This window comes from Bombina bombina, chromosome 6 (assembly GCF_027579735.1).
Source record: "Bombina bombina isolate aBomBom1 chromosome 6, aBomBom1.pri, whole genome shotgun sequence".
In the NCBI taxonomy this organism is placed as follows: domain Eukaryota; kingdom Metazoa; phylum Chordata; class Amphibia; order Anura; family Bombinatoridae; genus Bombina; species Bombina bombina.
Genome location: NC_069504.1, coordinates 513,572,093 through 513,716,271, shown reverse-complemented (window position 1 = coordinate 513,716,271; position 144,179 = coordinate 513,572,093).

Below are 144,179 nucleotides of genomic sequence, written 5' to 3'. Positions count from 1 at the left end.
TAGATTTGGAGTTTTGTCGGTAACGACCCGAAAAACTAACGCCGGCTTTTTCATGGCCGCACCATAAAAATAACTCTGGTATCGAGAGTCCACATAAAGGCTGCGTTAGGCTCCAAAAAAGGAGCGTAGAGCACTTTTAAAGCAGCTTCAACTCTCGATACCAGAGTTGCTTACGGACGCGGCCAGCCTCAAAAACGTGCTCGTGCACGATTCCCCCATAGGAAACAATGGGGCTGTTTGAGCTGAAAAAAAAACAAACACCTGCAAAAAAGCCGCGTTCAGCTCCTAACGCAGCCCCATTGTTTGCTATGCGGTAACCCTTCCTACGTCTGCACTTAACACTCTAACATGTACCCCGAGTCTAAACACCCCTAACCTTACACTTATTAACCCCTAATCTGCCGCCCCCGCTATCGCTGACCCCTGCATATTATTATTAACCCCTAATCTGCCACTCCGTAAACCGCCGCTACTTACATTATCCCTATGTACCCCTAATCTGCTGCCCTAACATTGCCGACCCCTATATTATATTTATTAACCCCTAATCTGCCCCCCACAACGTCGCCTCCACCTGCCTACACTTATTAACCCCTAATCTGCCGACCGGACCTGAGCGCTACTATAATAAAGTTATTAACCCCTAATCCGCCTCACTAACCCTATAATAAATAGTATTAACCCCTAATCTGCCCTCACCTAACTTCAATTATTAACCCCTAATCTGCTGACCGAATCTCGCCGCTATTCTAATAAATGTATTAACCCCTAAAGCTAAGTCTAACCCTAACCCTAACACCCCCCTAAATTAAATATAATTTTAATCTAACGAAATTAATTAACTCTTATTAAATAAATTATTCCTATTTAAAGCTAAATACTTACCTGTAAAATAAATCCTAATATAGCTACAATAAAAATTATAATTATATTAGAGCTATTTTAGGATTTATATTTATTTTACAGGTAACTTTGTATTTATTTTAACCAGGTACAATAGCTATTAAATAGTTAAGAACTATTTAATAGCTAAAATAGTTAAAATAATTACAAATTTACCTGTAAAAGAAATCCTAACCTAAGTTACAAATAAACCTAACACTAGACTATCAATAAATTAATTAAATAAACTACCTACAATTACCTACAATTAACCTAACACTACACTATCAATAAATTAATTAAATACAATTGCTACAAATAAATACAATTAAATAAACTACCTAAAGTACAAAAAATAAAAAAGAACTAAGTTACAAAAAATAAAAAAATATTTACAAACATAAGAAAAATATTACAACAATTTTAAACTAATTACACCTACTCTAAGCCCCCTAATAAAATAACAAAGCCCCCAAAATAAAAAAATGCCCTACCCTATTCTAAATTACTAAAGTTCAAAGCTCTTTTACCTTACCAGCCCTGAACAGGGCCCTTTGCAGGGCATGCCCCAAGAAATTCAGCTCTTTTGCCTGTAAAAAAAAACATACAATACCCCCCCCAACATTACAACCCACCACCCACATACCCCTAATCTAACCCAAACCCCCCTTAAATAAACCTAACACTAAGCCCCTGAAGATCATCCTACCTTGTCTTCACCATACCAGGTTCACCAATCGGTCCAGAAGAGCTCCTCCGATGTCCTGATCCAAGCACAAGCGGGGGGCTGAAGAGGTCCATGATCCGGCTGAAGTCTTCATCCAAGCGGGCCAGAAGAGGTCTTCCATCCGATTGAAGTCTTCATCCAAGCGGCATCCATCCGGAGAGAAGCGGCAGCATCCTGAAGACCTCCACCGCGGAACATCCATCCTGGCCGACGACTGAATGACGAATGACGGTTCCTTTAAATGACGTCATCCAAGATGGCGTCCCTCGAATTCCGATTGGCTGATAGGATTCTAACAGCCAATCGGAATTAAGGTAGGAATATTCTGATTGGCTGATGGAATCAGCCAATCAGAATCAAGTTCAATCCGATTGGCTGATCCAATCAGCCAATCAGATTGAGCTTGCATTCTATTGGCTGATCGGAACATCAGCCAATCAGAATATTCCTACCTTAATTCCGATTGGCTGTTAGAATCCTATCAGCCAATCGGAATTCGAGGGACGCCATCTTGGATGACGTCATTTAAAGGAACCGTCATTCGTCGTTCAGTCGTCGGCCAGGATGGATGTTCCGTGGTGGAGGTCTTCAGGATGCTGCCGCTTCGCTCCGGATGGATGCCGCTTGGATGAAGACTTCAATCGGATGGAAGACCTCTTCAGGCCCGCTTGGATGAAGACTTCAGCCGGATCATGGACCTCTTCAGCCCCCCGCTTGGGCTTGGATCAGGACATCGGAGGAGCTCTTCTGGACCGATCGGTGAACCTGGTATGGTGAAGACAAGGTAGGATGATCTTCAGGGGCTTAGTGTTAGGTTTATTTAAGGGGGGTTTGGGTTAGATTAGGGGTATGTGGGTGGTGGGTTGTAATGTTGGGGGGGTATTGTATGTTTTTTTTACAGGCAAAAGAGCTGAATTTCTTGGGGCATGCCCCGCAAAGGGCCCTGTTCAGGGCTGGTAAGGTAAAAGAGCTTTGAACTATAGTAATTTAGAATAGGATAGGGCATTTTTTTATTTTGGGGGGCTTTGTTATTTTATTAGGGGGCTTAGAGTAGGTGTAATTAGTTTAAAATTGTTGTAATATTTTTCTTATGTTTGTAAATATTTTTTTTATTTTTTGTAACTTAGTTCTTTTTTATTTTTTGTACTTTAGGTAGTTTATTTAATTGTATTTATTTGTAGCAATTGTATTTAATTAATTTATTGATAGTGTAGTGTTAGGTTAATTGTAGGTAATTGTAGGTAGTTTATTTAATTAATTTATTGATAGTCTAGTGTTAGGTTTATTTGTAACTTAGGTTAGGATTTCTTTTACAGGTAAATTTGTAATTATTTTAACTATTTTAGCTATTAAATAGTTCTTAACTATTTAATAGCTATTGTACCTGGTTAAAATAAATACAAAGTTACCTGTAAAATAAATATAAATCCTAAAATAGCTCTAATATAATTATAATTTATATTGTAGCTATATTAGGATTTATTTTACAGGTAAGTATTTAGCTTTAAATAGGAATAATTTATTTAATAAGAGTTCATTAATTTCGTTAGATTAAAATTATATTTAACTTAGGGGGGTGTTAGTGTTAGGGTTAGACTTAGCTTTAGGGGTTTATACATTTATTAGAATAGCGGCGAGATTCGGTCGGCAGATTAGGGGTTAATAATTGAAGTTAGGTGTCGGCGATGTTAGGGAGGGAAGATTAGGGGTTAATACTATTTATTATAGGGTTAGTGAGGCGGATTAGGGGTTAATAACTTTATTATAGTAGCGCTCAGGTCCGGTCGGCAGATTAGGGGTCAATAAGTGTAGGCAGGTGGAGGCGACGTTGTGGGGGGCAGATTAGGGGTTAATAAATATAATATAGAGGTCGGCGGTGTTAGGGGCAGCAGATTAGGGGTACATAAGGATAACGTAGGTGGCGGCGCTTTGCGGTTGGCAGATTAGGGGTTAATAAGTGTAGGCAGGTGGAGGCGACGTTGAGGGGGGCAGATTAGGGGTTAATAAATATAATACAGGGGTCGGCGGTGTTAGGGGCAGCAGATTAGGGGTACATAAGGATAACGTAGGTGGCGGTCGGCAGATTAGGGGTTAAAACATTTTTTTCGAGTGTCGGCGATGTGGGGGGACCTCGGTTTAGGGGTACATAGGTAGTTTATGGGTGTTAGTGTACTTTAGGGCACAGTAGTTAAGAGCTTTAGAAACCGGCGTTAACCCAGAAAGCTCTTAACTACTGACTTTTTTCCTGCGGCTGGAGTTTTGTCATTAGATGTCTAACGCTCACTTCAGAAACGACTCTAAATACCGGAGTTAGAGAAATCCCATTGAAAAGATAGGATACGCAATTAACGTAAGGGGATCTGCGGTATGGAAAAGTCGCGGCTGAAAAGTGAGCGTTAGACCCTATTTTGAGTGACTCCAAATACCGACGGTAGCCTAAAACCAGCGTTAGGAGCCTCTAACGCTGGTTTTCACGGCTAACGCCAAACTCTAAATCTAGGCCTATGTTAGCTACAATATAACTAATAGTTACATTGTAGCTAGCTTAGGGTTTATTTTTATTTTACAGGCAAGTTTGTATTTATTTTAACTAGGTAGAATAGTTACTAAATAGTTATTAACTATTTACTAACTACCTAGCTAAAATAAATACAGATTTACCTGTAAAATAAAACCTAACCTAAGTTACAATAACACCTAACACTACACTACAATTAAATAAATTCCCTAAATAAAATACATTTAACTAAATTCAAAACAATTAGCTAAATTACAAAAAAAAAAAAAACACTCAATTACACAAAATAAAAAAAGACATGATCAAATATTTAAACTAATTACACCTAATCTAATAGTCCTATCAAAATAAAAAAGCCCATCCAAAATAAAAAAAGCCCTAGCCTAAACTAAACTACCAATAACCCTTAAAAGGGCCTTTTGCTGGACATTGCCCCAAAGAAATCAGCTCTTTTACCTGTAAAAAAAATACAAACAACCCCTAACAGTAAAACCCACCACCCACACAGATTAGTGGTTAATAAATGTAGATAGGTGGCGGCGATGTTAGTGACAGCAGATTAGGGGGTTAAAATATTTAACTAATGTTTGCGAGGTGGGAGTGCGGCGGTTTAGGGGTTAATATGTTTATTATAGTGGCGGCGATGTCGGGAGCGGCAGATTAGGGGTCAATAATTTTAATTTAGTGTTTGCAATGTGGGAGGGCCTCGGTTTAGGGGTTAATATCTAGTTTATGAGTGTAAGTGTACTTTTTAGCACTTTAGTTATGAGTTTTATGCTACAGCATTGTAACAACTGACTTTAGAATGCGTTACAAATCTTGATGGGGTAGGCTGTACCGCTCACTTTTTGGCTTCCCAGGACAAGCTTGTAATTCCGGCGCTATGGAAGTCCCATAGAAAAAAGACTATACGCAATTTGCGTAAGTTGATTTGCGGTAAGGCCAAAAAAGTGTGCGGGACAGCTGTACCTACAAGACTCGTAATACCAGCGGTCAGGGCCGCCACTAGAAATTTTGGGGCACCTGACTTAACCATTGATCAGGGCCCCCCTTGGCATGTGCAATTTTTGACCAATTGACTAAAACGTATATGCACTTTATTATTAAGTGTAGTCAAACTTGGAAATGTTGTAAAGTAGGTAGTAACACAAACACACAGACACGCTCATACACTGAAACACACATACTCACACATAAGGATTCACATATAGACACTCTAGCAGACATGCAAAGAAGCACACAAACACACTCAGACACAGACACTCAGCACTTGTTTACATTGACCTGACAAGTAATGAGATAGACTACAGTTTTGTCAAAAAAGGAGATTTACAAAACAAAATATGGAGTTCTGATTATCTTTTTGTCAAAGAAGATGCCAACTAAATGATGCCAACAGCATGCAGTGGCTGAAAGGAAGGGCCCTGAACTGCCTAAACAATAATTTAAAGGTTAAATGTTGTATTGGTGACTTCCAGAAAGGTCTCATTAGTCTCAAAGTCTGTAGAGAGATGTGAATAATCAGTAGTAAGGTCAAAATGTCCAAAAAAGGAACAATGGACACACACACACACACAAACTCAAACATAAACTTGCACATACACCCAAGGAAACACCGACAGAGACAGCCTCAGAAAACACACAAAGACACACACACACACCCACAGAAAACACACAAAAACATACACACACACAGAGAGACAACCACATAAAACACAGAAAGACATACATACACACCCTCAGTGAGACATCCACAGAAAACACACAAAGACACACACACACACTCTCAAAGAGACACTCACATAAAATGCACAGACATACATACACCCTCACAGAGACACCCACAGAAAACACAGACCCTCACAGAGACATCTACAGAAAACACAGGCAAACATACATACACCCACCCACCATCGCAGAGACATCCACAGAAAACAGACATACACACCCACCCTCACAGAGACATCCAGAGAAAATACACAAATACATACATACACACACCCTCAAAGAGACAACCATAGAAAAGGCACAAAGACATACGCACACACCCTCACAGACATCCACAGAAAATGCACAAATACATACACACCCACCCTCACAGCGAGACCCACAGAAAAAAAAATACATACACACTCACAGAGACACAAGCAAAAGCACAAAGACATAAACACAGACACCCACAGAAACACTCACAGGAAGTAACATGTCTGCACATTGCATCCCCTAAATCAACAGTGTGTGACATGCATGATAAAAAAAATTCAGAAATGAAGAGATCACTTTTTAAAGAATCATATTTGTAAATGTGCAAACAAAAATAATTCTGTGAATTCAAAATTGTACATTAATGATCTGGGTAGATGGCTAGATGAAGAAAAGTACTTTTAAAAGGTTGATATATGTTTGTTTTTTCCCCCCATTTTCCCCAACCAAGAGCACCACTTCAAATATAGTGTACAAATGTTCCCATCTGTCAGCTGTACTTATGGATTTTGAAAATGCTGTACTCTATATGGTCTTGGTGGAACCATAAGCTGTGGTACTCAGGGCCGCCATCAGGGGGGGGCAGGGGTGACTCCTGTCAGGGGCCCAATGGGCCAGGGGGGCCCCATGAGACAAGATTTTTTTTTTTTAAATTTTGGCAGCCACCAGTGGGTACTACAGCAGAGTTCTAATTGCAGAAATTGGAAATGCTATTACAAGGAGTAAAGTATTAACATTTGAGAGGATTTCTGAGTGTGCACTAAACCACTATGCACAGTGTGAGACAGATGTGGCACTTTGTACAGAGGCACTTTCATTTGCAGAGGAGGTAGGACTTACTGTAGGACTTACTTAGCAAATGTTTTTTATTTCTTTGTGCAATTTCAGATTGTAACTTCAGTGTGGTAGTAGTTGTATGGTGGGGCCAGGGGTCCATAAAACACATTTTTTAGCAACAGTGCATTTATGATTATTTAACAATGCTGTAGAAATTCTTACATTTTTTTTTACATTCCAGTTTACTGCCCCTTTATGCAAGGACTTGCCAGATGCAAGGAGGCATTTTATTTAAGATTTTTACATCTGCATAACATGTTATACTCTCAGACTAAGATTGCTCAGTGTTTGAAATGAGACAGGTTAACTTAAAACCGTTCAGTTTACACTACAGCTGACTTAATTTTGAATAACATACCAACAAGCCTAAATCCTGCATTTAACCAGATCTAATGGTATGAGTACCACAGCTTATGGTTCCACCAAGACCATATAGAGTACAGCATTTTCAAAATCCATAAGTACAGCTGACAGATGGGATCATTTGTATACTATATTTGAAGTGGTGCTCTTGGTTGGGGAAAATGGGGAAAAGCAAACAAACATATGTCAACCTTTTAAAAGTACTTTTCTTCATCTAGCCATCTACCTAGATCATTAATGTACAATTTTGAATTCACAAAATTATTTTTGTTTGCACATTTACAAATATGGTTCTTTAAAAAGTGATCTCTTAATTTCTGCATTTTTTTTTTTAAACTTTTTTTATTATTTTTTTATTTTTTATTTTATTCGGCATCAGGTACATAAAAATATAATCCAACTTACGAAGTCACGGTAAATCAGTTACATAGTTGTACAATTACAGGAAACATACACAGTAAGTTAAGTGTTCCAGAAGGTGTGTCCCATACATGGGGCAGACAGTAGTCATAATACCTGTTAAGCCATTTTTTAAATTATTATACAAAACCTTTGAAAAATAAAGTACCCTAGGCCAAACATGAATCCTAGGGTAGGACTCTTTGCTATTTTCTTCGAGATAACAGACTCAAACAAAACATCAAAACAAACTTTATCATGTGTCACAATAAACATCAAATCCAGCCTTAAGAACATTGAGTGAGCTCAAAATGAGAAAAAAAAAACTAGACCAGTTTTATTAGCGTCTAACAAGTTAAAAGAAAAAAACAAAAGACTCCCCATTCTCCCTCCGCCTCACCTCTCTTCCTACCAGACATTCCATTCGCCCCTAAGGTTCGCTTCAAGCATATAGATATTATTTTTGAATGGGTATAGTATCTGTTTTTGGGTTGGAGGGTCTAAAGACTCTAGAAAGAGCCTACTCTTCATACTCTAGAAAGAGCCTCCTCTTCATAATAAAGTTAGCTACTCTTACCTTAACATCATATAGAGTGTCATATTATTCAAATAACAGCGTTTTCAGTAGCAGTTGTTTCACAAAGCTAACGGACGGAGCTTCACTATGAAGCCACTTTCGGAAAATACATTTCCTTGCCAACAGTATAACATTTATAAGGAATTTCCTATCCTGTTTTGGAGCTGGTAACTGATTTAAAAATAACACCTGCAGAGGTGTAAGTGCAATAGGGGTATTTGCGACTTTGGAAAGCCAGAATGAGACTTGATTCCAAAATTTGCGAACCTTGGGGCAGTACCAGATATAGTGCAGAAAGTCAGGGTTTGGATAGGAGCATTTACCACACACATTTGAAAAGTGTGTTCTCCACTTACTCAACCTCCTAGGTGTAATGTAGTCTTGATATATAACCCGTATCTGTGATTCTCTAAGGTCATCTGCTAAAGTCGCAGTCCAGGTGAGAGTAAGGCTGTCAAGTATGGTTTTCCCTGAGGGTAGGTTAGGTAGTTTCCTATGCCAAGTATTGAGAAGGTGTGTCAGCATGATAGAGGCCCTGACATTTATTAATTCCTGGTAAATTGGTGAAATTGCAAAATTATGTATCTGAAAATGTGCAATGGTGCGAGTTAAAGAAGATGATGCCCAGAATGTCTTACAGTTCTGTAAAATGTGGTTTATGTAGTGTCATGCTTGAAATAGGCAAATCTATTAGTATAAGGGATTAAAAATTTCCTACATAAAGCATCATAAGGTAGAACAGATTTAGTAGTGTGGTCTAATAATGTATCAATATTGTCTATACCCTGATCTCTCCAAGTATGAAAGATGGTATAACATGCCAGGTTGGAATCTCGGGTTTCCTATGATGGGGAGGTACTTCGTATGGGTAGGATCCCATGCCAACGCTTTAGTCATAGCCTTCCACCCCAGAAGCACATCCCGAAACATAGGATAGTGCTGTACAGTCATTGGTAATTCAGATAGAGCAGCGTGTGGCAGAAAGGCGGGAGACACCTGAGGCAACAAAGCCTCTAACAATTGAGCACTAGAGAAGTGCTGCATATTTCCAATCCAGTGCCAGTTTTGCTAAAGAGGCCCAATTATAGTATAAGAAATTTGGTAAGCCCAGTCCCCCTTTTAAATAGGGGAGATAAAATTTATGTACCCCTATACGCGGTTTACTGCCTTTCCAAAAGAAAATTTCGAACTATAGTATTTAAATAGGCCAGATATTTCCACCTAAGTAGCAAGGGGAGCATCTGTAAAGGATACAGGAGTTTGGGGAGAGTCATCATCTTAATGGCGTGGACTCTACCCATTAAAGATAACGGCAAATTTTGGTTTAGCTCTTGTTTGATTTGCTGAATCAAGGGGGAAAAGTTATGAGAGTACCATTGCTGCGGGTTTGCTGAGATGTGAATACCCAGGTAAGTTAAGTGTGAGTCTACCAAATTAAAGGGATATAGGTCTGCGTGGGCATTAGATTTACAGTGTAGCCATAAGATTTTCGACTTTGAGATATTAATTTTATATCCCGAGAATTGTCCAAATAGTCCAATCGTGTCTAAAATAATTGGGACATGAGCTTGGGGATTCGATATAAAGTGCAGCATGTCATCCACATATAAGCCTATCTGGAGTCTATGGGAGTTGACGCAAATACCAGGGAAAAGATCTCTAAGATGAGCCGCCAACGGCTCCAGTGCTAAGTTAAAAAGGAGGGGGGAGAGAGGGCAGCCTTGGCGAGTCCCTCTATGCAGAGGGATCGGGGGAGAATAAAGGTTGTTAATCACTAAGTACGCCACAGGACTAGAGTAGATTTTTTAAGGAAGGCGGTGAAGCGGCCCGAAATACCAAAGGTTTCCATGGAACGGAAAAGATGAGTCCACTCTATCGAAGGCCTTCTCTGCATCCAAAGATAGCAGGAAGGCCTCCGGAAGAGACAAAAGAGTTACCTCTTGCCTAGCCAACCAATGATGTGACACTGCATGGAGAACTTTCCGAATGTTCATGACAGAAGAGCGTTGGGGAGTAAAACCTGTCTGATCTGGGTGCAGGATGTAGGGGAGTATATTTTTTAAACAATTAGCTAAAAGCTTGGTTAGTAACTTGTAATCAACATTTAAAAGGGAAATCAGTCTATATGACGCTGGGTTAGTGGGTTCTTTACCTATCTTATATATAACTGTAATATTTGCTGCCAAAAAACTAGCCAAAGGAGTATACTGGCCTGTAAAGTAATGGGTAAACAGATTGGTAAGCACCGGAACCGTTTGGTCCGAGAGCATCCTGTAAAATTCAGTCGGAAGCCCGTTGTGGCCGGGTGTTTTCCCGAGGGCAAGAGATTTAATAGTATGGGCCACTTCCTCCGGAGTTATTGGGGCATTCAGAATATCTAATTGATTCTCTGTGATTCTAGGAAGAGCAAGCCCCTCCCAAAATTTGTGTTGTGAATCTTCCTGAGGTGGTTGTGACTGATATAGGTTGGTATAATATTTTGTGAATTCTGAGACTATAGCACTCCTATCACTAGTTAGGTGACCTTGGCTTTCGATCACTGGCACTCCTTTGCTTGTCTGTTTAATCTTAATCAGTGAGGCCAAAAATCTACCAGACCTATTTCCATGTCTCAAAAAAAACCCTGGTTTCTGTTATCTCTGCAAATGGCATTTTGTAATAGAAAGGTGTCTCTCTCCTTCTTCGTCGCAAAGTAGGAAGATCTGCCCTGTGCGGTAGGAGCTTGGCAATAATGAGTATATGCATTGGTTAGTTGGGTGTTGTAATGTTCGTCCTTACCAGTCTGAAATCTTTTCTGTTTAGTTAAGTAAGCAATTATGTCACCTCTGAGAACAGCCTTAGCAATTTCCCAGAAAAGAATTGGGGTCTGTAAGTGCGCTCTGTTGTTAGATAAAAAGTCGTCCCACTGTCTCGTTAGGTACATTATGAAGTCAGGAGATTTTATGAGATGAGTTTGAAATCTGAATATTCTCTTGTTCGTAGGATGGGGGGTTGGTGTAAAGGACAGATAAATAGGGGCATGATTGGAGATAGTGATGTTGGCAATTTTAGTTTCCGTAATCAGGAACTCTAATGAGGTGGAGGTAAGGAAGAGATCTATTCGGGAAAGGGAATTGTGTGCACAAGAGACACAGGTATAGTCCCTGCCTGCAGGGTTATGTCGTCTCCATACATCTTGCACCCCTAATGAATTATATAAGGTATTAAATACTTTGGTTGGGTATACCGTCATCTCTCTTTTTTTCTGGGGCAATCGGGAGCTGGTCGGGTCCCAAAATCTGTCTAGAACTGGGTTTGGCGTTAAATTAAAGTCGCCCGCTATAATGAGTTTAGTGTCTAGATGTTGAGCCAACAAGGAAGTCAGTGATCTCCAGAACATGGGTGCTCTATGGTTAGGGCCATATATATTACATAAGGTGTACCAGTCGTCTTGCCACTTTATTTTAGCAATAAGAAACCTACCCTCTGGGTCTGTTATCATGTCTCCCAACTGATAATTTAGACCTTGTCGTATTAGAAGGGCTACTCCTCTACTAGAGCTGTTGTAGGGGGCACTAAGGACCTCTAACTTTGAGTTTATCATGCTCCAAGGTGGTCAGGTGGGTCTCTTGCAGGAGCATGATATGAGCCTGTGACTTTTTAAGATGGGTTAGTAGTTTTTCTCTTAATAGGGGAGTTAATCCCCACCCACATTCCACAAGATTATTTTCATGGTCATTTAAGCATTAACAGGATTAGACACTAATAACCTCCCAGCTCACCTATGTCTGACCCAGAGCAAAACCTAAGGAGAAAGGAAGTCTGACATGTGAGTGTTTTAATTTCCAAACTGTTGAGATATGGGTATACTAACACCTTATAGGTCACCCCTATTAAGACTGCTATAACAGGGAGGGGGGGAGACATATCTGATATTGTTCTACACTCGTGTTAAACATTAGGCATTAGATACATAACATCAACTTATACATCAAAAACAACAAAAACATAACATAAGTACAAATAACAATCAGGACATCAACATTCCTGAACACTGCAATACGATACCTAGCCATCTAGAGATCTTCTTGAGTCCGTCAAATAAGGTCTGAGGTATGAGATCAGTACCCGGACTAAACAGTCTGCAGGATCACTAGCTAAGTCAGCCAGGAGAATCTCTTCGAGTTGGGGAGGGGCAAGCAGGTGTGTCCCTTTCTTGGTCTAAAAAATCTTGAGCCTCTCTAGGTGAGTCGAAGAATTTGAAGCCTTGTGGGGTGCGTTTTTCTTCATATAGGGAACTGCATAACTGAGCAAAATCTTTCCTTTTCTTTGCAACCTCTGAGGAATAATCCTGGAAAATGTAGATTCTCTTTTCATTGTACAGTAGTAGTTCAACTTTCCTATATGCTTTGAGGAGTTGGATCTTAGACTGAAAGTTGAGATACTGAATCATCACCCCACGAGGGGGAGTGTCTTTCCCAGTCATAGGTGGTCTGTCACCTCCGATTCGGTGAGCCCTTTCTGCCTTCATCGGTATATATTCTGCAGGAATACCCAGCAGGTTAGGAAGAGAATGCTCGGCAAAGTACAGCAGCTCTGATGGCCAGACAGACTCCGGGAGTCCTACCAGAGAAACATTGTTCCTGCGCGAGCGATTCTCCAAGTCATCTATTTTTTGGTGTAGGTATTTATTTTGTTGAAGTAATTATTTAACCAGAATCGAGGAAGTGTGGTGACCATCCTCCAGATCAGATATTCTCTGCTCCGCTCCTGCCAACCTGGAGTTAAATTGATTTACTTCTGACGTTAAATTATCCATACCCTTTTGTAGGATATCTAGCTTGGACAATAACAGAGAGTTTAAATGTTGCTCTCCCAACTTGGAACCCTCAGTCTCCTGGGTAGAAGCAGATTTTGTAGGAGAGACATGTTGCTGTGAGTCTGGGGGTTGTCTATGTTTTTTCTCTTGCTGAGATTTATTTCTGTTCGACATTTTAGGAGCAGTCAGAAATTTGTCCATATAGATGGATGAGGCAATCAAAGAGAGGCCAATACGTTTGTAGGTAGCAGTGTATCTCTCCTCAGGGAATATGCCACCACTGGACACCGACGGTAAAAGGAAAGAGGTTATGACCCGATCCAGACCATAGAGCGGGAAAGGAGGAGGAGGCACTACCACTGAGCCTTATGAACTCCTATTTTCTCTTGTCACAGTCCTTAAAGTAAATTAGGCCCGCCAACCAGTGAATAGCAAATGCAGAGCTATAGTTCATGTACAGTATAGATTCCAGGCTGGGCACATAAAGTTACATCCCAGTTCACCACAGGGACAAAAAGCAGAGGCGTAAGATGTAAGCCCTGCCAGGGGTTAAGTTGTGTGATATGTCACCATAGGGCAATAAGTCAAGGCAGGTGAACACCCAAGTGAGGTTATAATGGTCAGAGTGTCAGTGCCCCAATACCAGAGTACCAAGGCAAAGTATAGTCCTCTGCTGTTATATGATCCTCAGAGTGTGTACTGTAGCAGCTTAGGGTCAAACATCAGAGCATGGAAGTCCTTTGTTACTTATTCAGTTAGGATAATTTGACCCCTCTAATATTGGTTGTCTATTTCAAGTATAAAAAAGTAAAAAGTAATAAAAAATAGGAGAGTTGGAATTCTCAGGGTAGATAGCAGAGTCTCTTGCAGCGGTACAAACAGCTATGCACAAATTACAAAGATTTATTGTACAGCAGTACAGTAAGTTCCATCTGAGTTAAAGCTGAAGGCCATATATTTAATGCTGAAACTAAATGCAGTTATGGGTAGATATGAGCAAGCCGCTTAAGATGTTAAAATACTACGCACTCTATGATCTGCAGCTGTTTACCTTCATAGTCTCTGTGAGTCAGGAATAATCCGCTGCTGCAAATGTGGTTATGCCTCCGATGCACAGGTTTCCAGCATACAGCCCGGGCCTCCTGAATACCAACCACAGCCGTGTCACATGTTAATCTGTAGAGGCCAGATCCGGAGCGGAGCCCCGACCCTCCGGAGCACTCTCAGAAGCCCGGTAACCTCTGATTGTGTGGTAAAGTGATTTGTCCTCCAGAGATGACACAGGGTTCAATAGTTAGTGTGTTGTGTCCTTATATAGCAGCACGTGAGGTCTGGTAAGGGCAGGGGTGGTCAGGAAACAAACCGGGGAGGATCACAAGCTCCACAAGGGTAGACAAAATGGCGATCGGCATCTGCAGTTTTTCCAGTGGTGAGGTTAAAAGTTGTTGCGCCTCTCAAACAACAGCATCCGTAGTGTTCGATGCCTCCAGGCTAAACAATAAGATAGCCAAGGAAGAGTTTGGGAGCCAGTGTGGAGCTCAAAATATAAGTTTTGTGTAGAATTATGAGCGGAGCTCTGTCCAGAAACCTCCACACTGTAGCTACGCCCACCTGACATGCCCTCTGCATTTTTTTTATCATGCATGTCACACACTGTTGATTTAAGGGATGCAAGGTGCATAAATGTTTCCTCCTGTGAGTGTTTCTGTGGGTGTCTGTGTTTATGTCTTTGTGCTTTGGTTTGTGTCTCTGATTGTGTATGTATTTTTCTTCTGTGTGTCTCTCTGTGAGGGTGGGTGTGTATGCATTTGTGCATTTTCTGTGGATGTCTGTGAGGGTGTGTGCATATGTCTTTGAGCTTTTTCTATGGGTGTCTCTGTGAAGGTGTGTCTATGTTTGTCTTTGTGTATTTTCTCTGGATGCCTCTGTGAGGGTGTGTGTGTGTATGTATGTATGTATGTCTGTGTTTTCTGTGGATGTCTCTGTGAGGGTGTGTGTTTTCTGTGGGTGTCTCTGTGAGGGTGTGTGTATATCTTTGTGTGTTTTCTGTGGATGTCTCACTGAGGGTGTGTGTATGTATGTCTTTCTGTGTTTTATGTGGTTGTCTCTCTGTGTGTGTATGTCTTTGTGTGTTTTCTGTGGATGTCTCTATGTGTGTGTGTGTATGTCTTTGTGTTTTCTGAGGCTGTCAATGTCAGTGTTTCCTTGGGTGTATGTACAAGTTTGAGTTGTGTGTGTGTGTCCATTGTCTGTTCCTTTTTAGGACATTTTGACCTTACTACTGATTATTCACATCTTTCTACAGACTTTGAGACTAACGAGACCTTTCCGGAAGTCACCAATCCACCATTTAACCTTTAAATGATAGTTTAGGCAGTTTAGGGCCCTTCCTTTCAGCCACTGCATGCTGTTGTCATCATTTAGTTGGTATCTTCCTTTACAAAAAGATAATCAGAACTCCATATTTTGTTTTGTAAATCTCCTTTTATTACAAAACTGTAGTTTACCTCATCAGGTCAATGTAAACAAGTGCTGAGTGTCTGTTTGGTGTCTGTGTCTGAGTGTGTTTCTTTGCGTGTCTGCTAGAGTGTCTATATGTGAATCCTTATGTGTGAGTGTGTTGTGTGAGTGTGTTTCAGTGTATGAGTGTGTCTGTTACTACCTTTACAAAATTTCCAAGTTTAAATAGACACTTAAGAATAAAGTGCATATACGTTTTAGTCACTTGGTCAAAAATTGCACATGTCAAAGGAGGGGAGGGCCCTGATCAATGGTTAAGTCAGGGGCCCCAATATTTCTAGTGGCGGCCCTGGTGATACTCATACCATTAGATCTGGTTAAATGCAGGATATTTTATATATATATATATATATATATATATATATATATATATATATATATATATATATATATATATATATATATAGCAGCAAATGATTCCAAGCACTCTCTGGACTTCTGACAACAAATACAAATTTTATTATAGTCCCTAAACGTTACTATAATAAAATTTGTATTTGTTGTCAGAAGTCCAGAATCATTTGCTGATACATACTACTGAGAGCACCCTGGCAGTTGTGGAGAGGTGGTGAGAGTGCAGATACTGAACTTTGCCTTTATATATATATATATATATATATATATATATATATATATAAACAAAAAAAAAAACGCATATCTGTCAAAAGGGCACTTACCATTTGTGTATTGAGGAGGAAACATTTCTGCATGGCTTTAAATATAGAATTTCTACAGCATTGTCAAATAATCATAAATGCACTGCTGCTAAAAAATGTGTTTTTATGGACCTCTGTCCCCACCATACAACTACTACCACACTGAAGTTGCAATCTGAAATTGCGCACAGAAATAAAAAAACATTTACTAAGTAAGTCCTACCTCCTCTGCAATGCTGTCTGACTCAGGCAAACACTGTACAAACAAAGTGTCAAGTCTGTCTAACACTGTGCATAGTGGTTTAGTGCACACTCAAATGCTAATACTTTACTCCTTGTAATAGCATTTCCCATGCTCAATTAGCACTCTGCTGTAGTTCCCACTGGTGGCTGCCAAAAGTTGTTCTTGCCTCATGGGGCCCCCCTGGCCCATTAGGCCCCTGACAGGAGTCACCCCTGTCACCCCCTGATGGTGGCCCTGCCAGCGGTAGTAAAAAAGCAGCGTTATGAGGCTTAACGCTGCTTTTTTACTCATATCGCAAGACTCGTAATCTAGCCGAATGTGAATATCGGTTTTGGGTGACAAACTGATCATTTGATGAGTAATGTTCACCGCCAGAGAAGTTGCAAAATGCTGCAAACTGCAAACTGAGGTAATTTCTTTGAGTGCATAAACTTACAATTTGCTATGAGTAAGAGGGGGTTGGTAAGTGCAAAGAGGCTGGATTCCTCAATTAGACTTTAACAGTGTTTGGATACATTGGGATATCATTTGGAAAAAAAATTGAGAGATGTTGATGTATTTTGAATTATATAAACAGAGATGAACTTTTAAGACTAGTCTGATATACAAAGTAATCACTAGTATTTTGTATCAAACCACTCCATTATTATTACATAATTATTATATTGTTATACAAAATGTTATTTTATTCACTATCAGGTAGATTACAAGTTGTGCGTTTGTATTTTAACGCTGAAAAAATGGTAATTTCCGCATTAAAACAGCAACGCAGCCATTACAAGTCTTGTCGGTATAGCTGTACCGCAAGTCTTTTAGCCTGTAATGCAACGTCAGTCCCGCATTGTTAAAAAGGCCTTTTTTTTCATGGGACTTTAATAGCGCTGCCATTATGAGTTTTGCAGTGAGGCTAAAAAGCTTGCGTTCCAGTCTATACCAACAAGATCCGTACCACCATCTGAGAGCAGTAGTTATGACTTTTACGCTACAAAACTGTTACATAAAACTCATAACTAAAGTGTTACAAAGTACACTAAACACCCATAAACTACCAATTAACCCCTAAACCGAGGCCATCCCACATTGCAAACACTAAATTAAGCTTATTAACCCCTTATCTGCCGCTCCCGACATCGCCGCCACTATTAAAAATTATTAACCCCTCATTTGCTGATACATACTACTGAGAGCACCCTGGCAGTTGTGGAGAGGTGGTGAGAGTGCAGATACTGAACTTTGCCTTTATATATATATATATATATATATATATATATAAACAAAAAAAAACGCATATCTGTCAAAAGGGCACTTACCATTTGTGTATTGAGGAGGAAACATTTCTGCATGGCTTTAAATATAGAATTTCTACAGCATTGTCAAATAATCATAAATGCACTGCTGCTAAAAAATGTGTTTTTATGGACCTCTGTCCCCACCATACAACTACTACCACACTGAAGTTGCAATCTGAAATTGCGCACAGAAATAAAAAAACATTTACTAAGTAAGTCCTACCTCCTCTGCAATGCTGTCTGACTCAGGCAAACACTGTACAAACAAAGTGTCAAGTCTGTCTAACACTGTGCATAGTGGTTTAGTGCACACTCAAATGCTAATACTTTACTCCTTGTAATAGCATTTCCCATGCTCAATTAGCACTCTGCTGTAGTTCCCACTGGTGGCTGCCAAAAGTTGTTCTTGCCTCATGGGGCCCCCCTGGCCCATTAGGCCCCTGACAGGAGTCACCCCTGTCACCCCCTGATGGTGGCCCTGCCAGCGGTAGTAAAAAAGCAGCGTTATGAGGCTTAACGCTGCTTTTTTACTCATTTAGCAAGACTCGTAATCTAGCCGAATGTGAATATCGGTTTTGGGTGACAAACTGATCATTTGATGAGTAATGTTCACCGCCAGAGAAGTTGCAAAATGCTGCAAACTGCAAACTGAGGTAATTTCTTTGAGTGCATAAACTTACAATTTGCTATGAGTAAGAGGGGGTTGGTAAGTCCAAAGAGGCTGGATTCCTCAATTAGACTTTAACAGTGTTTGGATACATTGGGATATCATTTGGAAAAAAAATTGAGAGATGTTGATGTATTTTGAATTATATAAACAGAGATGAACTTTTAAGACTAGTCTGATATACAAAGTAATCACTAGTATTTTGTATCAAACCACTCCATTATTATTACATAATTATTATATTGTTATACAAAATGTTATTTTATTCACTATCAGGTAGATTACAAGTTGTGCGTTTGTATTTTAACGCTGAAAAAATGGTAATTTCCGCATTAAAACAGCAACGCAGCCATTACAAGTCTTGTCGGTATAGCTGTACCGCAAGTCTTTTAGCCTGTAATGCAACGTCAGTCCCGCATTGTTAAAAAGGCCTTTTTTTTCATGGGACTTTAATAGCGCTGCCATTATGAGTTTTGCAGTGAGGCTAAAAAGCTTGCGTTCCAGTCTATACCAACAAGATCCGTACCACCATCTGAGAGCAGTAGTTATGACTTTTACGCTACAAAACTGTTACATAAAACTCATAACTAAAGTGTTACAAAGTACACTAAACACCCATAAACTACCAATTAACCCCTAAACCGAGGCCATCCCACATTGCAAACACTAAATTAAGCTTATTAACCCCTTATCTGCCGCTCCCGACATCGCCGCCACTATTAAAAATTATTAACCCCTATTCTGCCGCTCCCTGACATTGCCGCCACTATACTAAAGTTATCCCCTAAACTGCCGCCCTCCCACATCGCAAACACTATTTAAATATTATTAACCCCTAATCTGCTGTCCGCCCACATCGCCCCCACTATACTAAAGTTATTAACCCTTAATTCCGCTGCCACTATAATAAACCTATTAACCCCTAAACCAAACCCCCCCACAATGAAATATAATAAATAAACCTAACCCCTAAAACAAAAGCCCCCACATCTCAATAAACTAATTTAAACTAGTAACCCCTAAACCTAACGCCCCCCTAACTTTATATTAAAATTACAATTTCCCTATCTTAAATTAAATTAAAACTTACCTGTCAAATTAAAAAAACTAATTTTAAACTAACAATTACACTAATATAACTATTAAACTAAAATTAAACTAACTACCAAGTAAAAAAAAACTAAAATGCACATTAAAAAAATCCTAACACTATCAAATTATCAAAATTAAAGAATTACTCCTAATCTAATAGCCCTATAAAAATAAAAAAGCCCCCCCCCCAAAATAAAAAAATCCAAGCCTACAAAAAAGGGCCTTTTGTAGGGCATTGCCCTCTGTTAAACAGCTCTTTTACCTGTAAAAAATATATAAAGACCCCCCAACAGTAAAACCCACCACCCATCCAACCCACCAAAATAAAAAAACTAACTCTAACAAAAACCTAAGCTACCCATTGCCCAGAAAATGGTATTTGTATGGGCATTGTCCTTAAAAGGGCATTTAGCTCTTTAACGAATAGCCCAAACCCTAAACTAAAAAAAAAAAAACACCCAAAAAAACTTTAAAAAATCCTAACACTAACCTCCGAAGATCCACTTGCAGTTGCTGAAGTCCTGCTTGAAGGATATTCATCCCTGCAACTCCATCTTCATCCAGACAGCTCCATCTTCATCCAGACGGCTCCATCTTCATACAGACGGCATATTCTATCTTCATCCTGGCGTCGTCTTCTATCTTCATCCCAGCTGAGCGGGTCCATCCTGAAGACATCCAGCGCGGAGCATCCTCTTCATACGGTTGCCGCGGTATACTGAATCTTCAATGCAAGGTACACGATTCAAAATGGCACCCCTTGCATTCCTATTGGCTGATTTGATTTTGGAAATTCAAATCAGCCAATTGCATGAGAGCTACTGAAATCCTATTGGCTGTTCAAATCAACCAATAGGATGAGAGCTACTGAAATTCTATTGGCTGATTTTAAAAGGCCCTTTTAAGGGCTATTGGTAGTTTATTATCATTTATATAATCATTTTTATTATTTTTGATAATTTGTTTTTTATTTTGTGTAATGTGTTTATTTCATTTTGGGGTGGGTTTTTATTTTTAGATAAGGGGTTGGGCATTTCATAAAAGAGCTGAATGCCCTTTTAAGGGCAGGAAAAAGAGCTGAATGCCCTTTTAAGGGCAATGCCCATACAAATGCCCTATTCAGGGCAATGGGTAGGTTAGGTTTTACTTTATTTTTATTTTGTGGGTTTGAGGGATGGGGGTTGTATACTGTTAGGGGGTGTTTGTTTTGTTGTAAAAGAGCTGTTATCTTTAGGGCAGTTCCCTACAAAATGCCCTTTTAAGGGCCCACAATAGGTCCTTTTACGGGCCCTTGGTAGTTTATTATAGATTAGACTTTTTTAATTTGGGGTGGTTTTTTTTTTAAACAGGGTATTAGAATAGGAATCATTTTTATTGTTTTGGATAATTTCATTTGTTATTTTTTGTAATGGTAGTTTTTTCTATTTTTTGTAATTTTAGTGTTTTTTATTTTTTGTAATGTTAGTTTTTAGTGTAAGGCAGCTTAGGTTTTATTTCACAGGTAAGTTTGTATTTATTTTAACTAGGTAGTTAGTAAATAGTTAATAACTATTTACTAACTAGTCTACCTAGTTAAAATAAATACAAACTTACCTGTGAAATAAAAATAAAACCTAAGCTAGCTGCAATATAACTATTAATTATGTTGTACTTAGCTTAGCTTTTATTTTACAGGTAAGTATGTATTTAGTTTTAAATAGGTATTATTTAGTTAATAATTGTAATTTGTAACTTTAATTTAGCTCTATTTTAATTATTTTAAAGTTATGGGTTGTTAGGGTTACATTAGGGTTAGGTTTAGGGGTTAATAGTTTAATTTAGGTTGTTGTGATGTGGGGGGCTAACGGTTAGGGGTTAAAAGGTTTTTTTAGTGGTAGTGATGTGGGAGGCCAGAAGTTTAGGGGTTAATAACTTTATTTAGTAGCGGCGATGTCGAGGAGCGGCGGAATAGGGGTTAATATCTTTATTATAGTGTGGGCGATGTTGGGGTGCAGGAGAATGAGGGTTAATCACTTTAGTATAGTGGCAGCGATATCGGGAGAGGCAGATTAGGGGTTAATAGATTTATTTAGCTGGCGGCGATATCGTGAGCTGCAGATTAGGGGCTAATAACATTATGTAGGTGTCGGCGATGTCGGGGGCAGCAGATTAGGGGTGTTTAGACATGGGGTTTATGTCAGGGTGTTAGGTTTAAACATATATTTTCTTCCCCCATAGACATCAATGGGGATGCATTACGGAGTTTTTCATTCCACGATCGCAGGTGTTAGGTTTTTTTCTGACACTCCCCTTGATGTCTATGGGGAAAGCGTGCACAAGCACGTCAAAACAGTGCTTGTATTTTGTGCGGTATGGAGCTCAACGCAACCATATCGCATGCACAAGCCGGCTGTTTCAGAACTTGTAATGGCTGTGCTATAGGGGGTGAAATAAAGCAACTTTTGTTGCGTTCGTTAAATTCCCTATAGCGTGCATAACTTGTAATCTACCTGATTGTGTTGTATGTATCCACTGGTGGAATTTTATTAATGTATTGATTAAAATAAGTTAAAGGGACATTAAACCCACATTTCCTTTTTCATGATTCAGATAGAGAATACAATTTTAAACAATTTTCCAATTTACTTCTATTATCTAATTTGCTTCACTCTCTTGATATCCTTTGCTGAAAAGCATATCTAGATAGGCTCAGTAGCTGCTGATTGGTGGCTGCACATAGATGCCTCGTATGATTGTCTCACCCATGAGCATTGCTATTTATTCAACAAAGGATATCTAAACAATGAAGCAAATTAGATAATAGAAGTAAAATGGAATGTTGTTTAAAATTGTATTCTCTATCTGCATCATGAAATAATTTTGGGGGGTTTAATGTCCCTTTAAATTGTTTGTGTTTAGATGTTTAATTTATGGAAACTTTTGAAGTGTATTTTGCTGCTCTTTTTATAGTATTGCTTATTTAGGTTCCTGTCTGAATCAGAAACTAGCAAGAAACACAAGGAAACAAGTTAAGCAAAATAACATCTTTATTCGGTAAGATAACTGGGAAACATTGAGCTGGAAAAAAAGAGATCAGGAACTCACCTGCAGCAAGCAGTGACCAATCTTTTCTTTATCCTTTTTCCTACAAAATCCTTAAAATAAACTGATAACCAGAAAAATTTAACTAAAATTCATTAAACAACAATTCACAAACAAATACTTTAGCTACAATAATGTATGAACAAATTGTCAACATGTTTGTCAAAATGACTTTATAATGATTGAAACATGTAAACATTTTCATTTGCGTGGCAACATAAGATTAGAATTTCCAAACGGTTAAATGTATTTATTTATAAAAGTCAATTTACTGGTCTCCTACAGAGAGCAGTCATTTGAGTCATCACTTTAGCGCCTACTTTTAGAATCCCTTCTTCCCCCCTCCCCCAAGATCCTTCACTGCTCTTTGTCACAGCCCAGAAGGTATCTGCATTCTTATTGTTTCCAAGGGGAAAATATAGCTTTGGTTTCTGACCACTGACCATGTCTTTTTCTCACACTCAGTTTAATCAGTTTTTTTTAACATTATTCTACAGTATATTTCTTAAGGATGCCCTGGTGTGGATTAGAAACACTTGATATCTGTTTGCAATTTATCCTATCCATCCATTGTCATAGGCTTATGGCACTCTGGATTTATAGGCATCATTACTATTTGAAATCGTTATCTGTATAAAGGAACATCAAAGTGTATATTTTCTGTGTTCTTTAATAGCAGAGATATTTTTTTCCTGAACATAATAGCTATACATCCTTATGTTTTTTGCCAGAGGAGTTTTTTGAAAAGAGAATGGTTTTGAAAAGGGTGGTTCAGTGGTGTATGTTGACCATTTAGCATCCACTATTGTCATTTTGCAAACAAAGACACTCAACAGTATATTAAGTTATATATCAGCTAATACGCAGATTAGGTTAAGGTAATATGCCCCTTGTACATGTGTTTGATTAAAAATGCCTTTTGTCCCACCATGCAATGATTCATCTTCTTTAAGAATGGTGAAAAAAAGGAACTCAGGTCCCCTTTCCAAAATGCCAGAAATCTAACTGAAAAATATTGTGTTGGGATGTTTTTATTTTTTATTTTATTTATGTATTAATTTTATCTGCTTTAATGCTATTCCATTCAATGCATCCCATCAATTATACCGCGGGCATCCATTGTTCTAGCCAGGGAATCTGTCCATCCAAAATGTGGGGGAAGAAGGCAGCATCCATTGCTGGAATGTAATATTGCACAAAAGCACAACCAAATGCAAAAAAAGCAGCTTGTCTGCCATTCTGGATAGATCAGTCCAAGATTTTTTAAAAAAGGATAGGAATCAGAATGAGCAAGCTCACATTCACAACTTTATAAATGAAGCCCAATAAATAAATAAAATCTGACATGAGTAACATTCAGCAAGAAAATGTAATCCCCCTTTTTTTACTTTTTATATATGTATATTTATATTGGAATGTATACACAGAGTCTATTTTCTCACTTGTTCTCTCTCATTTCTCCATGTTTGATTTACATCTATCAGGTGTTTTGTCAATTTAACTCCTCGCCTCTTTATTTAATCTAATTCATTTCTTAGAATTACATGTGTAATACGTGTGCCATTATGTTACTCTTTTAAAGAATAGATACTAGTTTCTTAATGACATATTTCATATTATTGGTCAGAAAAACTAGGGCGTTGTTTTGTTTTTACCAATCACATTTACCCTTTGGCTTTTTAAATGGGACGTGGGGGTTTAGCACTTAGGCTGTGACTACGGAATTCACTTCCGAAACGCGTATGCCTGCGTGCTGCGCCTTGGTTCACCTGACCGTTTGTTTGCTGTGTTCCTGTTTTTAACGAATATGAATAAAGACTGAATACTTTTATATAAATGATGGATGTCGGAATCTCTTTTCATGTGTGACTTATTCCAGTGTCATCCGACACATCAGCTGTGTTACTGTTTTGGAGCGGACCCGAGCGGCAGTTTCTTTCCTGGTAAAGAATCCATATGATTGGTGGATTGCCGAGCACGTCATCACCCACACCTTCCAACAAGCCACTCAGCGTAAACCCTGTGAGCCGCGTAATTTGAAGCTGGCGTCTTCGTGTGCGGCACAGGAGTAGCCGAAGGATATTGGCAGCGCTAGTGGCGGAACTTATGTGTCGATCTCATGAAGTGGTGTGGTGAGTTTTTCTTTACCTATATGCTTTCTGCTCCAATATCAAAGGAGTGATACTGAGGATTGACTTTGTGCAACTTGGGTCTATATCGAATTGTGAGCCAAACATAGCTCACGGCCGTACTGTTTGGGTTTCTTTGCGTTTGTATTATGAGTAACATTCATACATATTTCCAAGTTTACAAGGGATTTTTTATTCTTAGTTGCAAAGTGTACAAAAAGTAATAAAAATGTATATATATATATATATACACATACATATATAGCAGAGTGCATGCTTTTCATGTAGATTTTGACACCGATTTCAGAGACTAGTATGGAAGCAAAAGATATACAGACAAAAGGAAACTAGAACATGACAGATAATTAATTCAATGCTGACAATAACTGCCTAATATGTCTAAATTCTGGATTTTCCATTTAGCCATTACTATTAATCCAGGATATGTGCAACTTCATATAATTTTGCTTAATGTCACAATTAACATTGTTAAACCTTCAAACACTTAATTGCAAACATAAATTAAGATTTAGATGACCATATTTAATCTATGTACATATTATTAGCGTTAAAGTATGCTTTGAACTTTATTTTTAACTTTTAATTAAACATAATAATGTCTGGTTTATTAGCACACCAAATAAACATGTCTTAGGCAAAAAGTTGTGTACATAACCCAAAAAAGTACCCATCAAAATTAGTTTGCAATGGGTAGGGTTAAATAAAAAAAAGGCTTTGAGAAACTAGCAGAAATCTGTTTTCTGATTGTTTGGAATACTTTGTTAAAATATCTCCATGGAGGATATAGGAGGTGGCACTGTTTACATGACCAAATGCATGTAAAAAGCATTAGATAATTAATATTTATAAATGGATTTGTATTTAAAAACATCCCCACAATTTAGAATGAAGACCTATGTGAGTTATTATTATTATTAGTATTAATAATAATATTATTATTATTAGCAGCATTTATTTATAAAGTGCCATCTTATTCTACAGAGCAGTGAGATTAGGTGCACAATGACAGGATAATGTTCACTAATGAATAAAATATGAGGAAAAGGGCCCTGTGTCTGTTTATACAAGGGAGGGGGGGGGGGGGTTGACATAAGCTTTATAACTTTGCGTTTGTTTTCTTGATTTAGTCACTAAGGGCACCTATTCTAAAAATATTGCTGGGTTAACATGGTTTTCCGCGTTAACACCCACAGGGGCTTCCACAGGGAATTCTATAAAAAAGGGTGTTGTCCATGCAAGTTGGGAGATGTCTCCTATAGAAAGTATTGAAGTTTGCTGAAAATGTAAACTTTGCAAAGAGAAGCTAGCTGGGGGAGCAGTTTAAGAATTAAAGGAACATTAAACACTTAATACATTTCATGCACCTTTTTCTAAACATGGGTGTTGCCATTATGGAACCCAAGTTAAACTGCAGGTATCTAAAGGAGAGTTGCTGGGCATATGCAAACAGGTCAGCACTGGAATGTAGGGAAAGATAGATTAAAGCAGCACTGACTAGAGGGAGGTGGTAAATAGCCTAAAAATATGCTTATTAAGTATATTTAGCTTTTAATGTCCCTTTAAATCCTACAGACAATACAAATCAGATTACTCTGCTTCTAGTGTATAATATTTTACAATCACTTCTATTTTCGTATGCATGTGTTTTCTATATGGGATATAAGTGCTTTGCACATTTTGACGCACCTGAAAGGGACAATAAACCTAACATTTTTCTTTCATTATTACGATAGAGAATACAATTGTAAACAACATTTCAATTGACTTCTATTATCTAATTTGCTTCTTTATTTAGATATCCTTTTTTGAAGAAATAGCAATGCACATGGGTGAGCCAATTACACAAGTTATCTATATGCAGCCACCAATCAGCAGCTACTGAGCCTATTTAGATATGATTTTCAACATAGGATATCAAAGGAATTAAGCAATTTGGATAATAAAAATAAATGGCAAAGTTCTTTCTAAATCACAAAAGAAAATATTTGGGTTTCATGTCCCTTTAACAGTGAGATTTGCAGGGGAGGGAAATGTTTACAAAACATGCCAAACCTGGAGGAACTCTCCTGTTTAATATGATTTTTAAATTACTTTTTTGGGGGGAGTCACTTGTAATGTATGCATCTGCCTTCGGATACTTAAAAGGAGGGAACACCTCTTTGCAAGACTCACTGTTCCCAAGATAAAAAAACTGTCTTTATAGAGTTATGATAGGGGTAAGATTTCTTATAGAATCTCTCAAGCCCTCACTAGGTTCCCAGTACTGTTAAACAGAGTTTTTTAAAAAAACAACCAAAAACATGGACATTAATACTGTTTTATTACATCTAAGTTAGATTTTTCAAGGCTTATAGTTTTGTATCTAGGACTTTATTTTTTTACATATATGGCATTTTGAGAAATAATGAGCACTAACCTACCTTATCAGAATATTGCAATTACCTATCCTGCTGAGTAAATCTGAGAAAATGAGATCCCATTAAACAAACAAGGTTGAAACTTTCCTTTTCTCTTGCAAATAATTTTTGTGGAAACACATAGATGGAAACCTAAAAATATTTTTAAATCTGTTTTTGCTTATTGTGTGCTTTTTGACATGTAGTACTGTAATTCAAGATAAATTACAACCAATATGTTTCTGTTTTAAATTAAGCTATGCAATAAGGTCGGCAATCTTGAGATGCAATAACACATCTGCTTTAAATAAAAATGTACAAATGTTTATTATATAAAATATATATTCAGTTGAAGCAGTGAACTTAATATGCACATAAGACATGCCAAGGCAAACAAGTACATTTCAGAAAATCATATATTATCCCACTGATAAGAAATTCCTGAGTGTGCTTCCTTGTCTTATTATCGGTCCATCAATCACACAATGATTAAACTAGAGAGGGGTATACTGGGTAATAATATATGCACATTAATTGCATGAAAATAAGGGAGAGCTAAGTCTTACCGTGACTTTGCAATCACTACATACGGCATTAATAAAATACAGAGGCAATATATTATCATTTAAATAATATTAAATTGAATGTTAATACAAATACAAACATTACACACATTTGGCACTGATCAGTTAGACGAAAATGTTCATGCACCTTCAGTAAAATGCAAAGTCATTTTCGCTCATCAATATTGAATGATTTACTTCAAACTTTTGGCAATAGGGTTACCTGCAGTCTTCTACAAAAAAACTAAACATCTAGTGGATGAATGGTGCAATGTGCTCAGATTCCAGATAAATCCTGTTGCTCCTATTACCCATATACCCACATTAGAATTAATGCCTGGAGAGAAATTATAATGCAGACTTTCCAGGGGCTGAACTCATCGAATTCTCTAAGAAAAAAACATGAACCTGGAAGTCCCATGGCCTGTTGATAAAAGATTCTTCTGCATGGATAGAAATTGTAGTGCAGACTTTACAGGGGCAAAACTTACAGAATGCTAAAAGAAAAAGGGGGGAACCCTCCAGCACTGCTATATATATTACAAGATTCTAGACAAGGAAATTTTGCTATACTTGTCTAAGGGGCACTCTATGATTACTGTATGTGAAGGAGACACAAGCTCAGTGCAATTTAGCACTGAATGAGATTAGAGTTTTGTTACACTTACACTTTGTGCTTTGTATTGTATATTACTTTACACCAGAGGCGTAACTAGAAACCACAGGGCCCAGGTGCAAGAATTTAAGAAGACCCCCCCACCCTCCCAAAAAAAAGTGAATTTGATACATATCTTTTTTTTTTTTTTTTTTTACATTTAACACAGAAAAAAAATGTGAATCAGATTACATGTCTGCAAAAGGAGGTACCCTGTGTCCACAGTCTGTGAGATGGTCTGACCCCCTATTACTGTATATAGTTACACTGTTTAACCCACCAGTACTGTATATAGTGAGTCAGTGACACAGTCTGTAATCTGTCGGTGAGATGGCTGGCCTGACCCTACCCGTCCTAGTACTTTATAAAGTGACCACAGTAGTCTGTGACATGGTCCAGCACCCCCGTACTGTATATAGTGGTACTGTATAGACTGACACTGTTTACCCCCCCCCCCCCGGCTGTAGTAACAAGGTCTGTAAATTGCTGGTTCCACAAACCTATACACACACACATACATGCATAAATACACACACAGTCACATACATACATACACACATACATACATACACACACACACACATAAACACCAATGGGTACAACAGAAACACTAACCCCTGTAGTCAGAGACACTAGTGAAGCATCATGTCACACTCACATAATATCAGTGCAGGTCAACATTTTTCTTTTTAAGCTGGGCCCCCACCCTCTGTACCCCCTGTAGTTTCGCCCATGCTTTACACCTCAGATTGGGTAATTTCAGTATTATTACAATAAGGCTTTACACTATGGGGTTCATTTAACAATATGCGAGTGGACATGATCCACTGTAGCGGATCATGTCCGCCGCACATTGATAAATGCCGACAGCATACGCTGTTGGCATTTATCATTGCAATGTCAATCAACCTTATTGTATCCGAACGGGCTGATTGCTGTTAGCGGCACAGATGATGCAAATTCTGTCTGATATGCAGATGCAGATGGACAATAGATGGAGAGAACAAAATAAACTTTTGGGTTTGTTGGTTGAGCACTTTACACACCAGCAGGACACTGCCTCTAGACTATCATCTGTCACCAGTACACCAGCAGAAACACCAGAATCTGCTAGAACAAGGCAATCCACTACAGGCACCTCAGCTCCATCATCCAAAAAGCCAAAGAAAAAATAAATATTATTATAGTTCACAATAAACATTGTCCTTTGTTATTTACCATGTAATTGTCATACACATCCATGTGAGGTGTGTTTTGTTACACTAATATTGTTAAAAGATGATAATATGAACTGTGTTGAAATACAGGTAAGATTATCATGTTTATGAAATATTCATGTACTATAACTGACATCACATAGTTGTGTATGAAGGGTACATATAGTAATATTCCTTATACGATGTAAATCAATGTTTCTCACAACCAATATAAATTGACACATGGGTATATTTATATCATAATTATGTATTTACAGAAGGTGTGAACATGGGGTAGAAACATCAATTTCCATTCTTCTCCAGATTGATATTCCAAAAATAATTGTGACCTAAACATGAATTAAACAATGAGATATTTTCAGTAATTAGGGTGGTTAAGGGAAGGGGGGTAGGATGTAGTAGTTTCACTTACATGCAATAGAAATCCGCAGTATGTAATTCTGCAAGACATGATATATACACATGCAATGGTTGATGAGGTACAGTCAAACATAATACATATGAATGTTACGGTTTACTGTACTTATGAACAAGTAACTTACAGGTACAGAAATTCACGGATTACAAAGTCCCTCACTTCATTCCCCCTCAGTGTCCCCCTGTCCACACCCTCAGGTATAGGAACCACCTGCTGATCTTGCTCTGGTTCAATGTCCCCCAATATACGTGTGTCCACAGCAATGTTATGTAGAATACAACATGCATTGACAATGGAATACACTTTGTTGGGGTTATACTGTAAAGCTCCACCCATCAATTTGAGACACCTGAATCTGGATTTGAGTAGGCCAAAGTTCCTTTCTATTACTTTTTTTGTCCTAATGTGGGCTTCCTGGTACCTGAGTTGTGGCTCTGTAAGGGGGTGTGCCAAGGGGGTCAACAGCCATGGTCCGCAGCCGTACCCTGCATCACCTGTCATGTAACATGTATTCTGATTGATACAGGTTCATCATGTGCTTAAAGGGACATAACAGTAATTTAATTTAAAAGATGAAAAAAATGTTACTTTAAATTAATAAGAACTTAAAGGGACAGTAGCTGCTGATTGGGGGCTGCACATAGGTGCCTCATGTAATTTTCTTCATTCTCTTGATATAATTTGCTAAAAAGCATATCTAGATAGGCTCAGTAGCTGCTGATTGGTGGCTGCACATAGATGCCTCAAAAAATTACTTTTGAAGTGGGCGGCAGTGCGCAGGGAATCTTCATTACATCTGATGAATTAAACTCCATCTCAGTTTAAAATCACTTTAAGTATAGGCTATAGAAAAGATGTGTAAATCATCTATGTGTATTGCTATTTCTTCAACAAAGGATATCTAAAGAATGAAGCAAATTAGATAATAGAAGTAAATTTGAATTTTGTTTAAAATTGTATTCTCTATCAACATACTTATTTTGGGTTTAGTGTCCCTTTAATAGAAAAACACAGACAGATGGAAGGTAGTGCATACTCACCAAGCAGCCAACCTCCCGAGAGTGTTCCAGATTAAAAAAGCTGGAATAAGGAGGTCTGGCACAGGATGTAGGAATCATGGGCACTCACTGGAAAGCCTGCATACACATGTGTGAATTTCAGAGTGGTATCACAGACCATCTTGCAATTCAAGGAGTAAAACCCTTTCCAGTTGATATAGAGGAATGGCTCCTTATGTGGGGCCACAATACGCACATGTGTGCAATCAATTGCCCCCATGACATTGGGAATACCCCCCAGTCGACAGAAGCCTTGTTTAAGACTGTTCCATTCCTGTGTCTGGTTATCTAGAGCAGTCAAAACTTCCCCTAGGAGCCTGGAGAAGGTGGACTATGCTAGGCCAGACACATAGCCCTCTGTTGACTGGAATGAGCTGGATACCAGGAAGTGCACAACACACAACAGCTTCTGCATACCAGTCAGAGCTCGGTTAATATTCTCTTGAGGGTCAATATCATCCTTCAAGACCTCATATAGGTCAATGAGGCTTGTAGAAGTCAAGCAATACTTTTCCCTGACCTCCTCATCTATCATTCCGAACAGGGTGACCCTAACCCTGTGGTTCCTTGGTGCCCTTGCTCTTCCCCTCTGCTGATGCTGATGTCTTATAGGCCCTATAGCAACAACAGCAGCAGGGGCAGCACCAAGAACAGGGACAGCAGGAGCCGGGACAGCTGCAGCACCATGACCAGGGACATCAACAGCAAGTAGATCAGCTGCAGCAAGTCTTTCAGCAGCAGGGAGAGCATTCCCAGCAGGTCTATCCTCCACAGCAGGTAGTGCAGCAGCAGGGGCTTGTATGCCTTCCAGCACCCCTTGTGCCCCACGATGCTGTCTGTTTAGATATTGCAGGTAAAGCAGGGGAAACATGGTGGCTATTGAGGGTGTGCATTGTCAGGTGTTTTAAGGCTGCAGGTGAGAGGTTATGCTGTTTGTGATTGGTTTGACACACTTGCAGAGGGAGGATACTATTTGGCTAATAAGGATGTGCATTGTCAGGTGTTTTAAGGCTGCAGGTGAGAGGTTGTGCTGTTTGTGATTGGTTTGACACACTTGCAGAGGGAGGATACTGTTTGTAATAATAAAGTGCTTAGAAAAGGTTAACTGTTTGAGATTTGCGGCTGATATGTATGTGATTGCGCATGCGTTATGTGTTTGTTAGGTCTTCCATGGAGTTACAGTGCTTTTTAACGCTGCACAATGGTTGCTGCATGCCTATGTGTGGCGAAATTAATATGGAGTAGTGTGTATCCATTCTGCACTGCGTAAGTCCTTGCGCTGAATATGTGATACCGATTTGCGGCGCAGTTCTATGTTAGCTTATGGGAGTACAAATTGCGGGCGACAGGTGAAATATACGCACCGCATTTATATGCAGCGCCGTATATGTGATACCAAAACTGCATAAAAACCGGCGTCACCAGCTTTTGCGGGCAACGCCACATATGTATCCTTGTCCTGAGTTTGCAGCAAAATATATTTTAAATTGAAATGTTTTCAATACAATTGAACTTGTATTTGCTTCTAGATTAGGACACATTACTTTTCTGACTGTTAAATAATTGTATAATAAATTAAATGTATTGTGAATTTTGAGCAAACTTCTAATGCACACAGCTGGTGAGATAACTTAGATAAATCTGCAAGTGTAAAATGCCTAGAGAATATCATGAGATTTGTGAGAAAGATGGGGAATCCCCCTGTGCAGCCCAGAGAACTCCCATGTCCCTCCCACTTTCTAAAACGGTTTTATGTTACATAGAATAAACACAAAATAGAATGTAATTTGTAAAAGATATACAGAAATATATCAAGCATGATTCTAATTTGTTAAAGTTATTCAGAAACTTTCAAAGCATATTCAGAACTTGTCAAATCCTAATCCTAAATGCAGTGCTTTATACAAAATCTAAATATATGAAAATACAAAAATGAAAGTGCAACGCTTAAATAGGATAAGACTAAAAGAACAAAATCTGAAGTATAAACTAATATAAAATACAAAGCACAAAGTGTAAGTGTTAAAATCTCTCTGCAGGGAATGCCTCTTAGAGAAGTAGTCAAAATTTGCTTTCGAGAATCTTCTGAGGAATCTCACAATATTGAAAGATCACTTTGGATCATCTCATCAGTGGATAGCTTTAGATCATTGGGTCCAATGTCACCACCTATTACCTGCATCCCCTGTCAATTATATGTTTATATCAAACCTCAGATCCTAATAACAGCCATGAATCCTTTTAATTTATATGCCCCACTCAGATCAGATCACACCAATGGTCCTCTATCCTCAGCCATATGGTAGCATATGACGTTAGGTCATACCTAATAAGGTAAGTGTCACATTTTTTATTAATTTGGTTTTTTTTTTTTACATTTATATTAATATACAGATTGTTGAAACACATTATGTGGCAATTTTATATGTAATGAACTTTACCCAGAATTAAAATAAAGTGTTTTTTGTTTTGAGCACACATATGTAGGTGAAGAATCACAGTCAAAACTCTCTCTTTATACTACTAAATCTATCAGTTTATTAGTAAGAAAAAGACTTGATGGTAGGAATTAAATTTGTGATCATGTTTAGACATAAAATGTAAACATCTGTCTTTTATTTATTGAAGCAAATGATTGATCTGTGAATTTAAAAATAGAAAGGTATATCATTTTGGCTTCTAAGCGTGTCTTCATTTGTTACATCCATCTCCCATAAACCCTGACAGTTCAACAAAAAGAACTTCTAGCAGACTTGGGACTAATGAAGAAAAACTTATAAAAGAACTTTAAAAATATGCTTAATCCCTAGGTTTTATGAATTCTGAATATCAAGCTTACCTCAGGAGGAAGGAAGTATTTCAGAATGTAGTCAAAAGTCATGAAAATTAAATAGGCTTCATTCTATAAACAAATTATGAAAATGTAGTTGTGTGAAATAATTATATTATGTGCATACTCAATGATGCAATGCATTGTTGCTATGGAAAATGTATCAGTTGCCAAATAGGTAGATCAAAACCTGATTTCTGATAGTTGTCTCAAGCCAAGAGGTAAATTAATAACCTCAGCATACAACCCACACACCTAAGCCAGGTACATGCATAGTAATTGTGCAATATAGATAAGGCTTGTAGTATGCACCAGTCCCTAACTTGTGTCAAGCAGATGTCTTATCAATGCCTTCCAGAATTTGGTCATTATCCTATAAACATTACCAAAAGTGGAGTTGACGCTAGAGTTGTAATTGAATGTATGTAACCTGAATTCATTTTCTTACTGATGTTTGCATGAATTTATTCATTCTAACTAACATTATTTTATTATTATTGTCAGGACGTAGCAATCACTAGTCCAGAAAAAGACCCAGAAGCTGGGTAGTGATAATGATATTCCCATGTACTCTGCACACTGGATAAGGCCCAGGAAATGACTTCACAGTAAAATCATTGTAGTTTATCTAACCAGATTATCAATGGGTTAGTGGCCAAACGGGATCAGGGATCAAGCAAAAGAGAAGTCCAAGTAAAGGAAAAGATTCTGCAATTCATGGTCATCAACAGGACAAAAACGGCAGGCAAACTAGAAGTCAAGAACAAATCAAGGGTTAGTAAATCAAAGAATCAGTCCCAGAACAAAATCACAGAGTCTACAAAACAGCATTCACAATTAGAAAAAGATGGCCAAGGACAAAACAATGATGCGGTGAGATGCAATGACAAACGCAACCTTTGCAAACAATTACACAGTAACGCAAATTACAATTTTTCCTTTACATTATAATAGACCAATGTATTTAAACATGAAAAGCTAATAGACTATAGAACATGGTGTTGAGATGAGTGGTGTTAGCCAAGGTTGTAATTTTAATGTAGTATTAAACAAAAAAACAATGTTTTAACTACAACTGGTTTGGCACAGATTTACTAGAAATCTTACACAGCTTATTTGCCCAGTAAAAGGATTGCATATTGAAGACTATTCAAGATTGTTTTTTTTCAAGATATTTCCACAGACCTTCATGAAACCAAAAGTTATGACGCCAAAATGAAAGTGAAACATGATTATAAATTAATTCAGTTTTGCTAATAATGAATGACCCATTGTGTTTGACAGGGTTTTTTTTTGTAATTCACTAATCCAATAATATCAATTCATGACATAAGAGCAGGGTTAATATAACTTTAAGTAATTTTCTATTTAACATGTTTTAATGTAAAAACATCTAACTCAAGTCATTAGCTGTTAATTAATTCCAAAGTGTGAGCAATGTTTTCAACATTTTATTAAAATAAAAACATGATCTATTTTTGAATTGTGGCCAACCACAATTCAAAATCAGATGTACAATTGTAGTTACAAGCGTACCTGGGGACCATTGGCAGCTTTTCCCAGGTGGAAACAATAACAGTAGCTTTTCAGCACTTTCCTGGCTTGCTATTCAAAAAGGAGACAGAGTTGTTTCCTCCAAACAAATTATTATTATTATTCTTTATTTATAAAGCACCAACAGATTCCGCAGCGCTGTCCATGGGTACAAAGATAAAAGTACAGTATAATACAATATAAAAGACATGGGACAAAATTTAACAAACAAATACAGAGGGAATTGAGGGCCCTGTTCCCATGGGAACTTACAATCTAGATGGGTAGGAGGCTGAGAAGCAAGAGGTGGGGACTGCAAAGGTTAGAATGATGTTAGTGTGGAGTTAGATGAGGGCAACTATTAGGCAAGTGGAATTAATTTGCTACTGATTTGGAAAAAGGCTTCCCTGAACAAAAAGGTCTTTAGGGAGCATTTAAAGGAGGAGAGTTTAGGGGAAAGTCTGACAGCTTGTTCCAGATGGTTGGTGCCTCACGAGAGAAGTCCTGTTGTCTAGCATGGGAGAAGGTGATGGTAGAAGATGCAAATCTGAGGCAAAACATGCTACAAATGTTCTGTAGCTTGTTGCGTGAGGTCTCTGTTTTAGGCAATTAGAAGAGATTATAAAGTAAGTGAAGCAGCGCTGAGGGCATTATTGTTGAAAAGAGGTATATGTGGAAGCAGTGACAAAGTGCGGTCTCACTATATATTTGTGTCTGCTACCTATCACAGTAGCTCTTTACTCATGCCTCAAAGGGAGGCAAGGAGACCCCCACAGAATAAAGATGGAGAAAGAGTTTTCCCCTTGTCACCTGCAAGAAACCATTTACTTCCACTTCCATCTACTCACTATTGGAGTGAAACTTTATTGTACAGCAATACAGGTCTATTTGGGCCCCTTATTTTTATTTCATTACTATTTAAATATGAGGCATATGTTCTAATTTTACATGTAATTTTTCTTGTATGTTGTTCATTTCATTTTGTCAACAATTTAACTACGGTGTTGCACATGTTTTTTTTAACACTAAATGCAGACACCTATTTTCAGTGCTTAGGAGTGTGACATAGGCTTGCATAAATGTTTTGCCCATGCCATCCATCATATTTTTGTGTGTGCCATGACACACAACTGTTTAATATTTTGCCTCTTAATTTAATGATCTTTTCTTTAGAGTAATGGCAAAATCATCTTTTCACAAGATTAGTATGTCTTCATCTGAGAATAGACCACGCTTTCCTATTTCTATTTCTAGCCTTATCCCAGAGTGGAACGTGATAAACCCTCCTAAGACTGATACCATGGTTAAATAATTAATAATATAACATAATTTAGTACGCTTAATGATACCATGGATATGAAAATGAAGAACCTTTAACTTTCAGGGTGTATACTCGGCAAAGGCTTTATCATCTTTTATCAAAGTCTGAGAGTGTTACTCCTCTAGAGAGAGGGTTTCTACCAGGCATTCAATCTCAAGCCCTGCTGGGTATAATGGCAGACATCCATATTATTATTATTTTTTGATAGCAAAGTTCATATTTATCTAATGAGACTTAATACTAAAGGTTTGGTGACAGCTAATAGTACCAGGAGAGTGCTTTGGTTGTTTTACTTGGTGGTACATATTGACTCTAATATTTAAGGTTTGGCTTTCATATGGTAAAATTTAAGGTTTGCCTTCATTTGTAGTTAATTTAATTTGTAGTTTAATGTAATTTTAGTATAATAGGGTAGATTAATAATTAGTTTAATATAGTTTAATGTAATTTTAGTATAATAGTTAGAGTAGGTTAATTAATAGTTTAATATAGTTTAATGTAATTTTAGGATAATAGTTAGGTTAGGTTAATTAATAGTTTAATATAGTTTAATTTAATTCTAAAGGTAAGTTTAAATTTAGTATAAGATAGGGATGAGTTAATATTTAATATAAAGTTAGCGGGTTGTTAGGTTTAGGGGTTAATCGTTTAATTTAATTTAGTTTATGGCGATGTGGTGGCATGATGATTGGTAGTGATGTGGGAGGCCAGAGGTTTAGGAGTTAATAACTTTATTAGAGTTGCGGTGGGCTCTGGGAGCGGAGGGATAGGGGTTAATACATTTAGTTAGTTGCGGTGGTGTCGGGAAGTGGAGGAATAGGGGTTAATACGTTTATTAGAGTTGCGGTGGGCTCCAGGAGCGGAGGGATAGGGGTTAATAACTTTATTTAGTTGCAGCAGGGTCCGGGAGCGGCTAGAAAGGGGTAAAACATTTTAGTATAGTGGCTGTGTTTAGTGACAGTATACAAATAAAGCTGTGAAAAAAGCCGAAGAGCAGCAAGGTCGATGACGGTCAGTAAAGAAAAGTCCGCTGCTTATTTCCCCCTACTTGGTGCGCGGCTTTTTGACAGCTTTTTATATAAATATGGAGAGCGTATTAAGGTCTGCAGTTGCGATGTTAGGCGATGTCAGGCAAGCATATTGGTGCAGTCGAATGCAAGTAAGTTGACGGCTTGATAAGTAGGTCTCCATGTGTGTGTTTTGCAATTAGATAGAGTGGTGCTTATAATTGTTAAATAATCTAAATGCTTTTTTGCAATTGGGATATACTGAGCATGTTTGATTAATTATGTTTTTACACTTTTAGGGCTGGATTAAAAGTGGAGCTCTAATTTATTGTTCGCCTGCACATGGGCAAATTCGCCCAATAAATAAATGGGCACACAATAAATAACCAGCCATTACAAGTGGCTGTTTTTTGATACCGCAAGCTTGCAGGAGCTATTAGCGCTTCAAAACTTAACCAAATGTCAGAATCTCATTAGTTTTTAAAATATCCCCCAATTGCCCCCAAAATAAAGTGTGTAGTGCCTTCGTTATGAATATTAACTTTATCTATAAAAGTATATTATGTGAAATGGTGCAATTTTTAATGACAAATTTTTTATTATAACTTGTTAAAGATAATATACAAATCTGAATCCTTTTAGTTGCTATCAGTCTATTAATTATACCGACACCAGATGAATAACAAAAATTAGCTTTATTAAAGCATTTCGATTGGAAAAATATTTAGCATTTAATAGTAACTTATCAATCAAAATAATACAGAGAAATAAACTACAGTCCTATAATAATCAATTAAAACAATAATAATGCAGAGATAAAACTATAAAGGTGATTAAATTAGATTTTCAAAACAACACAAAAATTTGTAAGATGATAGGAACCAAGCATTTGATTATAAACCCTCTAAGGAAAGAAATTGCAGAGAATCAGGTAAATTAATAATTATGACAAACCGTCAGATAATAATTATTAACAATTCCTGTTTCACCCGATGTTATCGTCGACAAATAAGACCAGGTGGTAGGAATTTTTAAAAGGAAAACACCAGGCTATAAAACAATTAATTAATTTACCTGATCAAATAGACAAAAGTATTTTACATAAATGTAAAGTGTAAATCTTAATGACATTAACATTTATAGTGACTCAATTTCATACATCACCAAAGTAAATAAATTCCCCCTTTGCAGACAGGAATCAAACTGTCAGATCATAGGTCTGTCCGAGTGGGCTAAACTAGCCTCAGCAGTTATAATTCAATAATCTCGGACCTCTGTGGTTGATTAGCAAATTACCAACTCCATATCTTATGTGACCAGTTCCCAAGCACAAGAAAACGACCCCCTCCCATTGGGCTAGACCCTATATATTCCCATTCTCTCATCTAGGATGAGTCATTAATTATAATATTTTAATCATTAACATAAAATTAATTAGATGAAATATTATTGTTCTAACAGTAGATGGCTCCCTCATATAGGGTAGAAATTCAAGTTTATCAATAATGACATACGGCCCTTTCCATGATGGGAGAAACTTCTTCTCTCTAACTTGATTTCTAAGAAAATTGTAAAGTTAAAACTTGATCATTTACCTCATATTCTTTCTTTGTGGTTTTCATGTCATAATATGTTTTAGCACATATTGTGGCTTTCTCAAGATTTTTCTGAGCAAAGGCAAATGCTTGTTGTAAATGCTTTCTTAAATTCTCAACATATTGATAGGTTGTTGTTGCATTGATCAGACTCTGATCCTGAGTACGATACAACAAATGCTGTGGAAGTACCATCCTTCTACCTGTCATTAGTTCAAAAGGAGACATTTTTGTCGCAGTACTGGGAGTGGATCTAATAGCCATCAATACCAAAGGCAACTTAATATCCCAATCTTTCCCTGATTCCTTCACAAACTTTTTCAGAATATTTACAACTGACTGATTATACCGTTCAACTCTACCACTCGAGGCAGCACGGTAGGAAATATGTAATTTCCTTTTCACACCCAGGATAGACCACATTCTTCTCATCACTTCACTTGTGAAATGAGTACCTCTATCAGACTCAATTCTCTGAGGAAGTCCAACCCTAGAGAAAACATGAATGATTAATAAAGCAGCAGCTGTTTCAGACCTACAATTAGGGGATGGAAGGCATTCCACCCATTTGGTAAACATACATGTAACAGTTAACATGTATTGATTGCCCCGTGATGTCTTGGTAAGTGGTCCTACAAAGTCAATTTGTAGATCGGACCATGGAAGAGACATACCTCTTTTTTGTAAAGGTGCTCTGTGGGTTGGAGAATTTGGTTGAAACTGTGAACAAACCAAACACCCCTGACAATAAGTCTGAACATCTTTCATCATATGTGGCCAATATGCATAATCACGCAATACTTCATAAGTAATTCTCTCCCCATGATGACCTGATGTTGGTGCATCATGGGCATGCTGCAGCATAAGACCTCTAAAAGAAGTAGGAACAACCCACTGTATAGATCCATTATTAGTTGTCCAAACTAACAAACCATCTTTAAGACTAAATTTAGACTTATACTTAAATAAAATCCTAAGGTCCTCATTTCCAGTGCAATCTTTCTCCTGGATTGGATACATTGTAGGATTCTCCTTAAAAAGGTAAAATTTACCCACAACAGGATCCTCCTTTTGACTGGTAATCAAATCTTTGTTAGGTGCATCCTGACTCCATTGCACTGCAGATAGTTCTTGATCCTTCTTTATTTGCCAACGTGTTACCACTGCAATTCGACATGCACCAAGAAGGTGTTCAATGTCAAGAATTTCCCCCTCTAGGACACCTTGTTTAGCCATTGTATCAGCTAAATCATTTCCTTCCTTATCAATACCATGCATCTTTGAATAACCCTTTGTCTTCTTCCAAAACACAATCAGGTCATTAGAGATAACAATGTCATCAATTGCAAGTATCATCTTTCCATGTTTAACTGGCTTGTTATGGGCTCTCATCATCTGATTATGCTTCCACACAGGAAGGTATTCAACAAAACTGTTACTGATATAATCTGAATCTGTAATGATGACAAATTCTTTAAATCCCTGATTTACTGCCATCTGAATGGCCTTATACACAGCACTTAATTCAGCCATTTGGCTACTTTTTGGGCCCAAACAATAACCAACAGGTTGTATGTGATAATCACTACCCCACATGACAGCTGCTCCAGCTACAAGTTTCTTTTCACCATTTTCAGTGGTATGAAAAGCACAACCATCAACATATACCTTAGGAAGTGGTTGACAATACATATCCTCATAAGCCTTTATGTTGTGAGAATATGTAATCATCCATATAATCATCCTCCCAAATTTCCTCGTTTATATCCTGTTCAGAGCAATCATGAAGTTCAGCTAGCCCTTGTGCAACATAATCTTTCTTATTCTGTGCATAATGAACCTCCAAAGGCCAACCCTGCAGAGACAAGGTCCAGGATGTAATGCAACTGTTAGATAAATTTCCTGCCTAGTTTTTATTACTCTGTAAATATTGTAAAGATTGATGAGCAGTTTCCACAATAATTTTTTTCTCCTTGGATATAACTCCAAAAATAATGTAAGGCCCAAACTGTTGCAAACAATTCTTTTTCACAATCATTAAATTTGATCTCCACTGGAGATAAGGCCTTGCTCGCATAAGCAATGATCTTATTCTGTTTATCATGTTGCTGATAAAGAACCGCGCTCAAGGTAAGATCCGTATATCCTGTCTCCAAGTAAAATGGATCTCCCTTTATTGGATAGGCTAAACAAGGGGCTTGAGTAAGCCTTAGCTTTAACTCTTGAACTGCCTGGTCTTGTTCTACAGTCCAAGTCCAAGGCTCCCCTTTCTTTAATAGCTTAATCAGAGGTTTAGTAATTTCGGCATAGTTGTCAATAAATTTCCGTGAGTAATTTGTTATACCTAGGAAGGATCTTAGTTCTTTAATACTTGTTGGACTCTTTGTTTTCAATAAAGCTTCAACTTTCTTTTTCTGGGGATTCAAACCATCAGCAGTTATTTCATGACCAAGGAAATTCACCTTAGTTCTACACCATTGAGCTTTTTGAATTGAGAGTTTTACACCTGCCCTTTTCAATTGATTAATTACATGCCTGACTTCTTCCAAGTGTTTATCAAAAGTAGAGCTTTTGATTAATACATCATCCACATAGCATAATGTCCCCCTCTCAGCAGCATCAGGCATAGCCTTATACATAAAAATACCAAACTCCTGTCCCGAATTAATATATCCAAAAGGCATCCTGACCCAGGTAAACTGTTCTCCACCAAATGAAAATACAAGTTTAGGTTGGTCCTCCTCACACACCTTGACAGTCCAGTAACCTTGTGCACAGTCTAAGGTTGTAAACATTTTAGAACCTTGTATCTGTACAAGACATTGATTTATGTATGGGACTGGCCATCCTGACATAGGCACATGCTTATTAAGCTGTCTCAAGTCAGCACACAACCTCCATTGCCCATTTGGTTTCAACACTCCCAGAATAGGAGTATTAAAGGGACTATGTATTGGTTTAATAATACCTCTTGATTCCAAGTTCTTAATAATATCTGCTAAAGATTCATAGGAAGCCAATGGCAAACGATATTGTCTCACATATACTGGAGGTGCTTTAGGATCAGTTGGAATCCTAAGAATATGTAGATCTGTTGAACCACAGTCATAAGAATCTTTGGCAAATATCTCCTGAAATTCCATTAAGATTTCTCTTAATTGTTGGCATTCCTTTTCATTAGAACACCCATCCGCCAAAGAAATCTGTTCTTCCACCATCTCATTAAATCCAGGAAAAATTTCAGGTTTACCTATCTCATATGTCTCTTTGAGCTGTACAGATAGGTCCTTTGTAATCATATTTACCCTCTTCCTCTCTTCCTTTGCATACCCTTCTGATTCATCATCATTCATCATCAAGAGTTTTTGATCAAAGATAATCTCAGATTCCGTAATCTTACATATGCCTTCCTTTTCCTTGAAAGGGTATACAGATTGCACTGTGAACAATCCATCAGGTTGGGAATGGAAACATTGCTCCACTATCTGCTCTTCTGTTAAATATCCCTCAGGGATAAGACCTATAACAGAATTAGTGGGATCAGAGGTGAAATACTCAGAATCTATTGCAAACCCAACTATAGTACTCCTCTCCAAGCATATACTATGGGGCATCACATTATTTACCAAAATGGTAAATGGCATCTGGTGAATATTGACCAATGGCATATGAGTAACAGTTATGCCCAATTATTGGATCTTCTCACATATATTTATCAGAGCATCAGAGCCTTGAATTTCTTGCCCCCTTTTAACCTCTAGAGAAAGGGGAAATTGATTTCCACCCCCTTGAATAGTTACATTATTTTGAACTTGTACAATCATTGCATATGGCAATTGTTGAGCAGATCTCAAAACCTTTATGTCATCCATATAGTTTAGAGGGTTACTCTTTAATCTTGACCATAAAATATGATTGGTAAAATCAATTTGAACAGCAAAGTAATGTAACAAATCATTTCCAATATACATTTGATATTTTGGGTCATCCAAAACCAAAAATAAATGTCTAGCAGTCTTATTTCCAAGAGAGACAGACAACAAGCATTTAGCTACAACAGCTCCGTCTGTAACATAACCATCACTATCATGCACCCACTGATCATAAGGTGGAAGATTCCTAATTATCATTGAATTTTCTAATTGTCTTAATAAGCAACTACTAATGTAGCTATGCTCCCTATTAAGGGCAAGTTTTGCATGTTTTATCCTTCCAATATCATTAATTTGAAGAGGAATAAACAATTAATGATCTATTTCTGTTAAATCAGTTAAAAACTGAGTATGATTCTTTAAATCAGACGACTTACCATTCTTCTGAAGAAAAGAAATAGTTAGTATATCACCTTCCACCAAAGTACCTGCAATCTCTTTTGGATTAACTTGAATAACATTGTCACACATATATAACTGCATGCCAACATACTTATTTTGTAGGATTGTCATCTCAGGTACTTAACTGTTCCGAAAATGAATTTCAACAGAATCCTGTCTATGCTCAATTATATGACAACACTTTGGGTTAGTATAATATTTAACCTGTTGATAATTGATTGGTGTATTCACCTGTGACAATACAACACCATTTATGCAATCAATTATAGGATTAAGACGTCTAAGAAAATCATTCCCAATAAGAAATTGTTCTTCAGCTGCTTTAACCACAACAACTGGATGTTGCAGGGACATTTTCCCAATTTTGATTTTAAGCCATAGATTACCTATAAATTCAATAGGTTTTCCATCAAAATTTTGCAAGATACCAGTGTAGGTTGTTAACTTTAACTACTCTGGAGCTATGTCCATGATTTGCCTAAAAATATTTTCTGGCATGACAGTAACTTGAGAACCAGTATCAATCAGGCTCATGACCTGTCCCATAATGTTCTGGATGTTGAGGGGTATATAATACCTCTGATTTCTCTCTTGCATTTCACAGATAAAATGAGAATGCTCCAACATGTTAGCATTCTTCCATTGTTTACATTTGGTAATATTGTCCCCCTCTAGGCATGAATCACCTAACCATTGTATTTTGAAAATTTTAGGTGAATTATCAGTATTAATGGTATGGGTATCCAATATCAACCCATTACCACTACCTTCAGGTAAAGTATGCAAGACTGCTGTAGTCTCATGGGATTTAATAACATCCTGCATATGACTACAGTTTTCAAGTAACATGTTATCTCTTAACCCCATATGAACAGGATTAGGAATGACACATGACACACTCTCAGTCTGTCCTGTTAAAGGGAGAGAAGCATTTTTGCATTAATTAGAGCTTACATAATCACTTAAAATAATATTTTGATTAGATTGAAGCTTTACCACATTTTCACCTGAGGAAACATTAGTACCATGAACAATAACATTCTCTAAATTACTATTTACATCAGATAACACGTGTACAGTAGATCCATTAATCACATCAAATCCTGGAGTTTGCTTTGGGGTATCAATTAGTCAATTTACTTGACTAGTACTAGGCTGGCAGGCAGAAAAAGGGTTCTTTCCTGATTTTACATTTCACTGGGACCACATTGACATCAACTGACTCATCTGCAAGCTTAACTCCTTAACCTGTTTTCCAGCCTACCATAGTGTTCAGACTTTTGAGGAGCTTTCTTAGAAGTTCCCTCCTTTGGACTGGAAGGGGCAGGTTGTGTTACAGCTGTTGCTGTAGGATTAGTATTTGCAGATTCTCTGCTAGGAAACCTAATATTATAATAGCTCCTGTTAAACCAGTTTATTTTCCCTCGACCAAAATAATCAGTATTAGCATTTGCAGGACCCCCTGTATTCTGTCTAGGCCCCCCCAACTCCTGAACATTTCTCTGTCTGAGAATTCTGACTGGGCTGTAATGGATGCTCAGAAGCAACACTAATTTCTGCTACTTGGTCTGAATAACTCTTTGTTTTAGAAACACCCTTTAACTCAAGTTGGTGAATTTTATAACCTTTGGTACATTCTTTAACAAGCCAATTTAATGACACTGTCGGGTTAAAATCTCTAACCAGATTTTGGCCTATGTATGCAAGTAATGCATAAAAATAAAATTGTTTAAATTCTGGGCAATTATAATCTGCCGCGGCTTCACACTCACAATAAGAGCGTTTGAGACAAGCCAGAAAATCACAAGGGCTCTGATCATCTGCACATTGCATACTATACAAACCTTTTTCTTTGCAAGGACAGATTTAAGAGGGGAAAAGGCTGTATACAGTTCATCCTTTATATCATCCCATTGTTTAACCCCCTCTTCCTCAAGACATTTGAAAAATCCAAAATGCTTAGCAACAAATGTCCAAGGTAAATAACATATCTTAGAACTGTTATATGTCACCTCCAGCAATTCCAAAGTACATTCAAATAAATCTATATGATCAACAATTGATGTTTTACTACATTCATCAAATGGTTGAATAGTTTCCTTAAGAAACTTTATGATTTTCTCATCATTATGTCCTACATTCAAATGTTTTGCTTGTTTCCTTTTATTTGGCAATGTTTTATAATCAATACTTTCAGCACCATCAGAAAATTCCTCTGCCTCTCCCGAATCCAACACCTCATCCCAATCAGAACAAGTTAAAGTTTTAATTCTGTGATCCAAATCTTTTTTTTCCTTTGAGGAAAAATCAACATGAGCGGGAGTTGAAAATTTAACCTCAGGATGAGCTGGTAACTCAGATTGACTATCCTTGACTTCTCCAGCTTATTTTCAGCATACATTACGCGTTTATCAAGAATGCCATTAACATGTATTAAAGCATTTTTTTTTACGATTAGAGGATGTCAATCTGTCTTTAAGAGCACTAACTCTGTATTCTAAATCATTTATTTTAAGCTGCAACTCCTGTTCTGTCTTTTCCTGGCAGTGAACCTTATTTTCACTTTCAGACAATTTTTTACTCAACATATCCACCTCAGCTCAGCTGATACAATAGTAAATTCAGCATTCTGCTGAACATATTTGTCAGCCCAAAATTCTTGCAAAAGAAACAATATTGGCCATATATTATATATCAATTTATTTATCTCATTAGTGCCCTTAGCATTTGCCAATTGTAACAATTTTGCCATATAACCATCAGGGTTATCACACAAAATATATTTTGGGTCACGGATTATTGCCTTTAAACCCAAATACCAATTATCAAAATAATCCTTTGATTTAACTATATGAAAGAGTTGATGTAAAACTCTATTTCGCACAACTTCCGCTGTATCAGCATCAGATATAGAATGAGAATTACCTAAAAGGGACCTACTATCATGACCAGAAACATCCCCAGACACAGACATTTTAATCAAATACTCAAACTACTGTAGCTTTAACTGCAAAATACAAATTTTTCCTATTCGGGACAACAGCCAAAATTGTATCTCTTCTCAAAACAGCACAAGGACAGCAAAACAAACTCAAGTCTGCTTTTCACTTAAAGGAGAAATACAATTGCAAGAAAATACATAATCAATACTAATTATTTCCAAGAAAACAGCAAAATCGGCAATCAATAAACTATTTCAAATCTCAGCAGTGCCTCCAAGATGTTATGAATATTACCTTTATCTATAAAAGTATATTATGTGAAATGGTGCAATTTTTAATGACACATTTTTTATTATAACTTATTAAAGATAATAAACAAATCTGAATCCTTTTAGTTGCTATCAGTCTATTAATTATACCGACACCAGATGAATAACAAAAATTAGCTTTATTAAAGCATTTCGATTGGAAAACAATTTAGCATTTAATAGTAACTTAAGCAAACAAAATAATACAGAGAAATAAACTATATTCCATCAGCCAATCAGAATTTTCCTACCTTAATTCCGATTGGCTGATAGAATCCTATCAGCCAATTGGAATTCGAGGGACGCCATCTTGGATGACGTCCCTTAAAGGAACCGTCATTCTTCAGTTGGACGTCATCGAAAGAAGATGGGTCCGCGCTGGAGGTCTTCACGATGGAGCCGGTCCTCATCTGATGAAGATAGAAGATGCCGCTTGGAAGAAGATGGTTGCCGGTACGGATCTACTCTTCTTCCCGGATAGGATGAAGACTTTGGACCCTCTTCTGGACTTCTTCAGCCATCGGATGATGGATGTCTAGCCCCCGCTTGGGCTTGGATGAGGATTTTGGAGCCAGGACGCATCGGTGATACCCGGTGAGGTGAAGATAAGGTAGGAAGATCTTCAGGGGCTTAGTGTTAGGTTTATTTAAGGGGGGTTTGGGTTAGATTAGGGGTATGTGGGTGGTGGGTTGTAATGTTGGGGGGGGGTATTGTATGTGATTTTTTACAGGCAAAAGAGCTGAATTTCTTGGGGCATGCCCCGCAAAGGGCCCTGTTCAGGGCTGGTAAGGTAAAAGAGCTTTGAACTTTTGTAATTTAGAATAGGGTAGGGCATTTTTTTATTTTGGGGGGCTTTGTTATTTTATTAGGGGGCTTAGAGTAGGTGTAATTAGTTTAAAATTGTTGTAATATTTTTCTAATTTTTGTAAATTTTTTTTATTTTTTGTAACTTAGTTCTTTTTTATTTTTTGTACTTTAGTTAGTTTATTTAATTGTATTTATTTGTAGATATTGTATTTAATTCATTTATTGATAGTGTAGTGTTAGGTTTAATTGTAGATAATTGTAGGTATTGTATTTAATTAATTTATTGATAGTCTAGTGTTAGGTTTAATTGTAACTTAGGTTAGGATTTATTTTACAGGTAATTTTGTAATTATTTTAACTATTTTAGCTATTAAATAGTTCTTAACTATAAATTAACAATAGTAACTGGTCTATTGTATAGAAATACAAACCACATCCAAAGAATTCCCCTTCGGTTTGAAATATATATTGTCAGATATGGGATATTATGTAGAGTTTATCTATGTACTAATAAAGCACGGACATGTGCAATAGAAAAGTCACAGCATGGAGTTCCATAATATTGAGGCTAACACAGGATTTATTGCAGCTTACCTCACCATGTTGTGAAGCTTCTGGAGGGTAGAGCGGTAATTAGCGGACTCACTCGAGGGCCGAAACACGTCAGCTGTGTCTAGCTGACTTCCTACTAGTTTGTATTATATACCTTTGGTATTCTGTTATTAATAGATACTGGATACATTTGGATTTTACTTTTTTTTTTTTTTAAAACTTTATTGAATGAACATATGCAGTATTACATCAGTGATATTGAACAGCAACACAGTTGCTTCCCATGATGCAATTACATGTCAAAACTGATAATTCACTTTCAAAACTAACAGGTTATAAGGAAGTTACAATGTGTTTGTTCATCGTTATGAAACAGACTATTTGCTTTATACAATTTACATTCATATTCATCTGTAGCTGAAATTTTTTAAAGCAAAAACATGTATTTAAAGCAGAGCTTATCAAGATATGAGTATGTAGACTTCTGCTCTGTAGGACAATAAACAGGTGAGTTTCAAATGATCAGCTCATGTTGGTCACTGAAGACCTCAGAAGAGAGAGAGGAGATAAGGGAGAGAATGGAAAGGGTAAGCAAGGGAAGAGGGAGGAAGTTAGGAGAGAAAACAAAAAACAAAAAAAACAAACCACACTTCATGTATGAAAAAGGGACCAGTGATCCACTATGGCGGGCAAATCCTTATACGTCCCTGCCCTCCCAAATCAGAGTCATGTATTCATGCGTTTCCAATTTCCCAGTCCTAAGGTAGTGGAACCTCTCCAGACCTAGCAAATCCCAGACCCCAGCCTTCCACTCCACTAGACTTGGCACTTGAAGTGATTTCCAGTATCTCAGTATGAGTCCCTTAGAACAATTCAGCATCAGGAGGAACAACTGGCGTTTTGCCTCCTCGGTTATTTTTGGCATTTCATGGTATATAAGATATTTAGAATTAGGGGATAGAATGATTTTCAGAAGTTTGCCGCTCTCGTGAAACACACCCTCCCAAAAGAGCTGTATGAGAGGGCATTGCCACCATATATGCAATAATGATCCCCCCTCTCCGCAACCTCTCCAACGCTCCCCACTCACATGTGGATATATTTTTTTCAGTCTCTGTGGGGTAAGATACCACCTACTTAAGAATTTATAATGCATTTCCTGGAGTCTAGCTGAGACTGAAGCCTGTTTTGCTTTGCCAAAGATTGACAACCAGGTTTTTGTCTTAATTTCAGAGTCCAATTCTCTTTACCAAGCAGCCACATAGGAAGGCACTACCACCCCACTACCCTCCAATAGCATTTTGTATAGCGTTGAGATTAGATGATGCAGTATAATCGGAGAGGTATAGAGCGCCTCAAAAGGTGTTTTTTGTCTGGTTAAATAATCCCTGTCTCGAGACTTGCTGAAGTAGTGGTTCAACTGCGCTACTCTGAACCACGAGGAAAACAGATTGCGATTCCATTCAGCCAATTCCTCTTGTGATTTGAGCCTCCCCTGGGCAATAGCATTTGATATAGCTACCTCTGACAATGGGTAGGAAGAGCCAGGATAGTGTGCTTTGTTTGCTATTACATTTTCATAATTTTCGCGTACCGATATTACTGGCGAGACAAGTAGATATGTAGCTTTCTACTTTGATTAGGTTTTCCCAATAATGTAATACATCCTCTATCAGGGGATATTGAGATATGCAGCTGGGACGATGCCCAGAGCTTATCCATGCAAGTGATCTGACATTGCCCCTTTGAAGTATTTCCCTATCCAGTCCTATCCAAGCTTTATCAGCGGATCCGTGACACCATTCCACTATTCGCTGAAGTGTCATCGCTTTGCGATACTCGCTTAACCGAGGGACACCCACCCCACCCCTGCTTCTGGGAAGGTACATTGTATTTTTACTTATCCTCGGCTTAATGATTTCTGTAACTGAAAAAGCCAGAGTGATGCCCAAGTATTTCAAGTGCTTCGTAGCAATTTTCAGGGGGCAGCAACGGTTCTGATTTGCAAAGGTGTCCTGAGGCATTGAGATATTCAAGATCTCAGACTTTGAGGTATTGAGTAGAAAATCCGACACTCGGCCATATGCCTCAAACTCTTCCAACGATGCCCGCAGAGATGAAGCGTTGTCAGCAAGAGTTAACAGAACATCGTCAGCATACATTGCTAACTTATGCTCCACTCCCCCCACCCCAATACCACGAATGGCAGGGTTAGCTCTTATCCTACTCGCCAATACCTCCATAACAAGAGCAAAGAGCACCCCTGCCTTGTTCCGTTGGAGATTAAAAAGGGCGTGGAGAATATTCTATTTAGAATACAGTGAAAATATACAGTTTATAAAGTGTGATCCAAAGCCCATTTTCTTCAGAGTGTGGCACATAAAAGTCCAATTAACCCGGTCAAATGCCTTCTCCGCATCCGTCGACAATCGACATGAGTATCAGCAGAGCGGAGTTGGCCTGTGCAAAGGAGATCAGCTGGATGACTCTGAGAGTATTGTCTCATGTCTCTCAAGCTGGAATAAAACCTGCCTGATCTGTAGATACTAATTGAGGTAAAAACATTTTTTAGGTGATTTGCTATAACCTTTGCCAGAATCTTAAAATCAGAGTTAAGTAAGGAGATTGGTCTGTAGCTGCCGGGCTGATTCTCTTGCTTATCCCGCTTTGGGATAACCAATATAAGGGCTTCCAACATCGAGCGCAGCAGGACGGGAGCCTCAGAGAGCCGATTAAACAAGTGGAGCATGCAAGGTATCAGGATATCCGCAAACTTTTTATAATAAACCCATCGGGGCCTGGACTTTTGCTGACCGGAAGGCTTCTAATGGCAACAAGGATCTCATCAGAGGTAAAAGGAGCTGGTCTGCTTCCTCTGCAGACAATCGTGGCATGCCTACCTTTGCTATATAATCTATTATCTCTTGTTCGGGAATATGTCTGTTTTGAGGTTCTCCTTGCATTCCGTCTGTGGAATGTATATTGTAAAGAGTTTCGTAAAAACTCCCGAAAGTGTTTGCAATGGACTAACCGTCCTTATGTATCTCCTCATGCTTATCAACTATCTCATAGACATAGGAGCGCAGTCTCTTGTGCGCCAGGGCCCAAGCTAAAAGCCTTCCCACTTTATTGCTGTGCTCAAAGAACGGTTGTCGTAAAATAAGCGCTTTTTTATGTTGTTCTTCTTGCAGGTGATGCAGCAGGGCTGATCTGGCAAGAGCCAGTTCCTCCTGCAACACTCCATCATTGGGATGATCTTTGTGTGCTAGTTCTTTTTGGGTTACTCGTGCTAAGAGCGTTTTATATACGTCTCTTCTGGTTCTGCGCAAGGCTGCGCTGTGTCTAATCAGTATTGCCTCTAAGCACATATTTGTGAGCCTCCCAGACAGTAGAATTGTCCAGAACATCATCCATGTTCAAACAGAAATATTCCTCAATGTTTTTGTGCAATTCTTGTGTTAGAGGTTGGTCATCCAGTAGGAATTCATCTAGTCTCCGGACTAGGAATTACCGGAGTGTTGGTCCAGTCGATAGTACATTTGACTGGTGCATGGTCTGACCAAGTGATTGTATTAATGCTACTGCCCGTCATAACAGCGAGACCCACAGAGTCAGTGAGAAGATAGTAAATCCTTGTGTACTTCCTATGAGGGTGCAAATAAAAGGTGTAATTTTTGGCTGAGGGGTGGAAAGTACACCAGATATCATGCAAACAAGGTCCTTAAAGGATCTAATGAGATGCTTGACCACCTTGTGGGGAGTGCTGGAAAGGCCATCCAAGTATCTAAAGTGGGGTTCAAAGATACATTAAAATCCCCTCCCAGGTATTCCCTTTTGTATTTCTAAAATTTTGTGCATGACTTTTTTAAAAAGCAGATCCTGTGCCTTATTTGGAAAGTAGTGGTTAGCCAGGGTCATGATTTTACCATATAACGTGCCCGTCAATATCAAGTACCTACAATTGGGGTCTCTCAATGTCTGTTCCAATTGAAAAGGTACTGTGGGGTGGAACAGTATACCTACTCCATTCTTTGTGGAAGGCCCTGAAGCAAAATATGCTGCTGGATAGTGCTTGTTAAACCACTTAGGTTCCCTAAGCTTGGAGAAATGTGTTTCCTGAATAAATATAATATCACCACCCAGCCTGTGTAGGTCTCGAGTGATTATTGATCGCTTCCCTGGGCCATTAAGGCCCTTAACATTTACAGTGAAGAGATCAATGGTATGACCTCTGGTTTGTAAGTGTGAATTTGCCATTTAAGAACTGGTAGCCTAACGTGTGTGAAAAAAAAAAGGGGGGGGGGAGAGTATTAGAGAGAGTAAAAAAGAGTCCGATACGGAGGTATCAGGTGGTACAATAGTTAGAGGAGAAGGGTTCTCAGGATAATGGGGGGTTAGTAGGTTGAAGGGTGGGAAGAAAATAAAGAGATCCTTAAAAGATCTAAATACAAGGTGTCAAATCACCTTCCTAGTATCGCAGTCGTTTCTAGGGGTAAAAAAGTTAAAGCAGCAATCTATGATAATAAATTAAATTATACAACAGGAGGTAGTAACCCCATTACTTATATATATTATATAAGTAAAATTAATCTTTGTAGGTAAAAGTAACCCAAAAACATTTTTAAAACAACCATTGTTAGAACCTCAGTATGAACCAAAGTTAAACAGCAAAACCAATCGCCATCACATCGCTTACCCGAAGTGTATTATAGAAAAGAGGACTCCCATCCCAGAGACCAGCAGTATGCCTAAATTGTATTTGCCCATATATTCATTTTTTTTTTCTTTTTACCTTATCCCCCCTTCCTTTTCCTTTTTTTCTTCCTTTTCCTTTTTTTCTTCCTTTTATTTTCCCATTTCTCTTCCCCCTTTTCCTTCCCTTTCCTCTCTGTCCTCCCCTTCTTTCCTTTCTCTTTTCCTTCCTCTTTTCTCCCCCCTTTTTTCCCCTTCTGTTCCTTCTTTCCCCCCTTCTTCCCTTCCCCCCTTCCTTTTCCCCATAAGAATCTATTTAATTACCTTCAAACCTTCAAAGCTGTGGGATAGATTGGGGTATGAAGTAAGTTATTGGACACTCATTGTGCACCTACAGTCCTTAAGTGATCATAGTTGAAAGATAAATCTCCTCTCCTCCCTACCTTATTCACTCTCTCCAGGGAGGGGAGAGCAGGCCTCGAGTGCACTACTAGGTGTCCGTGTACTACCAACCCATCCACCCAAGTGTACAGAAAAAAACCACAGGCAAATAATACAAGCAAAATCAGAAGTGGCATTCCTATAATCCCTAAGATGTCCCTAGGTAAGAATCCCACCTGCCGGAAAGAGCCAGAGGAGCCAAAAATAAAGAGCAAAAAGCATGTCAATACACAGCAACTCGCACATAGCATTCCTATAATTTCTAAATTGTCCCTGATTATGAACCTCCCCCACCCCCACAGGCAAAAGTGTTCTTAGACATGAAATATGCATCGTAAAGTTATAAATGGGGTGTGTGAGTATGAATTCTGTAACAAATTTCCAAACAACATTTGCTAAACAGTTCACTTCTAAGGCATTACCAATATAGAGATGACAGACCAGTCCGTCTTGCTTAAAACAGTCTCTCCTCGATAGGACTGATTGGTATAAATACCAAGAGCAAGTTAGACCGGCCCGTAAGCTAGAGACCTGGAAAGAAAAACTATTAATACAGTACTTATGATAATAGTAGAAAAGGCAAGCTTTGATTTATCTGTCCAGGAACACTGCTGGGATAAAAGTCTCGGGTGGGAGGATCCATAGTAGTTCTGAGTACACCGGGCAGAATAACATGATCCTTTTAGTCAAACTGACATGTTGATTTGTGGCCTAGGCAGGTCGCAGCCCATCCTCACCTCAGCCTGCCTCAGGCCCTGGCTGTACTGGAGCTACTGCTAAATTAGGTGGCCTTATCTGCAGACCAAAGGCTTGGTTTAAAGTAGGAAGAACCACAGGTGTCTTGAAGATAGCTGTTGTGCCATCTTTGGATGCAATTATGCAGGTGGGGAACCCCCATCTATATTGAATGTGCTGCTCCTTGAGCTTAGAGGTAATATAGCACAACAGGATAAGCCTACTTGGCTTCCCTTTATTATCTGTGTATTCTACAGTACTGCAGTACAAAGCCTATACTACACTTATCTACTCAATGTTCTTTATAAAAATTTGCCAGTCCCCATTAACCAGCCACAGAGATTGTTTTAAAACCTCTTCTTTTTTGTATTGGTTTCCCTTTTAAGATTTTTAACAAACTAAAGGAGGCCGCAACAGTATTGCAAGGTCCGTATGCCTCAAGCGCTGTATGGCTAACCCTCTTCTCCGGCGCTTATGAGTCCCACTGTCCGTATGCAGAAAGCTGCTTTGGGGCTGGTAAGAAGTCAGCTCGGGCACTTGCTGCGTCCTAAGTTGATCACGGCCCAATGTAGCGGTCCACTACAAAGCCGCCATCTGAACTGCTTCTCTGATGGTGCTATATAATCCTGGCCAACTGACCCTTCAGCAAGTAGTCGGGCTTGATGTCCATTATAAAAGAACTTCAGTCCCAGTGATTATATTGCTGCTGTTTTCTCAAGCATGGCTCACCTTGTTCCGGTACAGGCCTCACTGCGCAGTATAGCTATAAAGCACCCGGTTCAGTCTGGCAAGTCCAAACGGCGAGGTTAGATGCCCAATTCATTCAGAAGTGCCATAGAAAGTTTTATACTGGTCCCAACAAGCTGTAGGTTACTTAATCCCTGTCATAAGAGTTTTGAGGCTTCAGAGCTCAATCAGTGTGCGGCCATCAGCTAGCGTGGCCAGGCTCCGCCCATCTCATAAATTTGGATTTTTAAAACCATTATCCTGAGACCAGTTAACTGCACATTTCTCTATAACTATAGTGTCTGCATCCACAGTATTGGCCAGTAGTGATTTGTATAAAAACAAAACATTAAATAGGCACATTTTGCAGGCCTTCCCTGAGCCGTCCCAAAAGAAAATATTTTAAAAATTAGTATGTGGGTCTAGGAAGCAAACATTTAGAAAACTGTGCATATAATCCAATAACATTTTTAGTTATATAGTTACTAGTGTAGCAAATTAATATATACAAAAGGAACAATAAACTAGAGTCCCAATAGGTATTACAAATATTAATAAAGGGTAATGAATCAAACCTGGAGGTGCTAAACCAAGGAAGTTTGGTAGAAGTCCTTATAGGAGGACTTCCATAGCACCGGTATTACGAGTTTGTCCTGGGAGGCCAAAAAGTGAGCAGTACACCCTCTACCGCTAAGATTCCTAACGCATTTTAAAGCCAGTAGTTATGAGTTTTACGCTACAAAGCTGTAGCATAAAACTCATAACTAAAGTGCTAAAAAGTACTTACATTTATTAACCCTTAATCTGTCGTCCCCAATGTCGCCGCCACTATTCTAAATTTATTAACCCTTTAAACCTAAGTCTAACCCTAACCCTAACACCCCCAAACTTAAATATAATTTCAATAAATCTAAATACAATTTACTATCATTACCTAAATTATTCCTATTTAAAACTAAATACTTACCTATAAAATAAACTCTAAGCTAGCTACAATATAACTAATAGTTACATTGTATCTAGCATAGGGTTTATTTCTATTTTACAGGCAAGTTTGTATTTATTTTAACTAGATAGAATAGTTACTAAATAGTTATTAACTATTTAATAACTACAGGTAGCCCTCAGTTTACGCCGTGGTTAGGTTCCAGGAGGAATGGTTGTAAATCGAAACCATTGTAAATTGAAACCCAGTTTATGATGTAAGTCAATGGGAAGTGAGGGAGTTAGGTTCCAGGCCCCTCTCAAAATTGTCATAAGTAACACCTAATACATTATTTTTAAAGGTTTGAAATGAAGACTTTAAATGCTAAACAGCATTATAAACCTAATAATATAGATTGTATCATCATCAAACTAAGTTTAATGAACAAAAAAAAAATTTTACTTGCATTTTTCTGCAAGCAGTTCTCTGCATTGTTAGCATGTTAGATAATATTGGGTCTGAACCTATTCTATGCATTTCAATCTGCAGTGATTAATAGGCAGTTAGGCACCCTCACCTCAAGCTGCTGGATAGGAAGATAATAGGGAAGGGGCTGCTCGATAGCTAATGTCTGCTCTGTGTACACAGAACAATTTCAGACCTGTTACGTTGCATAACTTTGCTGCAAAACAAGCGGACAGCTCCACCTACTTACTTACAATAACATCTAACACTACACTACAATTAAATAAATTCCCTACATTAAATACAATTAAATAAATTAAATAAAATTAGCTAAATTACAAAAATCCACCACCTAAATTACAGAAAATAAAAAACAAATTACAAGTAAACTAATTACACCTAATCTAATAGCCCTATCAAAATAAAAAAGCCCACCCAAAATAAAAAAAATCCCTAGCCTAAACTAAACTACCAATAGCCCTTAAAAGGGCCTTTTGCGGGGCATTGCCCCAAAGAAATCAGCAATTTTCCTGTAAAAAAAATACAAACAACCCCTAACAGTAAAACCCACCACCCACACAACCAACCCCCCAAATAAAAGCCTAACTAAAAAAACCTAAGCTCCCCATTGCCCTGAAAAGAGTATTTGGATGGGCATTGCCCTTAAAAGGGCATTTAGCTCTATTGCTGCCCAAAGCCCTAACCTAAAAAATAAACCCACCCAATACACCCTTAAAAAATCCTAACACTAAGCCCCGAAGATTCACTTACCGGGAGATGTCTTCATCCAAGCGGCAAGATGTCCTCAACGAAGCCGGCATAAGTGGTCCTCCAAACGGGCAGAAATCTTCATCCAGACGGCATCTTCTATCTTCATCCTTCCAACGTGGAGCAGCTCCATCTTGAAGACATCCGGGGTGGAGCATCCTCTTCTTTCGATGGCTAACGATGAATGAAGGTTACTTTAAATGACATCATCCAAGATGGCGTTGCTTAGATTCCGATTGGCTGATGCAGGCCGTCGATTGAAGAGGATGCTCCGCGCCGGATGTCTTGAAGATGGAGCCGCTCCGCGTCAGAAGTATGAAGATAGAAGATGCCATCTGGATGAAGACTTCTGCCCGTCTGGAGGACCACTTCTGCCAGCTTCATTGAGGACATCTTGCCGCTTGGATGAAGACTTCTCCCGGTATGTGAATCTTCAGGGTTAGTGTCCGGTCTTCAGAACAGTAAGTCAATCTTCAGGGGGTTAGTGTTAGGTTTTTTTAAGGGTGTATTGGGTGAGTTTATTTTTTAGGTTAGGGCTTTGGGCTGCAATAGAGCTAAATGCCCTTTTAAAGGCAATGCCCATCCAAATGCCCTTTTCAGAGCAATGGGGAACTTAGGTTTTTTTAGTTAGGCTTTTATTTGGGGGGTTGGTTGTGTGGGTGGTGGGTTTTACTGTTGGGGGGGGTGTTTGTATTTTTTTCCAGGTTAAAGAGCTGATTTCTTTGGGGAAATGCCCCGCAAAAGGTGCTTTTAAGGGCTATTGGTAGTTTAGTTTAGGCTAGGTTTTTTTTTATTTTGGGTGGGCTTTTTTTATTTTGATAGGGCTATTAGATTAGGTGTAATTAGTTTAAAGATCTTGTAATTTGTTTTTTATTTTCTGTAATTTAGTGTTTGTTTGTTTTTTGTAATTTAGCTAATTTTATTCAATTTATTTAATTGTATTTAATGTAGGGAATTTATTTAATTGCAGTGTAGTGTTAGGTGTTATTGTAACTTAGGTTAGTTTTTATTTTTCAGGTAAATTTGTATTTATTTTAGCTAGGTAGTTATTAAATAGTTAACTATTTAGTAACTATTCTACCTAGTTAAAATAAACACAAACTTGCCTGTAAAATAAAAATAAACCCTAAGCTAAATATAATGTAACTATTAGTTATATTGTAACTAGCTTAGGGTTTATTTTATAGGTAAATGTTTAGTTTTAAATAGGAATAATTTAGTTAATGATCTTAATTTTATTTAGATTTAAATTATATTTAAGTTAGTGGGTGTTAGGGTTAGACTTAGGTTTAGGGGTTAATACATTTATAATAGTGGCATCGACGTTGGGGGCAGCAGATTAGGAGTTAATAAATGTAGGTAGGTTGCGGCGACATTGGGGGCGGGAGATTATTATTATTATTATTATCAGTTATTTGTAGAGCGCCAACAGATTCCGCAGCGCTAAATATAATGTAGGTGTCGGCGATGTTGGGGGCAGCAGTTTAGGGGTTAATAAGTATAATGTAGGTGTCAGCAATATCCGGAGCGGCAGATTAGGGGTTAATAAATATAATGTAGGTGTCGGCGATGTCCGGGGCGGCAGAGTGTAAGATTAGGGGTGTTTAGACTCGGGGTTCATGTGGGTGTTAGGTGTAAACATAAAATGTGTTTCCCCATAGGAATCAATGGGGCTGCGTTACTGAGCTTTACGCTGCTTTTTGCAGGTGTTAGACTTTTTCTCAACCGGCTCTCGCCATTGATGTCTAAGGGGAAATCATGCACGAGCACGTATAACCAGTTCACTGCTCACTTAAGCAGCGCTGGTATTGGAGTGCAGTGTGGAGCGCAATTTTGCTCTACGCTCACTTCTTTCTGTTAACGCCGGGTTTATAAAAACCCGTAATACCAGCGCTGCAGGTAAGTGAGCAGTGAGAATAAACTGCAAGTTAGCAACGCACAACTCTTACCGCACAACTCGTAATCTAGGCGTATGTGTTTTGTGCCACTTCTTTGTCTTGCATAACAGTTAACAAGAGCTCTGAAGTTGTGCTATCCTGACGCACTTTAAACAAAATTATGCTCAAGCAAACACGTTTACTTTCTACTCTTAAAACTGCAATACTTCTGATGCACGTAAAGAGCCGCGATAAACCCCTTTTTGCTCACGCCCAAAAAATAGTGCCAATTGTCTGCAGATCTTGTTAGCTTACGGGATATCACATATATGTCTTTTAAATACATATACATGTGTAAATGTATGTCCCATCCACTACCAAGGGACTACACAATAGTTTTGAATATAGGTTTAAAAATTTTAGACAAAATTTTGATATACATATCTAAAATAGTGCCTGTGGCCATTTTAGAGTGTAATGCACTTGTGCAAAAAAAATAGAATTATTCCATATCATCTTTGAAAACTGGCAACTAGGGATGGGCGAATGCGGCTAATTCAAAACTGAAATAGTAGAACAAATATTCCTTTGGATATTCATTTTACACAATTACATATTGATTACATATTGATAAGATACAAATTTTATTGTTATTTTCAAATTCAAATGCTATTTTTGAATTTCAATGTTGCTTTTGAATTTGAATGTTCATAATAGTTTAAATATACACATTGGAATTTCGAATGTGTATATTCAATATATTATGAACATTCAAAATCAATATGGATTTGCATTATTTTGAATTAGCTTTTTAAAATTAGATTTTATATTCGAAAAATAAACATAAAATTTGAATACCAATAATCAAAATTAGAATTTTAGAATGTTTGAGAAACATGCGAAATACGATTTGAACGGATGAATGTATAAAAATTAATTTTAAATTTAGAATGTTTCAAAATATTCGCCTCTCGCTACTGGCAACCATATTGAAAAGGCCAGTTTTACAGTTTTGTACTTCATCAAGTTCCTTTTTCTGTGTTGAATTCAATGTGTTCATTTTGTTATATATGTTTATATAAACTGCAAAACCCATAGTCGGAGGATTTTGATCTCCAAAAACATTGTTGTCCATGGATTGTATGGGTAATTTTCCTATTATCTACTCAGATCCAATCCAAACATTTCCCAATACGCAAATAGTGTTATTGATTGGATTAAGATCACTCAGAACTTAAAAAACACAGATCAGGAGCTGTAAAACAAGATCAGAAAGATTACAATCGTTCCCTATATGCTTGGCTTCTCGGCCACAAAATCATTATCACAGTTAAATCAACCACATGAAGCCACTATTATTCAAATAATAATTTATATAATAGTAAAAAGCAGAATTGTGATCAAGCTCAATTTGGATCTACTAGTCGTCTTCTGGTTTCTTCACATATATTTCAATGTTTTATGCATCCCTGCATCCAAGTTCCACCACATTATACCATGTGATTTCATTTAATGACATATAATTATTAGCTACCTATAGGTATAAATAGTAGTTGCATATACAAATGAAATGCTGCTTGAAATTACAGGAACAGTTTCACAATATAAATAAATAGGTGTAACAATGCATCTAATTATCAAAAAAATAAATACACTAAATACATACATAATTGTGGTGCCTAATTTAGCAGAAGGCCCCTTTAATTATTGTATGATTATATCATTACCATACTAATGAATAGTTGCCATAGCACTGTATCATCAAACATATTGGGGCAGTGCATATCAGAAAATGCTGCTTACATTTTACATCCACTTAATATTTTGTTCACATAAGCATTTGTATTTCAAACAAAGAACAGTGAGTTGTCCCCGTGCTTGTGAGATATTTTAAATTTGATTAGAGCAAATAAATATGGTAATTTTCTTTGTTTGAAATGAACGTGAAGAAACAATCCCAATCCTTAGCTGAGATTCTGGGTAAGTGATGCCCTCAAGCGCTCATGGCTACCAAGCAGAGTTGGCATCTGTAAAATGTACCAGGTTATTATGCTTCTATAAGTAAACAAACTCACATTGGGTTGCAATAAAAGGCAGCTTGCGCAGAGACAGACTTGTTTTTATCAAGGAAGTTGTTCAATGATATCTTTAAAGAGTCATTCTAGTGTGAAATAAAATTCTCAATGTTGTAAAAGAAAACATTTTGTTTTTAAAAGCAAATTCTATTCTTTCAATTGGGGATCAGTACAGTAATTGGAGCAAATGCATGTATTGCACCCTTGATTTGGGGATGGGGGAGTAGCAACAACTAGTTGTATTAGTTGTTTTCAATATATTAATAACATATTCAGATGGGCCTTATCCCCAAAAACTTTGTCACAGATCATAAATGTGTTATATATATATATATATATATATATATATATATATATATATATATACTGTATATATATATATATATATATATATATATATAAATATCCGTAAAGGCTTGTATGTGGTTCAAACCTATGCTTGGCATTGTAGGCTTGTGCCAATGGAGGCAGACTTTTTTGGGAGGAGCAAATTCAGATCACACTCATTCCACCTTGCAAGTGCATCTCTGTGCATTATGCACTGGACAGATGAAGACAATATGTTATCCATAATGCTTACATTTTTATAGCATTAAACCCAATGTAAGCATTATGGATAACATATTGTCTTCATCTGTCCAGTGCATAATGATTGTATGGTAACTTCTTATGGGGCCCATTAAAAGACATCTATGCCACTCTAAACTGCTAATAAGAGCAGGTGGCCTGGATAAATATTGGTTTTGACAGCAAAAAAGGTACCATTTTTCTATCCATAAAGGTCCAATGAGTTGGTTCGTACTTCACAAGACATGGGAGGACTCACTAATGGCTGCATGAGTGAACGCAGTCCATTGGTTTAAGTGTCAAACTATTATGTAACAGTTGTATACTATTGCATTATTAAAAGATTGGTCACAGCCTATTCTAAAATATTGAATTTAAATTACAAATTTGAACTTACCTTAATGAGATGGATAATTGCTTTAGTCAGTTACACCATTTAAATTCTGACTGATAAAGGATTGTTTACAATAATCAGATTGGATAATCCTTGTAACATGTAACTTATAAAACTGAAAAATATTGAAGGATGGTTCCTAAATCAAATCTTTTGTATTGAAAACCTTCTGAGGTATCCATGTTCATTGCTGAGCCTTTACGTTGGTTTTACTGCTCATATTTGATAAGCAGGTAGTGAAACTTCATGATTTGTTATTTAATGAAGGGTATATATATATACAAATATTAAACTCCGCACTAAATATGAATAAATAATGAAATGGAAAAATGTGCAAAAATAAGGAAATATTTTAATGTTCACAAAGGAAAAAATTGACAAAATGTTGTAACATACACCAAATCACAATGCCAAAAACATCCATACAACCATACATACAAACTGGGCGTCCCCAGTTATCAAGCAAATATGGAGTGGAGGAGGTCAGATGGAGAGCAAACAAGCAAGCCCAGGTTATATATGCAAAACCATGGGAAAATCTGAACAGGATACAACCACTTTAAGGCAGTTCATGCAATATAAGTAGTTCATGAAAATGGCAAAGAAAGCAATGGTTAGGTAGCTGGTAGTAGCGGAGATAAAAGATGCAGCAATGAATCACAGATGAAGCAGTTCATACAATTTAGAAAGTTCATACATCCCACAGATGGTAAACGTTATCAGGATAACACGTGATCTCAAGTATCAGCAAGATGTAATAAAGTATTTCATTTTCTATATAAACTTTGTTGCCATATGTAAGTTAACTTTTGCAGATATGTAATATTGCCACTCCGGCACTCAAGGACAAAGGTCCGCCGTGAGGATAAGGAACTGTGTTAATGTGTCTGGTATGTAACAGAGAGCGTCCGTGTCACAGGTAACAGAAGTAACAGTGGTGATTCAAACTGTACTCCACATCAATAAAAGTGTCAGTGACCCAATGCAGCATGTGAGTATCCAACTGTCTTGGCGTCTGACGTCACATCCACCAGTCAGGCAACGCGCGTTTCGGGCTCCGCCCTTCGACTTGGCCTGTCATCATCCGGAAAGCCACCTCCTTTTCAAGCTTGCAACTTGTTACTACAGAATACGCCCACTCGGCGTCATTGTTCCACAGACCATTCATAAAGAAAACAGCCATATTACAGACATGCGCAAATGTAATCAATGAATTCTACAAGCTATTACGAAACTTATGCATGATATATGTTAATGTTAACAGGCTATAACAATATTTATGAGGCTCAGATGTTAAGTTGCAATTATGCAAGGGGGTCCAAATGCTATAAAGTAATCAACACCCAAAGTGAGAAAAACAAATTTGAAAAAAAAGAAATAAAAAAATTCCTTAAATTTTCTTTTTTTTTAAATTTATAATAAAAAAGAGAAAAAGAAAGGAATGCAATGAACAATAAGAATGTCCATATACATCCCTTACTGAAGAGAACAGATGAGGCCACAGTCCCTATACAAAAGTGCCCCATGTAATTTCCCTATTAAGACCATAGGGAGTCAAAGAATCCATTTTTTGGATCCAGAGTGCTTCTTTTTCAAAAAGTAACTTTTGCCTATTTCCACACCTCCTTAAAGGGCCAAACCCATCTACCACCTGAAATTTAAGTTGACTTTTATTATGCCCTAAAAGTGTAAAATGATGGGCAACTGGGGCAGAGGGGTCAAGTTTACCAATAGCTACTTTGTGCTGTTTAATCCTTTCATGGATAGATTTAGTAGTTTCACCAACGTAGGCTAGCCCACATAGGCATTTGATGACATAGACTACATAATTCGAGTCACAAGTAAAGTGTCCTCTAATTGGCAGGTGTTTGCCTGATCTAGAGGGTGTGTGATTGTGTCCCCCGATTGTATGGAGTTACATTGTGCACAATTATTACAAGGGAATGTGCCTTGTGGAACAAAATTATCAGCTATTCGCATTGACCCAATGTTGGTATCTGCTTTGACCAGGGCGTCTCTCAAATTACGATTTCTCTTATATGAAAATAAGGGAAAATCCTTAAATGTGACAGCAAGTAATCTATCTTCTGATAATAGACCCCAGTGTTTTCTAAAAATCCTTTTTAGAGGAGCAATGTGGTAACCATAAGGTACCACAAATGGAATCCTGTCATTAGGAGTTCTCCTTTTAGATTTTTTCTGAATAAGATCAAAACGGGGGATAAGGTCTACCTTCGATTTATGCATATTCAACAGGTCAATGGGATATCCCCTGCTCTCAAAGTGATCGAAGAAGTTGTTAAATTGTTCATTCAGACGTGATGTATCATTAACTATGCATTTAGCCCTTAACAGTTGGCTGAAAGGAAGGCTCCTGATGGTCTGTGGGGGATGAAAGCTGGAAAACACCAGCAAATTGTTTCTATCTGTGTCCTTTCTAAACACATCTGTTAACAAGGAACCATTACTCAATGAGATAGTTATATCAAGAAAATTCTGTGTCTTAGAGTCATAATTGATGGTAAATTGAAGGTTTGGATCAAAAGTATTCAATTCCTGAAAAAAGACATCAGGGAATTATTGTCACCTGTCCAAACCATAAAGTCATCATCAATATATATTTTCCAAAAACTGCAATATGTCTTAAAGCTCTGGTTGTTATAGAGAAATTTGTGTTCAAACTCATGTGCATATAGGGCCCCCATTGCCGTGCCCTTAGTTTGCAAGTAAAAGGAATCTCCAAAGAGAAATAGTTCCTTGTTAATACTATTTCAAGCAAATCCATAAAGAACATCCGTTCCCTGGGTGAATAGAGAGCCATTCTGTTTAATTGTTCACCAATGCATTTCATACCCTCACGATGTGGTATGGATGTATATAATGATTTAATATCCAAAGTTACAAGGATAGAATTCCTATTGAATTACAAATTTTCAATCTGTCTCAAAAAATCTGAGGAATCTTCCAAGTGTGAAGGAACATCCTCAAGCAAAGGTTGCAGTAGCTTATCAAGAAATATTGAGATTGGTTGAAAAATTGAATTTGTGCTAGTCACAATGGGCCTCCCTGGGGGATTATTTAAACACATGTATTTTTGGCAAACAGTATATTACTGGTATGACAGGGTCTTTTTGAATCAAGAAATCTGCTTGTTTCTTAGTGATGATGCACTGATCAAGTGCCATATCTACTGTAGATTGTATAAAAGATTGAAATTTACTCGTAGGATTAAAGGTCAGCTTTGAGTAATTATCAGTCACATCCAATTGACTTTGGACCTCTATCATATATTGGTCTCTATTCATGATAACAAGGGCCCCGCCCTTATTGGCTGGCTTGATTATCAAGTCTTTCCTAGACCTCAGATCCTCAAGAGCCTTCCTTTCAGCCAATGTCAAATTAGAAACACCCATTTTTATGCCCTTTGTCTTTAATTTGTCAAAGTCTTTTTTAATTAGTGTGATGAAAGATTCAACTATGCTATTTGTGGTTGGTGCATGTGCTGAACTTTTAGTTCTAAGGCCTTGGACCTGTGTATGGAATTGGCTAAAAGTATCCACAAATGTTTTGTGTCTGTTTTCCTGAGGGTGGGTAGCAAAAAAAGCTTTGAATCGAAGATTTCTAAAGAAGCGTTGTAAATCAGCGTCAATTTTAAAGAAATTGGGGCCTGTCGTTGGAATAAAAGATAAGCCTTTTTGTAGAACAGAGGTGGTAAGAGGATCAAGTGTAATAGAGGAAATATTGATTACCAAATCTTCAGTTATCTTTTGCTGTGTCTCGTTTGCATGCGATTTCCTGTTCCTCTTCCCCCCTCTGTGTGTTCTCTTTTTTCTTTGGGTTTGTGTTTGTAAGTACCTTGGCCTAAAGGGGAAGGGCTTCTGGAATCTTGGTCAGATGATGAATCATCTGAATTATCTGTGGTGTATCTGGGTACCCTTCTACGTTCCCTTCTAAAGGGTATAAAGTTAGGATTTCTCCACTTGTAAACTTTGTTAGAGGAATAATCAGTAGAGTCTCTTTGGAATTTTTGTGCTTTTTTAATTTCAACTTCTTTTTTGAATTTGTTAATTAATTCCAAAATGTCAGTCTTAAGCTTTTTATAATCTGCTTCTAGTTTGAAAGATTTTAAGCTGATTCTCAATTCTGTCTATATCAATCTGTACTTTAGGTATCTCTTTTTGAATATACTCAATGGTTAAAATGATTAGATCGCTTGAACATTTGTTCAGAATACCTTCCCATTTATCACAAAATTCTGCATCGTCTTTAAACAATGTAGGATGTAAATTACAGCGTAATCCTCTAGGGATATTTTTGAGGCGATGGTACTCAGCTAAAGTAATGGCATGTAATTCAAGACTTGTTTTCTTACGGTACAATTTTTCAAGGGACTGTGGTTCATCTGAATCTTCAGATTGTTTAAGAAAATCATGATTACCCAAACAGAGTGTTGCAATCCTAGAGGCATCTAATTCAGAATATGCAAACAACTTGGGTGCTTCTTGAAGTTTCAGATGAACCACAGTCCTTGTTAACAGATGTGTTTAGAAAGGACACAGATAGAAACAATTTGCTGGTGTTTTCCAGCTTTCATCCCCCACAGACCATCAGGAGCCTTCCTTTCAGCCAACTGTTAAGGGCTAAACGCATAGTTAATGATACATCACATCTGAATGAAACATTTAACAACTTCTTCGATCGCTTTGAGAGCAGGGGATATCCCATTGACCTGTTGAATATGCATAAATCGAAGGTAGACCTTATCCCCCGTTTTGATCTTATTCAGAAAAAATCTAATAGGAGAACTACTAATGACAGGATTCCATTTGTGGTACCTTATGGTTACCACATTGCTCCTCTAAAAAGGATTTTTAGAAAACACTGGGGTCTATTATCAGAAGATAGATTACTTTCTGGCACGTTTAAAGATTTTTAACTTATTTTCAAATAAGAGAAATCATAATTTGAGAGACGTCCTGGTCAAAGCAGATACTAACATTGGGTCAATGCAAATAGCTGATAATTCTGTTCCACAAGGCACATTCCCTTGTAATAATTGTGCACAATGTAACTCCATACAATTGGGGGACACAATCACACACCCTAGATCAGGAAAACACCTGCCAATTAGAGGACACTTTACTTGTGACTCGAATTATGTAGTCTATGTCATCAAATGCCCACGTAGGCTAGCCTATGTTAGTGAAACTACTAAATCTATCCGTGAAAGGATTAAACAGCACAAAGTAGCTATTGGTAAACTTGACACCTCTGCCCCAATTGCCCATCATTTTACACTTTTAGGGCATAATAAAAGTCAACTTAAATTTCAGGTGGTAGATGGGGTTGGCCCTTTAAGGAGGGGTGGAAATAGGCAAAAGTTACTTTTTGAAAATATTTTACAGTAAAAAATTGATAGTAATGAAAATAAAGCTTCCTACTTTATTGCAGTGTATGTCTCTTTAAATGTTCGTGTGGCAATGTCCAAAAGTGGAAGCAGAAGCAGTTCTCTTTTTTCCCTTTATGCAGCTCCTTTTAAATCACTGGTGTGATAGCGATGAGATAGAAACTAGAAAGAGAAAGATATGGAGCGCAAGGAAGAAAGCAGAAAAAAGATCATTGTGCAGTATATCAATATTAAAATAACAATTTATTAATAGCAAAAAACAGACTCACAAACAAACCCTCAAACAATATGAGGTATGTGGCAGCGTGTTGTACAGGAGACCCAAAAGAGGGTTAGGAAACGGAGACGAGGATGTAGAGGAGGAGTGGCACATAGAGCCAAGGAACAAAAAAGGCAGAGGAAGGCAATATTGAAAGGATATGAACAGGAAATTTATAATATATCATCTAGGATCCTAACAGATGATGAGATAACACTCTTAAAAAGAGGTCTCTCGTTTGTTCCAGATAATATCCCAAAAGAATTTGATTTATTTATCGACACTAAAAAATTGGTTAGAAAACTCACCTTGATTAGACATTTTAATCTAACATCCGGACAAGTAGAATCTAATTTTGGGAATTAAACAGAAATTCTGGATGAATCTATAAATAATAGTGAAACATCAAATAGAGATAATGAAGATGGGGAGCAACCAGATAGTGAAGATCTGATTAATATACTACAAGAGTTAGAAAATGAAGCTAGGGATATACCTATTTGCCACGCCACATTGAAAAATAAATCTACATTTTTTCCTATTAAATCACAAGGAAATTTTATACCGGTATTTGAGGCACTCCTAGAAAAAGAGATCAAAGCAATCTGTGAGAAAGATAGAACAGTGAAGAAGAATCCAAAGAACCTTTCTATGAGAGAACAGAAAGCACTAAAGGTTCTTGAAGAGGATAAATCTATAATAATATACAGTGCAGATAAGGGAGGAGGAATAGTTGTACAGGGTAGGCAAGCCTATGTAGCTGAAGCCCTTAGACTATTAGGTGATAGTACCACTTATGAGGTTTTAGGTAAGAACCCGACAAACACCTTCTTGGAAGAATACAAGAAACTGATCATAGAAGGAAGAGAGAGAAGGGTACTGGATAATATTGAGTATACATTCTTGGAAGTGGTTAATCCAGTATTACCGATTTTCTATCACCTCCCAAAAGTACACAAAGGGTTGGTTAACCCACCGGGGAGGCCCATTGTATCGGGAATAGGTGGATTAACTACAAAATTATCCGAATATGTGGATCACATTCTAAAACCACTGGTTCCAGTCTTGCGATCATATGTACGAGATACCCCACATATTTTGAATCTAGTGGAAGGCACTATATGGAAGGATGATTATTTATGGGTTACAATGGATGTTAGTTCATTGTATACCTCTATCCCTCATGATTTAGGCATTACAGCGGTTATATATTTCTTAAATAAATGTGGTTTCCTTAATGATACACAAAAATGGTTTCTAGAAGAGTCTATTAGGTTCATTTTAACAAGAAATTATTTTATTTTTGATAGTAGATACTATATTCAGAAAAGGGGTACCGCAATGGGTACAAAATTCGCCCCAAATTATGCAAATCTTTATATGGGGTGGTGGGAGGACCTGTATGTTTATAATGAAGAGAACCCCTATAAAGAAAACATCATAAAATGGTATCGCTATATTGATGATGTGCTAATTATCTGGCAAGGAAGCTATGAGAGCCTAAACAACTTTTTAGTGTATGTTCACAGGAACATGATGAACCTTAAATTCACCATGGAAGCTAATAAAGATCTAATTATTTTTTGGATCTGGAGATTGCCCAAGAGAATGGGGGAGTGTACACTAAACCCACAGATACAAATGGATATCTACATGCCCAGAGTGGACATCATGGGAAGTGGATACGAAACATTCCTCTTGGGCAGTTTCAAAGAGCCAAACGAAATTGCTCTAAAATACAAGATTTTATACAGGAGTCAGAAACAATTAATAATAGATTTTTAGTGAAAGGTTACTCTGAAGGTATGGTTACAACAGCATTTGAAAAAGTAGAAAAGATGGATAGGAACACTCTCCTCAATAAGACAGAAAGAACTACACATGATGAGAAAGGTCAGAAACGAGAAGTACAGCTTGTGACAAAGTATAATAGAGTATCTAAGAAAATTGAAGGAGCAGTTAAGAAATGTTGGCCTATTCTTATACAAGATCCCATCCTTAAAGATACAGTAACTGATAGAGGACAGGTAGTCTTTAAAAGAAATATGAATCTAAGGAATTGCATCAGTCCCAGTATGTTAAAAGTAGAAACAGAATTGAATTGGCTAAATAAAGCATCATGTGTTTTTTTTAGATGCGGAAGAGCAGGTTGCACTTGCTGTGAACATATAGATAAAAATAATAAGAACTTTGGGAAGGAAATGAATTTGAATTTAAAATCAAAGATCTGATGAATTGTAAAACCAAATACGTAGTGTATATGTTGAAATGTCCCTGTAATAGGTTTTACATAGGACGTACTAAACGCCCCGTGAAGACAAGATTCAGTGAACATTTGAGGAACATAGAAAATGGGCTGACGACACATGGTTTGTCGGCTCATTTCTCTGAAATACATAATAAAGATGGGACAGGGCTTAGCATTAGGGCTATTGAATGTGTAAAGAACGAGATTAGGGGGGGAAATAAGTTGCTCAGACTCAGGCAACGTAAGACCTACTGGATCCATAAGTTGGGAACTATGGAACCAGTGGGTCTCAATAGGGATAGTGATTTAGCAGCATTTATAGAAGAATAGCAGATATGCACAGTAATTAACTATGAGGAATTGTGTATCTGAACCTTTTTTGCATTTATGGAATGATTTTTTGCATTTATGAAATGATTTTTTGGTTTGAACAATGAATTTTTATACAAAGTAATGGAATTTTTTTAATGATGGTAATGTATTAGGTTCTAACATCTAAAGCAGTGAACACATTTTTAAAAAAATTAAAAAATTAAAAAATTAAAAAAGGAAAGTTCTTAGATTGTATTTTAACATATATTTTCATATATTATTTATTTATTTATTCATATATTTATTACCGTTCAAATAGCACAACTTTTGAGGATATATTAAATTTATCAACACATACATCTATGAACTGACATTACATATCCTTTGGTGAGTTTATCATTGTAGCATTTTAAAGTGTTTATATGCATGTAAGCTAATCTATGTTTAGATATGAGCAATGAAATATTTTTAAGGACTAACTAAACTTTCAAGTATGATGGACTAAGTCAATTTACCGCATATATGGAACAAGGATATTTATCACATTCCCCTGCATAAACTGATATGACAAGCGATGGGATTACAGAACCGCCCCATAGAATATAGGAGACACAGCATAAAAGGGGAATACAAGGAGGAGTGGGCATAAGCCTCTGACGAAGCGGGAGGAGTCCCGTGAAACGCGTAAGGCCACGCCCACACGCACATGCACACGTTGCAGCTACGTTGTAAACCCTCTAGGCTAGGAGAATCTGTTGCCGGCTACACAGGTTCACTACCGCAGGAGGGAAGCTTTTTGTTCTGAAGGACTACAAACAATATATCCTGACTTCCCACTAATAACTCTGAGTCTGGACGGATATAGCCAGGTTAACCAGGAGGGAGAAACTGGATATTGGGAATACGTATAGTAACATCTATACAACACGCTGCCACATACCTCATATTGTTTGAGGGTTTGTTTGTGAGTCTGTTTTTTGCTATTAATAAATTGTTATTTTAATATTGATATACTGCACAATGATCTTTTTTCTGCTTTCTTCCTTGCGCTCCATATCTTTCTCTTTCTAATATATATATATATATATATATATATATATATATATATATATATATATATATATATATATATTATTTTTTTAATTTCTATTTTTAATTTATTTAAATGACTCTGGTTCATTCTCCTGAGTGCCTTATGAAGCATTTTGCCTCCACAATTTTTTATTATAATAGCTGTAATATGAGCCTGGGTTGGGAAGGGTCTATTACAGTTTCATAAAACAAAAAACATAGGAGGCGCCTCAAAGTGTATTATATAAGATAAATAGATGAAGACAAACATGAAGAAAAAAGCTCACTCATGTGTAGGATGCACTAATTATAAATGGTTTATTTTATTTTTTTATTCACACTCCTGTGCTATATGCTGATGTGCTACTATACATTGTTTTAGCACCCCCACAGATGCTAAGGTGGAAATTGGGTTGTTCTACTATATGCCCTATCTGGGAGCTGGACACCACAGTGAGGAGAGATTCCTTTAGCCTGAGGGGAGCTAACTGAGCAGCTCTGAGGACCTGGCATGCCTGTATTGCACTTATATTTTATGCATTCTTTTTTATGTCTGTTTATCTTAATCTATTTTTCAAATATACTACACCATAAGGTGCCTCCTATGTTTTGTTTGTTTTCTAAGACTTGGATGTGACACATCTGCTCTTTAGGAGTTTAAGCACTGGAAGTAATTTGCTGAGGATTAGACTCCAGTGAGTCTGTATATCATTACACATACAAGGGGACTTTTGTATAATTATATATCAAGGACATTTAATACATATTTATTTATCTCACATTGGCCCCCTAGTTGGTATTACAAAAGATTAATTTCTTTTTTTCATTTCATATTTTATTTTAAGATTTCAGTTTCTAAAATATTTTGGGGGAGGAACAATCATAGCTCTGTAGCAATGCATGATTCCCTCCGCAGGTGTTAATATATATATATATATATATATATATATACTGATCAGCTGATTACTTCACCTGTGCACTGATTCGGCTATAAAGAAAACCTGGCCTGTTGGGGGTACTTGAGGACCATTGTTGAGAAACACTGCACTAAAGCACCAGCTCATCGGAAATATATTGATTACCTGGAAAATAAAGCACACATACTCTGCTCACTAACACCCACACACACTCTGCTCACATACACACTCACACAATTCTGTGGCACAGTGCCAGTTACTAAGCAATTAGAATGACACACAATCTCTTCTCTACTCACTACTACAAAGGACAAGTTATCAATACTGCCAACATAGCTGCTGCAATATGGTGTTCAAGACCAAAGGATACCAAAAGAATGAAGTACATAATAAAAGTAAAATAGAAAGTTTATTTATTTTTTGTGTGCAATTTCTATCTGAATGATGGAAATGCAATTATGACTTTCATGTTCCTTTCAAAAACTAATTTGATTTGCTGACATGGGGCCAGTAACAGTTGATGCTAATTCTCAAAATATAAATAACTAGAAAAGTCTATTAAAATAGCATGCTCTACCTCAATCATGAAAGTTTAATTTTAAATGTCTCCCTTTGACTATGTGTTTAACCAGTTACTTTACAGTGGCATTATTTCTAAAATCATTTAGCTGCAATAATTACATATATTTTTTAAATGACTCATTATCTCCTTTTTATTAATATAAACTTGTATAAAAGCAGCACATATTAAAAACACAAAGCAGTCTTTAAATAAATGGAGAAACAGAGAAAAATAAAAAATAGATACTGCAGCCTCTGACTGAACAGACATAACATATATGGAGTTTGTATCTAATTAAATAAAATAACCATGAAAAAGGGAGGCTTAGCAATATTCAATGTCAAAAACTTTAGTTTAATTAATGTGGACACTGCACACTTAACGTCGAACTCTGGGTTTTAAATTATGGATTTAAATTTTAATTGACCCTTTGACTTCCTGTCAGTATTGGGTTATGCTCACTTACTGTCCCCCTGTTAATGAGCTGTATCCGAACACAATTTGTGAATCACAAGAGATGTAGAATACTACTTTACTCTTCTGCTTGGTGTCATCTGTTCTTAGGTTACCTCAGCTTCCAGTTGTGTCACATGACCCTGCTCACTGCATCCTCCATCTGATTAATCTATATATCCTTCACTTGCTAGGAGGCATCAAGAGGGGTGCCTCCTATTGGTCCCAATTTTTGCTGCTAATATATTGACAGAACACAGGTGGCGCTGCAGCACAGCTTTTCCTTTGACTCATGTACTGCAATGGAGAGAAGCGTTCCTGTACCTGCCTCTTCATAGTATTACATGGGGGGAAAATATTTTTTTTTAACTTTTTTGTTGTTGTTTTAATTAAAATTTAATTAAGCTTTGGCCACATATGGCAGGGTAGGCACTGCCTCCCCTGCCTCTTATGAGTGCACGTCCCTGCCAGAGATACACTGTGGACAACAAATAATTACTTAGATTAACAAATTTACATGAAGCAACTAAGAGACAAAGGAAGTTCACAATGTAAAAAGTGCTATATCTTTTATCAAGACAGAAAGAAAAAGGAAACACTATAAAATAAAATTATAAAAATGTATTTCAATATTTAAAGTTGCTTATTTGGCATTAAGCGAAGCTGTACACCGCTAGCGCAGGTTAAAATCACATTATAGGAAATTAGACAGTCAAGTTTCACAAGTATACTTATTAATAAAGTCACAATGGATCATAGCCCTAATGAACAATTATGCAAATAGCTATCATAGTGTGGGTAAATCATTTGCGGAAATTATATAACTACTAAAATAATCCTAAAAAGGTAATACCAAAATATAAATTGCAAATATAAAAAGACAAAGCGAGAAGGATAACTTTTTAAATACTGGTGTGTGAGTTATTTAAGTAAGGGAGTGCAATCATATCACTATAAACATACACATACACCAAATTATAAAGCAAACTTATCTGTTCACAAACAGCGTGATTACAAGTTGTGTGCTATACCCAGTGCGTAAATAACACTAAAAATTTAGCGCTACCGCACTATCCATAGCACGCGTATTACAAGTTAAGCCAAAACCGTCTTTTGTTGTGCGGTATGGTGCGTTAAGCTGAATCTTCAATGTAAGGGACTCGATTCAAGATGGCGTCTCTTGCATTCCTATTGGCTGAAAAATTTGATAACAAAAAAGGGTATTCCAGCTTCCAACACATTTTAAAAAGACCTTTATTTTTTCACATAGGGTCCAAAGAGCAAAAACATACGTTTCAGGCCTGCTTTAGGCCCTTAGTCATGTATGTCATGTATCATCAAGGCTGAAAAATTTAAATCAGCCAATAGGAATTAGGGCTGCTAAAATCATATTGGCTGTTCAAATCAGCCAATAGGATTTAAGCAGCTCTCATTCTATTGGCTAATTCAAATTCGCCATTGGTAGTTTATTGTAGGCTGGGTTTTTTTTTTATTTTGGGTGGGCTTTTTTATTTTGATAGGGCTATTTTATTAGGTGTAATTCTTTTTTATTTTGGATAATTTTCTTTTTTCTTTTTAGTAATTTAGAGTTTGTTATTTTTTTGTAACTTAGTATTTTTTATTTTTTGTAATTAGATAGTTTGTAATTTTTAGAGTAGTGTTAGGATTTTTTTAATGTGTAGTTTAGTTTAATTTAATTGGTAGTTAGTTTAATTTTAGTTTAATAATTATTTTAGTTTAATTTGACAGGTAAGTTTTAATTTAATTTAAGCAAGAGAAATTGTAATTTTAATATAAAGTTAGGGTTATGGTTAGGTTTAGGGGTTACTAGTTTAAATTAGTTTATTGTGATGTGGGGGGCTTTCGGTTTAGGGGTTAATAGTTTAATTAATATATTTCATTGTGGGGGGCTTTCGGTTTAGGGGTTAATAGGTTTATTATAGTGGCTTTCGGTTTAGGGCTTAACAACTTTATATAGTGGGGGCGATGTGGGCAGACGGCAGATTAGGGCTTAATAATATTTAAATAGTGTTTCCAATGCGGGAGGGTGGCGGTTTAGGGGTTAATAAGTTTATTATGGTGGTGACGATGTCGGGGAGCGGTGGAATAGGGGTTAATAAAAAAATTTAGTGTTTGCGATGTGGGAGGGCCTCCTTTTAGGGGTTAATAGGTAGTTTATGGGTGTTGTACTTTTTAACACTTTAGTTATGAGTTTTATGCTACAGCTTTGTAGCGTTAAACTCATAACTACTGACTTTAGATGGTGTTACGGATTTGTCATTTTATGTTGTAACGCTTGCTTTTTAGCCTCACCACAAAACTCGTAATACCGGCGCTATGGGAATCCCATGAAAAGACTTAATTTTTACGAGTGATGTACTGACGTTGTGGTACAGGCTAAAAGGCTTGCAGTACACCTATACTGACAAGACTTGTAATGGCTGCCTTAGGGAAAATTATGCGTTATGGGCCACAATGCTGCTATTTGACTCAAAACTCATAATTTAGGTGTATGTTAGTAATCTCCATCAAATGTGGCAATATTCATTTGCTTAACAAAAATTGCAACAAATTGTGACTAGTTTGTAAAAAATATTAAAACAGTACCTAATATTCCTATGTGCAGGGTGCCTGATGATTATTATACAGTATGATGAACATCCATATATAATCCCCATATATACTAAACTCAACTATGGGCTACATATAAATATGTATGTGTTTATATGTGTATATACACATATTAATACATAAATATAAATGTATATAAGCATATTAATATAAATTATTTACAGTTTAAAACGCGGTACCTATACATCGCTATGTAAAGGCACTTTTCAGGCACACGTTAAATTAGTGCTCCACTTGTAATTTAGTCCATAGTAGCTAAATCGTTATTCAACCTTTGTCGTATATCTTATAGAATTTTTCATGCGGCCTACAATATGTAGTTCGTACCTCAAGAAAAATCAGAACAAGATGGGGGGAACATTATCGAAATTGTAAAAATTGTAATAAAAATAAAATCAAGCATAGCATTCCTAATCACTGTCTAACTAAACCTAATAGTAATACCTCTATATACCATTTTCTACCTATAGATTATATCCCCAAATCATCAGATTACAATAGATTGCTTAGATTGCGACAATGAGAAACTTTTTGGATATATAAGTTAAAAACCCTATATCCTTTAGGTCTCAATTCTAATCTGTATTTAGCAGCCTTCAATTGATGTCTTCCGAATCTTTGAGTATATTCAATTGTTTCTTCTCTTTTTTTTAGTTAGTCTGCGATATGTGACCCCCCTTTTTCTTTGGAGTATATATCTTTCCTAACAACTTATCAATAGATTGTGAGTCTATAACAAATACACAACATTTATCTTATACATTTAATGTTATGGCATACCATACTCCACATAGTATATATTATATATTATTGCATACACTACCATACCAATAGGGTGGAGTCTGCACGCATCTATATACATTAAGGAGGGATTAATATATTCTTCATATATATCACAGAATTTAAAACAACACACACGCTAGGGAGATTCCAAACAACATTGGACATCTGTTAGACGGGCTACATCTACACACACATACAGCCAGTTATACACTGTTTTTTTAATCCTGTTTACATACTGTTGTTACTAATATATAAAACACCAAATTTAGTGAGGAGTCAAGCTAGCTAATACACTGTAGATATAATAAATACGGGACAAACAGGCTTTGGATGATTTTGCGTCTATTAATTATAGTTGGTATCTTCCCGAAGAATCCTCGCAAAATACAGATAGCCCTAGAGGTTAAGATACAAAATATTCGGAAGACCATTTGATTGGGGAATATTGTTAAGGTTAACATTAAGAGAAAGGAATGGATCTATTCTATATTCATTTCCACTCCGAAATATACACTTTTACATATTGGAGGTATAGAGATATATATGCACATACACATATAATTTTGAAAACTAAAGTGTTTAGGTTGTTTAATACATAGGGATTGCAAATTCAGTTGGAACAGTAGAGAGATACCGCTTTATAGGATGGATTCATTTACTTAACTTATCCTTATATCTATGCATTGTTTTGAGTTTCGATTTTATAACCATTCTGATGATTTGAAAGGGACAGTCTAGTCCAAAACAAACTTCCATTATTTAGAAAGGGCATGTCATTTTAAAAAAAATTTCAATTTACTTCTATCACCAATTTTGCTTTGTTCTCTAGGTATTCTTAGTTGAAAGCTAAATTTAGGAGGTTCATATGCTAATTTCTAAGCCCTTGAAGGTCGCCTTTTAGCTCAGGACATTTTGACAGTTTATCACCACTAGAGGGTGTTAGTTCATGTGTTTCATATAGATAACACTGTGCTCATGCACGTGGAGTTACCTAGGAGTCAGCACTGATTGACTAAAATGCAAGTCTGTCAAAAGAACTGAAATAAGGTACAGTTTGCAGAGGCTTAGATTCAAGAGGTAAAACGTGTATTAATATAACTGTGTTGATTATGCAAAACTAGGGAATGGGTAATAAAGGGATTATCTATCTTTTAAAACAACAAATATTCTGGTGTAGACTGTCCCTTTAAGATGAAATGTATATACATATGTGATAACTTACAATTTGGCAGATTTGCACTACAAGCAATTTAAATAGTTATTTAAGGGATAGTTTTTGCTACAATATATTTTATTATTGAGATGATGATGTATGTGCTCATTGGTTCCATATTGTCACGACAACTTCCTGTTTTATCGTAACTTGTGAATTTAATGAGGCTTATTAAGCATGTTTGTATTCGTCTTTTTTTTTACTTGCCTGAGAAAACGACCCTTGAGCGGTCGAGAAACGTGTTGCAGCCATAAAGACATTGAAAGTTTTTGTTTTTATCTTGGGAAGTTGTCTGTTTACACCTGCATTTGGTCGGTTTCAGCCTTAGCTAAAGGATTAGCTGACAGTTTACTAGCCGCTGTATTCAGCGCTAGTCTGCATCCAAGCACCGGTCATAGTATGGTGCAACTATATTCAGTGAGCATTTACTCTCATACTCTCTGATATTTGTATTATCTGTAATACACTATGAGGCGCCCCTTTCTTCTATCCACAGTGATCAACAGTTAGAAAACGACCTACTTACAGCAAAATCAAAAGGTCACTTCCCTCTGCTTATCCTCCTTGATCTGTCTGCAGCCTTTGATACTGTTGACCACCCTCTTTTGCTCCAAACCCTCCAATCCTTAGGAATTTGTGACAAAGCCCTCTCTTGGTTCTCTTCCTACCTGTCAAACCATACCTTTAGTGTAGCCTTCTCTATGTCCTCCTCTGCCCCGTCACCACTTTCTGTCAGGGTAACGCAAGGCTCTGTCCTCGGTCCCCTTCTCTTCTTAATCTACATGTCATCATTAGGTTCCCTAATTAAGTCCAACAGTTTCCAATATCATTTGTATGCTGATGACACCCAAATCTACTTCTCTGCACCAGGCCTATCTCCTTCCTTGCTAACCCGTGTCGCTAACTGTCTTTCTCACATCTCTTCCTGGATGTCCGCTCACTACCTCAAGCTAAATCTCTCCAAAACTGAGCTCCTTATTTTCCCCCTTCTTCTAAAATCTCCACCCTCAATCTCTATAACTGTTGAGAACTCTATCATTACCCCTACCCGGCATGCCGGATGTCTTGGGGTCACATTTGACTTAGATCTTTCTTTCACTCCTCACATTCAGTCCTTAGCTAAAGCCTGCTGCTTCCACCTTAAAAACATCTCTAAAATTAGACATTTCCTTACACAAGACACAACTAAGATATTAATAAACTCTCTCATCCTTTCCCATCTCGATTACTGCAACTCTGTTCTCTCTGGCTTCCCCAGCTGCCGTCTAGCTCCTTTACAATCCATAATGTATGCCTCTGCCAGGCTCATCTTCCTTACATGTCGCTCTTCATCTGCTGCACCTATCTGCCAATCCCTTCAATGGCTTCCTCTTGCCTCTAGGATTAAACACAAAATTCTCACTCTGACATACAAAGCTCACTGCACTGCTCCCTATATCTCAGACCTTGTCTCTAGATACTCTCCCCCCCAACCCCATCGCTCTGCTCATGACCTCCTACTCTCCTCCTCTCTTGTTACATCCTCACCCTCCCATTTACAGGACTTCTCCATACTGGCTCCCATCTTGTGGAACTCTCTGCCTCGCTCCACAAAACTCTCCCCTAGTTTTGAAAGCTTCAAGCTCCCTAAAGACTCTACTGTTCAGGAATGCATACAACCTACACTAACGTTTCTTTATACCAGTTCCTCTCCTCCATTGCTATCCCCTGAACCCCCTTAGCATGTAAGCCTAAGAGTAAGGCTGTTTGTAGTAAGAGCTGACTACAACAGTGCTACTCTTGGCAGGGCCCTCTACCCGTTTGATTGCTATAAATGTTTTGTTGTACTCCGCATTTGTTTATAGCGCTGCAGAATCTGTTGCCGCTCTACAAATAACTGATAATAATAATAATAACAGTGGTAGATGTGTATTCATTACTTGTTATTAAAGGGAGTAATAGGATCATTAATTAACTTTCAGCAAGATTACAAGTTTTGCGGTACTGCTATACCGCTGAAAAAATTGGCCATTGTGCGTGGAATGGCAGGTCTCCCGTATTACAAGTAGCGGCAGTATAACTATAACGCAAGCATTTAAGCCTGTAATGCAACGATCCATTCCACATTCTAAAAATGGCTTTTGAGTGTGGGATATTCATATTACAAATTACAGGTTGTGCTGTCCGGCTAAAATGCTTGCGTATAGCCTATACCGCCCTGATCCATTTCGTGATCTGAGACCAGTAGTTATAAATTTTGTGAAACAAAAATGTTTCACAAAACTCATAACTAAAATGAAGTACACTAACACTGATAAACTACCTATTAATCCCTTAACCACCATCCCCAGCATCGCAAATACTATATAAAACACAATAACCCCTAATCCACCGCCCACCCACATTGCCAACACTAAAATAAAGTATTAACCCCTTAACTGCCGACCTCCACATTGCCAACAATAACTAAACCTATTAATCCCTAAACTGCCAGCCCCAACATCCCTACTGTGAAAATAAATGTATTAACCCCTAAACCGCTGGCCCCAGACAACGCAACTACTAACGTAAACCGCCGGCCCCCCCACATTGCAAAACACTAAATTAAACTATTAACCCCTAAACCTGAACCCCCCCTAACTTTAAATTAAAATTACAATATAACTATCTTAACATAGGGCCTTTTGTAGGGCATAAGTTAAACAGCTCTTTTACCTAAAAAATTACAAAGTCCTCCTAACAGTAAATCCCCCACCCAATCATCCCCCCAAAATAAAAAAACCTAAGTTTAATAAAGACCTAAGCTACCCATTGCTCCTAAAGGGGCATTTGTATGGGCATTGCCCTTAAAAGGGCATTTAGCTTTTTTTTTCGCCCATAAAAATAAAAAAGCCCTAATCTAAAAAAAAACTAACACTAACCCCAGAAAATCTACTCACAGTTCCTGAAGTCCAGACATTCAGCTTCATCAAGGCGGCGAGAAGTCTTCATCCAGACGGCGACATCTTCCTCGATCACGGGGGCATCTTCTATCTTTATCCCAGTGGAGCTGAGAAGTACCGGCAGCGATGACACTCTTCATGCGATCATTGAAGCTTGAATGCAAGGTACCCCTTTTATATTGGTGTACCATTGCATTCCTATTGGCTGAAAAATCAGCCAATAGGATGAGAGCTGCTTAAATTCTATTTTTTTTTGGGGGGGGTTATTTTTTTTTAGATTAGGGCTTTTTTATTTTTATGAGCAAAAAAGAGCTGAATGCCCTTTTAAGAGCAATGCCCATACAAATGCCCCTTTAGGGGCAATGGGTAGCTTAGGGTTTTTTTAGACATTTTTATTTTGGGGGGTTGGTCAGGTAGGGGGGTTTACTCTTAGGAGGGACTTTATAGGGGGTAATTATTTTAGGTAAAAGAGCTGTTTAACCTAGGGCAATGCCCTACAAAAGTCCCTTTAAGGGTTTATTGATAGTTTATTGATAGGTTAGGGGGTGTTTTTATTTTAAGTTGGCTTTTTTGTTTTTATAGGGCTATTAGATTTTGTTTAATTTTTATTTTTTTGGATAATTTAGTTTATTATTTTTTGTAATCTTAGTGTTTTTTTTATTTTTCGTAATTTGTGTTTTTTGTTTTTTGTAATGTTAGATTAATTTTAATTTTCGTAATTTTTTTGTAATGTTAGTTTTTTTTTTCTTAGTGTTAGGATTTTTTAATATTGTAATTTAGTTTTTTTTATTTTTAGTTTATTTAATTTTTTTAAATAGTAATATTAGGTTAATTTATAGTTTAATCTAAGTTTTTTTTTATTTCACATTTAAGTTTTTATTTATTTTAAGATAGTTATATTGTCATTTTAATTTAAAGTTGGGGGGGTTTAAGTTTAGGGGTTAATAGTTTAATTTAGGGTATTTGCGATGTGGGGGGTCAGCGGTTTAGGGGTTAATAGGTTTAGGTTGGTAGTTGTGATGTGGGGACCGGCGGTTTAGGGGTTAATCAATTTATTTTCTTAGTAGCGTTGTAGTAGGCCGGAGGTTTGTTGGTTAATAGGTTTATTTAGTGTCGGCGATGTCAGAGGGTGGCGGTTTAGGGGTTAATAACTTTTAATTAGTGTCGGCGATGTTGGGGGGGCAGCGGATTAGGGGTATTTAGACTAGGGGTTGGATAGGTTTTAATGTAACTTTCTTTCCCCAAAAGATATAAATGGGGATTGCGTTACAGCGATTGCCATTCTGCAATTGCAGGTGTTAGTTTTCTTCTAACACTTTCTGTCAATTGATGTCTATGGGGGAAAACGTGTACGAGCACGTCAAGTCAGGACTTGGGTTTTGTGCGGTCTGGAGCTTAACGCACCATACTGCACAACAAAAAATGGTTTTGGCTTATTTTGAAATACGCGTGCTATGGAAAATGCGGTAGCGCAATTTTTTGGAGTTATTTACACACCGGGTGTAGCACAGAACTTGTACAGGCAAGTTTGCTTTATACGTTGGTGTATGTGTATATTTATGGTGATATGATTGCACTCCCTGACTTAAATACCTCACACACCAGTATTGCAATTTATAGTTTGGTATTACCTTTTTAGCATTATTTTAGTAGTTATATAATCTCTACAAATGATTTACCCACACTATGACAAATGTTTTTATAATTGCTCATTAGATGGCCAATTGTGACTATATTAAAAAGTATACTTGTGAAATTATGAAATAATGCAAAATTATGTAACATTATTATACCTTTAAACTAATAGTTAAGTGAAAAACCTGAATTCTGGCACAGTAGACAGCCATAATCGATATTGAACCAAATACCCATCATGTTTTATTTTTGCAGTTACAACATATATTTTGCTTTCATAAAGCAGTTTGTAAATATATTCACTTTAAAAAGTTTACGAAAAAGTGTGTTTTTGTACAGTGTTTTACATTTAACTACATTTTTCTGTTTTATCATACACATAAATTGAGGGAGTTTTACTAATTCAAAGTAAGGACTTGCTTTTTCCAGGATTCATTAATTAGTGTAGTAAATTTACATGTGAATAAATAATAGAATACATGCATTTCTTTTAATCTTTCTTCAAATGCAATAGTTTGTTATATAGGAAGAGCTTGGTACTTCCTAATACGTTATACGTTTCTGTTTTCATTATTCAGTGCTGCAGGTGACTTGAGGGGACACATAGGAGATGGCCTTGAATGATGCATCAATAAGATAGCTTTGCATGTTAAGCATTTGGTTCATCTAAAGTGTCCCATTAAGTTGTTACAGGACTTAAGAAGAGATTTTACATGTAAGTCCATGAATTCAATAATAATAATAATAAGCTTGAGACAAAAAATGTACTTTATTATTTTAGGCATTATTTTTATATACTTTATTGTTATGTAGTTTAGATTTGTGCCCTATTGGCAGATACTCTGTATTAAAAAGGAGAAAAAAAATCTAAAGATAATTTTCAGGCCACTTAATGATTGTATAAATGCAAACTAATAGTGATGCTATTTTCTAGTATTCATCTAACAAAGACTACATACACAGAAATTGTACATACACAGAATTTCTGTTTTAAAATATTAATAGACTATACATTTTTGCAGTTATTTAAGCAATACATCACGGGCTCTATTTATCATCATTAATCTCCTACTTTTGCGCCTAGAAATACAATGTCGTATTTATTCTTTGATTTATCAAGTCAATTTACGCCCAAAAATGATCAAATACGACAGCAAAATTCTCCCACTCTAGTCTCTCTCACAAAGGCATATATGTGCACCAAATATAGCGTAAAAATGCTTTATTTCGGCCTTATTTAGAGAAATACTCCTATGTAATCGCTGAAATTCATATTTATCAATATTTTGCGCCAAAGGAGAACCTAAAATTCTCCTATAAATATGACTGTTAAAGTTCTCCATAACCATTGTGGAGAACATTGAATTTACTCCTTTATTTTCTTTAGAGAAGATGGAGTTCTTAATTTTGGCTGCAATTTCCTTGGCACAGTCCCCTGAAAATCATCTAAATGATGGAAATATGCCTTTATGGAGATGTCAAAGAGTTCCAAGATTGCTTCTACCCCGTTGTGGACTTGAGGCATTGTCTGATAAGGAAATTAAGCGCAAATTTAGGCTAAATCTTGAGAGCATACTAAATCTTTATTATCTTATTAAAAATGACATTGATCCCAGAACTAGAAGAACCAGGGCAATACCAGGATTGTTAAAATTACTGTCTGTTTTGCATTTTTTGGCAACCGGTTCATTCTAGGGTGTCTCTAGTGATGTGGTGGGCATGAGTCAGCCTTCATTTTTCCGCCATTTAAGGATTGTTTTGAAATCTATTCTCAAGCATCTCTCAAAGTTTATTTATGTACCCAGGAATGTGCATGAATGGCATACAGTAAAGTCATCATTTTAGTAGCTGTTATGCCCAATGTTCTAGGTGCTATTGATTGCACCCATATTGTTCTTAGACCACCATCCTTAAGGGAGGAGCAATATAGGAAGCTTTCATTCACTAAATTTACAGGCAGTGTGTGATGCTAACCTTAGAATTTGGGCTGTTCGTTCAGGATTTCCAGGTTCATGCCATGATTTCCACATTGTCAAACAATCAGCTTTATTTTCAGCATTTGAATGTGGCGACATGCCCACGGTTGGCTATTGGGTAAATATGATTTTTTTTTTCTATTGTGTAATTCTAAATTAAATGAGTTATATGTATAAATGATCATGTAACCAATTTTTTCTGAATTATTAACTTTTTTTTATTATTAGTTTCAAATCTCCATATGCTCATTGAAATTTATATATCAACTTCCATCAATCAATATTCGATTCCCTTAATATCCTTTTTTTATTTTATATTTTTGTTACTTGTTTATAGCTCATTATAGTTTTCAATTATTATTTATGTGTAATTAACTTTCTTTTTAATAAAATTGTTTTAGCTGATAGTGGTTAACCGAGAAGACCTTGGCTGTTGACCCCAGTCCCAATGCCTCATACACAAGGAGAAATTAAATTTAATGAATCCCATCATAGCACAAGAAGTGCAACAGAGAGAATATTTGGTGCATTAAAGATGTGTTATAGAGTGTTGGACCGTTCTGGAGGAGACCTTCAATATTCTCCAGAAAAATGCAATGATATCATTCTTGTTAAATGCATGTTGCACAATATTGCTATTTTGTAAGGAAACTTAGAGGAGGAGTGTCCCAATGATCCCACAGAAGATGTGTATGTACCACAAGACATTGTAAGCAGGCATACTACCAAGGCAGGTGTTCAAAATCATTTGGAAATAATTGAAAGATATTTTTCCTGTAAGTTTATATATTCTTACTTTTTTTATTTAGACAATTATTAAAGTGTTTAAATTACTAATACATTGTTTTTTTCTTTCTTTCAGAAATCATTGCATGACATTGACTTTGTCTTAATTTAAAAGAACCTTACGACCAGATTACGAGTTTTGCGTTAGGAGCTATGTGGTGCTAGCAAGCAGTTTTTTCTCACCGCTCACTTACCTGCAGCACTGGTATTACAGGTTTTTACAAACCCGGCGTTAAAAGGCAGGAAGTGAGCGTTGAGCAAAATTGAGCTCCATACCGCACTCCAATACCAGCACTGCTTAAGTCAGTGGTGAGCTGGCCGCACATGCTCGTGCACGATTTCCCCATAGGAATCAACGGGGAGAGCCAGCTGAGAAAAAGTCTAACACCTGCAAAAAAGCAGAGTAAAACTCAGTAACGCAGCCCCATTGATTCCTATGGGGAAATAAAAGTTATGTTTACACCTAACACCCTAACATGAACCCCGAGTCTAAACACCCCTAATCTTACACTTATTAACCCCCAATCTGCCGTCACCGACATCGTCGCCACCTACATTATATTTATTAACCCCTAATCTACCGCTCCAGACATCTCCGCCACCTACATTATACTTATTAACCCCTAATCTGCTGCCCCCAACATTGTCGACACCTACATTATATTTATTAACCCCTAATCTCCCTCCCCCAATGTCGCTGCAACCTATGTACATTTATTAACCCCTAATCTGCTGCCCCCAATGTCGCCGCCACTATAATAAACATATTAACCCCTAAACCGCCACACTCCAGCCTCACAAACACTATTTAAATATTATTAACCTCTAATCTGCCATCCCTAACATCGCCGCCACCTACCTACATTTATTAACACCTAATCTTCCACCCCCAATGTCGCTGCCACTATACTAAATTTATTAACCCCTAAACCTAAGTCTAACCCTAACCCTAACACCCCCTAACTTAAATATAATTACAATAAATCTAAATAAATATTAATATTATTAACTAAATAATTCCTATTTAAAACTAAATACTTACCTGTAAAATAAACCCTAAGCTAGATACAATATAACTAATAGTTTACAGGCAAGCTTGTATTTATTTTAACTAGGTAGAATAGTTACTAAATGGTTATTAACTATTTAATAACTACCTAGCTAAAATAAATACAAAAGTACCTGTAAAATAAAACCTAACCTAAGTTACAATAACACCTAACACTACAATTAAATAAATTAACTAAATTAACAACAATTAAATTAATTAAATTAAATTAGCTAAATTACAAAAACAAACAAACACTAAATTACAAAAATTAAAACACAAATTACAGATCGTTAAAAGGGCCTTTTGCGGGGCATTGCCCCAAAGTAATCAGCTATTTTACCTGTAAAAAAAAATACAAACAACCCTCCAATCAGCCAATAAAATGCAAGCTCAATCCTATTGGCTGATTGGATCAGCCAATAGGATTGAACTTCAATCCTATTGGTTGATTGCATCAGCCAATAGGATTTTTTCTACTTTAATTCCGATTGGCTGATAGAATTCAGCCAATGGGAATCTAAGGGACGCCATCTTGGATGACGTCATTTAAAGGAACCGTCATTCAGTAAGAAGACTCCAGATGAAGAGGATGCTCCACGTCGGATGTCTTGAAGATGGACCGGCTCCACGTCGGTTTGATGAAGATTGAAGATGCCGTCTGGATGAAGACTTCTGCCCATCTGGAGGACCACTTTCCCCGGCTTGGATGAAGACTTCTCCTGGCTTCGTTGAGGACTTCAGCCCGGTTGGATGAAGACTTCTGCCGCTTCCTTGAGGATGGATGTCTGGTCTTCAGAACTGTAAGTCAATCTTCAGGGGGTCAGTGTTAGGTTTTTTTAAAGGGTGTATTGGGTGGGGTTATTTTTTAGGTTAGGGATTTGGGCTGCAATAGAGCTAAATGCCCTTTTAAGGGCAATGACCATCCAAATGCCCTTTTCAGGGCAATGGGGAGCTTAGGTTTTTTTAGTTAGTATTTTATTTGGGGGGTTGGTTGTGTGGGTGGTGGGTTTTACTGTTGGGGGGTTGTTTGTATTTTTTTTACAGGTAAAAGAGCTGATTACTTTGGGGAAATGCCCCATAAAAGGGCTTTTTAAGGGCTATTGGTAGTTTAGTTTAGGCTAGGGTTTTTTTTTTTGTGGGGCTTTTTTTATTTTGATAGGGCTATTAGATTAGGTGTAATTAGTTTAAAGATCTGTAATTTGTTTTTTATTTTCTGTAATTTAGTGTATGTTTTTTTTTTGTAATTTAGCTAATTTAATTTAATTTATTTAATTGTTTTTAATTTAGTTAATGTATTTAATTGTAGTGTTAGGTGTTATTGTAACTTAGGTTACGATTTATTTTACAGGTACTTTTGTATTTATTTTAGCTAGGTAGTTATTAAATAGTTAATAACTATTTAGTTACTATTCTACCTAGTTAAAATAAATACAAACTTGCCTGTAAAATAAAAATAAACCCTAATATAGCTACAATGTAACTATTAGTTATATTGTAGCTATCTTAGGGTTTATTTTACAGGTAAGCACTTAGTTTTAAATAGGAATTATTTAGGTAATAATATTAATATTTATTTAGATTTATTGTAATTATATTTAAGTTAGGGGGTGTTAGGGTTAGGTTTAGACTTAGGTTTAGGGGTTAATAAATTTAGTATAGTGGGAGCGACGTTGGGGCAGCAGATTAGGGGTTAATAAATGTAGGTAGGTGATGGTGATGTTAGGGACGGCAGATTAGGGGTTAATAATATTTAAATAGTGTTTGCAACGCAGGAGTGCAGCGGTTTAGGGGTTAATATGTTTATTATAGTGGCGGTGATGTTGGGGGCTGCAGATTAGGGGTTAATAAGTGTAGGTAGGTTGCAGCGACATTGGGGGCGACAGATTAGGGGTTAATAAATATAATGTAGGCATAGAAGATGTTGTGGGCAGCAGATTAGGGTTTAATAAGTATAATGTAGGTGGCGGCGGTGTCCAGAGCGGCAGATTAGTGGTTAATAAGAATAATGTAGGTGGCGGAGATGTTAGGGAGGCAGATTAGGGGTTAATAATATTTAACTAGTGTTTGCGAGGCGGGGGTGCGGCGGTTTAGGGGTTAATATGTTTATTCTAGTGGCGGCGATGTCTGGAGCGGCAGATTAGGGGTTAAAAATTTTATTATAGTGTTTGTGATGCAGGAGGGCCTTGGTTTTGGGGTTAATAGGTAGTTTATGGGTGTTAGTGTACTTTTTAGCACTTTAGTTATAAGTTTTATGTTATGGCGTTGTACCATAAAACTCTTAACTACTGACTTTAGAATGCATTACGGATCTAGGAGGTAGTGGGTGTACCGCTCACTTTTTGGCCTCCCAGGACAGACTCGTAATACCAGCGCTTTGGAAGTCCCATAGAAAAAAGACTTTCCGAAGTTTACGTAAGCCGTTTTGCGGTAAGACCAAAGAAGTGTGCAGTACACCTATAACTGCAAGACTCATAATAGCAGTGGGCGTAAAAAAGCAGCGTTAGGACCTGTTAACGCTGCTTTTTTACCTTAACACACAACTCGTAATCTAGCTGTTAATTTCCATTCCCTGTTTTTTTGTTTTTTGGTTACATGTTCACAATAGAGTGGAATTTTCTGTGTGCTATCTTGTGTTGTTACCTTGACTCATTAATGTGATTAATAAAATCTTATCTGATTTCACAATTGTTTTTTTTTATTATTAAAAGGTATTTAACAGTATTGAACATTGAAGAATCCAGTATTTATGGTCTATAAATAATGTTAAAAAAATAAAATATTGACATAAATCAAATTTTCAAACCAAACAATATTAAATAAAGTGAAAGACATCAAAGTTACAATACTTTCTGAACTATTTACATCTAAAAATAAAAAATAATAATTTTGAGCTCTGCGATTCATTATGTCTAATTTTTTTTATAATAATCACTCTTTACTTCAGAATCACGTTGCCGAATAATATTCCTTTCTTTTTGCAATTGCAGTAATTCCTTAAAAAAAACACTTTCGCCTAGATTTAGAGTTCTGCGTTAGCCGTCAAAACCAGCGTTAGGGGGTCCAAACGCTGGTTTTGGTCACCCGCTGGTATTTAGAGTCAGTCAGGAAAGGGTCTAACGCTCACTTTCCAGCAGCGACTTTTCCATACCGCAGATCCCTTTACGTCAATTGCGTATCCTATCTTTTCAATGGGATCTTTCTAATGCCGGTATTTAGAGTCTTGGCTGAAGTGAGCGTTAGAAATCTAACGACAATACTCCAGCCGCAGAAAAAAGCCAGGAGTTAAGAGCTTTCTGGGCTAACGCCGGTTCATAAAGCTCTTAACTACTGTGCTATAAAGTACACTAACACCCATAAACTACCTATGCACCCCTAAACCGAGGCCCCCCCACATCGCCGCCACTCTATTAAATTATTTAACCCCTAATCTGCCGACCACACACTGCCGCAACCTACATTATCCCTATGTACCCCTAATCTGCTGCCCCTAACATCGCCGACCCCTACATAATATTTATTAACCCCTAATCTGCCCCCCCAACGTCGCCGCTACCTACCTACAATTATTAACCCCTAATCTGCCGACCGGACCTCACCGCTACTATAATAAATGTATTAACCCCTAATCCGCCTCACTCCCGCCTCAAAAACCCTATAATAATTAGTATTAACCCCTAATCTGCCCTCCCTAATATCGCCGAAACCATAACTTCAAGTATTAACCCCTAATCTGCCGACCGGACCTCACCGCTACTGTAATAAATGTTTTAACCCCTAAGTCTAAACCTAACACTAACACCCCCCTAAGTTAAATATAATTTAAATCTAACAAAATAAAATAAATCTTATTAAATAAATTATTCCTATTTAAAGCTAAATACTTACCTGTAAAATAAACCCTAATATAGCTACAATATAAATAATAATTATATTGTAGCTATTTTAGGATTAATATTTATTTTACAGGCAACTTTGTATTTATTTTAACCAGGTACAATAGCTATTAAATAGTTAATAACTATTTAATAGTTACCTAGTTAAAATAATTACAAAATTTCCTGTAAAATAATCCTAACCTAAATTACAATTAAACCTAACACTACACTATCAATAAATTAATTAAATAAACTATCTACAATTATCTACAATTAAATCAACTAAACTAAATTACAAAAACAAACAAACACTAAATTACAAAAAAAACACTAAATTACAAAAAAATAAAAAAAGATTACAAGAATTTTAAACTAATTACACCTACTCTAAGCCCCCTAAAAAAATAACAAAGCCCCCCAAAATAAAAAAATGCCCTACCCTATTCTAAAATAAATATTTTACAGCTCTTTTACCTTACCAGCCCTTAAAAGGGCCTTTTGCGGGGTATGCCCCAAAGAATTTTGCTCATTTGCCTGTAAAAAAACATTCAATACCCCCCCAACATTACAACCCACCACCCACATACCCCTAATCTAACCCAAACCCCCCTTAAAAAACCTAACATTAAGCCCCTGAAGATCTTCCTACCTTATCTTCACCACACCGGGTATCACCGATCCATCCAGAAGAGGGTCCGAAGTCTTCATCCTATCCGGCAAGAAGAGGGCATCCGGACCGGTAGACATCTTCATCCAGGCGGCATCTTCTATCTTCTTCCATCCGGCGCGGAGCGGGACCATCTTGAAGCAGCCGACGCGGATCCATCCTCTTCTAACGACGTCCTAAGTCCGAATGAAGGTTCCTTTAAATGACGTCATCCAAGATGGCGTCCCTTGAATTCTGATTGGTTGATAGGATTCTATCAGCCAATCGGAATTAAGGTAGGAAAAATCTGATTCAAGTTCAATCCGATTGGCTGATCCAATCAGCCAATCAGATTGAGCTTGCATTCTATTGGCTGTTCCGATTGAATTTCTATTGGCTGTTCGGATTGAACTTGAATCTGATTGGCTGATTCAATCAGCCAATCAGATTTTTCCTACCTTAATTCCGATTGGCTGATAGAATCCTATCAGCCAATCGGAATTCGAGGGACGCCATCTTGGATGACGTCATTTAAAGGAACCTTCATTCAGACTTAGGACGTTGTTAGAAGAGGATGGATCCGCGTCGGCTGCTTCAAGATGGTCCCGCTCCACGCCGGATGGAAGAAGATAGAAGATGCCGCCTGGATGAAGATGTCTACCGGTCCGGATGCCCTCTTCTTGCCGGATAGGATGAAGACTTTGGACCCTCTTCTGGACCTCTTCTTGCCGGATAGGATGAAGACTTCGGACCCTCTTCTGGACGGATCGGTGATACCCGGCGTGGTAAAGATAAGGTAGGAAGATCTTCAGAGGCTTAGTGTTAGGTTTTCTAAGGGGGGTTTGGGTTAGATTAGGGGTATGTGGGTGGTGAGTTGTAATGTTGGGGGGGTATTGTTTGTTTTTTTACAGGCAAAAGAGCAGAATTATTTGGGGCATGCCCCACAAAAGGCCCTTTTAAGGGCTGGTAAGGTAAAAGAGCTGTAAAATATTTATTTTAGAATAGGGTAGGGCATTTTTTATTTTGGGGGGCTTTGTTATTTTTTTAGGGGGCTTAGAGTAGGTGTAATTAGTTTAAAATTCTTGTAATCTTTTTTTATTTTTTGTAATTTAGTGTTTGTTTTTTTTGTAATTTAGTGTTTGTTTTTTTTGTAATTTAGTGTTTGTTTTTTTTGTAATTTAGTTTAGTTGATTTAATTGTAGATAATTGTAGATAGTTTATTTAATTAATTTATTGATAGTGTAGTGTTAGGTTTAATTGTAACTTAGGTTAGGATTTATTTTACAGGTAATTTTGTAATTATTTTAACTAGGTAACTATTAAATAGTTATTAACTATTTAATAGCTATTGTACCTGGTTAAAATAAATACAAAGTTGCCTGTAAAATAAATATTAATCCTAAAATAGCTACAATATAATTATTATTTATATTGTTGCTATATTAGGGTTTATTTTACAGGTAAGTATTTAGCTTTAAATAGGAATAATTTATTTAATAAGATTTATTTTATTTAGTTAGATTTAAATTATATTTAACTTAGGGGGTGTTAGTGTTAGGGTTAGACTTAGCTTTAGGGGTTAATACATTTATTAGAGTAGCGGCGAGGTCCGGTCGCCAGATTAGGGGTTAATACTTGAAGTTAGGCGTCGGCGATGTTAGGGAGGGCAGATTAGGGGTCAATAATTGTAGGTAGGTAGCGGCGACGTTGGGGGGGGCAGATTAGGGGTTAATAAATATAATGTAGGGGTCGGCGGTGTTAGGGGCAGCAGATTAGGGGTACATAGGGATAACGTAGGTTGCGGCGGTGTACAGAGCGGCAGATTAGGGGTTAAAAATAATATGCAGGGGTCAGCGATAGCGGGGTCGGCAGATTAGGGTTTAATAAATGTAAAGGTTAGGGGTGTTTAGACTCGGGGTACATGTTAGGGTGTTAGGTGCAGACTTAGGAAGTGTTTGCCCATAGGAAACAATGGGGCTGCTTTAGGAGCTGAACGCTGCTTTTTTGCAGGTATTAGGTTTTTTTTCAGCTCAAACTGCCCCATTGTTTCCTATGGGAGAATCATGCACAAGCACGTTTTTGAAGCTGGCCGCGTCCGTAAGCAACGCTGGTATTTAGAGTTGCAGTGGTGGTAAATATGCCTGTACGCTCCCTTTTTGGAGCCTAACGCAGCCCTTCTGAGAACTCTAAATACCAGCGTTGTTTAAAAGGTGCGGGGGAAAAAAAAACACGCTTAGCTAACGCACCCCTTCTAACGCAAAACTCTAAATCTAAGCGTTTGTTAATTTCTAAATGACAAAGCCATATCTGTCAGTTTCTGAACGTCATTGGGTCTCTCTGTTATTTGTTGCTGTATGACTTCTTCTGCTGTTTCCTCAATGTCTGATTCATTGACCATTAGATTCTCTGGTGTATTTAATTTGGGAGGGGTTGGTCCCTCCAGTGTGTGTCCCTCTATTTGTGTCTCATCCTCATCTTCTTGATCAATGGTATCCTCTACGAGAGGTTCCAATGTTATTTCTACCTGTACTTCTTTTTGAAAAAAATTCAATTAATTTAGTAACAACCTATATGTATAGAAATCTTTTATACATACCATCGTATAATGATATTGAACTGTCTTGCATGGTCTGTAGCAATGCTCTAACACCTGTTGAGACAAAAATGTAGATTAGAATCAATTTATTTTTAACTTCGAACTCCGTTTTGTTTATCTGTGCACTATGTTTCATAACTAAATTTCACAGAGTTTTTCACTGTTTTGTAGTTATGCATCATGGTCAATGGATTTTAATTTAATTGAAGTACTGCCAAACCTTTCAATAATTCATATATAAAAAAAATAAGATTAAAAAAAAAATTCTTCATAACGCTGCTTTTTCCCTAACGCCGCTATTACAAGTCTTGTAGGTATAGCTGTACCGCACACTTTTTTGGCCATCACGCAACGTCAGTACCGCACTTTTTAAAAAGTCCTTTTTCAATGGTACTTCCATAGCGCCAGTATTACAAGTTTGCCTGGGAGGCCAAAAAGTTAGTGGTACACTCTCAATAACCACAAGATCCGTACCGCCATCTAAAGTCAGTAGTTATGAGTTTTACGTTACAAAGCTGTAGCATAAAACTCATAACTAAAGTGTTAAAAATTACACTAATACCCATAAACTACCAATTAACCCCTAAACTGAGGCCCTCCCACATCACAAACACTAAAATAAAATTATTAACCCCTGATCTGCCGCTCCGGACATTTCCGCCATTTAAAAAATGTATTAACCCCCATTCCGCCGCTCTCTGACATCGTCGCCACTATAATAAATTTATTAACACCTAAACTACTGCTGTTAAGGGTGGTAGATTTGGGGTTAATAAGTGTATTTAGGGGTGACTATGTTAGGGGCAGCAGATTAGGGGTTAATAACTGTAATGTAGGTGGAGGCGATGTTAAGGGCGGCAGATTAGGGGTTAATATTTTTAATTAGGTGGCGGCGATGTTAAGGGCAGCAGATTAGGGGTTAATAACATTATGTAGGTGGCGGCGATGTTAAGGGCGGCAGATTAGGGGTGTTTAGACATGGTTTTTATGTTAGGGTGTTAGGTTTAAACATAACTTTTTCTTTCCCTATAGATATCAATGGGGCTGCGTTAAGGAGCTTTTGTTTCCACGATCGCAGGTGTTAGGCTTTTTTTTAGCCGACTCTCCCCATTAATGTCTATGGGGAAATCATGAATGAGCACGTAAAAACAATGCTTCTATTTGGGTGCGGCATGCTATCGCCCGCACAAGCCGGGTTTTTCAAAACCTGTAATAGCAGCGCTATAGGGAGGTGAAATACCACCGCGTTTGTGGAGGTCATTTATTTCCCTATAGCACTCAAAACTCATAATCTAGATAGTAATATAAATACTTTTTAACCTATGGTATTACCTTGTATCTATGCCTCCGCAAAAATTATTGTTTTTTTGTACAGACTTGTATTTCATCCATTCGGTACTCACTACAGGTTAACTTAACATGCTTTAACTCAATATTATATATATTAAACACATGAACTAATGTTTAAAAATGCCTTCATATTAGAGGCAGTTTTCAAGGTCTAATAAATTAGCTTATGAACCTCCAATGTTTAGCATTACAATAATAATTTCAAGAGAACAAATTAAATTTGTAGATAACATTGAAATCAAAATTTGATTATAATGTACATTCATTTTTTAAATTATTATTTATTATTATTTTTTTACTTGACTGTTCAAAAGCTAACAAACAACAAAATTACTTTAATTAAAAAAAAAAGAAATATATATAGACTAAAATATGTTAAATTTTAAGAAATAATCGGCTAGATTACGAGTTGTGCATTAAAGGGACACTGTACCCAAAATGTTTATTTCGTGATTCAGATTGAGCATGAAATTTTAAGCAACTTTCTAATTTACTCCTATTATCAAATTGTCTTCATTCTCTTGGTATCTTTATTTGCATTTTTTTTCTAAATTGTATAGGTTTGAGTAGAATTTCTCAAAACAAGTACCAATGTCTAAGGGTTTGCGGTATGTCTGGTTCTCATATTGGATCTGGTGAATTCTTGAGGTACTCGCCCTGTTTTTAAGTTTATTGGCTAGTAGTGTATCTGCTTTGTTACTCTTGTGGTAAGTAATCTGTTTCAATTTAAATAAATTAGCTTGGGTGCGTTTTAGCTCTAGCTGGTTGATATGATTTTTAATCTGTATTATTTGAGCTGTGGTTTCATCTGAGGGTGTGCTTCTATTTAGGAGTTCTAGTCGACGCAATTCAATATGAGATTTAGAAAGGGGTAGGCCAGATAGCTTTTTAAGATGAGCTTGTCTTTTAATTATGAGTCCTCTAAAGGTGGCCTTTGCCGCACCCCATAGTGTGTCGTCACTGACCTGGTTATTATCATTAGTTTGGCAGTAAAAGGTTATGTCTTTTCTCAGGGTTTCCTTGAATGCAGCATCCTGTAGGATGTCGTGTGGAAGGCGCCATGAAGGCCTCACATTATGTCGTTCCGTTGAGCGGAAAGTTACTGAAACTAGGTCATGGTCAGACCATGGGCATAGGGAGATGTTAGAATGTTTGACTTGGTCAAGGGTTTCTGCTGAGCAAAAAACATAGTCAAGTCTGGAGTATGTTTTATGAGGGAATGAGAAGTGAGTGTAGTCTCTGTCTCTAGCATGAAGTGAACGCCATACATCGAAGTAGCAAAAGTGGGTAATAATTTGTCTGAACTTTTGGGAAAGTTGAGCAGAAGGGGTGGCATGTTTTGTCCGGGTAGTTCTTTTTCTGTCTAGTACTGGGTCCCAAGTCATGTTGAAGTCCCCCGCCAGTAAGACTCTACCTATTTTTATCCGGTCAACTGTGTGTAAGATCCGTTTGAGGTATCTAGGTTGATGTGAGTTAGGTAGATATATAGAGACTAAGGTGTGATCAGTATGGTCTAGCTTGCATATTAGAATAAGAAATCTAGATTGCGGGTCTTTTAGAACTTGGGTTGGTTCATAGGCTATTCTTTTATGAATTAAAATTGCTGTGCCTCTGGCTTTTTTTGAGAAAGAGGTGTGTTCGAGAACAGTGTAATCTTTAGATATTGTGTAAGGAGGGTTGTCTAATGACCAATGTGTCTCCTGAAGGAATGCTACGTCAGGGTTATGGAATTTAAGTGATCTAGCTAAAAGGCTACGCTTATGTGGGGAGTTTAGGCCTCTTACATTATGGGTTAGTATTTTGAGGGGGGGCATAGGGAGATATGGGGAGTAGATCAGGTCTTTTAGTAATAAGAGTTAGTGTAGGTGGGGAGGGTAGGGGGAGGGGAATAGACAACAGATAGAGTGAGGGAGAGTTAGCGAAAATAGTTCGCTATGGTGGAGCCCTAGCGTGGGCTGCCTGTGGGGGGGAGAGAAGCAAACAGAAACAGGGGTCTTTGGGATGAACCCTGCTCCGCAGTAATCACTGTAAATTAACTTACGATTTACATATGTGCAATTCTTAAATTAATACAACAACATTAAAATAACAATCAAACACATAACTTAATTGTACTATCTAATAGTAAACTTTTTAAACTTTAACTCAATCTCAGTTATGATCTGTTGGAGACAGGTCAAACTTCCAGGTTAAATGAAGTCTAGGTAAGTTCCGTTGAAGGCTACCAGACGTGTTTTTACGGTGGGTTAGTTTTAGGTTTCTTAGCTCTTTGCTCTTTAATAGACCATTCGGGAGCCGAGGCTCTCAGCTTTGGGTAGGTTGGCTGTAATGGTGGAGGTTGTTCCTGGTGTAGGCCCCATGTGGCCAAGAGAGCCATACCTTGAGGTATGGAGTTGATTGTGTGGCTCTGGTTATTCCTGGTGACCACTAGGTTTGTAGGGTGACCCCACCTGTACTTTATATTAGCCTTCCTGAGTGTCAGAGTAATGTGTTGAAAGGTTTTACGGTACTGTAGTGTATGGGTTGAAAGGTCAGGCAGAAGCTGAACATCTTTGAATTTTTCTGGCATAGGCGGTCTTTTGAAGGCTGCTTGCATAAGTTTGTCTTTATATATGTAGCTGTGAAAGCATACAATTACATCTCTTGGTTTGTCGGCGGGAGCAAGTCGTGATCTTAAAGCTCTATGGGCTCTTTCCATTGTATCAGTGTGTCCATCTGGGGTGCCCACGAGTACTGTAAACAGCTCCTTTAGATAGGGTTGGAGATGAGTATTCTCTACAGTTTCTGGGATGCCCCGAAACCGGATATTATTTCTGCGAGATCTGTCTTCAATGTCTGCCATTTTAAATTCAAGTTGAGTCATCTGATCTGCTAGGGTTTCAGAGTAAGTGAGCAGGTTTGATTGATCTACTGCTAGATCATCCTGTTTCCGCTCAAGTGCTTCAACCCTTTCTCCAATCTCTGAAATTTCCTTTTTCAATTCCGCAGAGGACCGTTGAATTTCCTGGGTGATAGAACGTGTTTGACTGGCCAACATATGTTGTAGGGTAGCCTTAGTAATGTAGTGATGTGATGGCGCTTCTGAGCGCACACTGGAATGAGATTCAGCATCTATCGACTCAGGGTCACTCATCTCCTCGTTGGTGACAGGGTTAGATTCCTTTCCTGATTGAGAAAAATGATCATAAACAGTCTTCTGAGTATTGGTGGAGGGTTTCCCCTGTCGTCTGGGCCCATGGGGCATTGTGTTAAGACTGTTAGGTATGTCTATAAGTTAAGAATTAGCACCAACCTTCTATTATATAGTACTCTTAGAACAATCTGAAAAGTATAAAGCACCGTATAGTAAAGTTTACTAGATCTGATATGTATTGCTAGACTGCGGAGCAGGGGTCAACAACACCTTCTATATTTATGGCATTTTGTTACAGCATCACATAATAGGTAGAAATTGAACCTCTCGGTCCCAACATACAAGTTTAAGTAAGTGAATCGCTGGCACCCCAGGGAGTGGTGGGATACGACTATGTAGAAGGGAAAAAGGAGAGGGGAAGTGACCAGCCCAGACTGGCTGGACCGGAAAGGGAGAGGTGCCAGAGAGAGTTAACAATCAGTGCAGCTCAGCGGAATACTGAGTGGGGGTGGATAAGATACCCTGCTATTAAATTCTTAAGTTGTTAATTCAGGAATGTAGGTGTAGATGGTGTTCTTCAGGGTACAAGATTTCAGAAGGTGTGTTTCAGTAGTGGAAGTGCAATGTGGGAAGACCAGGCTATGTGTAGTGATTGTGTTTGCTGCAACGTGTCAGTGTGTGTATGGCTAGGGGAGTGTGTCAATATATGTGTCTATGTGTATGCACCCCGGGGGGTAAGTGTTGGTTTCACTGCTTAGTAGCTTTAGGTAGATATATATGTTAGGTTGGGTCACAAGAACCCTTAGTAAGGGAACAGTACTTTTTAGCCAAACTATTAGCGCATCATATAAATGAAAAGTTGCACCAGCACTTATTGTAATACACTTAGAAACCTGTGGGAAAAAGGTGTATGATTAAGGCAGCAATATAAAATCACACTCCACCTCAGGCTGTGAACCTGAGGACAATGAAGCTGTCGCAGCAGCTGGCATAAATAAAAAAGAGATTAATATGAAAATGTCTCAAAAGCAGGGGCTGTGAAAAGTCTCACTACACAAGAAAATAGTAAGGTTGTGTGTTATAACAAAGGGTACGCTGCGTACACTTCGCTGCAAAATGTGGCTGTAGTGCCCAGTTCTTAGGCTCTAAGGTATAAATCTGTCTCAACCACTTGGGCCCCAGTTAGGGAGGTAAAGCAAGTTAAGTATTCCTTTCTAGTGTTGAGGACACTTAATCTACTGTATATAGCCTCTGCAGGGTTTGTTGTAGGTCCCAGGCAGGATGGGGTCAGTGATCAGTCCCAGTTAGTTGGGGCTGCTACTCCAGATGGGGTATATCCTATATGTGTGGTCCAAGATATTTAGATAGTTCTGAGATGTTGGTCTCCTACTGTGGCTTATTCCTATTAACTGTGCTGCAGAGGTAAAATTAAGTACTCTTCTTAATATCCGGTTGAGTAGGGGAATGAGGAGGTTTTATCTGTAAGGGCCTGAATGTCAGTCTATGCAGGGCTCAAAAGTTAACGGTGTGTTGTTTATTTCCCTGGGATTGAGATAGCTGAATAAAAAGTCAGTTAGCCTGATAAGTTCTTACCCGGTTCTGGGGGCTGAAGATCTAGGTGGGCTGCACTCCAACTGAATGCCGTCTCAGGTCCGGGGTAGAAGTAAGAGGCCTCTTATCACTAATGGCCAATTAGGCCTCAGCTGCTCAGTATAAGGCCCCTAGTATTCCCAGTGGTCAAGGCTTCAGAACGCCTTGTTCGTTTGGCAAGCCGAGCTGCCCCCAAGGCAGGGATGATGACTGTAATGTGTGGCCAATCCTAGCGGTCAAACTGTTTATGTTAGGTGAGTCCCTTGAAGCTCAATTTCCAGCCGGGTCCCCCTTACCTTTAAGGCCTTCTGGTGTGGAGTTGTCTCCGGCGGCAAGCGGCAGGTTCCTTCAGATCTCCGCTTTCTCTGATGCACATTCAGCAGCCGGGTCTGTCTAGTCGGTCGATTTCCCCCTCCGGTATCTTTATTTGAAATGCAAGAATGTAAGTTTAAATGCTGGCCCATTTTTGGTGAACAACCTGGGTTGTCCTTGCTGATTGGTGGATAAATTCAGCCACCAATAAAAAAGTGCTGTCCAGAGTACTGAAACCAAAAAAAAGCTTAGATGCCTTCTTTTTCAAATAATGATAGCAAGAGAATGAAGAAAAATTGATAATAGGAGTAAATTAGAAAGTTGCTTAAAATGTCATGCTCATTTTGAATCACGAAAGAAATATTTTGGGTACAGTGTCCCTTTAAGGTAAAAAAGCAGCGTTAACAGGTCCTAACACTACTTTTTTACGCCCGCTGGTATTAGGAGTCTTGCAGGTTTAGGGTCCCCGCACACTTTTTTGGCCTTACCGCAAACTGGCTGACGTAAACTTCGTAAACCCTTTTTTCTATGGGACTTCCATAGCGCTGGTATTACGAGTCTGTCCTGGGAGCTCAAAAAGTGAGCAGTACACCCTCTACCTCCAAAATCCCTAACGCATTCTAAAGTCAGTAGTTATGAGTTTTACACTACAACACAGTAGCATAAAACTCATAACTAAAGTGCTAAAAAGTACACTAACACCCATAAACTACCTATTAACCCCTAAACTGAGGCTCTCCCGCATCGCAAACACTATAATAAAATTTTTAACCCCTGATCTGCCGCTCCGGACATTGCCACCACTATAATAAACATATCAACCCCTAAACCGCCGCACTCCCGCCTCGCAAGCACTATTTAAATATTATTAACCCCTAATCTGCCGCCCATAACATCACCACCACCTACCTACATTTATTAACCCCTAATCTGCTGTCCCCAACGTCGCCACCACTATATTACATTTATTAACCACTAAACCTAAGTCTAACCCTAACCCTAACACCCCCTAACTTAAATATAATTTAAATAAATCTAAAGAAAATTACTAAATCATTAACTAAATTATTCCTATTTAAAACTAAATACTTACCTGTAAAATAAACCCTAAGCTATCTACAATATAACTAATAGTTACATTGTAGCTAGCTTAGGGTTTATTTTTATTTTACAGGCAAGTTTGTATTTATTTTAACTAGGTAGAATAGTTACTAAATAGTTATTAACTATTTAATAACTACCTAGCTAAAATAAATACAAATTTACCTGTAAAATAAAACCTAACCTATGTTACAATAACACCTAACACTACACTATAATTAAACCAATTCCCTAAATTAAATACAATTAAATAAATTAAATTAAATTAGCTAAACCACAAAAAACAAACACTAAATTACAGAAAATAAAAAACAAATTATAGATCTTTAAACTAATTACACCTAATCTAATAGCCCTATCAAAATAAAAAAGCCCCCCAAAAATAAAAAAAAAACCCTAGCCTAAACTGAACTACCAATGGCCCTTAAATGGGCCTTTTGCAGGGCATTGCCCCAAAGAAATCAGTTCTTTTACCTGTAAAAAAATACAAACAACCCCGCAACAGTAAAACCCACCACCCACACAACTAACCCTCCAAATAAATCCCTAACTAAAAAACCTAAGCTCCCCATTGCCCTGAAAAGGGCATTTGGATGGGAATTGCCCTTAAAAGGGCATTTAGCTTTATTGCAGTCCAAAGTCCCTAATCTAAAAAATAAACCCACCCAATACACCCTTAAAAAATCCTAACACTAACCCCCGAAGATTCACTTACCGGGAGAAGTCTTCATCCAAGCGTCAATATGTCCTCAACGAAGCCGGCAGAAGTGGTCCTCCAGGCGGGCAGAAGTGGTCCTCCAGACGGGCAGAAGTCTTCATCCAGACGGCATCTTCTATCTTCATCCAGACGGCGCGGAGCCAGTCCATCTTCAAGACATACAACGCGGAGTATCCTCTTCAAACGACGTCTTTTCCATAATGAATATCACTTTAAGTGATGTCTTCCAAGATGGCGTCCTTTAGATTCTGATTGGCTGATAGAACTCTATCAACCAAGATTGGAACAGCCAATAGAATGCCAGCTCAATTGCATCAGCCAATAGGATTTTTTCTACCTTAATTCCGATTGGCCAATCGGAATCTAAGGGACGCCATCTTGGATGACGTCTCTTAAAGTGATATTCATTACGAAGAAGACATAGTTTAAAGTAGATTCTCTGTGTCGGATGTCTTGAAGATGGACCCGCTTCGCGCCGAAAGGATGAAGATAGAAGATTCCGTCTGGATGAAGACTTCTGCCCATCTAGAGGACCACTTCTGCCCGTCTGGAGGACCACTTTTGCCGGCTTCATTGAGGACATCTTGCCGCTTGGATGAAGACTTCTCCCAATAAGTGAAACTTCGGGGGTTATTGTTAGGATTTTTTTAAGGGTGTATTGGGTGGGTTTATTTTTTAGATTAGGGACTTTGGGCCACAATACAGGGAGTGCAGAATTATTAGGCAAGTTGTATTTTTGAGGATTAATTTTATTATTGAACAACAACCATGTTCTCAATGAACCCAAAAAACTCATTAATATCAAAGCTGAATAGTTTTGGAAGTAGTTTTTAGTTTGTTTTTAGTTATAGCTATTTTAGGGGGATATCTGTGTGTGCAGGTGACTATTACTGTGCATAATTATTAGGCAACTTAACAAAAAACAAATATATACCCATTTCAATTATTTATTTTTACCAGTGAAACCAATATAACATCTCAACATTCACAAATATACATTTCTGACATTCAAAAACAAAACAAAAACAAATCAGTGACCAATATAGCCACCTTTCTTTGCAAGGACACTTAAAAGCCTGCCATCCATGGATTCTGTCAGTGTTTTGATCTGTTCACCATCAACATTGCGTGCAGCAGCAACCACAGCCTCCCAGACACTGTTCAGAGAGGTGTACTGTTTTCCCTCCTTGTAAATTTCACATTTGATGATGGACCACAGGTTCTCAATGGGGTTCAGATCAGGTGAACAAGGAGGCCATGTCATTAGATTTTCTTCTTTTATACCCTTTCTTGCCAGCCACGCTGTGGAGTACTTGGACGCGTGTGATGGAGCATTGTCCTGCATGAAAATCATGTTTTTCTTGAAGGATGCAGACTTCTTCCTGTACCACTGCTTGAAGAAGGTGTCTTCCAGAAACTGGCAGTAGGACTGGGAGTTGAGCTTGACTCCATCCTCAACCCGAAAAGGCTCCACAAGCTCATCTTTGATGATACCAGCCCAAACCAGTACTCCACCTCCACCTTGATGGCATCTGAGTCGGACTGGAGGTCTCTGCCCTTTACCAATCCAGCCACGGGCCCATCCATCTGGCCCATCAAGACTCACTCTCATTTCATCAGTCCATAAAACCTTAGAAAAATCAGTCTTGAGATATTTCTTGGCCCAGTCTTGACGTTTCAGCTTGTGTGTCTTGTTCAGTGGTGGTCGTCTTTCAGCCTTTCTTACCTTGGCCATGTCTCTGAGTATTGCAGACCTTGTGTTTTTGGGCACTCCAGTGATGTTGCAGCTCTGAAATATGGCCAAACTGGTGGCAAGTGGCATCTTGGCAGCTGCACGCTTGACTTTTCTTAGTTCATGGGCAGATATTTTGGGCCTTGGTTTTTCCACACGCTTCTTGCGACCCTGTTGACTATTTTGAATGAAATGCTTGATTGTTCGATGATCACGCTTCAGAAGGTTTGCAATTTTAAGAGTGCTGCATCCCTCTGCAAGATATCTCACTATTTTTGACTTTTCTGAGCCTGTCAAGTCCTTCTTTTGACCCATTTTGCCAAAGGAAAGGAAGTTGCCTAATAATTATGCACACCTGATATAGGATGTTGATGTCATTAGACCACACCCCTTCTCATTACAGAGATGCACATCACCTAATATGCTTAATTGGTAGTAGGCTTTCGAGCCTATACAGCTTGGAGTAAGACAACATGCATAAAGAGGATGATGTGGTCAAAATACTCATTTGCCTAATAATTCTGCACTCCCTGTAGAGCTAAATGCCCTTTTAAGGGCAATGCCCATCTAAATGCCCTTTTCAGGACAATGGGTAGCTTAGGTTTTTTTAGTTAGTATTTCATTTGGGGGGTTGGTTGTGTGGGTGGTGGGTTTTACTGTTGGGGGGGGGGTGTTTGTATTTTTTTTTTAAAGGTAAAAGAGCTGATTTCTTTGGGGCAATGCCCTGCAAAAGGCCCTTTTAAGGGCTATTGGTAGTTTAGTTTAGGCTAGGGTTTTTTTATTTTGGGGGCCTTTTTATTTTGATAGGGCTATTAGATTAGGTGTAATTAGTTAAAAGATCAGTAATTTGTTTTTTATTTTCTGTAATTTAGTGTGTTTTTTTGTGATTTAGCTAATTTAATTTATTTAACTGTATTTAATTTAAGGAATTGATTTAATTATAGTGTAGTGTTAGGTGTTATTGTAACTAAGGTTAGGCTTTATTTTACAGGTAAATTTCTATTTATTTTATCTAGGTAGTTATTAAATAGTTAATAACTATTTAATAACTATTCTACCTAGTTAAAATAAATACAAACTTGCCTGTAAAATAAAAATAAACCCTAAGCAGATTAGGGGTTAATAAATATAATGCAGGTGTCGGCGATGTTGGGGGCGGCAGATTAGGGGTTAATAAGTGTAAGATTAGGGGTGTTTAGACTAGGGTTCATGTTAGGTATAAACATAAAATGTGTTTCCCCATAGGAATCAATGGGGCTGCGTTACTGAGTTTTACGCTGCTTTTTTGGGAGGTGTTGGACTTTTTCTCAGCCGGCTCTCCCCATTGATGTCTATGGGGAAATCATGCACGAGCATGTACGATCAGCTCACCTCTGACTTAAGCAGCACTGGTATTGGAGTGCAGTAAGGAGCTCAATTTTGTTCTACGCTCACTTCTTGCCTTTTAACGCCGGGTATGTAAAAACCTGTAATACCAGCGCTGTAGGTAAGTGAACGGGGAGAAAAAACTGCTCGTTAGCACTGCATAGCTCCTAACGCAAAACTCGTAATCTGGCCGAATGAAATTAAAAAATAAATGTACTTATAATTACTTACATGCGCTTTCTTCTCTATCCATATTTCCATGAAAAGTTGATGCTTGTGGCTCCTGTGAAGTATTTTCATGGAGAAACGGTTGATCCTCCGGTGCATGAACCTCCTCTTCCACACATACTCATGTTGCTCTACACATATAAAATAATAGTCACTTAACTTTTTTTTTTTTTTTAAAGAGCTTTATTTGAGAAAAAAATCAATACTCATACATCTTTTTTAATGCAATTTAGGGCTTACAGAGCAACCCCGTACAATCACTAAAAGGAGAACAACAAAACCAGTACGGTATATGTGTAAGATAAGAAACAGGTGGGCTCCAAAGCTTTGGTTCAAGAAAGATCCAGCTGCCTGCAGCACAACAATAATGAAAGTCCAGAATAGATGCATGACAATAATATACTTCAAAGCAAATCAAGCTCTACATTTTCCAGTTTTCTTACTTTTCCTTGCGATATTCCTTGTACAATAGATGTCAGCAGTAAAAAAATAAGGAATTAACATTAAAGGGACACTGAACCCAACATTTTTCTTTCATGATTTAGATAGAGCATGCAATTTTAAGCAACTTTCTAATTTACTCCTATTATCAAATTGACTTTGTTCTCTTGCTATTCTTGAAAAAGAAGGCATTTAAGCTTTTTTTTTGGTTTAGTACTTTGGACAGCACTTTTTTACTGGTGGATTAATTTATCCACCAATCAGCAAGAACAACCCAGGTTGTTCACCAAAAATGGGCCGGCATCTAAACTTACATTCTTGCATTTTAAATAAAGATACCAAGAGAATTAAGAAAATTTGATAATAGGAGTAAATTAGAAAGTTGCTTAAAATGTCATGCTCTATCTCAATCACGAAAGAAAAAAAATGGGTTCAGTGTCCCTTTAACCTCACAAAGGTCATATAGGTATATTTAACGAAAAATATTTTGAACATTAGCTTTGGTTGCGAAAACTATTATTAATTAGGACACAGTCAGAAAATAAATAAAATAATAGTAACGTGAAAAAAAAGGGGGGGGAAGTGGTCAAATGACAGCATAAGAGGGGTATAATACACAGCAGGCCTTGACGCATAGCAGCCTGCCATGGCCGCACCCCCCCTGCCAGAGCATAGCCCACTATTCTCAGGATTACCTCCATTCCATAATTGGAGCAGCATTTCGTATGTGTCTGCCTTAGATATACGGGTGTAATGGTATTTTTCCAGCTGCAAAAGACCACAGACATTTTGTTTCCAATCGTCAATCGTAGGAATTTGCGTAGTTTTCCAATGAATAGGGATCAGGGTCTTCGTCCCCATCAGTATCAGCATAAGAAGTTTTTTTTTTTTTAATAGGGTTTTGTAATTTGAACGGGAAAAGTAAGAGTAAAGTCTCAGGTGTCTTTGGAATGTCTACCTCTAAAAAATTTTTTTATCTCCGCCCACACTGTGTTCCAGAAGCTCTCCAAAAGGGGCAGTCCCACCAAATATGTAGGATGGAGCCTAACTCACCGCATCACCTCCAACATCTATCTGATGTATTCGGGTAAATTGTTTTAAGTCGAGATGGCGTAAGATACCATCTACTCAGTAGCTTATAATGGGATTCTTGTGTGTGAGCAGAGACTGAGACACTCTTGGTGGCTTGGAAAAAAAAAATGTTGTTTGTGTTTATGAGCAGAGATGTAATGGCCTATTTGTAAGTAAACAAACCAAGGGAGTGGGGAGTCAGGATATGACTCTATAATTTCCTCTCTTGTCTTCATTCTCCCACATGTGATAAAGCAGCCTGCATGGTTATTGTGTAGAGATGTTTGTGCAGGAGATATTTTAATCTGTAGTGGAATTTCTGGGTTTACATATATTGGAGTTAGGGGGGAATAAGAGGTTAAAATGTACGAGTCAGTGCGGATTGTTTTGTCCCATTCGTTAAGTCACTCCTCTAATAAAGGAAAAAGTGGTATGTCAGGTGGCCTGTTCTTTTTATTCATCCACAAGAGGGAGGCAAGGTCATCCCTCCCACCCTCCTCTCTAGGGAGGTACATTATTTTTCTGCATACCCTAGGTCTTATACCTTTCCAGATGTACTCTTCAATTAGTTGTTGCAGTGGGGGGAGGAACAAGTGGGAAAGGGGGAGTGGGACAGTTTGAAAGAGATATAGTACCCTCAGGAGGACATTCATTTTAATAACATTGATCCTTTCCAACCAGGAGATTGCTTTGTGTCTCCAGGCTTAGAGGTTATTAGCAATTTCTCTCTTAAGGGATAAGTAATTAGCTTCAAAAATATCTGCCATAGAAGTGGCTATGTTGATGCCTAGGTATTTCAGGAATTTAGTGTTTAGCACAAAAGGGCTATGTTCTTTAAGCCAAGTCTTTGTGGAGTGTGGCAAAGTAAAGCCCAGAAGCTCAGATTTAGTGTTATTGAGAAGGAAGTAGGAGACCTCACCATATTTATTAAATTCGTCTAGAAGGGCAGGAATAGATGTTTCAACATCTGTAAGTGTAAATAACAGGTCATCCGCATACATTGTTATTTTGTATTCCTTAGACCCTAGCTGTAACCCCTTTATTGATTGGTTAGCTCAAATATTGCTTGCTAATGCCTCTATTGAGATAGCAAATAACAGGGGTGATAATGGACCCCCCTGTCTAGTCCCATTAGTGATATTAAAAGAGTATGAAAGAATATAATTTACTTTGATTTGTGCATTGGGTGTTGAGTATAGGCCAAAAACCATTTTTATAAACTTGTCCCCAAATTTTATTTTTTTCCAAGGTGTTCTTAAGGAGCAGCCAATTCACTCTGTCAAATGCCTTTTCAGTGTCTGTAGATAACAGAGCGAGTGGCACTTGGTTTGTTTTGGAATATGTAAGTAGCTGTAGAATTTTAAGGGTGTTATCCCTCAACTCCCTCCGCGAGACAAACCCAACCTGATCCAAAGAAATCAACATGGGGAGAAACCTATTGACCCTATAACTAGAACCTTTGCTAAGATCTTCATGTCAGTATTAAGTAGCGATATCGGCCTATAGCTTTGTGTTTTGTTTGCCAGTTTACCTGGCTTCAGTATTACCTTAATGTTGGCAGCTAGCATAAAAGGTGGCAAAGCTCCCGAGAGGCAACAGAATGGGCAGAAATGTTTTGTAATATTTAGCTCCAAGCCCATCCGGGCCGGGGATTTTCCCGTTGGGCAGATCTTTCAAGGCCATCTGTATTTCCTCATGGGTGTGGGGAGATTCAAGGTATAGTATCGAATCTTGCTCCAATGTTGGTAGTTGTGTGTTTGCTAGATACTCCTGTGCCAGATAGTGTTCTGAGGCCTTCTAAGGAGATGATGTGTTCAAGGTGGATTTAAGATTGTATAATTTGGAGTAGTATGACCTGAAAGCATCCGCTATTTTATGACTATCTTTATAAATTTTATCTTCCCCCTCCTGAATGGCTAACACATATGATTTCAGTTGTGAGCAATGTATCACTCTGGCTAGTAGCTTACCAGCCTTTTCACCTCCCTCGTAATATTTTTGTTTTAGCAGTAAGGCTTTATGTTGGTTGTCCTTCTGTAATAGCTGTTTAAAATCTACCCTGGCTTGGGCTAGCGAGGATTCTAGGTTAGTGTCAAGAGGACATTTTTATGTTGTTCCTCCAGGGTCATAATGTCATGTAGGATAAGATTGTATTTTTCCATGTTTTGTTTCATAATTTTGGCTTTATGTTTTATAAAATGACCCCTAATGATGCTTTTGTGCGCTTCCCATATAATAGGTAAGGCTAACTATTTTGTCATGTTCAGATCAAAATATTCTGTTAACATCAAGGCTATATCTTCTTTGACTATTAGGTTATCTAGAAGTGTATCATCTAAATGCCAAATGAAGGGGATGCTGGGGGCGGAGCCGACAGCAAGCATGGCTGGTCGCATTTTTCCAGAGCTCCAACTGCTATTGCCTTAAAATTGAAATAAGATGCAGCTTAACTATGAAGTTGGACTCACTAAAACAGGGGCTTTATGTTTGTCTCCTCTCCAATAACCAGAGAATGCTGATTTTGCCTCTGACTCACTGACATCAAGAGGAGACCGGAGACGAGGTCTGAAATTACAAAGAAAGTAGCCATCTTGCCTTCCTTCAGCCCAAGTTAAAGTGAGCACTGTTTTGCCTGTACAGACCACAAGGTACATAGAGCAAGATAGGATTCCCTGCTGAATACTCCTTGAGAATGGAGGAGGATCAGTACTCAAAGGTACAAGCTTTATTTGAGGACTATGAGAGGCGGATAATCCGCAGATTTGATCGCATCCTAGCGATAGTAGGAGACCTGCGTGGAGAGAGGGGGAACAACGAGCCTGCTGCAGTGAGTGAGGTTACCGCTGCTATGCAGCCTGTCACGCTGCTAAAAGTGGGAAAAGCTTCCGCATCAATAAGTAAGCCTGCAAATGAATCTTTGCAAGCCGGCACTACGGAGGAGCATATTGAAGAGGCCTGGGGGTCAGTCGCTCTGGAGGAGTTAAAACTACCGACATTTGCGAACAGGGGCTGTGTGTATGGTGAGATCAGGAGGTCATTGTCCTGTTATCCTCCCAATGTCTTGGAAACCTACTCAGATAAAGATGGATATAGTAAGGTTTGTGACCCTTCCTCCCTCTTACAAGTGGATTTCTCTGCTGCTTTAGTGGGACTGCATTGTGTGAAAGCTGGTGTGGGCTGAATGTTTCTACTGCAGCTGTAGGAGTATGGAGTATATTACTTCTATGGTAATCGCCAGACTTAGCAAGATGCCTTTGCCCTGTAACTACTGCATACCATTGTACTGTCTGAAGCTTAGACATCTGCATTCATGAAGATTTTTTTTATATATCTGAAGACGTGTGGATTCTGCAGCTGAGCTTTATCGTTGGTTACATAACATGAGACCCTAAACTCCGTGATGCTGGTGAAAGTACTCTAACTAACAACTGTAGTACCCTTATAAGGACTTACAATATTATCTTGTGCCACTTTGCTAATCCCTTTGTGTAAATATATCTATATCGCCTGGTAATGGTTATGTTTTGGGTGAAAACCTTATATGCATGTAAACTGAATAGTTTGACTCTTATATTGGAAGTTTCCCTACATATGTTTTTTTTTTTTAATTAGCTGATTATTTTAGACCACCAGTCTGGCAGAATTTTTTTATATAAAAATGTACGCATCTGAATTGCCATTCTAGTTTAATGGAAGTAAGAGATAATTACACCGTATTGCAGGAGGGGTTAGATTCAGGCTTTCTTGTGCTGCAGCTCTTGGGCTAAGTGGCTGATATTATACAGTTAGTAAGATTACCAGATATGCCACTTAAATGTACATACTGTTTCATATGCTGTTGCCCCGTGGTTGATTGGATCTACACCTAATGTAAGCAGCTCAGAGATTTAGTTCTACTGACTGATCCATTTCTATTTCTATGTACAGTATAATTTTAGCACCCATACTTTTTTGAAATATACTATCCAAGTCCTGGAAAGAGTTTGGCCAGCTCTTTATATCTGGGTATATCTGTCTGGGTCATTTCTTTTTAATACTGTATTTGCAGTTGGATTGTTCTTAAGAGTAGAGGTGTGGGTCCTCAATTAGGGGGGCGGTATGTGCTTACACTGATTTATGTAGTATGCTGCTTCTTTTAACTACTGTCATCTCTATACCATATGTCGACATTATTTTAGTACTGTGCTTTCGCTTGTACAATTTGAAAACATGGCCCCCCCTGCAAAGGTAGTATTAAATAATAGGTTTGTGACCTAGCAATCACAAGATACACTCTTACTGACTTAGTCTCCGCCCCCCATCTATTCAGTGCGGTTAGGGAGGAATAATTTTTCTTTTATACCCTCCCCTGCACTCCCTTTTGGCAGAGTTATGCATTCTCTGCCCAACCCATAGAGCCTTGACTGAGTTTTCCTCCGCATTTAGGTATAAAGGCTCTGGGGGTTCTAATACAGAAAACTTAACTCCGGCTAGGATTTTCTGGTTCCTGAAGAATGCCTAAAATTATAGTTTTGCTAATGTTTATAGTTCTATGCATGTTCAGTGTTAATTTATATTTAAGCTCATAATAATAACTAAGGAATGGCCTGACACCTCACTCCTATCGATGGCCCATACAACTGAGTAATTGTGGTGCCCTTCTTTTATTTCCTTATGTTGATAATGTATGTGTATTTCACAGTTTGTCTATGCTACATATGCACTGAAGCTATATGTTCTGCTATTTTTCCCATTTACATGTCCCCAAGGACTTTTTGCAGTTTCTGGTCCCTTGTCTGGACCTGTTTGGTGGGGGACTTTGCAAAACTATTATGTATTTAAGAAAATGAGGTGCTTGGATTGATATGTCATGTCAGTATAATGTATATTATTACCTATAACCTGGTTGAAGTGACTGTTGTGTATAAGCTATGTTAACCTCAATAAAAAAAAAATTTAAAAAAAAAATTCAAAAAAAATTAAGGGGGTGCTAGGTTTATCAGGACACGTCATCTCAAATGTGACCGGTTCATGGCCAGACCATGTAATAGGGGATATGTCACTTCGGGTAATGTATGCAATACCATGAGAGTCGGTGAAGAAGTAGTCTATGCGTGAGTATTTTTTGTGTGGGCTGGAATAGTATGTAAAGTCAGAGTCTGTTGGGTGCATTGTACGCCAAATGTCATGAAGTAGGTTACTTTTTAATGTAGTGGTTATTTGCTTTAGAATGTGATATGAAACACTAGAAATACTGTTGGAGGTGTCTATTCTCGGGTGAAGCGGTGCATTAAAGTCTCCTCCCAGAATCAACACACCATTAAAGTTTGCCCGATAGGGTTTGGAAAAAAGGTATGCTGAGCCATGTTGGGGGCGTATACATTGGCAAATGTAATAAGCCTGCCATATAGTAATTCCACCACTACTAAGAGTCTACCATGTTTGTCTATTTCAATCTTCTGCAGCTGGAAAGGGATCTTGTGGTGTATAGGAAAAATACTGTGGGATATCTATGATTATGACATTTAGGTTCTTTATGTTTCATAAAATGGGACTCTTGCAGGAAGATTATGTCGCCCTGCAATTTATGCAGTTCTCGGGAGACTATGGAACATTTTCCTAGACTGTTCAGCCCTTTAACATTAATCGTGATAATTTTAAGAGGGTGAATTTTCTGTTTGTTTTGTGTAGGTATCATTATTTTGTGGGGTTTGGGAGGGGGGGAGGGAGAGAAAAATAAAACTCTCAGTGTCTATGTCCAAATATAATACAGATATTGCCCACAAACAAGTAATACAGAGATGTTTGTAATCGGTTTGAATATACTCTGTGTATGCAAATATATTAATAATATATCTAGAGAATCAATAGATACTTTTAGTAGTTTTTTTTTCTCCTAAAACAGTAGTTCAAACTTTAAAAGTTACTCTAGAGGGTATGGGCCTGCAGTTGGCCCATTAGAAAAGACACATATGAGGCTAAACAATAAGACAATTTACAGCATTGTCATATGCAAAAATTGAAAATGTAAAAGATTAAATTACAATAGAAATGATTGAACCGAGGGGACGGGGTTACACTGGGGAGTAAATAAATTAGAACAATTTCTTTATGCAACTTAGCATACAAACTACAGATACAAATGTTGGTAACATTAAACAGTTCAGACATTAACCTTGGTTACAGACCTGGGCGGCTTTAGGAGTCCATAATCTCCAGGGTAAAGGCAAAGGTGAAACCTCAGTATGAGAATGTCTTACGGTAAGAGTAGCTGTTAATCCTGTGAAGAAATTCAGGTTTGATTAAGGTTATCCTCCTGGGCTGCTTCTGAGGAATGTAGGTTGTCTGGGTTCGGGGGTGTAATACCCAGTGTGGAACAAAAAGATCTCAGGTCATCCAAAGATTTGTACAGTGCAGTTTTGTCTTCCGTAGTTGCTATTAAACATGTTGGGAACCCCCAACGGTATGGGATTTTGTTATCCTGCAAAGTTGAGGTGAGAAATTTTAAGTCCCTATGCTTTTGAAGGGTTGCAGGACTAAGGTCTGAGAAAACTTGAAGTGTGATGCCAGCGTGTTGGATAGTATGCTTGTTTCTACTATGCCATAGAATCTACTGAGTCCTTAACCTTGTAATTCAGCAGCCTAAGAATAACATCTGTCGGAGGTACTTTTGAAGATGGTTTCGGGCATAATTCCCTAAGGGCTCTCTCAATGGTAACTTAAGGTTACATAGGGGTTCCTTTAAGCAGTCGAAAGAGATCTTGGAGATATCCTGGCAGGGCAGTAGGATTGATAGATTCGGGGATACCCTGTATGCGAAGGTTGTTCCGCCGGCTGCAGTTATTCAGATCTTCAATGCAATCTAATAGGCTTTGTACCATGTTTGCATTGTGTTTCATTGTGTTTGCATTGTACTTGTGAAGTGGATTCTTTCATCTTCTCTTGCAATGTATCCTAAGAGTGTTCAATATTTGCGACTCTTTGTGACAGATCAGAGACATCCTTGCGTAATTCACTAAACAAGGTTTTATCTCAGTTACAATGCCTTTTATTTCTTCTTTTGAGGAAAGGGTTTTTAATCCTCTTTGGTGACATAGCATGGTGGTACCATAGCGAACATGGGTGCATGCACTGCATCATCAGTTTTAGGATCATGTGGCATAGGATTTTCTTCTGTTGTATATGTGTCCGTGCCCTTTAGATAGTGGCTCATATTCCTGGTTTTAGTTCCCTTGTCAGGGATACTAGGCTTTTTCTGTGCCATGGTTTGTATATTTCAGTCTATAGCGGGCAAAGAGGAGAAACCTGCACGCAGACTTCCCGCCAGTAATGTAGTATTTCAGATATATACGCTGCAGAGTAAGCAGAGATTACCCAGTGGAATCCTATGTAGAGCAATACTGCAGTAGTGATGCCAGAGTGTTCTCCACCTAAGGGATTATATTGTCTCAATGTGCTTTTCAAATACTGTGTGCACTACTTATGACCCCTATGTTAAAGGGACATTGAGCCCCAATTTGTTCTTTCATGATAGAGCATGCAATTTTAAGCAACTTTCTAATGTACTCCTATTATCATTTTTTCTTCGTTCACTTGCTATCTTTATTTGAAAAAGAATGCATCTAAGCTTCTTTTTTGGTTCAGTACTCAGGACAGCACTTTTTTATTGGTGGATGAATTTATCCACCAAACAGCAAGAACAACCCAGGTTGTTCACCAAAAATGGGCCGGCATCTAAACTTACATTCTAGCATTTCAAATAAAGATACCAAGAGAATGAAGACAATTTGATAATAGGAGTAAATTAGAAAGTTGCTTGAAAATGAATGCGCTATCTGAATCATGAAAGAAAAAAATTGGGTTTAGTGTCCCTTTAAATATAATCTGCAAACGCATTTGCCCAGTTTTATAGTGCAACAAAGGTGCAACAGACGTTAGAAACATGGGAGCTATTTAGGCAAAACTTAAAACCAATCACTGATGAGGACAACACAAATCTGAATTCCAAAATTACAAAGGCAGAGGTGATAAAGGCCATTAAGGACCTTAAGCCTGGAAAGGCTCCAGGGCCTGATGGATTCTCTGGGGAATATTATAAAGCATTCAAAGATATCTTAATTCCCCACTTATTGGTGTTTGCGAATCATATTATGGAAGGAGGAGAGATACCCCCAGAATTGCTTCGAGCTAAGATAGTTGTTATCCCAAAACAGGGGAAAAACCCTACACTTTGTTCTAGCTACCGGCCAATCTCCCTCTTTAACCAAGATCTTAAAATTGTAACAAAAATTTTAGACAATAGATTGAAACATATTTTACCTAGAATAATACACCCCGACCAGGTAGGATTTATCAAGGATAGGGAAGCCCCAGACAATATTCATAGAATGGTATCTATAATAGATTTTTTGCGGGACCGCAAAGTGCCTTCTCTGATCCTTTCGTTGGACGCAGAGAAGTCATTTGATAGGCTTGACTGGGGATACATGATAACACTGCTGACAGAACTCGGCTTTAAAGATAGATTTCTACATGCTATTAAAGGGTTATATTCATCACCTACAGCACATCTCAGAGCAATAGGACACCAATCAGACAGTATACCCATTTTAAATGGTATGAGACAGGGATGCCCACTTTTGCCCTTATTATTTGCTATATCCATTGAACCACTCGCGGCCTATATACGCAACTGCCCGGATATAACTGGTCTGGAGGTAGGAACTTTTCATCACAAAATTACTCTATTTGCAGATGATGTGTTGCTCACTATCTCCAGACCGTTGATATCACTCCCTCATGTTTACCAAGCAATACACTCATAGGGGGGTAGTTATCAACGTGTCAACTTTCCTGCCTTCGCCGGCCCAATACGCCCGCCTAAGCTCGCCTACCTTCGCCACCGCGGACCTGAAAAAATACGCCTAAGTTATCAAATAAAGCTGTCAAAAAGCCGCGGGGCGATGAGCAGCAGACTGTGAGAGTTATCACTCATCCGATCTCGCTGCTCTTCGGCTGTTTGACAGCTTTCTTGCTAGCCTGTCACTAAGCACTCACACTAACTACACTGTTCTACCCCCTATACCGGCGCCCCCGGAGCCCCCCGCAACTAAATAAAGTTACTAACCCCTAAACCGCCGCTCCTAGACCCTGCCGCAAATCTTATAAATGTATTAACCCCTAAACCGCCGCTCCTAGACCCCGCCGCAAGTCTTATAAATGTATTAACCCCTAAACCGCCGCTCCCGGACACCGCTGCCACCTACATTATACCTAGTAACCCCTATCCTGCCCCCCCTATACCGTCGCCCTCTATAATAAAGTTATTAACCCCTATCCTGCTGATCCCGCACCTCGCCGCAAATAAAAAAATAGTTTAACCCCTAAACCGCCGCTCCCTGAACCCGCCGCAACCTATATTAAATTTATTAACCCCTATCCTGCCCCCCCTACACCGTCGCCACCTATAATAAATTTATTAACCCCTATCCTGCCCCCCACTACACCGCCGCCACTGTAATAAAATTATTAACCCCTAAACCTAAGTCTAACACTAACCCTAACACCCCCCTAACTTAAATATTAATTAAATAAATCTAAATAATATTTCTATTATTAACTAAGTTAATCCTATTTAAAACTAAATACTTACCTATAAAATAAACCCTAATATAGCTACAATATAAATAATAATTATATTGTAGCTTACCTAGCTAAAATAAAGAGAAATTTACCTGTAAAATAAAAACTAACCTAAGTTACAATTACACCTAACACTACAATATACTTAAATAAATTATTCCTATTTAAAACTAAATACTTACCTGTAAAATAAACCCTAAGATAGCTACAATGTAATTAATTACATTGTAGCTATTTTAGGATTTATATTTATTTTACAGGTAACTTTGTATTTATTTTAGCTAGTTAGAATAGTTATTAAATAGTTATTAACTATTTAATAACTACCTAGCTAAAAGAAATACAAAATTACCTGTAAAATAAATCCTAACCTAAGTTACAATTAAACCTAACACTACACTATCATTAAATAAATTAAATAAACTACCTACAAATAACTACAATTAAATACAATTACATAAACTAACTAAAGTACAAAAAATAAAAAAAGCTAAGTTACAAAAAATAAATAAAATAGGTTACAAACATTTAAAAAAATATTACAACAATTTTAAGCTACTTACACCTAATCTAAGCCCCCTAATAAAATAACAAACCCCCCCAAAATAAAAAAAATGCCCTACCCTATTCTACATTAAAAAAGTTCAAAGCTCTTTTACCTTACCAGCCCTTAAAAGGGCCTTTTGTGGGGGCATGCCCCAAAGAGTTCAGCTCTTTTGCCTGTAAAAGAAAAATACAACCCCCCCAACATTAAAACCCACCACCCACATACTCCTAATCTAACCCAAACCCCCCTTAAAATAACCTAACACTAATCCCCTGAAGATCATCCTACCTTGTCTTCACTCAGCCGACCCACCGATGGAACTGAAGAGGACATTCGGACCGGCAGAAGTGATCATCCAAGGGGCGCTGAAGAAATCTTCCATCCGATGAAGTGATCCTCCAAGCGGCGCTGAAGAAATCTTCCATCCGGGCGAGGTCATCTTCCAAGAGGCACTGAAGAAGTCTTCTATCCGGGCGAGGTCAACTTCGAAGCCGGGTCTTGAATCTTCATCCCGCCGACGCGGAACATCCTTCTTTCCCGACGGACTACCGACGAATGAAGGCTCCTTTAAGGGACGTCATCCAAGATGGCGTCCCTTCAATTCCGATTGGCTGATAGGATTCTATCAGCCAATCGGAATTAACGTAGGAAAAATCTGATTGGCTGATGGAATCAGCCAATCAGATTCAAGTTCAATCCGATTGGCTGATCCAATCAGCCAATCAGATTGAGTTCGCATTCTATTGGCTGTTCCAATCAGCCAATAGAATGCGAGCTCAATCTGATTGGCTGATCCAATCAGCCAATCGGATTGAACTTGAATCTGATTGGCTGATTCCATCAGCCAATCAGATTTTTCCTACCTTAATTCGTCGGTAGTCCGTCGGGAAAGAAGGATGTTCCGCGTCGGCGGGATGAAGATTCAAGACCCGGCTTCGAAGATGATCTCGCCCGGATAGAAGACTTCTTCAGCGCCTCTTGGAAGATGACCTCGTCCGGATGGAAGATGATCACTTCTGCCGGTCTGAATGTCCTCTTCAGTTCCATCGGTGGCTCGGCTGAGTGAAGACAAGGTAGGATGATCTTCAGGGGATTAGTGTTAGGTTATTTTAAGGGGGTTTGAGTTAGATTAGGGGTATGTGGGTGGTGGGTTTTAATGTTGGGGGGGGTTGTATTTTTCTTTTACAGGCAAAAGAGCTGAACTCTTTGGGGCATGCCCCCACAAAAGGCCCTTTTAAGGGCTGGTAAGGTAAAAGAGCTTTGAACTTTTTTAATGTAGAATAGGGTAGGGCATTTTTTTATTTTGGGGGGTTTGTTATTTTATTAGGGGGCTTAGATTAGGTGTAAGTAGCTTAAAATTGTTGTAATATTTTTTTTAAATGTTTGTAACTTATTTTTTTTATTTTTTGTAACTTAGCTTTTTTTATTTTTTGTACTTTAGTTAGTTTATGTAATTGTATTTAATTGTAGTTATTTGTAGGTAGTTTATTTAATTTATTTAATGATAGTGTAGTGTTAGGTTTAATTGTAACTTAGGTTAGGATTTATTTTACAGGTAATTTTGTATTTCTTTTAGCTAGGTAGTTATTAAATAGTTAATAACTATTTAATAACTATTCTAACTAGCTAAAATAAATACAAAGTTACCTGTAAAATAAATATAAATCCTAAGATAGCTACAATGTAATTATTAATTATATTGTAGCTATCTTAGGGTTTATTTTACAGGTAAGTATTTAGTTTTAAATAGGAATAATTTATTAAAGTATAGTGTAGTGTTAGGTGCAATTGTAACTTAGGTTAGTTTTTATTTTACAGGTAAATTTCTCTTTATTTTAGCTAGGTAAGCTATTAAATAGTTAATAACTATTTAATAGCTATTGTACCTAGTTAAAATAAATTGAAAGGTGCCTGTAAAATAAAAATAAATCCTAAGATAGCTACAATATAATTATTATTTATATTTTAGCTATATTAGGGTTTATTTTATAGGTAAGTATTTAGTTTTAAATAGGATTAACTTAGTTAATAATAGAAATATTATTTAGATTTATTTAATTAATATTTAAGTTAGGGGGGTGTTATAGGTATAGAGTAGCTTGCGGTGGGCTCCGGGAGCGGCGGTTTAGGGGTTAATCATTTTATTTAGTTGCCGCGGTGTAGGGGGTGACAGATTAGAGGTGTTTAGACTCGGGGTACATGTTAGGGTGTTAGGTGTATACAGCTCCCATAGGAAAGAATGGGATGTCTGGCAGCAGCGAACTTTTACTTTCGCTATGGTCAGACTCCCATTGATTCCTATGGGATCCGCCGCCTCCAGGGTGGCGGTTTGCAAACCAGGTACGCTGGGCCGTAAAAGTGCCGAGCGTACCTACTAGTTTTTTGATAACTAGCAAAAGTAGTCAGATTGTGCCGTACTTGTGTGCGGAACATCTGGAGTGACATAAGAATCGATCTGTGTCGGACTGAGTCCGGCGGATCGAAGTTTACGTCACAAAATTCTACTTTTGCCGGTCTATAGCCTTTGATAACTAAGGCGAATCAGCCTCGCCACAAATACGCTGCGGAATTCCAGCGTATTTGAGGTTGACGGCTTGATAACTACCCCCCATTCTCTCAGATATCCGGCTACAAAATTAATGCAGAGAAATGCGAGGCACTCCCTTTATCATTACCAAAACACACCATAAAACTAATTGAGGCAAATTTTTATTTCAGATGGGTGCCAGATGGGCTCAATTATTTGGGTATAAAGCTGACGGCACATTACTCCAAATTATACGAGGCAAACTATAACCCTATGCTTAAGACCATAAGATCTGATTTAGGGAAATGGAGAAAACTAGGCTTCTTGTGGTATGGTAGATTATCCGTGGTCAAGATGATGATTCTACCTAAAATTCTATATTTGTTTAGAGTGCTCCCAATTAAGATTGTGACTTCAGACATAGTAAATCTACAGAGGGACATTCATAGTTTCCTAAGAGATAACAAACACCCGAGAATTCCACGTCAAATTCTAAATAGACATAGGCAATTAGGAGGAGTGGGGGCCCCAAATATGTTGGATTACTATAAAGCAGCGAGGTTGGCCCAGGACTCAATGCTAAGTAGAAAGCAGAGCGATGTACTTTGGCCTGCTTTAGAAGCAGAGATGGCGGGACAAGAGAACCCAGATGATATTCTCTGGCTGGATGAGCTCTATAGTGACCGCAATCTGGGCCAGAATAGAATCACGCAATACTCTAGACATCGGTGGAAGTCAATCAGGGAAATTACTCCCCACACACACAGTGATAATGCCCTTGAAGAACATTATAAATGAGGAGTTTAGGCACCATATTAAGAAATGGGAGAACAAAGGGTTATACAGGGTGGCTGACATGCAACTTCAGGGTAAGATACTGACTTTCACCCAGCTACAACAGAGACTGGAACCCCTCCCACTTCATTGGTTTCTCTACCTTCAGATAACCTCAGCTATAAAGACATACCTCTCACAACACATAGCTCGTAATCGGCAAACCGAGTTAGAACAACAATGCACCTCAATTACTAGGTCCAAAAGAGCAATCTCTAGACTCTACATTTCCATCCAAGAAACAAGAACCAATACCAAAACTAAGTTAATGTTAAATTGGGAAACAGATTTAGATAGAGAATTGGACCTAAATAAATGGAATGAGACTCTGCACCAGGCTAGTAAGGGTCTTATCAGTGCCAATCTCAGAGAACACGTGCTTAAAACATCCTATAGATGGTACCTGACACCTATCAAGACTGAAATGAGAGTTCTAACTTTTGTTATAGAGGTTGTAGAATACGGGGATCATATATCCACATGTGGTGGGAGTGTCCAAAGGTTAAGAGCGTATGGAACGAACTATCCTCTTTGCTGAGTAGGGTATTAGATGAAAGGATTTCTCTCACCCCTGCTCAGGCTCTGCTACATGAAGACATACCGAGACTTAAAAAACATATCAACACCTTTATTTGGCCTAGATTTGGAGTTTGGCGGTAGCCGTGAAAACCAGCGTTAGAGGCTCCTAACGCTGGTTTTAGGCTACCGCCGGTATTTGGAGTCACTCAAAAAAGGGTCTAACGCTCACTTTTCAGCCGCGACTTTTCCATACCGCAGATCCCCTTACGTCATTTGCGTATCCTATCTTTTCAATGGGATCTTTCTAACTCCGGTATTTAGAGTCGTGTCTGAAGTGAGCGTTAGAAATCTAATAACAAAACTCCAGCCGCAGAAAAAAGTCAGTAGTTAAGAGCTTTCTGGGCTAACGCCGGTTCATAAAGCTCTTAACTACTGTGCTCTAAAGTACACTAACACCCATAAACTACCTATGTACCCCTAAACTGAGGTCCCCCCACATCGCCGCCACTCGATTAAATTTTTTTAACCCCTAATCTGCCGACCGCCACCTACGTTATACTTATGTACCCCTAATCTACTGCCCCTAACACCGCCGACCCCTGTATTATATTTATTAACCCATAATCTGCCCCCCACAATGTTGCCGCCAGCTACCTACAATAATTAACCCCTAATCTGCCGACCGCAAAGCGCCGCCACCTACATTATAGCTATGTACCCCTAATCTGCTGCCCCTAACACCGCCGACCCCTATATTATATTTATTAACCCCTAATCTGCCCCCCTCAACGTCGCCTCCACCTGCCTACACTTATTAACCCCTAATCTGCCGACCGGACCGCACCGCTATTATAATAAAGTTATTAACCCCTAATCCGTCTCACTAACCCTATAATAAATAGTATTAACCCCTAATCTGCCCTCCCTAACATCGCCGACACCTAACTTCAAACATTAACCCCTAATCTGCTGACCGGAGCTCGCCGCTATTCTAATAAATGTATTAACCCCTAAAGCTAAGTCTAACCCTAACACTAACACCCCCCTAAGTTAAATATAATTTAAATCTAACGAAATTAATTAACTCTTATTAAATAAATTATTCCTATTTAAAGCTAAATACTTACCTGTAAAATAAATCCTAATATAGCTACAATATAAATTATAATTATATTATAGCTATTTTAGGATTAATATTTATTTTACAGGTAACTTTGTATTTATTTTAACCAGGTACAATAGCTATTAAATAGTTAAGAACTATTTAATAGCTAAAATAGTTAAAATAATTACAAATTTACCTGTAAAATAAATCCTAACCTAAGTTACAATTAAACCTAACACTACACTATCAATAAATAAATTAAATAAAATACCTATAATTATCTACAATTATTCTATCAGCCAATCGGATTCTATCAGCCAATCGGAATTAAGGTAGGAAAATTCTGATTGGCTGATGGAATCAGCCAATCAGAATCAAGTTCAATCCGATTGGCTGATCCGATCAGCCAATCAGATTGAGCTTGCATTCTATTGGCTGATCGGAACAGAATATCAGAATATTCCTACCTTAATTCCGATTGGCTGATAGAATCCTATCAGCCAATCGGAATTCGAGGGACGCCATCTTGGATGACGTCATTTAAAGGAACCGTCATTCGGCTAGTAGGCGTCGGGAGAAGAGGATGTTCCGCGTCGGATGGAAGATGATGGCTCCTGAAGAAAGAAGATTGAAGATGCCGTTGATAGAAGACTTCATCCGGATCATGGACCTCTTCAGCTCCTGCTTGGATGAAGACTTCAGCCGGATCATGGACCTCTTCAGCTCCCGCTTGGATGATGACTTCAGCCGGATCATGGACCTCTTCAGCCCCCCGCTTGGGCTTGGATCAGGACATCGGAGGAGCTCTTCTGGATCGATCGGTGAACCTGGTATGGTGAAGATAAGGTAGGAAGATCTTCAGGGGCTTAGTGTTAGGTTTTTTTAAGGGGGGTTTGGGTTAGATTAGGGGTATGTGGGTGGTGGGTTGTAATGTTGGGGGGGGGGTATTGTATGGGTTTTTTTACAGGCAAAAGGGCCCTGTTCAGGGCTGGTAAGGTAAAAGAGCTTTGAACTTTAGTAATTTAGAATAGGGTAGGGCATTTTTTATTTTGGGGGGCTTTGTTATTTTATTAGGGGGCTTAGAGTAGGTGTAATTAGTTTAAAATTGTTGTAATATTTTTCTAATGTTTGTAAATATTTTTTTATTTTTTTGTAACTTAGTTCTTTTTTATTTTTTTGTACTTTAGTTAGTTTATTTCATTGTATTTATTTGTAGGAATTGTATTTAATTTATTTATTGATAGTGTAGTGTTAGGTTTAATTGTAGATAATTATAGGTATTTTTTTTTAATTTATTTATTGATAGTGTAGTGTTAGGTTTAATTGTAACTTAGGTTAGGATTTATTTTATAGGTAAATTTGTAATTATTTTAACTATTTTAGCTATTAAATAGTTCTTAACTATTTAATAGCTATTGTACCTGGTTAAAATAAATACAAAGTTACCTGTAAAATAAATATTAATCCTAAAATAGCTATAATATATTTATAATTTATATTGTAGCTATATTAGGATTTATTTTACAGGTAAGTATTTAGCTTTAAATAGGAATAATTTATTTAAGATAAGTTAATTAATTTCGTTAGATTTAAATTATATTTAATTTAGGGGGGTGTTAGTGTTAGGGTTAGACTTAGCTTTAGGGGTTAATACATTTATTAGAATAGCGGCGAGATTAGGTCGGCAGATTAGGGGTTAATAATTGAAGTTAGGTGTCGGCGATGTTAGGGAGGGCAGATTAGGGGTTAATACTATTTATTATAGGGTTAGTGAGGCGGATTAGGGGTTAATAACTTTATAATAATAGCGGTGCGGTCCGCTCGGCAGATTAGGGGTTAATAAGTGTAGTCAGGTGGAGGCGACGTTGTGGGGGGCAGATTAGGGGTTAATAAATATAATATAGGGGTCGGCGGTGTTAGGGGCAGCAGATTAGGGGTACATAGGGATAATGTAAGTAGCGACGGTTTACGGAGCGGCAGATTAGGGGTTAATAATAATATGCAGGGGTCAGCGATAGCGGGGGCAGCAGATTAGGGGTTAATAAGTGTAAGGCTAGGGGTGTTTAGACTCGGGGTACATGTTAGAGTGTTAGGTGCAGACGTAGGAAGTGTTTCCCCATAGCAAACAATGGGGCTGCGTTAGGAGCTGAACGCGGCTTTTTTGCAGGTGTTAGGTTTTTTTTCAGCTCAAACAGCCCCATTGTTTCCTATGGGGGAATCGTGCACGAGCACGTTTTTGAGGCTGGCCACGTCCGTAAGCAACTCTGGTATCGAGAGTTGCAGTGGCGTTAAATATGTTCTACGCTCCTTTTTAACGCAGCCATTCTGTGGACTCTCAATACCAGAGTTATTTTAAAGGTGCGGCCAGAAAAAAGCCAGCGTTAGATACGCGGGTCCTTACCGACAAAACTCTAAATCTAGCCGTTAGAATCTTATGTACCACAACGAGAATAGCTATAGCTTAATATTGGAAGATGGAAATTCCATCGTGGTCAGAAGTGTTAGCTAGAATTCAATTGGTGTACCTGATGTACGAGTCAGCTGCATCTATACAGAATACAGAAACTCAATTTCAAAAGGTCTGGTATTATTGGATAATGGAGAGTAATAAACACATGAGACCTAGAGCAGATGAGGATGCAGTAAGATGAAGGTAGGGCAAACATGACCTAGATAGAGGAGGTGAATAGATAATTGACAGTCCTGAATAGGATATTAAAAAGTGAAGCTAGATGAGCAAGACATCTTTAGATAGGATAAGAGCCAAGTGTACAGTGATGAAACACTATTCTATTTTTCTATTTTGTTCTAAGTTTTTAGTATAATTTACGTTTGTGGTTCTGTTATAACAGTTGCTGAGATCAAAATTGTATAACATTGTTACCCCCGAGATAAAGATGCTCCCTTCTGAGACTATATCACTAACTAAGAAAATGATGAGAAGTTTTAAGGGAGCATGTGTTGAAAATCAATTACTCATCCAACAGCTAGGCAGATAATGACAGATCTTGTGTTGGCAGGGGCCCTTGGAGGTCAAGATGTGGATATTTTTGTAAAGTTACTTGGGACACCATGCTTTTGGAGACTTGACAATGGGGGATCTCTTCTACAACGAGTCATTTTTCTAACTGATATATGTATATACATCTTGTGGGATTTAAGACTTCTCACATGTTGGGTCTGTGTAACTTGATGCATGTTTATCTCTCTGTCATAATAATGTTGTTGATGTACTATGGGTAATAATAAAAACTATTTAAATTAAATATAATCTGCTTAGGCCTATTGCAGTTGGTGGCAAAGAACAAAGGGCCCAATGGCACCACTGTAAAGTGACAGGTGAATATAGTGTTATTACTTGAAATTACTCGGGATTACTAGGAGGGGAAACAGGTGTATTCCTCCAATAGCTTGAATCTAAAGTAAAGATACTAGGTACTGTGTACTAATCAGCCTTTTTAAAAAATTGCAGTGGCCTTAGTTCTGTCCATGTGAGTTCATTAAAGTATGTATTGGCCTCCTTGCTTATAATTGTGCCCAATTCTGCAGTTACAGGCACTTACCATGCACACAAAATTGGATGCGTGTGGTCTGACAGGCACAACTGGATCAATCAGATGTCGGGCCGAGTTCCGTCTCACAGAAAGGCCGGATCACTGTAAAACGCCTTCACAGGGTGTACCTTCTGGCAGCAAGGTTCAAATGTGGTCCGGTCTAAAGATTTATGTCTCCTCCAGTGCGGTAATGTTGTTCCGGCGTAGCAATCTCAACTGCGACAATGGCCTGCCACCTATTCGGATGGTCGGCTGCTGCGATGATAGCATGTAGCGCTGGGTGGGTGAGATTACCAGTTCTGGCTTGCTTAAAGGTCCCCTCAGTTCATGGTGTAAATTTAGGTATAATTTAAGCCTTTATAGTGGCATTGAGTGCATCAGGGCCAACTGTCACCTCGGGAGCTTGAGCAAGGTGCGGTCATTCTCCTGTATGGCCAAGCTCCGCCCTCTCCCACATAACTTATTTTAATACTAATTCCAAATAAATAAACCAAAAAAAATAAATAATAATTTACCTCCAAAGTCCTTTGTGTCCAAAGGAACATCTAGGCCCACCACAACTGCATCACCCATCCTGGCATAGAGCTGATGTTCGAAATCAGTCAATTCGGCCCTGTATCCTGGGCCTCCACCAGTTCCTTTAGCAGATTGCTTTTCTCTGCATACCTTTTTCTTGGTATTCTTTCTAATATCGTTTACTCTCTTACAACAGGCCCTTACATCCTTCGGAAAGCTACCTTCTGCAGACACCGATCTACTGATTTGTGTCCATATTGCCTACTTTTGCTGTGGGTTTACAGTTCTTGTCTGGTATCCAATTATCTCTTCATAATGTTACACCACTAGTTCAACCAAAATACAATTCAGGTGATGGGTAAACATTATACTTCTACTGATGCCATCTTAAATTAGAATTATTAACTTGAGCAAAATAGAGATACAATTCTTCAATAGTAAACTTTCCTTTTTAAGCCTGGTATAGACTGTTATCTGTAAACTTGATTTAAAAGGGCGTATACTGTTTAGTTTTGGAAAGATCCTTATGTCGCATTAGCTATATCACAGTAAACTGTTATTGGATTGTTTTCAGGTCATGTGATATTTTAGGGTTTATATAATGTCTGTGAACAAATATTAATCTATATAATTACAAAACATAATTTTTTTATACAAATGTTGAAACTAAAAAAATCAAAGATATGTCATTATTAACAGTAACAAAGTGTGCACATAAAAACTAATATTGTGTATAATAAAAACATAATTTATGCTTACCTGATAAATTTATTTCTCTTGTAGTGTATCCAGTCCACGGATCATCCATTACTTATGGGATATTAACTCCTCCCCAACAGGAAGTGCAAGAGGATTCACCCAGCAGAGCTGCTATATAGCTCCTCCCCTAACTGCCATTACCAGTCATTCGACCGAAAACATGCAGAGAAAGGAAAACCATAGGGTGCAGTGGTGACTGTAGTTTAATGGAAAAATTACCTGCCTTAAAGTGACAGGGCGGGCCGTGGACTGGATACACTACAAGAGAAATAAATTTATCAGGTAAGCATAAATTATGTTTTCTCTTGTTAAGTGTATCCAGTCCACGGATCATCCATTACTTATGGGATACCAATACCAAAGCTAAAGTACACGGATGACGGGAGGGACAGGCAGGCTCTTTATACGGAAGGAACCACTGCCTGAAGAACCTTTCTCCCAAAAACAGCCTCCGAAGAAGCAAAAGTGTCAAATTTGTAAAATTTGGAAAAAGTATGAAGAGAAGACCAAGTTGCAGCCTTGCAAATCTGTTCAACAGAAGCCTCATTCTTAAAGGCCCAAGTGGAAGCCACAGCTCTAGTAGAATGTGCTGTAATTCTTTCAGGAGGCTGCTGTCCAGCAGTCTCATAGGCTAACCGTATTATGCTACGAAGCCAAAAGGAGAGAGAGGTAGCCAAAGCTTTTTGACCTCTCCTCTGACCAGAATAAACGACAAACAGGGAAGACGTTTGTCGAAAATCCTTAGTTGCCTGTAGATAAAATTTCAGGGCACGGACTACATCTAGATTGTGTAGCAGACGTTCCTTTTTCGAAGAAGGATTAGGACACAAAGATGGAACCACAATCTCTTGATTGATATTCCTGTTAGTGACCACCTTAGGTAGGAACCCAGGTTTAGAACGCAGAACTACCTTGTCTGAATGAAAAATCAGATAAGGAGAATCACAATGTAAGGCAGATAACTCAGAGACTCTTCGAGCCGAGGAAATCGCCATTAAAAACAGAACTTTCCAAGATAACAACTTGATATCAATGGAATGAAGGGGTTCAAACGGAACCCCCTGTAAAACATTAAGAACTAAGTTCAAACTCCATGGTGGAGCAACAGTTTTAAACACAGGCTTGATCCTAGCTAAAGCCTGACAAAAAGCTTGAACGTCCGGAACTTCTGACAGACGTTTGTGTAAAAGAATGGACAGAGCTGAAATCTGTCCCTTTAAGGAACTAGCGGATAAACCCTTTTCTAAACCTTCTTGTAGAAAAGACAATATCCTCGGAATCCTAACCTTACTCCATGAGTAACTCTTGGATTCGCACCAATATAAGTATTTGCGCCATATCTTATGGTAAATCTTTCTGGTAACAGGCTTCCTAGCCTGTATTAAGGTATCAATAACTGACTCAGAAAAACCACGTTTTGATAAAATCAAGCGTTCAATTTCCAAGCAGTCAGCTTCAGAGAAATTAGATTTTGATGTTTGAAGGGACCCTGGATCAGAAGGTCCTGTTTCAGAGGTAGCGACCAAGGTGGACAGGATGACATGTCCACTAGATCTGCATACCAAGTCCTGCGTGGCCATGCAGGCGCTATTAGAATCACTGATGCTCTCTCCTGTTTGATTCTGGCAATCAATCGAGGAAGCATCGGGAAGGGTGGAAACACATAAGCCATCCCGAAGGTCCAAGGTGCTGTCAAAGCATCTATCAGAACCGCTCCCGGATCCCTGGATCTGGACCCGTAACGAGGAAGCTTGGCGTTCTGTCGAGACGCCATGAGATCTATCTCTGGTTTGCCCCAACGTCGAAGTATTTGGGCAAAGACCTCCGGATGAAGTTCCCACTCCCCCGGATGAAAAGTCTGACGACTTAAGAAATCCGCCTCCCAGTTCTCCACTCCCGGGATGTGGATTGCTGACAGGTGGCAAGAGTGAGACTCTGCCCAGCGAATTATCTTTGATACTTCCATCATTGCTAGGGAGCTTCTTGTCCCTCCCTGATGGTTGATGTAAGCTACAGTCGTGATGTTGTCCGACTGAAACCTGATGAACCCCCGAGTTGTTAACTGGGGCCAAGCCAGAAGGGCATTGAGAACTGCTCTCAATTCCAGAATGTTTATTGGTAGGAGACTCTCCTCCTGATTCCATTGTCCCTGAGCCTTCACAGAATTACAGACAGCACCCCAACCTAGTAGGCTGGCGTCTGTTGTTACAATTGTCCAGTCCGGCCTGCTGAATGGCATCCCCCTGGTCAGATGTGGCCGAGAAAGCCACCATAGAAGAGAATTTCTGGTCTCTTGATCCAGATTCAGAGTAGGGGACAAGTCTGAGTAATCCCCATTCCACTGACTTAGCATGCACAATTGCAGCGGTCTGAGATGTAGGCGTGCAAAGGGTACTATGTCCATTGCTGCTACCATTAAGCCGATCACCTCCATGCATTGAGCTACTGACGGGTGTTGAATGGAATGAAGGACACGGCATGCATTTTGAAGCTTTGTTAACCTGTCTTCTGTCAGGTAAATCTTCATTTCTACAGAATCTATAAGAGTCCCCAAGAAGGGAACTCTTGTGAGTGGAAAGAGAGAACTCTTCTTTTTGTTCACCTTCCATCCATGCGACCTTAGAAATGCCAGTACTAACTCTGTATGAGACTTGGCAGTTTGAAAGCTTGAAGCCTGTATCAGAATGTCGTCTAGGTACGGAGCTACCGCAATTCCTCGCGGTCTTAGTACCGCCAGAAGAGCACCCAGAACCTTTGTGAAGATTCTCGGAGCCGTAGCCAATCCGAATGGAAGAGCTACAAACTGGTAATGCCTGTCTAGAAAGGCAAACCTTAGATACCGGTAATGATCTTTGTGAATCGGTATGTGAAGGTAAGCATCCTTTAAATCCACTGTGGTCATGTACTGACCCTTTTGGATCATGGGTAAAATTGTCCGAATAGTCTCCATTTTGAACGATGGAACTCTTAGGAATTTGTTTAGGATCTTTAAATCCAGGATTGGCCTGAAAGTTCCCTCTTTTTTGGGAACCACAAACAGATTTGAGTAAAACCCTTGTCCCTGTTCCGACCGTGGAACTGGATGGATTACTCCCATTAATAAAAGCTCTTGTACGCAGCGTAGAAACGCCTCTTTCTTTATTTGGTTTGTTGACAACCTTGACAGATGAAATCTCTCTCTTGGGGGAGAGTATTTGAAGTCCAGAAGGTATCCCTGAGATATTATCTCTAGCGCCCAGGGATCCTGGACATCTCTTGCCCAAGCCTGGGCGAAGAGAGAAAGTCTGCCCCCCACTAGATCCGTTCCCGGATCGGGGGCCCTCAATTCATGCTGTTTTAGGGGCACCAGCAGGTTTCCTGGCCTGCTTGCCCTTGTTCCAGGACTGTTTAGGTCTCCAGCCTTGTCTGTAGCAAGCAACAGATCCTTCTTGTTTTGGAGCAGAGGAAGTTGATGCTGCTCCTGCTTTGAAATTCCGAAAGGAACGGATTGTCTAGCCTTAGGTTTGGCTCTGTCTTGAGGCAGGGCATGGCCTTTACCTCCTGTAATGTCAGCGATAATTTCTTTCAATCCGGGCCCGAATAAGGTCTGCCCTTTGAAAGGTATATTAAGTAATTTAGACTTAGAAGTAACGTCAGCTGACCAGGATTTTAGCCACAGTGCTCTGCGCGCCTGAATGGCGAATCCGGAATTCTTAGCCGTAAGCTTAGTTAAATGTACTACGGCATCTGAAATAAATGAGTTAGCTAACTTAAGAGCTTTAAGCCTGTGTGTAATCTCATCTAATGGAGCTGATTCAAGTGTCCCTTCCAGAGACTCAAACCAAAATGCTGCTGCAGCCGTGACAGGCGCAATGCATGCAAGGGGTTGCAATATAAAACCTTGTTGAACAAACATTTTCTTAAGGTAACCCTCTAACTTTTTATCCATTGGATCTGAAAAGGCACAGCTATCCTCCACCGGGATAGTGGTACGCTTAGCTAAAGTAGAAACTGCTCCCTCCACCTTAGGGATCGTTTGCCATAAGTCCCGTGTGGTGGTGTCTATTGGAAACATCTTTCTAAATATTGGAGGGGGTGAGAACGGCACACCGGGTCTATCCCACTCCTTAGTAACAATTTCAGTAAGTCTCTTAGGTATAGGAAAAACGTCAGTACTCGACGGTACCGCAAAATATTTATCCAACCTACACATTTTTTCTGGTATTGCAACTGTGTTACAATCATTCAGAGCCGCTAACACCTCCCCTAGTAATACACGGAGGTTTTCCAGCTTAAATTTAAAATTTGAAATATCTGAATCCAATCTGTTTGGATCAGAACCGTCAGCCGCAGAATGAAGCTCTCCGTCCTCATGTTCTGCAAGTTGTGACGCAGTATCTGACATGGCCCTAACATTATCAGCGCACTCTGTTCTCACCCCAGAGTGATCACGCTTACCTCTTAGTTCTGGTAATTTAGCCAAAACTTCAGTCATAACAGTAGCCATATCCTGTAATGTGATTTGTAATGGCCGCCCAGATGTACTCGGCGCCACAATATCACGCACCCCCCGAGCGGGAGATGCAGGTACTGACACGTGAGGCGAGTTAGTCGGCATAACTCTCCCCTCGTTGTTTGGTGAAATGTGTTCAATTTGTACAGATTGACTTTTATTTAAAGTAGCATCAATACAGTTAGTACATAAATTTCTATTGGGCTCCACTTTGGCATTAGCACATATAGCACAGATGTCTTCCTCTGAATCAGACATGTTTAACACACTAGCAAATAAACTAGCAACTTGGAAATACTTTTCAAGTAATTTACTATAATATGAAAACGTACTGTGCCTATAAGAAGCACAGAAAGAGTTATGACAGTTGAAAGTTAATAAACTGAAAGGTTATAGCATCAAATCTTTGTAAAAAAACACAATTTTAGCAAAGGCTTGTTCCCATTAGCGAAGGATAACTAACCCTGATAGCAGAAAAAAAAAAAAAGTTACAGAAATAAACGTTTTTTATCACAGTCAACTACAATCTCACAGCTCTGCTGTGAATGATTACCTCCCTCAAAACAAGTTTTGAAGACCCCTGAGTTCTGTAGAGATGAACCGGATCATGCAGGAAATACAATGAGCTTCTGACTGAATTTTTTTACCTCCCCCTCACACACAACAGTGAGAGAGATCAGTAAACTGTCATAAATTAAATAAAACAACTGCCAAGTGGAAAAAATAATGCCCAAAACATTTTATTCACCCAGTACCTCAGAAAATGAAACGATTTTACATGCCAGCAAAAAACGTTTAACATAAATTAAGTGTTATTAAAGAGCCTGTTGCCAGTCCCTGCAAATTAGGCTAAAGTCTTATGCACACAGTATAATTCCAGTGAAGTGCCATTCCCCAGAATACTGAAGTGTAAAATATACATACATGACAGCCTGATACCAGTTGCTGCTACTGCATTTAAGGCTGAGTTTACATTATATCGGTATGGCAGAATTTTCTCATCAATTCCATTGTCAGAAAATAATAAGCTGCTAGATACCTCTTTGCAGATTAATCTGCCCGCTGTCCCCTGATCTGAAGTTTACCTCTCCTCAGATGGCCGAGAAACAGCAATATGATCTTAACTACGCCGGCTAAAATCATAGTAAAAACTCAGGTAGATTCTTCTTCAAATTCTACCAGAGAAGGAATAACACACTCCGGTGCTATTATAAAATAACAAACTTTTGATTGAAGGTATAAAACTAAATATAATCACCATAGTCCTCTCACACATCCTATCTAGTCGTTGGGTGCAAGAGAATGACTGGTAATGGCAGTTAGGGGAGGAGCTATATAGCAGCTCTGCTGGGTGAATCCTCTTGCACTTCCTGTTGGGGAGGAGTTAATATCCCATAAGTAATGGATGATCCGTGGACTGGATACACTTAACAAGAGAAAAATGTTTTTTGTTGAGCAAACATATGTATATGTTTCCGTTTTTAATTACACGACTAGACTATATTGATACATTAAAGTTAATAAAACACTAGGATGATAATACAAGTTACAAATAGTTTCTAATCAATAGTAAAACAAAATTTGCAACTTTGAAATGTAACAAATAAAAGACAATTGTCTTTTAATTATTGAATTATTTTGTTACACGCAATTTCGCAATTTTCTATAGAAATTAGTTCAGTTTATTTTGGTACATCATTTTAGAAATTGTTCGGTTAATAGCAAGATGGCTAGATCAAAGGAATTCTCCATTGGGGAATTGTTAATAATTTCCTATACCATGGAAAAATATTTTCCGAAAAAAAGAAGGGGAATTTTTACTTTGGATCAGGATAGGAGAAATAGTATTCTGTGTGAGATGGTGCGGCGAGTGAGGCGTATCTCTGGACTGAAGAGGGCCAGAAAGCAATGCCTTAAAAGGTACAATGATTTGTACAGGAGGCAATCTAAATTGAGGACCCTGATTCGGTGTTTCTTTGCGTAAATTTAAGCTTTTTCAATTTTTTATATTTTTATTGATATGATGAGGAATGTAATCATTAATAGAAAAAAGTAAAATGTATTCTAATAGTAACAATTTAATTAACGCTTTATCTAAAATAAAATGTTTCAATTTTTTTTTAATCAATCATTTACTTACATTCTTTTGCTGTTAGCAACTTAACAAGATTAAAAAGCTATAGATGTCATGTAATAGTGAATTAAAACTGTAGACACTGTCTACCTTGAACAATGATAACATATTTAAGTCTGTCTGTTTTTATGTTTTATCTACTTTGACTGTATTATAACAGGCTCCATAGAAAAATATAGTACCTAAAATGTGTCTAAATGTTTACAATAACAAAGAATTTGATGTTGTGAACATACTATAATTAGCAATCTTTGACAGAGATTAGATGAATGACGGATTATATATTTGGAAATGTTCATAGTAAACGGTGTGTTCATTTTTTTACTTTTTATTAAATATTTGTATTGAGGTTTTGAAAAATATACAATATATAAAACATGTTCTTTCACAAGTGTAGAATGTATACAGTAAAGTACATTGACTTCTATGTAACATGTAATGAGCCAATAGGCACTAGCAACTCTATAGGAAAGTGCGTCTAGATCATACTTAAACCAATTACAAACATTGGCAATATAAGAGAAATAGTCAAGTATATATAATGTGTAGAGAAACATAAGTCATTCACACCTACTTTTCAAATTGCCATTAAAAGTTTAAGTGAAGGAACTGGTACTATTGGAACCTCATTTTAGATTGAAGATTGGGGGGGGGGTTATCCATAGCCGCTTTGGTGAAACACATAAATGAAAAATTAGGGATATGTCTATTGGATATATTTTCCTCAGTCTAACAAGTAAACTATGGGGGGGGGGGGCGCAAACAGAGTCAGCAGTATTGTACAAAGTCTCTCGCTATTTATAGCTCTCAGATATCTTAAATAAAGGTATATCATTGCTACATGCAGTTTAATAATAGGCGTTGTGCATATGAGATAAGAAACTTTTTGGGGACAAAATTATGAATGTTCTATGAATAGGTCATTAGGGTAATATTAGTGGCTAGCTTATATGAGTATAGTCTGGTCGGGGTGAGGATTTAGTATTTTAAGTAAATTCCCCATTGTCATTCACTATGGAGTCGGGGTTGCGCCATCTCGGCCGCCAACAGCCCAGCCCTCATATGTCAAGCTATCTTAGGTACCACAAGGTATATATCAGCCCTTTCAGACACCTAGGAACATATAAGATCATTGTCTAATACTATGTTTACTGATATTCCAGGAGGTATGTTTAATTGAGTGCATATATAGAGAGTTTACAACAGTCCAGTAGGTCCTATAGCTTAGGCAGAAAATTATCCTCTTACACATTTAACACTTAAAATAGCATATTTATCAATGACACAATATTAACATCATGAAAAGTAAAATGAGAGAGATCCCTAGTACTATCAATGTACAGACTATATATAGACATACAATATGACCTTTAAAGATAAAAGTGGAACCTGAACATACACTTTAAGAATTATATGTATGTAAAAAATATAACAAGGTGCCCCGCACATAATAGGAACAATTATGATACTCACATAAATAACAGTTAAAACTGCCAAGTAAGGTGGGTCAATAGCACATACATCTATGGACCATGTGATCCCAAAAATAGAAAATAATTCCTTGTATGTCCTAAGCAACCTATGTAAAATGGTGAAGGTCAGAACTAAAAAGAACGCTAGGAATGAGGAGTTTTAGGTATACATATTTTTTGGGCTTGAAGTAATATTAAAAAGTGGAAGACACTATAGGTCTAGTGTTAACTAAAATAGAACTTGTAGTACACCCCTATATCTAGTTTGCAGCAGCCCTCCTATTATGACCAAAGATTTGTATTAAAAAAACTTTGTAGGTTACTGAGGTCTTTGGATAATATGAATACTATAACGCTATGTAATAAAGATAATGTAGGTGTATAGTGTATAATTTAAACACGTGCAGAATGCAGGTGGTGATCATAAACCTCTTTAATAAATTGAATGTAGAGAGATAGTGTATAACAGGTTATGGGAGTACTATATGCCTTTTCACATCAGTCAAGCAAAAGGATAGGGAATAATACAACATATACAGAATATAACCTGTCACAGTTAGAGTACACTTCCTGAATAGCAAATATATAAGCATGCAGTTAGATTTGAAGGAATGGAACTCTGTAAGTGAGGGCAAAATTTAATAAGTACATCATTATGCACAATAAACATACTGGGGTGTCCAACTATATAATAATTAGCATATAACTGAGAAACCTTAAACAAACGTAAGTGACCACTTATCACACATTTAACAGTCCAGGAATAGCAAAACAAGTCTCCACAGTAACTGATATCACTACTAAATCCGCAGAGAGCATAATGGACTTAGTGAGCTGCTGGACAGTCCCTTTAGCCAATGCCTCTAGGTATCTTTAACTCTGTTCCTGGTAGTGGCAGCCACTCTGTACCTCCTTTCACTCCAGCCGGAACACTGCTGTATGTGGTGTACATGAGAGAGACATCGGAATGAGAGGCACCCCTAGGCTTAACTTCATGTCTGACACTGTTAGTTGAAGACATTACCAAAGTTTTATTCTCTGTGGCCACCACTCTAGAACCGGAGCTGCCTTCCCTCTCCTCTAGCACAACAGCAGGTAGTTATTCATCTCCTAGGATCTCCCTGGCAGTCACCGCAATGACTCTCCGCTCCTGAGCCTGCTCCGACACCTCAGCACTAGAAATAGACCAGATTGTTGCTGTGGAGCCTGGCTGTGCTGATGTTGTAGAGCAGCTCATTCTGGGCCACTGTCTGGGTTGAAGTGGATATGTCTCCAGTGACTTCCGGGTATCTGCGTCTTCAACATATACAACCATGCTCTGAATGTCCGCTACCATGTTGCGAGGCTCTATAAGTTCAGTAGATATTAATAGTGGTCCGGCACCATCTTGGAGCACACGCGGTGAAGTCGAGTGCGTAAAACACTGGGAGATTATTGTAAGCATTTCAGAGAAGTGGGTCTCTAGTATTCCAGATATCTTGTCCTTGAGTGCTTCTGTAGCCATTGTCCTGCAATAAAAATTGCAAAGTAGTCAGCTGATTGATTCCGAAGGCCAAGAAAGCAGTACAGTACTGGCTGCGGCCTATAGGCTTCTGTTTTCCATATGGCGTATGCGCAGCCGAACAACATAGGCTAAGATCACATTTCCAGTGTCGTCGAACTGCTTCTTTTAGGGTTCCATCTCATCTCTGTACCTTCATTAACTATTAATTTCTCTCTACCATGAGCGAAAACCAGATTAGTGCAGATTATTTACAATTGCAGAGCTCCCTGAAGATGCAACTTGCCGGCTCAGCTACTTGCTCCGACCCCCAACGGTGTGTTAATTTAATTTTATTGTTTAAAAATCAAAAACAATCATTATACAAATTTTAATAAAATAATAAAATGTATTTATTTTATTATGTTGTAGTAAAAAACCGTCAAGCACCAAAATATCTGTGTCCGATAGATAACAATTCTTCTAGTTCTGGTGGAAAATCTGACCCCCCGCCAAGCGTATTTATGGACCATGAGGAGAATGATATAACAGGTATTTATAAAAAATATCAATTTGGTGTAATATTATATTACTAACTGTTTAAAATTAATTAACAAAATTTGTTTTGACAAAGGCCACAACGTCGGGCAAGGCCATTAATCGTCAACGAGTCAAATGATGCAGAAGATCTTGAATTGTCAGATATTGAAGGTAAAATTATATATTGTAATTTTTGTGTGTATTTTTAGAAGTATGTGATTTTGATTGTTTTGGAATTAATACTTCCATTTGTTGTATTGATATAGATGAAGCACAAATTCAGAGGGAGGAGCCCAATGATGAGGGAGAGGACAATATTGAGATCGATGAGAGCCTACAAGAGGAGGAAGAGTTGGCGGTTAAAATAGGAAGAGGAAGAGGTGTGGCAAGAGGAAGAGTTTGAACATAGCTGTTGATTACAAATTTTTGGTCATAGGACCTACGTGTAAAATTAAAGTTCTATGGAGTCAATTATTTTTCTAAATAAATAATTATGATTTTTTACTTAATTATATATATATATATATATATATATATATATATATATATATATATATAAAGTAAATGTAAAAGGAAAAGGTCCCCTGCGCTAAATCTAAGATGGTTGAGATGATATGTGCTAGGTATGTACAATAAATGTCCCTTTGTAGGCTAGTATTACTATATAAGATGTATGTCAAGGACTGTTGTGTAACCTCCAATATTATTTGAAAGTACAGATTCAGTAAGACAAAAATTAAATATGGGCCTATGCAATTACAGTGTAAATACACACACTACTGGGACTTTAAACTTCAAGTACATGAGCCTAATAAATTGGTCAAAATAAGACAAAACAAATGTAAAAAAGCGTGCTGCCTCTATATTGATACAGAGTACCCCTGAGTAAAAGGTGAACAAGAAAGTGAAACTTCAATAGTGGTGTAGGGGCGCTCAGCTTATAGGATTTCTTACAGTAAATAAAATAATGTTCTTTTACAATAGATATTAACGTATTGGTAATCCACAGTAAGTGTAGGAATGTTCCTTTAGCCCAAATTGTCAATTCTTCAGTTTGGAGATGTGTAGTAAGTAGTTACTGCTTACCAAAATTTACCCCAATCGTATGAGGTAAGGTATTCGCTCAGATGTAGGTAGAGTAACGTGAAATCTCTGTGCCTCCCAGGGTAGGTATCCCGGTATTCCCTTGGCCAAAAGAACTCCTTCTTGGGATGCTGTTTAGGATGGACAATGGAAATCATGGACTCTCTTGATTTAAATCAGAAGAGAAGTGGAAGGCTGGTTTCTTATCCAATGGTGGTGAGAATCTCTGTCCCCTCAGATGGTCATCCGGAGTTTATTCAGAGATAAAAGAAAAGAAGCACATAGCATAATACTGTATATACAAAAAACAATGTTTTTATTTTGTAACAGAATATGCTTACAATGTTAACCCTCAATCAGTTATGAGGTAAGATTCAGGCATAAAAAAGACACAATTATGCTTGTCTCCAAGGTCTCAGTGTAGCTGAATAATGTCAAGTATTTACATCAAGACAGAAATACCGTCCCTTAGTGGTCAAAGGACTGACCATTACCTTAGTATAACAAAGTGCATAGAGTCTTAACCGGTATTAACTGCACCACTGTGTGACTGACAAGAGGTGTGTGGGACCAGTATAAAAAGATAAAACGTTAGCAAATTAGAACATATAAAAGCTATAGTTTAAAATGTTAGCCAAAATCGCCATAGAGTTAGGCCCTGTCTGTCCACTTAAAAATTCCTTACGCGTTTCGAAGTCATATGCGACTTCTTCGTCAGAGGAGAAGTGTTTGGACAGGATTCAGCAGTTATTTTTTCTTAGCCTACTCAATTACGGCTAAGCGTATGACGTCACTGATGTTACAGACGTCCTGGAACCTGCGGTGTACTGAGTTGCTATAGGGACCGAGGTATACTACGAAGGGAGAATTACATGCGGTCCTAGTGCCCTCCATCCTAATACGTTGGGACCTCTTAAAAATGAAAATTGGTGTTCCTTATTTGTTTTTTAAAACTTGTTGTAAAGACTTCTACAACATAGGTTCTGTATGCCACTCAAATTAAGATGGAAGACAGAGTATTGACTGTTATGTACCGTCAGAAGACATACTTATGTGTTGTGAGGAAAATAAAATTAAAAAAGTGTCTCCCTGGTTGACAATTTTTTTGCGCAACTGAAGTTACTGTAAAGTAAAAAATATAAAACGAAAAAGGTTTATAGAATATGAACCTAATCATTGTCTTGGATTCTTATGATAGTTGGAGTCTGCACTGATTCACCCTGAAATGTGGAGTATTCCAGATATTATATTTTGTTAGTATGGTCAGACAGAATATAATGCTGGGCTAATATTATATTCCATATTTGAGGGGTCACAATTTACAAGTGGATCTTATATTAGGTTAGTAAAAAGACTATAAAAGTGGTTCCTTATAGTGTAAGTGTGAAAACTTTTGGATTATAGAAAGGCCGCTAGGTCAATATCTACATTGAGACCCTCGGGGTTCATGGTGCCCATATAGTGAATCCAATAGGTTTCACGTTGTCTAAGCCTTTGAAATCTATCGCCCCCTCTCTTAGGGACTGGTACCTGTTCTAAAATGGTGCCTCTGATAGAATTATGATCTTTATTGTGTACCTTTTTGTAGTGTCTTGAGAGACTGTGTCCTTTGTAACCAGCTTCTATATTCTTTAGGTGTTCTAGCAATCATGTCTTATAGGGGCGTTTTGTGCGTCCAATATATTGTAGATTGCATGGACAGATATACCACAAAGGTATTCTTGCAGTTGGTCAGATTATTAACTGTGCAATTTTTATGAGGAAAAGTTTTAGAATGTATGATTTTTGTAGGTTTTTTATTGTTATAGGCATGTTTGCAACCCTTGCAGTTGGCCCTGTTACATTTAAAAAAACCTTTGGTATTGGTAGTTAGCCAATCAGATTTAGAATTGGCTTCTCTAAGTTTAGTCGGTGCTAAAATTTGTTTTAGACATTTGTTTTTTCTAAAAGTAATTTTTGGGATAGGACCTATACTGTTTTTTAATAATTTGTCCTGTTCTAGAATTGGCCAAGAATCCAAGACAATGATTAGGTTCATATTCTATAAAACTTTTTCATTTTATATTTTTTACTTTACAGTAACTTCAGTTGCGCAAAAAAATTGTCAACCAGGGAGACACTTTTTTATTTTTATTTTCATCACAACACATAAGTATGTCTTCTGACGGTACATAACAGTCAATACTCTGTCTTCCATCTTAATTTGAGTGGCATACAGAACCTATGTTGTAGAAGTCTGTACAACAAGTTTTAAAAAACAAATAAGGAACACCAATTTTCATTTTTAAGAGGTCCCAATGTTTTAGGATGGAGGGCACTAGGACCGCATGTAATTCTCCCTTCGTAGTATACCTCGGTCCCTATAGCAACTCAGTACACCGCAGGTTCCAGGACGTATGTAACGTCAGTGACATCATATGCTTAGCCGTAATTGAGTAGGCAAAGAAAAAATAACGCCCACTTATTGCCTTTTAAATTCGAACATGCTGAATCCTGTCCAAACACTTCTCCTCTGATGAAGAAGTCGCATATGACTTCGAAACGCGTAAGGAATTTCTAAGTGGGCGGACAGGGCCTAACTCTATGGCGATTTGGCTAACATTTTAAACTATAGCTTTTATATGTTCTAATTTGCTAACGTTTTATCTTTTTATACCGGTCCCACACACCGCTTGTCAGTCCTTTGACCACTAAGGGACGGTATTTCTGTCTTGAAGTAAATACTTGACATTATTCAGCTACACTGAGACCTTGGAGACAAGCATAATTGTGTCTTTTTTATGCCTGAATCTTACCTCATAACTGATTGAGGGTTAACATTGTAAGCATATTCTGTTACAAAATAAAAACATTTTTTTTTGTATATACAGTATTATGCTATGTGCTTCTTTTCTCTCTGAATAAACTCCGAATGACCATCTGAGGGGACAGAGATTCTCACCACCATTCGATAAGAAACCAGCCTTCCACTTCTCTTCTGATTTAAACCAAGAGAGTCCAGGATTTCCATTGTCCATCCTAAACAGCATCCCAAGAAGGAGTTCTTTGGGCCAAGGGAATACCGGGATACCTACCCTGGGAGGCAAGGAGATTTCACTCTACCTACATCTGAGCGAATACCTTACCTCATACGATTGGGGTAAAATTTGGTAAGCAGTAACTAGTACTTACTACACATCTCTCAACTGAAGAATTGACAATTTGGGCTAAAGGAACATTCCTACACTTACTGTGGATTACCAATACGTTAATATCTATTGTAAAAGAACATTATTTTATTTACTGTAAGAAATCCTATAAGCTGAGCGCCCCTACACCACTATTGAAGTTTCACTTTCTTGTTCATATATATATATATATATATATATATACACATTTATATATATATATATATATATATATATATATATATATATAGACATGTATATATATATATATATATAATATTATGTTATATAATATATAATATTATATAATACATGTAAATATATATAAATTAAAAAAATATATTTATATATATATGTATATATATATGTATATATACAGTATCTCACAAAAGTGAGTACATCCCTCACATTTTTGTAAATATTTTATTATATCTTTTCATTTTTCAACACTAAAGAAATGACACTTTGCTACAATGTAAAGTAGTGAGTGTACAGCCTGTATAACAGTGTAAATTTGCTGTCCCCTCAAAATAAATCAACACACAGTCATTAATGCCTAAACCATTGGCAAAAGTGAGTACACCCCTAAGTGTAAATGCCCAAATTGGGCCCAATTAGTCATTTACCCTCCCAGGTGTAACACTCGCTCATACTGGTCACTGGAAGTTCAACATGGCACCTCATGGCAAAGCAGTCTCTGAGGATCTGAAAAAAAAAATTGTTGCTCTACATAAAGATGGCCTAGGCTATAAGAAGATTGCCAAGACTCTGAAACTGAGCTGCAGCACGGTGGGCAAGACCATACAGCGGTTTCACAGGACAGGTTCCACTCAGAACAAGCCTCGCCATGGTCGACCAAAGAAGTTGAGTGCACATGCTAAGTGTCATATCCAGAGGTTGTCTTTGGAAAATAGACATATGAGTGCTGCCAGCATTGCTGCAGAGGTTGAAGGGGTGGGGGGTCAGCCTGTCAGTGTTCAGACCATACACTGAACACTGCATCAAATTGGTCTGCATGGCTGTCATTCCAGAATAAAGTCTCTTCTAAAGATGATGCACAAGAAAGCTGTCAAACAGTTTGCTGAAGACAAGCAGACTAAGGACATGGATTACTGGAACCATGTCCTGTGGTCCGATGAGACCAAGATAAACTTATTTGGTTCAGATGTTGTCAAGCGTGTGTGGTGGCAACCAGGTGAGGAGTATAAAGACAAGTGTGTCTTGCCTACAGTCAAGCATGGTGGCGGGAGTGTCATGGTCTGGGCCTGCATGAGTGCTGCCGGCACTGGTGAGCTACAGTTCATTGAGGGAACCATGAATGCCAACATTTTCTGTAACATACTGAAGCAGAGCTTTAGAGACTGGGCCACAGGGCAGTATTCCAACATGATAATGACCTCAAACACACCTCCAAGATGACCACTGCCTTGCTAAAGAAGCTGAGGGTAAAGGGGATGGACTGGCCAAGCATGTCTCCAGACCTAAACGCTATTGAGCATCTGTGGGGCATCCTCAAAGGGAAGGTAGGGGAGTGCAAGGTCTCTAACATCCACCAGCTCGATAATGTCGTCATGGAGGAGTGGAAGAGGACTCCAGTGGCAACCTGTGAAGCCCTGGTGAACTCCATGCCCAAGAGGGTTAAGGCAGTGCTGGAAAATAATGGTGGCCACACAAAATATTGACACTTTGGGCCCAATTTGGACATTTCCACTTAGGGGTGTACTCACTTTTGTTGCCAAAAGTTTAGACATTAATGGCTGTGTGTTGAGTTATTTTGAGGGGACAGCAAATTTACACTGTTATACAGGCTGCAAACTCACTACTTTACATTGTAGCAAAGTGTCATTTCTTCAGTGTTATCACATGAAAAGATATAATAAAATATTTACAAAAATGTGAGGGGTGTACTCACTTTTGTGAGATTATGTATATATATATATATATATATATATATATATATATATATATATATATATATATATATATATATATATGTAGCAGGGATGTGCACTCTCACCTTTCCACAACTGCCAGGGTGCTAGTGAAAATTGATATAGAAGAACAACAAACTTGCACTCACTGGTCTTTTTTTGTGAAATACTTTTACTTGAAAAACTGTGAGAGAGAGAGAGAGAGAGAGATTGGTGACTGAGACATAGGAACAAAAAAGGGAGATATATATCGGGAATAACAATCGGTAACAATGATCGTAAGGTAATAAAATATAGAATTTGATATTTGACAGTAATGCAAGAAGAAGTAGTGACCAAAGACGTCCATAATAGCAACCAAGATTCCAATGATTCTTTAGAAACCCAAAATTATGACTGGGGGAGTACATAACACATGTTGTCCTTTAGAGAGCTAAAAAAGGGTTGTCAAATGGTTCATAACCCAAAATTTAGTGTATACATATATTTTATTAGTTTATCTTATTGACATACAATGTTAAGATAAACTTAGAAAATATTTCAATGTTTATAACAATGAATATTGATGGTTCCTGAAAGATAGTTCTTAATCTTATTTACAAATATGAATGTGAATGCAAAATTTTTCTTTTATTATGTAATAAATAAAAATATATTATTTAAGTGCATTGGTTTCCTGAAGATATAAAATAATGAGCTTATCATTGTAAAGCCAGCAATATCACAACATTGTAGTAGTGAGATTTTGGATGATCTATTACATAAGTCTGCAAGGGGGGGTATTATTGTTTAAAAACAATATTTTTTTTTTTTTTTTTTTTAAATATTTATTTATGACAAAGACAAAGAAGGTTATTACATTCTCGGTTACCAAATATAAAAAACATGTGTCACAGTGAGTATACATAATATATAAATACATGCTTAGGTAAAAAGACATTTAGATTAGTTTAAAAAAGAAAGGGTATCTATACATCATTCAAAATTATATAGTGCACTAATAATTATAAAAGTGAACATAGAGAATTGCGTGGGGTAACCAGATAAACCTTTGTACAATATCTAGTCTTTCTTTGTATCTGGAGTTTCCCCCTTTTATCCCTCCTCCATTAGAAAAAACAGAACAAACCATATTAACAAAAAAATAAAAAAATAAAAAAAGATAATATATAATAAATAACAGAAATAAGGATCCTCCCTCCCATTCCCTCCCCCCCCCCCATACCATCTCACTCGGCATCCGTTACCCATTCTTCCGGAAAGCGCCCCCCTAGGATGTTGATCTGAACAAACTCCGAATTTCTGAAAGGTTTGATTATTTTTTTTTGTTGTAGAAGGGGCAGAGATTTTACAAAAGGTTCCCATTTTTTAAAAAATACTTCTAAGTATTTATCTTGCGGGAATGGTACATTATACTGTTCTGTTATAAGTTGGTTGCAGAGGGCCATTTTAAATTGGGTCATAGTAGGTGCCGAAAATGCTTTCCATGCTTTAAAGATGAGGCTACGTGCTGTTAGTATAATAGTATTTA